Genomic DNA, 116,563 nt, shown 5'->3' on the forward strand with positions numbered 1-116,563 from the left:
ACTCATTTCTCTTTATTTCATAATCAAGGTTTCTCCCCCTAGACCTATTTTACTTTTAGATTGGAAATTAGGTCTCAGTAAGTTGCGGAGGGCCTCGTTAAGTAGCCGAGGCTGTCCTCAAACCTGTGATCCTCCTGTCTTAGCCTCCCAAGTACTGGGATTACAAACACGGGCCATCACACCCGGCGAGTTTTTCTTTTGTATGAATATATTACATTTCATTTCTTTCTGCGCTGATGGACATTTGAATGGTTTCCATTATTTCACTAGTATGCCCCCCCCCTCCAGTTCAAGTCTCAGTACCAAAAAAAAAAAAAAACAGGGAATCTTGAGACAGGAGAATCACAGGTTCAAAGCCAGCCAGGGCAACTTAGTGAGGCCCTCTGCAACTTAGTGAGATCCTGCTGCAAAATAAAGAATAAAAAATAGGGCTGGGGATGTAGCTCAGAGGCATTCTACCCCTGAGTTCCATCCTCAGTATCACAAAAAGAAAAGAAAGCCGGCATGGTGGTGCACACCTGAAATTCCAGGGCCTGGGAGGCTGAGATGGGAGGATCTCAGGTTGGAGGCCAGCCTCAGCTAGTAGTGAGATTCTCATCAATCTAGTGAGATCCTGTTTCCAAATAAAATAAGGCTGAGGTGTAGCTGGAAGGTAGAATGCCTCGGTTCAATCTCCAGTACCACCAAAAAAAGAAAGAAAGAGTGATATACATATCGAGAACTAAACCATAGAAAACATAAAGGAAGCACTCGGGTGCGGGTTGGAGGTAGAATATTCCTGGGTTCAGTCTCCAGTACCGCAAAAAAAAGAAAAAGAAAAAAGAAAAAAAAAAAAGAAAAGATTACCTGCCTGACTCCCTATACACTCGGGTTTTCCATCCAACATATTTAGCCTCTGTGTAATCAAGGAATTTGAAGGCAGAAAGTCTCATTCCAAGACGACCATTTAACAAACCCCAAGTTGCTGTTTTTGCAGTGCTGGGGGTGGAACTCAGCACATGCTATACATCCTGCCCTATTTTTTATTCTTTTTTTTTTTTTTTTTGGTGGTACTGGGGTTCCTGGAAGCCCTTCTACCTCCGGGCTACACTCCCAGACCCATTTTATATATTTTTATTTGGAAACAGGGTCTCCTAAGCCAGCGCGCGCGGCTGGCTTCGAACCCGCGCGGTCCTCCCGTCTCCGCCTCCCGAGCGCGGGGATGCCGAGCGTGCCCGCCGCGCCCGGCTGTTTCTTTATTTCGCACCAGGGTCCCACCGAGTTGCAGAGGGCCTCACTGAGCAGCCGCGGCTTCGGTGAGCCGCGAGCCTCCCGCCTCGGCCCCCCCAGGCCGGGACGCCGGCGCGCCCCCCGCGCCCAGGTTTAAGGCCGGCGGCTCCGTTTCTCCATCCGTGAAGAGGGGACGATCCCCGGCCGGCGGGCGTTGAAGCATCCGAAGCAGCTAACTCGGGCGAAACTGCTGCGAACTGTTAGCCGTGCAGGACCAACGCTACCTAACGGCTCGTTCTCGGGCCCGCCCCGGGTTCACACGGATCTAGGGAGCCATTCTGCAACGTCAAACCCGCCCCGGCACCCAGGAGTCGGTTCAAAGCGAGGAGCCCGCGTCCCAACGGAACCCGGAGCGCCCGGGGAGGGGCGGGGCCTCGGCCCGTTGCGCATGCGCGACGCGCAGCAGCGGGTCCGCCCCGGGCGCCTGATTAAAATGCCCGCCTCCAGCTGTGGGCTTCTATTGGCGAGCAGGCCCCATCACACACTTCTCACTTCTGAGATGCACAAGCTCCTGGTAGACGCATTTTGTTTCTACATAGCATTTCCACTGAGGTGCTTTTATTCCGCCGTAATATCTCAATAAAGTTTGCACCTTAGGGCGATTTTTGAAAAAAATAAAAGACACGATAAATCAATTCACAGAGTCACGGGAGGGAGTGAAGGGGCGGGGAAGAAGGCAACTTTTTTTGCTTCTGCTCAGGCACCTCCGCAGCCACCTATGTCCTCGGGGGCGGGGCCGCGCGTGGACCCGATGGACCCCGGCGCCGCCGCCATTTTGGAGTCTTCCCTCCGGCCCTTCCGCCGGCTTTTCGCGCCGCTGCCGCCGCCGCCGTCGCTCGCCGCGGCCCTGTCGGGCAGGATGAATGTGATAGACCATGTGCGGGACATGGCGGCCGCGGGGCTGCACTCCAACGTGCGGCTTCTCAGCAGCCTGCTGCTTACGATGAGCAATAACAACCCGTGAGTGGAGCGGGCGGGAAGCTCGCCGGGGCCGGGCCGGGCCGGGCGGCGAGGCGGGGGCTCGGGGCCACGCGGCGGCAGCGTCCCCGAGTCGGCGCCGGGCGGAACCCTGCGCGGCCGGCTCCTTCCCGCGAAGCTCGCTCGCTCCGTGCGCTCAGACCCAGCGCCTCTGGGCGTGCGCCCTCCTCCCGCTGTGCGAGGCTGACATCTTCCCCCGAGGGGCCGCGCCGTCACCTTGGCAACCCCGGGACGCGGAGACTCGCGGCGCCGGCCGGCGGAGGCCAGAGCAGCGTCTCTTTCGCGTCCGCCGCCCTCCGAGCCTTCCGTGAAGTAGTGGCTAATTCCAGATTCTCCATTGTACTTGGATTCTTTGTCCCGTGGCCCCCGAAGTCAGACATCTGCCGTCGTCTTCCTACGATTTCATCTCCTGGCCCTTCACCGTACTCCAGCGCCCCTGGCTCTTTTTCCTGTTACTTAAAGGCACAAGCTCATCCCCGAGCCTGTGTGTGGGGATTGAGTTGCAGAGGACCTCACCAAGCTACACCCCCTGCCCTATTTTTTATTCTTTATTTTGAAACAGGGTCTCACTGAGTTGCAGAGGGCCTCACCAAGTAGCGGAGGCTGTCTGCGAACCGCCGTCCTCCTGTCTCAGCCTCCCAAATGCTGGGATTACAAGCGTGCGCCACCACGCCCCTCTTAGCCCATGCTTTTCATAGATTAGATTGGCAGGTTCTTCGGTTCACAAGCTTGATTTCACCCAGGGGCGTTCTACCTCCAGGCTGTCTCCCAGCTCTTTTTTTTTGGCGGGTCTGGGGATGGAACCTGCGGTCATTCGACCTCCCAGCCACACTCCCTGTCCTATTTTTTGTTCTTTATTTTGAAACAGGGTCGCCGGGCAAGGTGGCGCAGGCTTGTAATCCCCGCGCTTGGGAGGCGGAGACAGGAGGATCTCAGGTTCAAAGCCAGCTGTGTTGGTTTAAGAGACCCTGCTTCCGAATAAAAACCTATAAAATAGGTCTGGGAGTGTAGCCCGGAGATAAAAGGTGTCGCTCTTCCCACCTATTGAGGAAGCATGGTCCGTGTTAATGAGCTCTCACATAGCCTTAGGGAGATGAAATACCTTGATGGAGCCCACACACCCGGTCAGTGGAGCCGCCGCAGCATCTGGACCCTGGTCCTCTAATTCCAGCTCATCTCCATGCTGACCCTCCACTGTCAGCCACCTCCGAGCGGCATCGCGATGGCATCTTCTGCCCCGGAAGCTGGTCTAGGGCTGAGAGGAGGAGCCTGAGGTGCTCATTACCACTGGCGCTGTGGACCTGCTGTGGACCTGCCCCCTGCGGCGCGCTGACAGTGGGGAGCGCCTTTGGCTGGACTAACCTCAGTCCCTGCTCTCCATAGGTTAGGTTGGCAGGTTCTTAGCTTCACGCGGTGTTTAAGTTCTGAGTTTTATCACGAATATTTTGACTTTTTTTTTTTTTTGGTGTTACTGATTAAACCCAGAGGCTTTCTACCTCTGAGTAGTCACACCCCAGCCGTGTTTTATTTATTTTGAAACAGGGTCTCACTGAGTTGCAAAGAGCATTCCTACACTGCTGAGGCTGGCCTCAGACCTGTGTTTCTCCTGTCTCGCCTCCCAAATACTGAGATTACAAGCATGTGCCACCACACCCGGTTGTAAATTTACTGAAAAGGTGATATACACACTGAAAAAATTCCAGCCATAGAGAAAGGGGTGTGCAGAGCGGTGTCTGTCTCTGCATCTTGAACCCTGGCCAGCCATTTTTCTCCTCAAGACTCAACAACTAAGTCCTTCATGTACCACAGCAAGATACCTATGACTGCATACACAGACACTGTGTTACGATTTATAAGCATCTACTCTGTGGGTGTGACAATGCTTTCTTTAAGTATCAAGTGCTTATTTCTCATTACATTGACTCTTAGGAGTTGGAAGACAGTTTGTATCAAAGCCTTATTTCTGCCAGGCTGGTGGCGCACCTCAGGAAGAGACAGGAGGATCCCTCAGGTTTGAAGCCAGCAAGCTTGCTGGCTTAGGAGACCCTGTTTCCAAATAAAAATGTAAAAATAGGTCTGGGACTGTAGCCGGGAGGTGGAAGGGCTCCCAGGAACCCAGTACCACTACCAAAAAAAAAGAACCCTCATTTCTTTTCTTTTTTCAGCACTCTGGGATGGAATCCCAGAAGTGTTCTATCTGAGCGACACCCCAGCACTGGTGGTGTTTTTTTGGGGGGGCGGGTCTGGGGATGGAACCCAAGGACATTTTACCTCCAAGCTACATCCCCAGCCCTATTTTTTATTCTTTATTTTGGAACAGGGTCTCATTGAGTTGCAGAGGGCCTCACTAAGTAGCTGAGGCTGTCCATTAACCACAATCCGTCTCAGCCTCCCAAATGCTGGGATTACAAAGTATATTCCACCATAGCCAAATCCTTATTTATTTGGAAACAGTCTCATTAGGTTTCTGAAGTCCTCGCTGTGTTGCTGAGGCTGGATTTGAACTTGGGATACTCCTGTTTCAGCCTCCCAAATCAAGTACTGGGGTTACATTCCTGGCTTCATGCCTCCCATTTTAGAGACTAGCCCCCGAGGTCCATTGTTGTACAAGGCTCTGTGCTAGGCTTATGTGCGCACCGAGGTGCCCTGCCATTTCACGGTAGCCATGTAAGGGCGTGCCTTCTCTGTTTCCTAGTGAACTGTTCTCCCCGTCTCAGAAGTACCAGCTCTTGGTGTATCACGCAGATTCCCTCTTCCATGACAAGGAGTATCGGAATGCCGTCAGTAAGTACACCCTGGCTTTGCAGCAGAAGAAAGCCCTGAGCAAGACTTCCAAGGTGAGGCCTTCCACCGGGAGCGCTGCCGCCACGCCGCAGAGCCAGGTAACTCAGGCTGGGCCTGCGCTCTGCTTACATAGCATTATGTTCTGGTGCTGGGGACTGAACCCCAGCCTATGCATGCCAGGCAGGTGCTCTGCCACCGAGCTGTAACCTCAGCCCAGTACTAAAATAACAAGAAACAAGGGCAGCAGGCTCACAGCCAGACTCAGCAACTTAGTGAGTGTAGTGCTGGGAGTGTAGCTCGGAGGCAGAACGCCCATAGGTCTAATCCCCAATAATGGACACAAAACTGATGACTGCTTATATGTAGAAGATAGTACAGTAAAAATAAAAAGTAGCCGGGCGTGGTGGCGCACGCTTGTAATCCCCGCGCTTGGGAGGCTGAGACAGGAGGATTGCACGGGTTCAAAGCCAGCCTCAGCTACTTAGTGAGGCTTTCAGCAACTTAGTGAGACCCTGTTTCCAAATAAAATATGAAAAAGGTCTGGGAGTATAACCTGGAGGTAGAAAGCCTCTGGGTTCCACCCCCAGTACCACCAAAAATAAAAAATAATTAAAAAATAAAAAGTAGTTTAAGCCGGGCGTGGTGGCGCACGCTTGTCATCCCAGCATTCGGGAGGCTGAGACCGGAGGATCGCGGTTCACAGACAGCCTCAGCTACTTAGTGAGGCCCTCTGCAACTCAGTGAGACCCGGTTTCAAAATAAAGAATAAAAAATAGGGCAGGGGGTGTATCTTGGAAGTCAAATGCCCCTGGGCTCCATCCCCAGACCCGCATACACACAAAAAAAGTAGTTTAGAAGGCAACTGAATAGACAGACCAAGGTGTGAAACCACTGAGAGTCAAGAACGTCTCCAACCAACACACAAGGCTGAGAGCAAAGTTCGCTCTGGATGGCTCTAAATACATCAGCTCTGCTGGGTGTGTGGTGCACGCTTGTCATCCCAGCACTCAGGAGGCTGAGACGAGGATCATGGATTTGCGTTTGGCCTCAGCTAATTAGGCCCTCTGCAACTCAGTGAGACCCTGTTTCAAAATAAAAAATAAGCCGGGCGTGGTGGGCACGCTTGTAATCCCCGCGCTTGCGAAGCGGAGACAGGAGGATCGTGCAGGTTCAAAGCCAGCCGCACTGGCTTAAGAGACCCTGTTTCCAAATATAAAAATATAAAAGAGGTATCTGGGAGTGTGGCCTGGAGGTAGAAGAGTTTCCAAGAACACCAGGGTACCACCAAGAAAAAAAAAAGAATAAAAAAATAAGCTGGGAGTGTAGCTTGGAGGTAGAATGCCCTTGGGTTCCATCCCCAGTACTGCAAAATAAATAAATAAATAAATAAACCATAAATTATCTAGGTTCTAGCAGAGTGATGCATTGTTCTCTTTTATAGAAACAGCTTAAGCTGTAAGGTATATTTATAATTTTAATGAAAATAAAACATTTAAGGCCGCCTGTGGTGGCACACACTTGTAATCCCCGCGCTTGGGAGGCAGAGACAGGAGGATCGTGCAGGTTCGAAGTCAGCCGCGCTGGCTTAAGAGACCCTGTTTCCAAATAAAAAGTATAAAATAGGTCTGGGAGTGTAGCCCGGAGGTAGAAGGGCTTCCAGGAACCCCAGTACCACCAAAAAAAAAAAAGAAAAGAAAACATTTAAAATGTCATTGAGAAAGCCAGGCATGGAGGCGCACGCTCGTCATCCCAGCATTCGGGGGGCTGAGACCAGAAGGTCGCGGTTTGCGGACAGCCTCAGCTACTTAGTGAGGCCCTCTGCAACTCAGTGAGACCCTGTTCCAAAATAAAGAATAAAAAATGGGGCAGGGGGTGTAGATCGGAGGTCAAATGCCCCCAGGTTTCATCCCCAGACCTTGCACAAAAAAAAAATGTCATGCAGAGCCGAGCGTGGTGACACTCACTTGTGATCCCAGCATTTGGCAGGCTGAGACAGGAGGACCGCAGGGTCAAGGACAGCCTCAGCTACTTAGTGAGGCCCCCTGCAACTTAGTGAGACCTTGTTTCAAAATAAGGAATAAAAAATAGGGCTGAGGGTGTAGCTTGGAGGTAGAATGCCCCTGGGTTTGATCCTTAGCACCACATACACACACCAAATAATGTCATTCAGTTGCCTGTGAGTTCCTGGCGAAACTTACAGGACATAATTTAAGAATTTTTGGCAGTTTGGGTTGCTTATTAATTAAATGAGTGAAGGAACGAAATTGCAGTGGCCTCGCCATTTAGCAGGACATCCCTTTACTCAAGATGAACCCTGCCAGCCCACTCACCGAAGGTTTCTGGAGTACACGCAGAGGCTGCCGGCTGCAGTGCTCTCTCTGGTTATCGTGCTAGGTACTGACCCTACGGGCATTCTACCTCTCAGCTGTACCTCCAGCCTTATTTTTAGTTTATTTTCTTTCTTTTTATTTTTGGTACTGAGGATTGAGCCCAGAGGTATTCTACCTCCAACCTGCACACCAGGCCCAAATTGATTTTTTATTTGGGAACAGTCTCACTGGGTTGTTAAGAGTCTTGCTAAATTGCCTAGGCTGGCTTTGAAGCTGAGATCCTCCTGTCTCCGCCTCCCAAGTATTGGGATTGCAAGCGCGCGCCACCACGCCTGGCTCTGTCTTTTACTGACTTGTTCTAAATGTTTTTGTGGGTGGAATCAGAATACGTGGGGTCTTGTGTCCTGTCTTCCTTAGCTTGATGTTTTTAAGGTTGATGTTGTAGATGAATCAGTGCTTCCTTCCTTGTTACTGCCAAGTAATATTCCGTTGTATGGACGTACCACATTTTGTTTACTATTCACTGGATGATGGGCGGTTGATCATTCCCACTTTTTACCCACCAATAATGCTGTCCTGAGCATTTGCCTTACGGGTTTGCATGTGAATTTACGAGCTTAGTTCTCTTCACTGATACCTAGGAGCAGAGTTGCTGGGTCCTGTGTCAGCTATGTCTAACACTGTAAGGACCTGCATACCTTTGAGTTTCTCTTTAATGTTTTTTTCTTGTGAGCTCCTTTTTGAGGCGATTTTTTCATTGTTTTAGTGTCTTCCATCTGAAATTGAAGTGAAATACAAAATGGCTGAATGCTACACAATGCTAAAACAAGACAAAGACGCCATTGCCGTGCTCGACGGGATCCCTTCGCGGCAGAGGACCCCCAAGGTGAGTGGCGCCGACGGCACCGCCTGCCTCCACGCTCGCTGTCCACGACACGTTCATCTCCACTCGCTTCCTCGCCCCCAGGCGGTGGGGCCCAGAGACACACAGATGAAACTCTTCAGAGGCCCGTAGATTCCGCTGGTGGGCCTGACACCTGGACACCTCAGTAAACGAGCATCAGCCGGGCGTGGTGGCACACACACTATCATCCTGGCACTTGAGAGGCCGAGACAGGAGGATCGCAGGTTTGAGGCCAGCCTCAGCAACTTGCAAGACCTTCAGCAACATAGTGGGGCCCTGTTTCAAAGGGAACAATGAGCGGGGCTGGGTTTGGGTCGGCGGCGGGACTCTGCTGTGTTACATCTCCCGCACAGCAGCTGCAGCAGCCAGCGTGTTCCTTGATACTTTCCTTACTCCAGGAAATACTGATCGGCAAATGCGGGTGGCAAAACTTGCTTTTTCTCCTCTGTACTGAGATGGAGCCTGGGACCTCTTGGAAGCTGCTCAAGTGCCAGGCCCACGCCTCTTTATTTATTTATTTAGCCAGTTGTGGTGGCACGTGCCTTTAATCCTAATAAGTTTGGAAGGATCACAAGTTTGAGGATAGCTTCGTCCACTTTGTGAGACCCTGCGCAGCTTAATGAGACCTTGTTTCAAAGTAAAAAAAAGAGCCAGGCGTGGCGGCGCACGCTTGTCATCCCAGCATTCGGGAGGCTGAGACTGGAGGATCGCGGTTCGCGGCCAGCCTCAGCTGCTTAGTGAGGCCCTCTGCAACTCTGTGAGACCCTGCTTCAAAATAAAGAATAAAAAATAGGGCATGGGGGGGGCGCTTGGAGGTCGGATGCCCCTGGGTTCCATCCCCAGACCCGCAAAAAATAAAGAATAAGAAATATGTTTGGTGGGTGTATCTCAGAGGTAGAAAATCCCTGGCTTCAATCCCCAGTACTACCAAAAAAAAAAAAATTAAAACAGGAGCCAGGCGTGGTGGTGCGCATCTCTAGCCCCAGTGCTTGGGAGGCTGAGGCAGGAGGATCTCAGCTTCACAGCCAGCCTCAGCTGCTTAGTGAGGCCCTCTGCAACTTAGAGAGACCCTGTTTCCAAATAAAGAATAAAGAATCAGGCTGGAGGTATAGCTCAGAGGTAGAGTGCCCCTGGGTCCATCCCCAGTAGGTGTGTGTATGAGTGAGAGTTACTGCGGGTGTGTGTGTGTGCGTGTGCGCGCGTTTTACTGGGATTAAACTCAGGCGGTCTACCTCCAAACCACACCCTCGGCCCTATTTATTTATTCCTTCCTTCCTTCCTTTCTTTCGAAACAGGGTCTCACTAAATTATGCAGAGCTTGAAGCTGAGGTTGGCCACGCACCTCCTCCCAAGTACTGGGGTTACAGGCGTATGTGACCATGCCTGGCTTTTTTTTTTTTTTTTTTTTTTTTTTTTTTTTTTTTTTTGTGGTACTGGGGTTCCTAGAAACCCTTCTACCTCTGGGCTACACTCCCAGACACCTATTTTTTATGTTTTTATTTGGAAACAGGGTCTCTTAAGCCAGCAAGGCTGGCTTTAAACCTGCACGATCCTCCTGTCTCTGCCTCCCAAGTGCGGGGATTACAGGCGTGCGCCACCATACCCAGTGCTTACTTTATTTTGAAACAGGGTCGCACTGAGTTGCGGAGGGCCTCACTACGTAGCTGAGGCTGTCCGCGAACCACAGTCCTCTTGTCTCAGCCTCCCAAATGCTGGGATAACAAGCGTGTGCTACCACACTCGGCCAAATTTTTAAATATATATATTTCTATACCAACAACATCAGTTTCTCGCCATTTGTTTGTGGTACTGGGGATTGAACCAGGGTCGTTCTACCACCGAGCTACACCTCCAGCCCTACTTAATTTTGAAACAGGGTCTCACTAAGTAGCTGAAGCTGGCAGTGAACCGCGATCCTCCTGTCTCCGCCTCCCAGGTCCTGGGATGACAGGTGTGCCCACCGCGCCCAGGTCTCGCTCCGGTAGGAGTGTCTGGAAATGTGTTTCAGAAATTGTGGCTGCGTGTGTCCCACGGGTGGAATATGGCTTTACGGTTTTCCCAAGAGGATTTGTTTTAAACCTGACCTGTCCACTAGGTCACGCTCAGAACCTGTCCTGTTGCAGTGATGTGAAGGCACCCGATGGCATTGGGTGTTTGCCGAGACAGATGTGTTCTCGGTCTGTTGCTGCGAGCAGCCAGGATCTAAGCGGACGCTTGCTCCTTCAGCGGGGCTGGCGTGTGAGGTTGCCCTTTAACTCCTCCCTTTGCCTTTCCAATGGCCTGACGCGGGACAGCTGAGGGCAGACGAGGAAGGGCCTGGTTCCTCCTGTCCTGTTATTTCTGCCTGGTCGGCCGTGGGCGCCGGTGGCGGGCGGTTGGGCATTCGACCTCGGAATTACACCCTCTGCCCTGTCTTTTATTCTTTATTTTGAAACAGGGTCTCACTGAGTTGCAGAGGGCCTCACTAAGTAGCCGAGGCTGGTCGCGAACCACGATCCTCTGGTCTCAGCCTCCCGAATGCTGGGATGACGAACGTGCGCCGCCACGCCCGGCTCTCTTTTTATTTTTGGAAACAGGGTCTCACTAAGTTGCTGAGGAGCTTGCTAAAAGGTGCTGGAGACTGGCCTTAAACCTGTGGTCCTCCTTCCCAGCCTCCGGGTACTGGGGTCGCAGGCGCCCTGTGTGGGTGGGCCCGCGCCAGCAGGTCGCTCTGTATTCACGTGGTACTTCGAGCAGATTCTCCAGTTACAAGCAGTGCAGAGAGGCTGTGAACCTCAGGACGCGTTCGTAAACACACGTGCTCACTGCCCCTGGTTTGTTTCTGCAGATCAACATGATGCTGGCCAACCTGTACAAGAAGGCGGGCCAGGAGCGCCCCTCGGTCACCAGCTACAAGGAGGTCCTGCGGCAGTGCCCGTTAGCCCTTGATGCCATTCTGGGTAGAGATGATTGTCTGTTGTTTTGGAGTATTTACTGTCAAACATGGTAGTACTCAGCCGGGCCTGACGGCACGCACCTGTAACCCCGGTACTGGGGAAGCTGAGACAGGAGGTTTGCAGGTTCGTGACCAACCTCAACAACTCAGCAAGCCTCTGTTTCCAAAGAAAATATAAAATAGGTCTTGGGGTCTAGCTCTGCGGCAGAATGCCCCTGGGTTCAGATAGTAGTTCTCAATCACAGAATTGTTGTTATTTTTTTTAAAGTTCCCTGCAACCAAATATGGTGGTGCACACTTGTAATCTCAGTACTTGGGAGGCTGAGACAGGAGGATCACATGTTCGTGGCCAGCCTCAGCGACTTAGTAAGGCCCTCCACAATTTAATAAGACCCTGTATCGAAATAAAAAATAAAAGCCGGGCGTGGTGGCGAACGCTTGTAATCCCAGCATTCGGGAGGCTGAGACCTGGAGAATCGCGGTTCGCAGACAGCCTCAGCTACTTAGTGAGGCCCTCTGCAACTCAGTGAGACCCGGTTTCAAAATAAAGAATCAAATATAGGGCTGGGGGTGTAGCTCGGAGGTCAAATGCCCCTGGGTTCCATCCCCAGACCCGCAAAAAAAAAAAAAAAAAAAAAAAGAAATAAAAAATAAAGAAAAAAGGAAGCCGGGCATGACGGCACATGCTCGTCATCCCAGCATTCGGGAGGCTGAGACAGGAGGAATCGGGTTCGCAGCCAGTCTCAGCTACTTAGGCCCTTTACAACTCAGTGAGACCCTGTTTCCAAATAAAGAATAAAAAATAAGGCTGGGGGTATAGCTCAGAGGTAGAATGTCCCTGGGTTGAATCTCCAGTACAACAACAAAAAAAGTTCCCTGTATTGTCAAAAAATATATATTTGTGTGTGTGTGTGTGTGTGTGTGTGTGTATGTATGTGTGTGTGTGGTGCTAGGGGTTGAACACAAGAGCATTCAGCCTCTGAGCTATATCCTCAGCCCTATTTTATTTGGAAACAGTCTTGCTAAGGTGTTAGGCTGGCCTCGTGCCGTGATCCTCTGTCAGCCTCCTGAGTGCTGGATTGCAGATGTGCACCCCACGCCCGGCTGAGAACTGTTAGAGAATCTCGGCTGGGGTGTGGCTCAGTGGCCGAGCGTGCTTACCGTGCTCTAGACCCTGGCTTTCATCCGAGGACCAAGGAACATGTCTGGTCTCTGCCGTGCTGTGTGCGTTCGGGGAGGGAGCGCAGCCCAGGTCCTCGCGCCGTGGGAGAGGGCACCACGCTCACCGTGTCTCCTGTTTTCTGCCGCCTTAGGTCTTCTGTCCCTGTCCGTAAAAGGCGCAGAGGTGGCATCGATGACGATGAACGTGATCCAGACTGTGCCTCACCTGGACTGGCTCTCGGCGTGGATCAAAGCCTACGCCTTCGCGCACACCGGCGACAACCCCCGAGCCATCAACACCATCTGGTAAGGGCCGCGCTGTCCACAGCCCGCACCTCTGAAGGTCTGGGGTAACCGTAGAAAAACAAGGCGCTAGCAGGGCGTGGTGGCGCCCACTTGAATCCCAGTACTGAGACTGGAGGATCGCGGTTCTCAGCCAGCCTCAGCTACTTAGCGAGGCCCTCTGCAACCTAGTGAGACCCTGTTTCAAATAAAGAACAAAAAATAGGGCAGGAGGCGTAGCTCGGAGGTCAAATGCCCCTGGGTTCCATCCCCAGACCCGCAAAAAAAGAAGAAAGAAACAAAATCAAGCCAGGCATGGTGGCACACACTTGTAATCCCAGCATTTGAGAGGCTGAGACAGGAGGATCCGGCTTTGTGGACAGTGTCAGCTACTACTTAGTGAGGCCCTTTGCAACTCAGTGAGACCCTTTTTCAAAATAAAGATTGAAATAGGGCTGAGGGTACAGCTTGGAGGTAGCATGCCCCTGGGTTCCATCCCTGGTACTGCAAGGAAGGAAGGAAGGAAGATAGCTGGGGAGCGAGTGGTGGCTTACTCCCTGTGTTCACCGTCCTGTCCTTTACGACATTTTTAAATCATTAGCTCAGGAGAATCTAAGCTGGACGTGGTGGCGCACGCTTGTCATCCCAGCATTCGGGAGGCTGAGACCAGAGGATCGCGGTTCGCGGACAGCCTCAGCTACTTAGTGAGGCCCTCTGCAACTCAGTGAGACCCGGTTTCAAAATAAAGAATAAAAAAATAGGGCAGGGGTATAGCTTGGAGGTCAAATGCCCCTGGGTTCCATCCCCAGACCTGCAAAAAAAAAAGAAAAGAAAAGAAGAGAATCTAGTGTATACAGTTCATTTAGTCTTTTTTTTTTTTTTTTGAAGCAGGGTCTCACTGTTGCTGGGATGTAGCTCAGTGGCAAAGCGCTGGCAAGTGCACCGTCCTGGCTTCAATCCCCAGTCCAAAATGACCCCCTTTCAAACGGTCTCACTGAGTTGCGGAGGGCCTCACTGAGTAGCTGAGGCTGTTCACAAACCGTGATCCTCCGGTCTCCACCTCCCGAATGCTGGGATGACAAGTGTGCGTCACCACGCCTGGGACAGCCTCAGCTACTTAGTGAGGCCCTCTGCAAATTAGTGAGACCCTGTTTCAAAATAAAGAATAAGCCAGGCATGGTGGCGCACACTTGTAATCCCCGCGCTTGGGAGGCGGAGACAGGAGGATCACACAGGTTCTAAGCCAGCCTCACTGGTTTAAGAGACCCTGTTTCCAAATATAAAAAATAGGTCTGGGAGTGTAGCCCAGAGGTTTCCAGGAAGCCCAGTACCACCAAAAGTAAATAAATAAAGTAAAATAGGGCTGGCGGGTAGTTTAGAACACCCCTGGGTTCAATCCCTAGTACCACACACACACGCACACACACGCAAACTAAGGATTTATCATAGGTTTTAAAGTTCAGTGCTTAATATCTTTAAGTTCACTAGAGAAAAAGTCCTTATTGCGAGATAACGTGGACCTGCTGGGAAGCTTAGCGGACCTGTACTTCAGAGCCGGAGACAATAAGAACTCCGTCCTCAAGTTTGAACAAGCACAGATGTTGGACCCGTACCTGATCAAAGGTGCGTGGTGGGCAGGGTGGGAGTGGTGGGCTGGGGCAGGTCACGGGATGGGCAGGGTTGCGGGACTGTTGAGACCATTTTTCAGAGAAAAGAAAATTAAGGGTTTTTTTTTTGTGTGTGTGTGTGGTACTGGGGGTGTAACCCAGGGGCATTCTACCTCCGAGCTACACCCCCAACCCTATTTTTTATCTTTATTTTGAAACAGGGTCTCTCTGAGTTGCAAAGCTCCTAAGTAGTAGCTGAAATTGGCCTCGAACCGTGATCCTCCTGTCTCAGCCTTGTAGATGCTAGGATTTTTGTCACCATGCCTGGCTTTTTTTTTTTTTTTTTTTTTTTTTTTTTTGCGGGTCTAGGGATGGAACCCAGAGGCATTCGACCTCTGAGCTACACCCCCTGCCAACTTTTTTATTTTTTTTATTTTGAAACAGGGTCTCACTGAGTTGCCTTGCTTAGTAGCTGAGGCTGTCCACGAACTGCGATCCTCCGGTCTCAGCCTCCCAAATGCTGGGATTACAACTTAGATTTCTTATAATGTCTTTACCTCTCTTTAGGTCCTGACATGTCTCTAACACTTTGCTTCCATTCGGAGCAGTTGTTTTTGCTTGAATTCAAGTGTTATCTCCTTAAAGACCATTATTTGAATTTTTTTTCTTTTAGAGATCGTCATAGTCCCTTTTAAGTTATAAATTTATGATGTGCCTGACAGGATTTGGATGGTATCCCCGAACTATAATATCCTTTTAGGGAAATCAGTTTTACTGTGTCCCTAATATAATTAAAAGAAAGGGGAAGAGACATTAAGAAAGGAATAAGGTCGCTGGGCATGATCGTGCGTGGCCATAATCCCAGTACTTGGAGGCTGAGACAGGAGGGTAGGAGGATCACGGGTTCAAGGCCAGCCTCAGCAGCTTTTTGAGATTCTCAGCAACTTAGAGAGACCCTGTTTCAGAATAAAAAATAAAATAGGGCCGGGGGCTTAGCTTGGAGGTGGAACTCCTGGGTTCAACCCCCAATTCCACACAAAAGAAGAGACAGACAAGGGTGAGGTGCCTGCTGGGAGGCGGCAGTGTGCGGCCACAGTGGGAGCCTTTGCGGGCGGTGCAGTGAGGCCCCCGCCCGGGCGGACAGAGCGGGAGCAGGTGGTGTGGGCAGGTGTCCCGGGGTGGCAAGAGGAGTGTCCCCAGGTCTGCGCCCTTCATAGACCTCCGGAGAGAAGAGGGCCTGGGCCGGGTGGGCGGGGCCTTGCCTTGTGGGGTGATGCACACGCTTTTCCTGGGGGCCGCATGGCCACAGCCGGAGCTGCGTCTTGAGCGGGTGGATCGGTGGATACGCACTGACCGCTGGCCCCAGGAGAGCGCACTCGGCTGGTGCCTTTTTTGGGCCTATTGTGAGTTAGGATAGCTGCGTGTCACGCCACAGATACTGAGGCAAGCAGTTGCTGAAAATAGCAGGCTTTGCCTGCCGTTTTGTTTTTTTGGTACTGGGATGTGAACACCCAGGGGCATTCCGTCTCTGAGCTACGTCCTCAGCCCTTTATTTTTAAATTTTGAAATAGGAAATTTGCTGAGGGTTAGGCAGGCCTCAAACGTGTGATCCTCCTGTCTCGGCCTCCTAAGTGCTGAGGTTCAAGCGTGCACCACTGTGCACTGGCTGGGGAGGGGCTCTGCAATCCAAGCGGCAGAGCCCCTAGGAAGGAGGGCCAGCGAGCAGGGCCCCCCACGCTGAGCTCCCGTCGCCGCCCCTAGCCGTCATGATGAGCGGCGCCTCCTCTCACCCGCCCGCCCTCCCTTCTTCGTAGGGATGGATGTGTACGGCTACCTCCTGGCGCGGGAAGGGCGGCTGGAGGACGTGGAGAACCTGGGCTGCCGCCTTTTCAACATCTCTGATCAGCATGCAGAGCCCTGGGTGGTCTCGGGGTACGTGTGCCTCCCTTCTCCCCATTTCCAGTAGAGTCTTCGGAGAGCGTGGTTTTCCTAAACAGTATATAGGCTGAGAGCACAGGGTTTCGTTTTTGTTTTTGTTTTTCTGTACTGGGGATAGAACCCAGAGCCAGTCTACGTCCCACCGCACCCCAGGCTCTCGGTTGCGAAGGGCCTCACTAAGGACCTGAGGTTGGCTGTGAACCTGCGATCCTCCCGGCTCAGCCTCCCAAGGGGGGGATTACAAGTGTGCGCCATCGCACCCTGTGAAAGCGCAGGTTGAAGAGGGGATCAGAAGTGGGGTGTAGAGCCGAGCGTGGTGTCACACGCGTGTAATCCCAGTGCTTGGGAGGCTGAGACGGGAGGAGCACAGTTCATGGACAGACTTAGTGAGGCCGGTTGCAACTCAGTAAAACCCTATTTCAAAATAAAAATTTAAAAGAAAAAAATGACTGGGGATGTGGCTTGGAGGTGGAGTGCCCTGGGTTCCATCCCCACTACCACAAGGTAAATGTCAGGTGTGCTGCACACCTGTGATCCCAGTACTTGGGAGACTGAGACAGGATCACAGATTCGAGGACAGCCTCAACAACCTAGGGAGACCCTTTTCATAATAAAAAATAAGGCTGGGGGTGTGTCTCAGAGGTAGAATGCCCTAGGTTCCAGCTCTAGTGCCACCAGAATAAATAAATGTAAATAAACACAGCGGGCATTGCTGCTGGCCTGGCTTCACAAATTCCCCGAATGTCTCTCAGCTCATCCTCATGTCTGGGTCAGCAGGTTCTTTTCAGTTATTTCCTTCCGTGTCAGACTTCCCCTCGGAGTGAAAACGTCGTCGCTATCTTGGTGGCCCTGGCGTCCCACCGCCGTCTCGAGCCGTGGCTGTGCGCCCGCTCGGTGCTCAGGCCTTGCCTCCGTTCTCTGGTCCTGGGTGGTGTCTCCGTGTCCTCGCAGGTAATTTTGGCGGGTTTCTCCCCAGGTGTCACAGCTTCTATAGCAAGCGCTACTCCCGCGCCCTCTACCTGGGAGCCAAGGCCATTCAGCTGAACAGCAACAGTGTTCAAGCTCTGCTGCTTAAAGGAGCAGCTCTCAGGAACATGGGCCGCGTCCAGGAAGCAATAATCCATTTCCGGGAGGCCATCCGGCTCGCCCCCTGCCGCCTGGATTGCTATGAAGGTGAGGCAGTGGGTCAGACCAGCCATGGGCCCGCGAGGGGGCGCTGCGCCTGGCGGAGGGTCCCCAGGCCAGGGGCCAGCTCTGGTGTGTTAAGAGTTAGAGCAGATGGTACATGCCTGAATCCCACTCCTCGGGAGGCAGACAGGAGGATCACAGGCGCAAGGGCAGGCCTTCGCGGCTGCCAAGGACCCTGGCCCTGCTCCTCAGCCTTCCTGCCGCACACCTCCAGCTCATCTCCGTCGTCCATCCGCCTGGCCTCTTGCAGCCCTGGCTGCAGTAGGACTGCACTGGGCGAGGGGCACCTCGCCATCCCAGGGCTCAGATCCTGTTCCAACAAGAAAGAAAACAGGCCAGGGTGGCCGGGGGCGGAGGGAAGCGCGGCACGACTGAAGCTGTGGCCGCTCTGTCTTCAGGTCTCATCGAGTGTTACTTGGCCTCCAACAGCGTCCGGGAAGCCATGGTGATGGCCAACAGTGTTTACAAGACGCTCGGCGCCAGCGCGCAGACCCTCACCCTGCTGGCCACCGTCTGCCTGGAAGACCCCGTGACCCAGGAGAAAGCCAAGACCCTGCTGGACAAGGCCCTGACCCAAAGGCCTGACTACATCAAGGCCGTGGTGAAGAAAGCGGAGCTGCTGAGTGAGTGCTGCCCTGCGCCGCCCCCCGCCGGCCCCATGAGCGGGGCTGAGGCAGGAGGTTGCTGCCAGCCAGCCTCAGCTACCCCGGTGAGGTCTCTGCAACCTCAGAGACCCTGGTTCAAAATAAAGAAAATAGGGTTGGGGTGGAGCTCAGAGGTAGAATGTCCCAAGATTCCATCCCCAGCACTGCAAAAGATAAAAACACAAAATATGGCCGGGCGTGGTGGCGCACGCTTGTCATCCCAGCATTCGGGAGGCTGAGACAGGAGGATCGTGGTTCGCAGACAGCCTCAGCTCCTTAGTGAGGCCTCCGCAACTCAGTAAGACGCTGTTTCTAAACAGAATGAAAAATAGAGCTGGGATTGGAGCTCAGACATACAGAATGCCCCTAGGTTCCATCACCAGTAACCCAAAAACTAACTAAATAAAACCAAATGTCAGTGCCTTTCCAGCCCCAGCTGGTTACATATAACCAGGTAGGTATTTTTTTGTTTGTTTGTGTGTGTGTGGTTTTTTTTTTTTTTTTTTGGTACTGAGGGTAGAACCCAGGAGCATTCTGCCTCGAAGCTACACTACCAGTCTCTCTCTCTCTCTCTCTCTCTTTCTTTTTTTTTTTTTTTTTTTTTTTTGCGGGTCTGGGGGTAGAACCCAGGGGCATTCGACCTCTGGGCTATACCCCCTGCCCTAGTTTTTATTCTTTTTTTATGTGTGTGGTACTGGGGATCCTGGAAACCCTTCTACCTCTGGGCTACACTCCCAGACATATTTTTTTATATTTTTATTTGAAAACAGGGTCTCTTAAGCCAGCAAGGCTGGCTTCGAACATGTGAAGTCCTCCTGTCTCCACCTCCCAAGTGCAGGGATTACAAGCATGAGCCACCATGAACGGCATAGTTTTTATTCTTTAATTTGAAAGTGTCTCACTAAGTAGCTGAGGCGGTTCGCTAACTGCAGTCAGTCCTCTGGTCTCAGCCTCCTATATGCTGGGATTACAACCCTGTGCCACCACACCTGGCATTTATTTGTTTGTTTGTTTTTGTGGTACTGGGGGTAGAGCCCATAAGTATTCTACATCTGGGCTATGCCCCCAGCCCTATTTTCTATTTTATTTGGAAACAGGGTCTCACTAACTTGCTGAGAGCCTCACTGAGTAGCTGAGGCTGGCTTCGAACCTGTGATCCTCCTGTCTCAGCCTCCCAAGCACTGGGATTACAAGCGTGCGCCACCACACCTGGCTGGCTTTTATTTATTTTGAAACTGGATCTCACAGAGTTGCAAAGGGCCTCCTAAGTAGCTGAGGCTGTCCGCGAACCGTGATCCTCCTGTCTCAGCCCCCCGAATGCAGGGATTACAAGCGTGCGCCACCACACCTGGCTTTTTATTCTTTATTTTGAAACAGGGTCGCACTAAGTTATGGAGGGCCTCACCAAGTAGCTGAGGTTGTCCATGAACTGTGATCTTCTGGTCTCCGCCTGCCAAATGCTGGGATTACAAGTATATGCCACCATACCCGGCTCCAAGCCTGTTTTTTTGTCTTTATTTGAAAACAGGGTCTCCCTGAGTTTCAAAGGGCCTCACTCAGTAGATGAGACTGTGCGGGAACCTGGATCCTCCTCTCTCGCCTACCAAGTGCTGGGGTTACAAGCGCGCGCCAACACGCCCAGCGTAGGTGTGTTTTTTTGCAGCAAGTCCAACACCACTTTTTTGTGGGGGGGGGTACTGGGGTTCCTGGAAGCCCTTCTACCTCCGGGCTACACTCCCAGACCTATTTTATATATTTTTTTTATTTATAAACAGGGACTCTTAAGCCAGAGAAGCTGGCTTCAAACCAACGCGATCTTCCTGTCTCTGCCTCCCAACAAGCATGTGCCATCACGCCCGGCCCAACACCACTTTATTTTGGCACAAGCCAGGTGTGGTAGCGCACGCTTGTAATCTCAGTAATTGGGAAGCTGAGACAGGAGGATCACAGGGTCCCTCAGCTACTTAGGCCCTCTGCAACTTAGCGAGACCCTGTTTCAAAATAAAGAATAAAAAATAGAATTCGGGGTATAGCTTGGAGGTAAAATGCCCCTGGGTTCAATCCCCAGTACCACACACACAAAAAAAAGGTCTGGGCCGGGCGTGATGATGCACGCTTGTCATCCCGGCATTTGGAAGTCTGAGCCTGGAGGATCTCAGTTCGCGGACAGCCTCAGCTACTCAGGCCCTCCGCAACTTAATGAGACCCTGTTTGAAATTAAAGAATAAAAAATAGGGCAGGGGGTGTAGCTCAGAACTGGGTTCAGTTCACAGTAGTAGCCCCCAAAATTAGCATAACCAAATGTAGCTGGTGTACACTTGCTTAAATTGGCTTGAACCAGCTAAAATTGCTTCCTTAGTACCTGTTAGGTTGCTTTTATCTGAGTTAAGTTGTCCGGAACTAGTTGGGCTGAACGTAGCTTACTAGCTGCGTCCGTGTGAGCCGCTTGGACTCTGGGCTCTCGGGATTTCTCTCTTGGCCTTGGTTCTTTAGTCCTAGTTTATTTATTGAGTTTATTTTGGTTCCTGGCTCCAGCCCAAGGTCACGGGGTGGCTGGGAGGGAGCGCAGGGACACACGAGATGGGCGCCGCTCGTCCTGATGTAGGACAGACCCCAGGACTTGAGCTAGTTTAGCAAATAATGTAATTTGATTTTTATTTTTTTTCAGTACCAAGGATTGAACCCAGAGGCATTCTACCTCCGAGCTACACCCCCAGCCCTATTTAATTATTTAATTATTTATTTATTTGTAGTACTGGAAATGGAACCCAGGGGCAGTCAGTCTCCAAGCTACACCCCCAGCTCTATTTTTATTTATTTTGAAACAGGATCCTGTTTCAAGGGCCTCACTAAGTAGCTGAGGCTGTCTGTGAACCACAATCCTCCTTTCTCAGCCCCCCGAATGCTGGGATGACAAGCGTGCACCACTGCGCCCAGCATGTTGAGAGTACATTTTAAAACTCAGAACTGAGACCCGGCCAGGTGTGGTGGCGCACGCCCCTAATCCCAGTACTTGGAAGGCTGAGACCAAAGGGTCACAGGTTTGAGGCCGGCCTCGGCAGGAGAGCTAGATTCTCGCCACCTATCAAGACCCTGTTTCAGAACCAAAAATAAAATTGGGCTGGGATGACGCTCAGAAGTAGAATACCTCTGGGTTCAATCCTCAGAACCACAGAAAATACATGAATAAAACTCGCATCCAGAGCCAGGCTCAGGGCTCTTACCGAGGTAGCCTTGGACGCTCCGGCCCTCAGCTTTGCCCTGAGGCGGCTGCTTGGAGCGCGCATTGGTGGAGCGGGGTTGTGCCTCCGATGGCCGCAGAGGAGCGCCAAGCCCTTGTTCTCTTCAGGCAGAGAGCAGAAGTACGAAGACGGCATCGCCCTGCTGAGGAATGCGCTGGCCAACCAGAGCGACTGTGTCCTGCACCGCATCCTCGGGGACTTCCTGGTGGCCGTCAGTGAGTACCAGGAAGCCATGGACCAGTACAGCATCGCGCTGAGGTAGGCAGCCGGCGCTGTGTGAGATGTGAGAAGGGGAGCAGGGGCGGGGTGTGTAGTGAAAAGCCAGCGGTATGCCTGGGATCCTGACGCTTGGGAGGCTGAGGTGGGAGAATTGCTTATATGAGGACAGCCTTAGGAGCTAGCAAGGCTTGTCAGCCTAGCAAGATCCTGTTTCAAAAATCAAAATAAAGGCCAGATGTGATTATAATCCCAGCATTCAAGAGGCAGAGACCGAAGAATCGAGGTTCAGGGACAACCTCCACTACTTAGGCCCTCTGCAACTCAGTGAGACCGTTTCAAAATAAAAATACAAAATACCACAGGAGGTGTAGCTTGGAGGTTAAATGCCCCTGGATTCCATCCCCAGACACGCGTGTGCACACACACAATAAATAACAGCCGGTCGTGGGGGCGCACACTTGTAATCCCAGCACTTGGGAGGCAGAGACAGGAGGATCGCCCAGGTTCGAAGCCAGCCTTAGCAGCCTAGTGAGGCTCTCAGCAACTTAGTGAGACCGTTTCCAAATAAAATACAAAGTAGGTCTGGAAGTGTAGCCCGGAGGTAGAAAGCCTGGGTTCCACCCCCAGTACCACCAAAAGAAAAAACCAGAGCGAGCTGGGCCGGGGCTGCGGCTGGAGGGCCGCCTCGCCCGCTCAGGCTCCAACTGTGTCCTCTCTCCTTTGTCCCTGGCCAGCCTGGACCCCAATGACCAGAAGTCCCTGGAGGGCATGCAGAAGATGGAGAAGGAGGAGAGCCCCACGGACGCCACGCAGGAGGAGGACGTGGATGACATGGAGGGCAGCGGGGAAGAGGGCGACCTGGAGGGCAGCGACAGCGAGGCGGCCCAGTGGGCTGACCAGGAGCAGTGGTTCAGCGTGCAGTGAGGCCGGCCCGCACCCTGGGGACGCGCCTGCGGCGGGACGCCCTGGCCGCCTCGCCCGAGTTCCCATTAAACAAGTGAACCCTAGGACCTCTTCCGTGTGGCCGCCGCGGTGTGCTTGCTCCACGCAGCCTCGGGGCTTGGCTCACCCGGGAAACCTGCCCCGCAGAGCCGGCTGGGCGGGCACGCTGGGACCAGCCCAGGAGCCAGAGGCAGGATCGTAAGGCCAAAGCCAGTGCTGGCAGCTAAGTGAGACCCCAGTGAAATAGGGCTGATGGTGTGGCTTGGAGGTAGAATGCCTGGGGATCCATCCCAGCACCGTGAAAAGTAAAGTAAAATGGCCGGCCGTGGTGGCGCACACTTGTAATCTCAGTACTTGGAGGCTGAGATGGGGGAGGGGGGATCTGGGTTCGTGGTCAGCCTCAGCTACTTAGTGAGGCCCTGTTTCAAAATAAAGAAAAAATAGTGCTGGGGGTGTAGCTTGGAGGTAGAATGCCCCTGGGTTCCATCCCTAGTGCCACAAAAATGAATAATAATAAATAAATAAACTGGGAAAGTTGCTGTGAAAGCATTGGTTGGAGCTTCGTGAAGTCCAGCAGGTGGTGGGAGGTGCCGTGGCTCCAGCCTGAGGGTCCCTCAAAAAGCAGCAGGGTGGGCCGGGCGTAGGGGCACACGCCTCTAATCCCTGAGCTTGGGAGGCGGAGACAGGAGGATGGTGCAGGTTCGAAGCCAGCCGTGCGCTGGCTTAGGAAACCCTATTTCCAAATAAAAATGTAAAAATAGAAAATAGGTCTGGGAGTGTAACCCGGAGGTAGAAGGGCTTCCAGGAACCCCAGTACTGCAAAAAAAAAAAAAAAAACGGGGCAAGGGCTAGCATGGCATACACCTGTAATCCTAGTACTTGGGAGGCTGAGGCAGGAGGATCGCATGTTCGAGAGCATGTAGTGAAAGAGCCTAGCTGAGACCCTGTTTCAAAAAGAAGGCTGGGGGCGGAGCTTGGAGGTGGAATGCCCCTGGCTTTGATTCCCAGCACCACAAAAGGGTCTCACCTGTAATCCCAGCATTTGGAAGACGTAAGCTCAAGGACAGCTTCAGCAACATGGGAAGACTTGGCAACTTAGACTTCTTTGAAAGGGAAAGAAAGTGAAAAGGGGCCGGGGCGTAGCTTGGAGGTTGAGGCTCTGAGTTCAGTCCTTGCGTGGGGGCCCACACTTGTCACCCCAGTACTTAGGCTGAGATGGGAGGATCCCAGGTTTGAGGCCAGCCTCAGCTACTTAGGCCCTTTGTAACTCAGACCCTATTTCAAAATAATAAGGAATAGGGCTGGGGGGTCACTCAGAAAGCCCCGGGTTCAACCCCCAGTGCCAGTGGGAGGGGGGAGCAGTGGAGGGCTGGGGCCGTGTCTGTCCCCGGCCACGTGCTGGAGGCCAGGCAGCCTGGACAGTGGCTGCTCAGATAACAGGCACCGCGGGCTCGCAGTGTCCGCCTGCCCGGTCAGGACGCTGTTGGCAATGAGCGCTCATCCTCACACAGCAGCAGCCTCCTCTTCGGCCTCCTTGCCTGCCTCCCTGGGCGAGGCTTCAGTGACTGCGGGGCGTGGGCCCTAGATGCCGGGCTGCAGCCACTCTGCCGCCTTGGGGGCTACAGGAGCTGCTCTAGCCGCCTCTGAGGCCGGCCTCCCCAACCTGCAAGCCTCAGATTGCTGGAGTCTGAACCCAGAGGCCTCCCGCCTCCCTGCCACACCTGCCTCCGGTCTCCGTGTGTGTCTGTGTCACTGGGGATGGAACCCAGGGCCATTCTACCTCCCACTGGCCGGGAGCCTCCCTGCCCCAGCAGTGGGCGCAGGAGTCGGCCTCCGGCCTGGTGAACTCTGCAGGCCCGGGCCTCGGGCGCCTCGGGGTTCCCAGGCATCAGTGCTTGGCAGAGCAAAGCCTGTCACTTATTTGGCAAACCACCCGGTGCCACAGGCCAGGAATAACCAGATCCCACGAGCCCTTCCCGAGCAGCCTTTGTTTTTGTTTTTATTGAAAATGGGACTGAACCCAGGGGCATTCTACCTCCAAGCTAGTTTTCCTCCCTGCCCTAGTTTTTTTTTTGAAACAGGGTCTCACTGAGTTTCAGAAGGCCTAAGTAGCTCAGGCTTCCGCAGACCACAATCCTGTCTGAGCCTCCCAAACGCTGGGATTACAAGCGTGCGCCACCACGCCCAGCTATTTTTATTATTAATTTTTACGGTACTGGGGATGGAATCTAGGGACCTTCTATCTCCAAACTACACCCATAGCCTTATTTTTTATTTTTTTGTGGTATGAGGATGGAACTCAGGGACATTCTACCTCTGGTCTTTAACCCCAGACCTATTTTTCATTTGGAAACAAGGCCTCGCTAAGTAGCTGAGGCTGGCTGCAAACCTGTGGTCCTCCTGTCTCAGCCTTCCAAATACTGGGATTACAAGTGTGTGCCACGCCTGGCTCCCCCCACCCCACTACCTGGGATGGAACCCAGGAGCATTCTACCTTTCAGCTACACCTCCTGCCCTGTTTTTAATTTTTTATTTTGAAACAGGGTCTCACTAAGTTGCGAAGGGCCTCAGTAAGTAGCTGAGTCTGTCCACAAACCGTGATCCTCTGGTCTCAGCCTCTCAAATGCTGCAAGCGTGCGCCACCACGCCTGGCTCTATTTTTTATTCTGGCTTTATTTTTTATTCTTTATTTTGAAACAGCGTCTCACTAAGTTGCGGAGGACCTAAGTAGCTGAGGCTGCAAACCGTGATCCTCCCAAGTGCTGGGATTACAAGCCTGAGTCACCAACCCGGCTCCCTTTCTATTAATAAAGATTTGCTAAAGCTGCAACTGAGTTGTTACTTTTAACTTCCCAACACAACATACTTTTTTTTTTTTTTGTGGTGGTGGTGGTGGTACTGGGGTTCCTGGAAGCCCTTCTACCTCCGGGCTACACTCCCAGACCTATTTTTACATTTTTATTTGGAAACAGGGTCTCCGAAGCCAGCGCACACGGCTGGCTTCGAACCTGCGCGATCCTCCTGTCTCTGCCTCCCGAGCGCGGGGATGACAAGCGTGCGCCACCACGCCCGGCACAACATACCTATTGAACGGAGAAAGCACGCAGTGCGTTAGGACCATAGCAGGAGGGCTGTGCCGCGGGCGGCGATGAGCAGGACGTCCCTGGGCACCAGGCCCTGTGGCGAGCTTTGCAGAGGTGCAGGCCCTGTGGCCGCCAGGCTCCTGCAGGGCTCAGGCCGCACACCCTCGCATTGAGTTTCTGGGTGACCCTCCCAGCCCCTGGTGGGCGGCGGGATGGAGGGGGCGGAGCAAGGTGGTGCCTGGACCTTTCTCCCGAGGGGAGGAGGAGCCTGGCGCCTGAGGCCTCCCTGGGGGCCTGACAGTGCCCCTCAGTCCAGCAGAACCTTTTAGTTAGTTATTGTGGGTCTGTGGATGGAACCCAGGGGCACTCTACCTCCAAGCTACACCTCCAGCCTTATTTTTTATTATTTTGAAAACGGGTCTCACTGAGTTGCAGAGGCCCTCACTAAGTAGCTGAGGCTGTCCGTGAACCGCGATCCTCTGGTCTCAGCCTCCCAAATGCTGGGATTACAAGCGTGCGCCACCACACCTGGCAATTCCAGCTGAACCTTTTATCCCCGCATTGCCTGGACTCGCGCCTGTCATCCTGAGGAGGCTGGGTGGGCCTCGGCCTTGGCGGGGCCTTTGCAGACCCCTCTGTACATCAGAAGAGCAGCCCTGGTTCAGAATGACCTGCCCAGGCCAAGAGCTGTCCAGGCCCGGATGAGTGGTTTATTATTATTATTACTATTATTGGCTGAACTGGGGATTGAATTCAGGAGGATTCTACTTCCAAGCTATACACCCACCCCTTTTATTTATTTATTTATTTATTTATTTATTTATTTATTTATTTTTTGCAGGTTTGGGGATGGAACCCAGGGCATTTGACCTCCAAGCTACACCCCTTGCCCTATTTTTTATTATATATATTTTTTAATTGGTGCATTGTATTCCGTTGGTGCAATGGAATACAAGACTTGTGAGGATATACAAGCACACATCATCCAATTAGCCCTCATCTAATCCCCATTCCATTCCCTCCCCTCCCTCGATCCCATGCTTGATTGGTGATTAACTTTGATACATTTGTTTACGTACATCATGAGTTTTACAGAGATTCCATCCTCCCCCATCCCATCCCCTCTGATTGGTCACCTTAATTGCTCCTCTATAGGACCCTTTCTTCAACTAGGTTTCCTCCTATTACCTATTTCTTCCTAGTTTTTGCATATTAGGGAAAGCATCTGGTTTTTTATATTCTGTGATATTTCTCTGTGTATGCCCCATTGCAAGTTCCGATCCCACTCTTTAAGGCCCCGGCACTGGCCTGGCCACCCGGCAGACTCTGATCCCGGTTTTGCTGGCTCCAGCACCAGCCTCACCCCTCGGCAGGCTCCGATCCTGGCCTTGGAGGCCCCAGCACCAGCTTCACCCCTTGGCAGGCTCCTATCCTGGCCTCAGAGGCCCCAGAACCGGCCTTGCCTCATGGTGGGCTCCAATCCCGGCCTTGCTGGCCCCGGGACCAGCCTTACCCCTTGGCAGGCTCTGATGATCCTGTCCTCACTGGTTCCGGCACCGGCCTAACCCCTCAGAAGGCTCTGATCCCAGCCTCAGAGGCCCCAGCACCGGCCTCACCCCTCAGCAGGCTCCAATCCCGGCCTCAGAGGCCCCAGTACTGGCCTTACCTCATGGCAGGCTCCAATTCTGGCCTCGGAGGCCCCTGCACCAGCCTTGCCTCACGGCAGGCTCTGATCTCGGCCTCAGAGGCCCCAGCACCAGCCTCACCCCTCAGCAGGCTCCAATCCCAGCCTTGGAGGCCCCTGTACCAGCCTTGTCTCACAGCAAGCTCTGATCCTGGCCTCCTTGGCCCCAGGACTGGCCTCACCCCTCAGCAGGCTCTGATCCCGGCCTCACAGGTTCCAGCACTGGCCTAATCCCTCAGCAGGCTCCAGTCCCAGCCTCGGAGGCCCCAGCACCGGCCTTACCTCACGATGGGCTCTAATCCCAGCCTCGCTGGCCCTGGCACTGGCCTCACCCGTCGGCAGGCTCCAATCCTGGCCTTGGAGCCCCCAGCACTGGCCTTGCCTCATGGCGGGCTTCCATCCCGGCCTTGCTGACCCCAGGACTGGCCTCACCCCTCGGCAGGCTCTGATCCCGGCCTCGAAGGCCCCAGAAACAGCCTTGCCTCACGGCAGGCTCCAATCCCGGCCTCAGAAGCCCCAGCACCAGCCTTGCCTCACGGCAGGCCCCAATCCTGGCCAGGCTGACTCTGGCACTGGCCTCACCCCTCATCAGGCTCCGATCCTGGCCTCTGAGGCACCTGCACTGGCCTTGCCTCATGGCAGGCTCTAATCCTGGCCTCGCTGGCCCTGGCATTGGCCTCACCCCTTGGCAGGCTCCAATCTAGTTCTCACAGGCCCCAGTACAGGCCTGGCCTCATGGCAGACTCTGATCCCAGCCTCGGTGGCCCCAGCACCGGCCTAACCCCTCAGCAGGGTCTGATCCTGACCTTGGAGGCCCAAGCACTGGCCTTGCCTCATGGTAGGCTCTGATCCCGGCCTCACTGGCTCTGGCAATGGCCTCACCCCTTGGCGGGCTCTGATTCCAGTCTCAGACAGAGGCCCCAGCACCGGCCTTGCCTCACGGAAGGCTCCAATCTTGGCCTCCCTGGCCCTGGCACCGGCCTATCCACCTGGGAGGCTCCTGTCCTGGCCTCAGAGTCCCTGGCACTGGCCTTACTGTGCATCGGGCTCTGGTCTCTGTCACTATGAGCAGGTCGTCTACAGATGTTCCTCTTTCTTTCTTCTTTATTTTTTTGGTGGTACTGGGGTTCCTAGAAACCCCTTTACCTCTGGGCTACACTCCCGGAGACCTCTTTTTTTTTAGTATCTATTTTTATTTGGAAACAGAGTCTCTTAAGTCAGCGAGTCTGGCCTCGAACCAGCGCGATCCTCCTATCTCTGCCTCCCAAGTGCTGGGATTACAAGCGTGCACCACCACGCCCAGTGTTCTTCCATTTTTTTTCTAATATGAGAAAGCAGAGCATGTCTTTTGCAAAAGCCGGGACCCCAAATACCTAGTGGCAATACGCTTTGTCTTCACTCCAAAGGCAGAGGCCCACAGCTTCACTTCAGGAAGCAGGCTCTGCTGTTCTACGTGCACCCTGGCCTCCCACTCTGCGCAGAGGAGCACAGTGGCCATGAGAGCTGATGACTCTCAGAAGACGCAGCGTGTAGGCCCATCCTGGCTATGCGGGGCTCCCTCTAATACCCCCCAAACCCTTTTGCCACTTATCATGTTGTCCAGTCTTCTCGAGGATGTGTGGCAGAAGCAGCCAGTCTACTTTTGGGGAGATTTCCTTGAAAGCTGAAGGTGAACTGGGCTGGATCTGTCTGCCCCTTCAAATTCTACCTTTGGGACAATTTCTTCAGGAGATCAAGCTGGGTTGAATCAGATGTCTGCCTCTCCAAAATAATAGCCTCCACCTCTGCCGCCGGCACCAGGGCTGGGGCCTTTGCGCTGCTGCTCCGCCGCTCTGCTGGCGCTGCCATGCCATCAGTGCCTCCGCGCAGCCGCCTTCTGCCTGGTTCTCCGCTGAGCTCCCTCCCCACATGACATGATGTCCAGAATGCCTAAGCCTGTGCGGCAGGGCAGTCCCCCTTCGTGGGGATTTCCCCTCCCCAAAGTTCCAGGTGAATTGGATAGAGTCCTTCTGCATCTCCTGAGTCCTGGCTGCCACCGCCGCCATCTTGGCCCCTCTCCAATATTTTATTTATTTATTTTTTGAAGGGGTTGTGAGATTGAGCACTCAGCAGCAATGAATTTTATCTCCCTTCCAAGAGCGGAGGCCACAGCCCCACTGCGGAGAGCAGGATCTGCTGTTCCGGGTGCAGCGTGGCCCCCGGCGCAGCATAGGAGCGTGGCGGCCAGGCGTGCTGAGTTCCCGGGACGCGCGGCTAGGCTCCCCGCCCGGCACTGCTCAGCTCCCTCCACCACGCCCGGGTCATTTTTCTTACAAGATATGATGTTAAGAGTCCCCAGCATGCGTGGCTAAAGTGGTCTTTTCTCCAATCCCTTCTGGGATAATCCTCCAAAAATCGCTTTTCTTGCGTGGCTGGCGCCTCCTCGTCATCTTGCTTCCAGTTCCGCCATTATCCACTCTCTCCTGTATTCTAGATAGGAAGTCGCAGCTGGAAGTGTCTCCTTAAGTTGTCCCAATCCAATATTAAACCAAGATCTGGTGTCCAGGGTTTCTCCGAGGAAAGCTTATTCTTATTGGCGGCTGCGATCGCCAGTGCAACTGCGGTCACCGCCACCTTAACCGTCTCCCTATTTTTTATTCTTTAGTTTGAAACAGGGCCTCACTAAGTAGCTGAGGCTGTCCCTGAACCGCGATCCTCCGGTCTCAGCCTCCTGAATGCTGGGATGACAAGTGTGCGCCAGCATGCTGAGCCTATTTTTTTTATTTTTTATTTTTTGTGGTACTGGGGGTCTAACCCAGGGGCCTTCTACCTCCGGGCTATACTCCCAGACATATTTTTATACTTTATTAGGAAACAGGGTCTCACTAAATTGCTGAGAGCCTCACTAAGTAGCCGAGGCTGGCTTCGAACCTGCGCGATCCTCCTGTCTCAGCCTTCCAAGCGCGGGGATTACAAGCGTGTGCCACCACGCCCAGCTTCAGGCCTTACTCTTCTTTATTTTGAAACAGAGTCTTACTAATTTTTGGAGCACCTCCCTCAGTAGCTGAGGCTGGCTGTGAACCTGTGACCCTCCTGTTTCAGCCTCCCAGGTACTGAGATTACAAGAGTGAGCCACTATGCCTGGCTCCTTTTTATTTATTTATTTTTTATATGGTGCTGGGAATTGAACCCAGGGGCATTCTATCTCTAAGCCACATCCCTAGCCCTATTTTATTATTTTGAAGCAGGGTCTCAGTAAATTGCAGAGGGGCTCACTAAATTGCTGAGGCCGGTTTCAAACTTACAATCCTCCTGTCTCAGTCTCCCAAATACTGAGATTACAATCTGGGAGTGGTGGCGCACACCTGTAATCCCAGCGCTTGGGAGGCTGAGACAGGAGGATCACGCAGGTTCGAAGCCAGCCTCGGCTACTTAGTGAGGCTCTCAGCAACTCAGTGAGACCCTGTTTCCAAATAAAATATAAAATAAGTCTGGGAGTATAGCCCAGAGGTAGAGAGCTTCTGGGTTCCACCCAGTATCACCAAAATAAAATAAATAAATAAATAAGTAATAGGGCGGAGGACATATCTGGGAGGTAGAAGGCCCCTGATTTCAAACTCCAGTACCCCCCCCAAAAAAAAACCCACAAAAAAGTACAGAGATCACAGGGCGTGACCACGCCCGAGCAAGTTTTTAATTGTGGCGACTGCACTTCCCCCGCAGTGCCCGTTTTTGATGATCCTGGCGGTTTCAAGACGTCCTCGTCAGGGATTTCTCTTGGGATTGCCAGCTGTCTTCCTGGTAATTAGGCTGTGGTCTAATCTCACGTGGAGGCCGGGTCTGTCCGCACCACTGCTGACCTGGCGCCGGCGCAGGGATGGCGTCACCCAGCCCTGGGTCTGTCTGTCTTTTTGCTGGGCAGAGCTTCCCCGCCCGCACCGCACCAAACATCCCCTTTTTGGAGGGAGGCCGCTGTGCGCGTTCAGGAGGGGAGGGTCGCGCTGCACCTGGCCCAGGCCAATGGTTGGAAACTTTTTATTTTTTTGGCGGGTCTGGGAATGGAACCCAGGGGCATTCAATCTCCAAGCCCTATTTTTTATTCTTCATTTTGAAACAAGGTCTCACTGAGTTGCAAAGGCCTCACTAAGTAGCTGAGGCGGTCCGCGAACCACGATCCTCCTGTCTCAGCCTCCCAAGCGCTGGATGACAAGTGTGCGCCACCCCGCCCGGCTCAGCCTCCGTTTCTTTACTGCTCCGTTCGTCTCTAGAGCATCAACTTCTGGGGGTTTACGTTTAGGAGTCAGACGACAACATCACTCTCCTGTCCTCAAAGGTTATCTCCAGCCAGGCATGGTGGCGCACGCTTGTCATCCCAGCATTTGGGAGGCTGAGACCTGGAGGATTGCGGCTCGCGGGCAGCCTCAGCTACTTAGTAAGGCCCTCCTGGTTTCAAAATAAAGAATTAAAAAAAAAAAAATAGGGCAGGGGGTGTAGCTCGGAGGTAGAATGCCCCTGGGTTGCATTCCCAGACCTGCAAAGAAAAAAAAAAAAGGTTCTCTCCAGCCGGGCTGGTGGTGCACTCTGGTAACCTCCCTGTACTTGGGAGGCTGAGAAAGGAGGTTGGAGACCAGCCTCTGCAACGTAGACCCACAGCAATTTAGGGAGACTGACCCTGATTCAAAACAAAAAATAAAAAAAAAGCCGGGTGTGGCGGCGCACGCTTGGAATCCCAGCACTTGGGAGGCTGAGACAGGAGGATCGCGGCTCGCGGGCAGCCTCAGCTACTTAGTGAGGCCCTCTGCAACTCAGTGAGACCCTGTTTCAAAATAAAGAGTAAAAATAAGGCTGGGGGTGGAGCTCGGAGGTCGAATGCCCCTGGGTTCAGTCCCCAGCACCACACTCAAGCATGCACTCGCGTGCGCACGTGCACACACACACACACACACACACACACACACACACACCAGCCTCGGCTCCGGGGCTCTCCCCACGCCCACCTGTTGCGTTCTCTGCGTTGGCAGTTCCTTGGGGTGGCCCCGCGGCACCCAGTGGCCCCGTCAGCCCTTGGAGCAGCCATTTATCGCGGGGAGGGCGCCGGGCCTACGCCCGGGAGCCGCGCGTGCGCCCTGCCTAGGGGCTGCCCTGTCCACGCGCGAGGTGAGGAAGCCCGAGTGTGAGGACCACCCCGCGCACACGCCTGTCCAGCAGAGAGAGATGGCAGCATCCAGATGAGACCCAGCGTGGGCCCACGCCGCCCTCCCGGGACCTGTGAGGGGCTTCGAGGACGGCCTCTGCATCTCACTGAAACCCATTTTCAGGTCCTGTTTTTCTGGTAATTAAGTTGTGGATAAATAAAAAAATATATTTTTAATAAAAAAATAATATCGAGCTAGGCATGGCGGCGCACGCTTGTCATCCCAGCATTTGGGAGGCTGAGACTGGAGGATCTCGGTTCACGGGCAGCCGCAGCTACTAAATGAGGCCCTCTGAAACTCAGTGAGACCCTGTTTTAAAAATAAAGAATAAAAAATAGGGCAGGGGGTGCAGCTTGGAGGTCGAATGCCCCTGGGTTCCATCCCCAGCCCCGCAAAAAAAAAGAAAAATCGCCCGAAATTAAAAAAAAATATGTGGCTGGGAGTGCAGCTCGGAGGTAGCACGCCTCCGGGTTCAACTCCCAGGGTCACAATAACAAAACCCCATTTCAGATGAACATGAGTTCATCTCGACATCCCTGAGCCTGATTCATGGCTGTGGACGCCGGGGCCTCTCCCCCGTGCTCCCCCGTGACACCCGCTCCAATGGCCGCTCCGTCCCAGGATTCTGTTCTTTGCAGCGGCCGCCATTACTAGAAACCCAGGCTGCCGCCTGTTTTTTTTTTTTTTTTTTTTTTGGTTGGGTGTTACTGGGATAGAACCCAGGGGCACTCTACCTCTGAGCTACACTTCCAGCCCTATAGTTTTTATTTATTTATTTTTATTTACTTTTGTGGTTCTGGGGGATGGAACCCAGTGGCATTCTACCTCCGAGCTATTCCTTCAGCCCTAATTTTTAGTCTCTATTTTTAAACGAGTGTCGTTGAGCTGCAGGGCCTAAGTAGCTGAGGCTGTTCATGAACTGCGGTCCTCTGGACCCCGCCTCCTATGAATGCTGGGATGACAAGCGTGTGCCACCATGCCCAGCAATATAGTTTTTATTTTGCGGGTCTGGAACTCAGGGGCATTCTACCTCCGAGCTGCACCTCCTGCCCTATTTTTTATTTATTTTGAAACCGGGTCTCACTGAGTTGCAGAGGGCCTCACTAAGTAGCTGAGGCTGTCAGCGAACCGCAATCCTCCAGTCTCAGCCTCCAGAATGCTGGGATGACAAGCGTGCGCCACCACGCCCGGCTTAGATTTTATTTTTGAAACGGTCTCACTAGGTTGGAGAATCTAAATTGCAGAGGCTTGCCGGTTCCTGCCTGCTTAGCACTCAGCTCCTCCAGCCTCCGCTCCGCAGGCGGCGAGGCCGGCGTGGGAGGCGGGTCCCGGGCGGCCAGGGCTCCTCGGCCCACAGCCTCGGCACGGGAAGACCTAAGCTCCTCAGCCAGTGGTTGGGCGTGAATGGTACTCGCGATCTTGCAGGGAGCTAGGGCATCTTCGGACATTTGAAAACGACTCGGGGGCTCCCTGTATGCCACTTAACCATTTTTCTTTTGGAGTAGTTTTAAGTTTCCATCTTTGGATGCTTCTGCAACCTACTGGGTGAAGGGGACCGCAGAAAGATGTCTTCCCAGAGGACCGCTCATGCAGGAACTGCTCCCACCAAACCCAAGCCCAACCACTTCCCTGAAATGCACTCGACACCTACGGCTTTACGTCTAAGGGGCTCGAGGCGCCGCGGGCCCCTCAAGACGGAAGGGGCCGAGGGCCGCCCTCAGCATCGAGCTCCCGGGAACAGCATGGCGGCCCAAGACTGAGCAGGACCCTCTCGAGGAAGACCGCGCTGGCGGGACAGCTCAGCCGGGTGCGTGACTGCGCACGCGTCTCTTCTCTCACACACGCAGAGTGCACGCGCGTGTCCTCTGTTGATCAGATGTCTCTAAGGTCCCTGATCCAACCTCTTTGCTATTGTTTTTTTGTTTGAGGTACTGAGGACGGAACCCAGGGGCATTCTAACTCCCAGTGACACTCCCTGCCCTATTTTTTTTTTTTTATTCTTTATTTTGAAACAGAGTCTCCCTGAGTTGCAGAGGCTTAAGTAGCTGAGGCTGTCTGTGAACCGTGAACCTCCGGTCTCAGCCTCCCGAATGCTGGGATTACAAGCGAATGCTGGGATACCAAGCGTGCGCCACCACGTTCAGCTCTTAAGGCTTTTATTAAAAAAAAATTTATTTTTTTTTTGGTGGTACTGGGGGTGGAATTTGGGCTTTTCTACCTCCAGGGTACACTCCCAGATCTTTTTATTATTATTTATTTTGGTGGTACTGGGGTTCCTGGAAACCCTTCTACCTTCGGGCTACACTCCCAGACCTATTTTTTTATACTTTTTTTATTTGGAAACAGGGTCTCTTAAGCCAGTGAGGCTGGCTTCGAACTTGCACGATCCTCCTGTCTCATCCTCCCAAGTGCAGGGATTACAAGCGCGCGCCACACGCCTGTAAAGCATTTTTTTTAAAGGTATTGGGAGATTTACTCCAAGGACATTCTACCTGGGAGCTACACTCCAGTATATATTTTATTTCCTTGTGGTACCGGGATGGAACCCGGGGGCATCCTACCTCCAAGCTACACTCCAGCCCTATTTCTTAATTCTTTATTTTGAATCAGGGTCCCACAAATTGCAGAGGGCCTTGCTGGGCTGGCTGCCAAACAGGGGCCTCCCAAACCCTGGGATTACAGGGCCTCACTGAGTAGCTGAGGCTGGCCGCGAACCTGCCATCGTCTCAGCCTCCGACATACTGAAACCGCAAGCATGCACCACCACGCCCGGCTCCCTATTTTCCTTCCTTTCTTTTTATATCTTTCTTTTTCTCTCTCCCTCTTTCTTCCTCTCTCTTTCTTGTAGTACTGGGGGTGGAACCCAGAGGCTTCCAACCTCCAGGCTATACTCCCAAACCTATTTTATATATATATTTTTGGAAATAGGGTTTAAGTTGCTGAGAGCCTCACTCAGTCGCGGAGGCTGGCTTTGAACCTGCGCGATCCTCCTGTCTCGGCCTCCCAAGTGTGGGGATGACGAGCGTGGCCACGCCTGGCCCTTATTCTTTACTTTGAAATTGTCTGAGTGGCTAAGGTAGGTTGCTGAGGCTGCCCTGGAACCTGCACTCCTCTCTGCCCCCAGGCCCTGGGGTGGCACGGTGCACGTGGCGCTGGCGCCCGCTCACCCAGCTCCGCTGACCAGCAGCCCTGCCACAGTGGGAGGTGGTGGGCAGCAGCGAGCTGCGAGGGCCTGCCGTCCAGGACATTCTGCCTGCGCTTTGCTTTTCATCTTGAAACGGGGCCGTGCTGAGCTGCGGAGGCCGGCCATGACGTCCTGCCTCGGCCTCCCGAGCCCGGGAGCCTTGCAGCCGCGGCCAGGCGGAGGCCACGCGGCCCCATGACCCACAGACGGCCAACACCACGCTGATGGTTTATCATAGAATAGATTTATTTGCCCGAAACCATGTCTGTGCCGCGCGTGTTACTGGCACAGGAAGAAACAAATGTGTCTATGTACAGTCTACGGTCAGCATGCGTCGTGGTAAATCGACTCCGAGCGCTGAGGGTTACAAACGCATCACAATATTGAGCTGCGCCACATCTGTCTACGGCTTCTGATCCCATAAATAAGTTACGTTTAACACAGGTCAAACAGCTCCGCACTCGGAACAAGCCACGAACGAACGGGAGGCCTGCGCGCTCACCTCGCGACACGGCAGCGTCCTCAGGATTTATAAATACGCAAACTGTACAGGGCGGTTAAAAAGGCGCGCTCCGACGTCGAGCGGGCTACCTAACGAGGCATGCATCGCAGCGCGCTGTGCGTTCACAGAAGCCGGGCGTTTGCTCGGGGACACGGAGACTCGGCTGATGGCGTCTAGTCAGTGCACAAGGTTTCAGAACCTCCTTGTAGCAAGGAAAGCGGACTTCTCTGGAGCGGCTTTCGGACCATTAAGCTAAACTGTACATTTGCAATGATTATTTGATCTAAAAGCTGAACCCATTGGTGACACACATTTCCTCTACGTTACACACACTGTGTCGGGAACTTTCCTACCCCCCACACCAATCATGCAGGTTTGGTAGACGTGTTGCTAAGGACACACATGCACGCAACCCAACACGCTTACACTTCTGCAAAATGGCTTAGGAAGCGGTTACTCCAGCATGGCTGAAAAGGAAAGAGAGGATATAGCGTCATGAGGTGTGCGGGGGCCAGCGCAGCGGACCAGACCGGCCCGGGCTGTCCCGAGGCGCGCCAGGACAGCGCTGAGCGCCCACTTGGTGCAGGGCACAGTCAAGGCCGTGAGGTGAAGCTTGAACCCGTCCAGCACCGAGCCGTGGGCGGCCGGCAGCCACGCAGGGGTGCGCGGCATGGTGCGGGGCGCTTGGCTGCCTCCCAGCCTCCCCTGCGCCGCAGGCCGCCCACCCCACCCCTGCTGGCAGGAGGGCCAGAGACTACAGCCACCCTCTCACTGCAGGGTTTCTATTCTTCCTCCGTGGTACTGAGAATGGAAGCCAACGGCGTTCCAACCTCTGAGCTACGTCCGCAGCCCTCTTTCACCTTTTACTTGGACACAAGATCTCACTAAATTACCGAGAGCCTTGCTACGTCACTGAGGCTACGGCCCACCTGCCTGGACGTACAGTGGCGCCCCGGGCCTCACGCAGAGAACCCGGCCCTCCCCTGCCTGTGTGTGTGTGTGAGGCTGACTGCGGCTGGTCCGCCTCCCTCCGCTAGCCCAGGCTCCAGCGAAGCCTGCCCGCCTGCAGGTTACAGCGCCCTGGGAGATCATGGCGGCCCCGCCCGGCCGCCCCGGTCTTAGTTGGGGATCAAACCCAGGGACGTCCTCCTGAGCCACACCCCTTTTTTGTTTGCAAACAGGGTCTTGGCTAGGTTGCTAAGGCTGGCCTCCAACCTAGGGCCTCCTGTCTCACTCAGCCCCCAGCACTAGGGTGACAGGCGCACCACCACGCCGACGGCCTGCGCTCTCCACGCGGCCATGTCCTCCTGCCCTCCGCCCCGCTGGCACCTTCTTTTCCTGTTTGATACCTGCCACCACCTGTATCACACCTGCCATCCCTGCAACCAGAGTCCGAGGACCTTCTAGAAAGGGTGCTGCTCAGGAGCTGCCTAACCCTCCCTGGGAGGTGGACAAGCTCAGACACAAGACAGGCCCCAGGAAGGCGAGCAAAGGGGCCCGGAGACCTGTGCCGACCCATGGCTGCCCGTGCTCTGGTCTGGTCACTTGCGCTGCCTTTTAAGAAACTTTTTGAAAAAGAAAGGTGGCGTGTCATCACGGGCCCGTGGCAGGGCGGCCAGCCCCTTCATCCTGAGCCTCGTCCGGCTCCCCGAGAGGGAGCGCGGCCGGCCCGTGCACGGCACGGAGCGCTGCGGGGCGTCCCGGGGAGGAGTACTCACGTTAGTGGACGGCGTGGGAAGGCATTGGAGGAAAACACCACAGTTAGGACTGTTAATGACCCACGCGGGTGCTCAGACTCGTCGCGAACATGCACAAACATTTATCAGGAATGGTATCAGAGTAACGGTGGTGGTTAGTGCCACAGTCAAATAAAAATAGTTCTATACAGTATGTTCATTTGGTCATGTGCTATTTACAGATTTTACAAAACACACCACACCTGCCCTGATGCTCCTCGCGCCAGGCTGCATACAACAGGCCAGCAGAAGCGTGCACCAGCTGCGCACCTGGACGACAGCTCGCGCCTGCGCACTCGAGCGGCCCGGCTCCCGGCGGAGGCCTCTCCCCTGCGCAGCTGGGCCGGAGCCAGCGGAGGGAGGGAGGCGGCCCTGCCCGAGCTAAGCGGAGCCACTGAGTTAAGAACAAGACAGCTGTTTTCTCTGTCCATTTAAAATGTTTTATTTTTCTTTTTAAACTAGATTGTGAAGTGCCGCTGAGATAGGCAATGTTGGCAAAACAATGTCTGTTACAATAAAATACATTAGACACTTAAATAAATAACCTTAAAAGCTACGAGGACACGAGCCCAGTCGAGTGAGTCTGGAACCATGTTTTCTGCACGGGGGAGAGCAGGCATACCTCTCGTGAAGACGGATGTAAACAGAACCATCAAAACCCCAGGAAGCCAAGCGGGCGGGCGGGCGGGCGCGGGGTGGGGTGAGGGCAGCAAACCAAAAATACTGATTGAGGTAGCAGGACTCTGCTCAGTGCAGAAAAATTGGCTTATGAATAAAAATTAGTCTGTGATATCAAATTAAATCCAGATAATCATGCAAAAAACACAATCCATGCCATTTAGTTTTGTAAAAACCACACACATTCATTTCGTAAAGTCCGCTGCCAATTAATTTGCTGCCAATGTCTGCTGGCTCGACTGTTTTGTTTTTTTTTTTACAAGGATGAGTATTAAACAGAACACTGTACATGCTTTTCATCTACAAAAAAATATTTGCATAAAATAGTGTTAGTTCTCTGTACATGTCAATGGACACTTTAATCATGTATAAAAAGGAAAATCTTGCCCCACTGGAGTCAGAAAAAGCAAAACAAAACCTAGAGTATGAAATCTCCGTCACCAGCCAATATGTTCATGTGAAAATTCAGCAGAAATAGACAGTTGCTTTAAACAATAATATCGATTAAGTTAAACACCCTCTGTACGCTGAGCTGTCAAGACCAGAACATGTCGCTAAAGTTGGTGTCTGTGCTGTAGACCCAGACCACCAGGGGCAGGGCGAGCAGCACGAAGGGCCAGGACACCCCGTCGGTGCACGAGGGGAGCGCGCGGGCTTTGCCCTCGGGCCGCGCGCACTCTTTACCCGGCTCCAGGTAGTTGCGGGCCACGAACTTGAGCGTCTCGTCCATGAGAATGACCGGCAGCGACATTTTCAGCACCATGAGCCACTGCGTCAGGTTCAGCGGCGTGATCTGAAAGATGAGCTGCAACAACGGAGCCTCCGTCACCCGCCCGCCCCGAGCCCGAGCCCCTGAGCCGCCGCCGCCACTCATCGCCGGCGAGCCCCCACCGCCACTCAGCGCCTGCCTGCCCCGAGCCCACTCACCGGCAAGGGCTCCACGTAGAGGATGAGGAAGTGCAGGGACATGGACAGGCAGATGGAGCCCACCAGCCAGATGTTCTCCCAAGGCGGCATCCGCAGCAGGGACTGGTTTTCAGACAGGCTGCGAGCATGGAGGAAGGTGAGCCAGCCCGGAGGCCGCGTCCGGCACAGTGCTCAGGCGCCGCCCGACTCTGGAGCGTCCACGGTGACGGTGCGGCCGAGAAAGCCCAGACCCAGGACGACCAAGTTTATGCCGAGCTCTGGGCGGCCGGCGGGCCCTGCTCAGGCCGAGCGGCCTCTGCGCCTTCCCGGGGAGGGCGTGCGGCCACTCATGGAGGGCGACTCACCTGTTGAGGGCGTTGCACATCTCGATGGTGACTAGGACAGAGAGCGCCATCGTCATCGGGTATGGGGACTCAAAGATCGCACAGTCCACACCCTCAAAGTCCGGGTTGTCCTCTTTGCACTGCAGGAAATGACTCTGCAAAAGTCCAACCCAGTCCCTCAGTCCTGTGCGGGCACACACGCCACGCCTAGACCGCCACGCTCCAGAGGAGCCGCGCCCTCCCCCAAGCCTGGAAAGCAGGAGGCGCCTACCAGCTGGTAGAAGGACACTCTGGGGCCCCCGTCAGCGGCGATGAACCACCAGGCAGCGGCACCCACAGTGGCAGCGCCGACGTAACCTGCAAACCAGGACCAGGGCCCTGCGTCAGGGCTGGAGGACAGCGCGGTGGCGGCGTGGGGACGCCGGGCAGATGGACGGGCAGGCCCAGCACAGGCCCTGCTCATTCCATAGCACCTCGGTTCGTACAAAGCAGCACGGCCTTCCACCGACCCCGCACCGGGCCGGGAGGGCAGCAGCTGCGACGGCACACAGGCTGCGGCAGCGGCAGACCACCGACTGTGCCCAGCAGACCGCCAAACGCCTTTCCACTCAAGACCACAGCGAGCGCCGTCTAAGTCGCGACTCACTGCAGCTCGTGCAGTGAGGAGCGGGCGCTGGGCCAGCAGGCGGCGAACCAGGCCCGCTCCTTGTTCTTGGTGGTTGCTGGGGATGGGACCCAAGGTGCGCCACCTGAGCCACACCCCCAGCCCTATTTTGCTTATTTTGAAACAGGGTGATCAGGCTGGCCTCAAACCTGTGACCCCATCTCAGCCTCCCAAGGACTGGGAGACAGGTGTGCGCCACCATGCCTGCTCCTCTTTTGTTTCCGGGGATGGAGCCCAGGGGCATTCTACCTCTGAGTGACACCCCCAGCCCTAGGTTTTTATTCTTTCTTTTGAAACAGGGTCTCACTGAGTTGCAAAAGGCCTCACTAAGTACTGGCTGGCTGCAAACCGCGACCCTCCTACCTCAGCCTCCCGAAAGGAGCGATGATAAGCGTGAGCCACCACGCCCGGCTCCATCTTCTTGGAAAAACGAGATTTATGCCTCCGTGATACAGTATTTACTTGTTTTTAAACCTCACCCAGGAGGCCTCACAAGATGAGACCTGGCCTGAGCCGCCCTTGCTGCCCCTGTGGCAGAGCGCAGGGCAGGGCGGGAGCTAGATGGGGCCTGTCTGCAAGCGGCTGCTAGAAGCTGGGCAAAGGGCATGGAACAGCAAAGGGTACCTTCCATTTCTTGCTATCTTAATATATGAACTAAAAACACAAATTTACAGCTGGGCGTGGTGGCGCACGCTTGTCATCCCCGCGCTTAGGAGGTGGAGACAGAGGATTGCGCAGGTTTGAAGCCAGCTGTGCTGGCTTAAGAGACCGTTTCCAATAAAAATATAAAAAAATTAGTGTCTGGAAGTGTAGCCCGGAGGTAGAAGGGTTTCTAGGAACCCCAGTAACCCCCCCCCCCCACACACACACAGAATTTACAGAGCACACTTTAAAAATTAGCAATATAAAAACTACTCACAGCCAATAGCCAGGTAACGGAAAAACAGCCACCCGCTGATGAGCGGCTCCTTGGGGTTGCGGGGAGGCTTGTTCATGATGTCCAGGTCAGGGGGGTTGAAGCCCAGCGCGGTGGCAGGCAGGCCGTCAGTCACCAGGTTGACCCAGAGCAGCTGGACAGGAATCAGAGCCTCGGGGAAGCCCAGGGCCGCCGTCAGGAAGATGCTGTTTCCCAGGAGAGAGGAGCAGGCGCCCGGTGAGCTGGGCCATCGGCTCAGCGCCAGCCGCCCACCCCAGATACCCACTGAAGCTAGGGGTAGCGAGGAGGACCAGGAATTTTGTGGCTTCACACTCCCTGGTTGGTTTAAAACTGCGGTGCTGACGGGGCTTTCTGCACTGGTGGGGCCGCAGAAAGCCCTGCTTCCCAGGGGAACCCCGACCACAGCTGCGGCGGCGCCGACCCACCAGACCACCTCGCCCACGTTGGAGGAGATGAGGTAGCGGATGAACTGCTTCATGTTGTTGTAGATGGCGCGGCCCTCCTCCACGGCGGCCACGATGGTGGAGAAGTTGTCGTCCGCCAGCACCATCTCTGAGGCCGTCTTCGCCACCGCGGTGCCGGAGCCCATGGCGATGCCGATCTCGGCTTTCTTCAGAGCGGGAGCGTCGTTCACACCGTCGCCAGTCTGCAGGGGAAGCCACTCGGTCGGCACTGCCCGGGGCCTGGCCACGGCCAGCAGAGCTCACAGGCCGGAGCACAGGGTGGAGGGCTACGGAGGTTTGTGTTTTACCGGTTGCTATCAAGCCTGGGGTGGGGCGGAGGCCTGTCATCCCAGGACTTGGGAGGCGGAGACAGGAGGAATGCAGGTTGAAGACCAGCCTCTGCAACTTAGCGAGACCCTACTTAAAAATAAAAGAGGGCCGGGCTGTCGCTCAGAGGCACTGTTCCTGGGTTCAATCCCATAATGTTTACGAGGCACATGCAAAAATACAAAATACTGCCGGGCATGGGGCGCACGCTTGTAATCCGCGCACTTGGGAGACTGAGAAAGGAGCCTTGCACGGGTTTGAAGCCAGCCTCAGCTACTGAGTGAGGCTCTCGGCAACTTAGTGAGACCCTGTTTCCAAATAAAGTATAAAATAGGGCTGGGAGTAGAGCCTGGAGGTAGAAAAGCCCCTGGGTTCCACCCCAGTACCAGAGAACAAAAACAACCTGAAACACTCATCTGTAGATAGGGTTGGAGATGTGACTGGTGGCCAGTGCCCGGGCTTACCCAGCACCCCCAGGACCACCGCCGCAGCCGCTGTGCTGGCGGGCGCTTTCGTCGGCCCTGCCCTCAGCGCCTCCAGACCTCGCCTGCCACCTCGCCACTGCCTTTCCTTACATCCTTTCTCTAGCAGTTGGGTAACGAGCACAGTGATGGCACAGTATTTCCCTGGTTGCTGTGAACCTTTTTTTTGTGGGTCTGGGGATGGAGCCCAGGGGCATTCGACCTCCAAAGTTATACCCCCTGCCCTGTATATTATTCTTTATTTTGAAACAGGATCTCACTAAGTAACGGAGGCTGTCCATGAACCTCGATCCTCCTGTCTCAGCCTCCCGAATGCTGGGATTACAAGCGTGCGCCACCACGCCTGGCCTGTTGTGAACCTTTGAAGCACATTATCAAACTTGAGGAGTCATGTGTGTGAGCTCCTGATTAGCAGACCAATCAGGGTGGCATGGGGGTTAAAATCCAGATTAGGGAGCTATCGCTATTTGCATGATCGTAAGCAGAGGCACTCGCGCACGCACCATGGCTGTGATCTCGTCAAAGGACTGGAGGAACTCCACGATTTTGGACTTGTGGGAAGGCTCCACCCTGGCGAAGCAGCGGGCGTTCAGGCAGGCGTCCCTCTGGGCCGAAGGGCTGAGCTCGTCAAACTCACGACCTGTGAAAGCCTTTGAGGTCACGTCCTCATCCTGCCCGAAGATGCCGATGCGGCGGCAGATGGCCACGGCCGTGCCCTTGTTGTCCCCCGTGATCATGATGACGCGGATGCCAGCTTGGCGGCACAGCTCCACGGAGGAGGCCACCTCCATCCTCGGGGGGTCCAGCATACCCACGCAGCCCACGAAAGTCAGGTTGGTCTGCGGACAGAAGCGGGTCAGACTTGGTTTATTCCTGGTTGGAAGAACAGCCAGGCATAGAAGCACCAGAAGCTCGCCGTCCTTTCCACGCCCGGGCCCCGCATACGCTAGTGGGGCGTCCACCGTGAGCCACACCCAGCCGTGTTTGTGCCAATGAAACAATGCCACCACCCCGCCGCCACGCCTCCCCGTGCCAAGCTTGATCCCTATGCTCAAAGCCGTGGGACGTCAGGTTTCTGGTATCAATTTATTTTTGTTTGCAATACTGGGGATGGAACCCAGGGGCATTCTACCTCTGAATGACATCCCAAGCCCTATTTTTTTTTATTCTTTATTTTGAAAGAGGGTCTTGCTGAGTTGCAAAGGGCCTAAGTAGCTGAGGCTGTCCCTGAACCATGATCCTCCTGTGTCAGCCTCTCAGATGCTGGGATTACAAGCGTGTGCCACCACGCTCGGCCTGGTATCAGAATTCTAATCTAAGGAGAAAAGGGGGAAAAAAACTTTCTCAACAGGGGAGGGGGTATAGCTCAGAGGTCGAATGCCCCCGGGTTCCATCCCCAGACCTGTGTGTGTGTGTGTGTGGGGAATCCTGGTTTGAGCTGGACATGGTGGCGCACGCTTGTAATCCCGCACTTGGGAGGCTGAGACAGGAGGATCGTACAGGTTCAAAGCCAGCCTCAGCTACTGAGTGAGGCTCTCAGCAACTTAGTGAGACTCTGTTTCCAAATAAAGTATAAAATAGGTCTTGGAGTATAGCCCGGAGGTAGAAAGCCCCTGGGTTTGACCCCCAGTACCACAAATAAAAAAATAAAACTCTGGTTTATACAAGTTACAAACAGATTTTACAAGATTCAGTTCATCTTGATCGCCCCACTCTGAAAGCGGGCCTTTTACTCACTAGGTCACAAGCGCGGGCGGCCGCCTACCTCGTACTTGATGAAGTTGGTGCAGTCCTCCAGGTGCATCTCCTCTCTCCGTAGGGGGCTGTCGTGAGTGGCCAGGGCCAGGCACCGCAGAGTGTCGCTGCCGCTGCCCCACTCCCGAATGACGGACATGATCTTCTGCTTGACCCCAGGGGTCAGGGGGACCTTTGTGCTCCCGACCCGAACATGGGTGCACCTGTCAATGACGCCCTCGGGCGCACCCTGGGGACGACAGAAGCAGGACGTCAGCCTGGGCCGGTGCCGCGGAGCCCGGGGAGCCCCCGCGGCCGGCACTCGCCTTCACGAACATCTTGCTCATGGCCGTCCGGCTGGGCTTGTTCGGTGTACAGTAGACCGACATGGACTTCCTGTCACGTGAAAACTCCAGCGTGAATTCCTTCTTCATCAGCTGCTTGATGACCTACAGAGAGGGCGAGGACGGACCGCTGCCGACTGCCCACCCCCAGCGTGTCCACGTGCTCCGCGTGCACCAGGCGGCGGCCTGTTAACACGCAACTACCAGGGCCACGGCAGCAAGCGGCGGCAGCCTGGCTCGCCCTCTGGAGTGGAGGCAGACCCGCGCATGCTGTCGGTGGTCAGAAGGAAAGTGCGTGAGCGTGCACCTGGCGGCGGGCCCTGCAGAAACACGCAGACGGTGTGGGCACGCAGCTCAGTGTGCCTGGCAGGGCCAGCGGGAACCTCAAGTCACCGCTGGGCCAGACATGGTGCGCACACCTGTCCTCTCAGTACGTGCGAGGCCGAGACAGCATCACAGTTTGAGGATAGCCTCAGCAAGTAGTGAGACTCTCTTCAATCTAGTCAAACTGTTTCAAGATAAAAATAAAAAATAGGGCCAAGAGGTAGCTTGGACATAGAACGTCCCTGGGTTCAATCTCCAGCACTGCAAAAAAGTACACAAGCAGCAGCCGGCGCAGTGGAGGCGCCTGGCGAAGGCGCCTGGCTCGAGCTGCCCAGAGGGCAGGGAGGGGTGTTTCCGTGAACACGGCCGCGGGGCCAAAGACACAGATGGCGGCTCTGGTACTGACCGAGTTGCAGGCGTTGGCTCGCTCTATTTTTGAAAGGCCCTTCAACTCCGTGTCAAACACATTCATCTTCTCCACCAGGCAGGTGAGCGCGGTCTCTGTGGCTTCTCCAACTTTTTCATACACACCCTTTGCCTGTCGGATTCAAGGCAGACAGTGGAAGGGGAGAGGAAGCAGGCCATCCCTCGAGCACCCTCCCACAGGCGCCTGTTCTCCAGGCAGCACCATTCTACAGGCCATCTGTATCCTGCCCTACAGACGACACAGGCAGTTACCGATGCACAGGCATACCTGTTACCCTAATAATCAGCTTCCTCAGCCCATCAGCTATGAGGCTACTGATCACGGTGTTATTAATTATTCCACTCATACAGAAGAAGCTACTGACCAAAGCACTCGGCCTTTTTATTTTTTAAGCAGTAATGGATTGAACCTGGATGTATTCTTCCTCCATGCTCTATCACCCGGTTTTTTATCCTGAAACAGTCTAAGCAGCTGAGGCTGGCCGTGAACCATCGATCCTCCAGTCTCAGCCTCCCAGGTACTGGGATTACAAGTGTGCCCACCACACCTGGCTTATTTAGAAACCCAGTCTTAGCCAGGCGTGGTGGCACATACTTGTAATCCCAGCGCTTGGGAGGCTGAGACAGGAGGATCGTGCAGGTTGGAAGCCAGCCTCAGCAACTTAGTGAGGCTCTCAGCAACTTAGTGAGGCCCTGCTTCCAAATAAAGTATAAAATAGGTCTGGGAGTATAGCCCGGAGGTAGAAAAAGCCCCTGGGTTCCACTCCCAGTAACCCCCCCCCCCCAAACACCCAGTCTTGATAAGATGCCAAGGCTGGCCCGGAACTTGTGATCCTTCCTTCTCAGCCTCCCAAGTGCTGGGATTACCAGTGCGTGCCACCATGTCCAGCACAGTAATCTTTTTTTTTTTTTAAGTAGTATTATAATTCCAGATCATTGTTTATTACTCCAAAGAGTTAATATTCTGTCCCTGATGTAGCTAGTGGCTTGCTCTGAGAAAGCAAAGGATTTACACCTCACTATTTTATTATAGAAAAGTACGTTTTCTATTGGTTAAATCTTGTATCATCACGACCTTAAAGAGCAAAACCAAGAGCCCGGGTGCTTAGGAAACCATTTTCTGAATGAGTCTCACTCATTGTAGAGCCTGTGCTATCAACAGTGGAGAACAGGCCGCTGATTAGCGTGTGACCTTGGGGATCTTTTAGAAAAGGCTTCAGCCTTCTCTGGCCAGGCCATGCTGGCGCTGAGAAGAGGCAGACTCTTGAATGGAAAGGGAAAATAAAATCAGGAACCTTGCTTTCCAGAGGGAGGAAGGCAGGCTGGTTTCCATCCCACCCACCCCACCCTTCAGTCTCCTCAGCCACGTACAGAGCCTCAGCAAGGGCCTCACCTCGTTATAATCCAGGGCAGAGTCATTGCAGAGTGCGCAGATGGTTGCCAGCTCTACAAGGCCGTCATACTGATGACACTTCACGGGCTTATCATCTTTATGCCTATAAAAAGAAAAACATTCCTGGAGCTACATCTTTATAAGCCTGCACCACCACACCTGGCTTGATTTTTTTTTTTTTTTTTTGTGGTACTGGGGATGGAACCCAAGGATATTCCACCTCTGAGCTACACTCCCAGTCCAATTTTTTATTCTTTATTTTGAAACAAGGTCTCGCTGAGTTGCAAAGGGCCTCTCTAGTAGCCGAGGCTGCCTGCGAACTGCGATCCTCCTATCTCAGCCTCCCAAATGCCAGGATCACAGGCGTGCACCACCGCGCCCAGCTTGATTCTTTCTATTGGCGCATTGTAGTTATACGTCATAGTGAAATTCAGAGTGATAAAATTGAGACTACAGACTTGAATGCATTAAAAAGATGAAAAGAATCAGGGTGTGGTGATACACACTTACAATTCTAGTACTTGGGAGGCTGAGACAGAAGGAGAGCAGCAAAGCCGGGCGCCACAGCTTAGTGAGTCCCTGTTTCCAAATAAATACTCAGGAGCCAGGTGTGGTGGATGAGCCCAGCTCCTTAGTGAGGCCCTCCGCAACTCAATGAGACCCCGTTTCAAAAATAAGAAGACTAAAACTAGGGCTGGGGTGCCGCTGGTTTCTAGAGGTAGAATGCCCACGGGTTCCACCCCCAGTATTGGAGGAAAAAAAAAAAGCGGGGCTGAAGGTGTAGCTCAGAGACAGAAAGTCCCGAGTTCAATTTCCAGCTCCAGAAAAATGAAACCAAAATAGGACTGGAGGTGAGATACAGCTCAGAAGTAGAACACTCCCGAGATTAACACCTAGTGCCACACACACTAAAGGAAAAAGCAAGGACAGGACGATGGACCACAAGCCGCTTTCTTTTCAGGGTGCTCGGCTTACTGTTGAGGAGGAAGGCACCCTCTCTAGTGAGGAGCACCCACTCGGCCTCACCGGTGCCAGGAAAGCGCCCATCCTGGGCCGCCCGCCAGCGCCCCCGCCTTTCAGCTCCCCTGCAGATCCACGAGGGGCCGGCGTGCTCAGCACAGGGCTACTCACACTTCCCCGACAGGTGCGTATGTCGACCCGCTGATGGTGAACTCATTAAGGGAACAAGTATCTCCTTCAACTTTGTCCAGGATGAACATCTGTGGGGGAGTAATAGTATTTGAAAGGTATAAAAATACTACTACTAGGAAAAAGCACGTCATCTCTGAAGCATAAGGCAAAACGTCCCCTAAGGAAACCATCTTAATGAAACTCATGAGGCTCAGGGTCAGAAGCGCTCACTGAGTAATCCCAGCACTCAGGAGGCTGAGACAGAAGACCATGGTCCAACGACTGTCTCAGCTACTTAGGGAGGCCCTGTGCAACTCAGTGAGACCCTGTTTCAATTACCTGTTTCCAAACAAAAAATAGGGCTGGGGGTGTAACCTGGAGGTAGAAGCCCCTGGGTTCCACCCCCAGTACCACAAAAAAAAAGTGCTGACTGTTACCCGGCTGCTGGCTACCAGACGGCCTGGCCATCCCATCCCGCCTCTTTCCCGTCCCACCTGCCTCCTCTACAGTACGCGTGGCAGCACGAGACGCAGGGCCAAGCCACAAACACCCAGATACAGGACTAGGGACCAGCAAAAAGCCAACTCTATCACCTCAGGTTACGCCCAAGAACCCTCAGAATCCGAGCCGGGCATGGTGACACGAGCTTTGAATTCCAGTAACTTGGGAAGCTGAGAAAGGAAGATCACAGGTTCACAGCCAGCTTCAGCAGCTTAGCAACACCCGGTTTCAAAAAAAATTCAAAATAGTGCTGGGGGTGTAGCTCAGAGGTAGAATGCCCCTGGCTTTAACCCCCAGCGTGTCCCCACACCCCCAAAATTCTCAGAATCCCAAGTCCCAGTTGGTTGGCTGAGAAAGTGGTACTGGGCGGCCCGATGTCAGAGCCAGAAGGACTTGGGAAGAATGAACCACATTCCAGCCTGACAAGCTCCGGTTCCTACCGCAGGGCGAGGGCTGCGGCTCCACACCGTCCCCCTGACCGTGTGGACGCAGCAGCTCACTTTCTGAGGTGTCAGACCACACACACAGCTAAGGAGCAGGAGGCGCACGGACCGGTGTCCCCCGGTGCTTAAAGATGGACGCAGGTATGGGGGAATGCCCCATCTGGATCTAAGGTGTTGAAACCTTAGCAAGAAGCTGCTGTTTCAAGGACTGGGCAGAGCTTGAAGGTAGACACCTGGCTCAGTCCCCCGCATCACCAAAGTGGAGGAGTGCAAGTCCTCGGGTCTACACCAGCCTGAAGTATTCTCTAAGACTAGATTCCAGCGCACATGGGTGAACTCCAAGCGTGCCGGGCATTTTGGACTGTGGGCAGGTGGGCCGTCCGGGATCTACAGGACGGGCTCTCCTGAGCCGAGGGTGCAGTTGTCGCCCTGCCAGGGGCCTCCCGTGGGACGGGGGCCATCAGAAAGGCAGCTCCCGCCACGACGAGAACACTGCAGCAAACCGCGCGGGAGAAGAGAGGAGGCGAAGGGCGAGCGCGTGGCAGCGCCGACAGCTGCGGGAGGCCAGCCATTCCAAAGTGAAAGAGGGCTAGGGGTGGAGCTCAGTGGTAGTGTCCCTGCGTTTACCCCAAATACCAAAAGGGAAGAAAAGCAAGCAAGCAGGAGAGCACCAGAAAAACAAATTCAGTATCGCAAAAAGATTGTAATTTAGCTGGTGTGGTGGCTCACACTGTAATCTCAGTAGCTGCAGGTTTAAGGACTCAGCAACTTGTAAGCCCTCTCCAACTTAGCAAGACCTTGTTATTTTCTGGAGGGGGTGGGTACTGGGGGTGAAACCCAGGGGCATTCCACCTCCAAGCTCCAACTCCAGCCCTATTTTTTATTATTTTGAAACAGGGTCTGAGTTGTGAAGGGCCGAAGTAGCTGAGGCTGGCCACGAGCCGCGTCCCTCCTGTCTCGGCCTCACACGTCACGTGTCACCATGCCAAGCTTATGTCATTTGTTTTGGAATTTTTTTTGAGGTACTAGGGATGGAACCCAGGGTAATTCTACCTTGGAGCTGCACCCCCAGCCCCATTTTTTATTATGTTGAAACGGTCTCAGTTGCAAAAGGCCTAAGTAGCTGAAGCTGTCTACAAACCCAGATCCTCCTGACTCAGCCCCGCCAATGCTGGGATTACAAACATACACCACCCTTGCCTGGCTTATTCTTTATTTCTGAAACAGGGTCTCACTAAGTTATGGAGGACCTAAGTAGATGAAGCTAACCCCAAACCTGGGATTCTTCTGTCTCATCTTCCCAAGTACTGGTGGCGCCTCCACGCCCGGTTTGGGGATATAGCTTGGAAATACAATGCCCCTGGGTTCCATCCCGAGTTTTCACAAATATCTTGCTTTCACTGGGATTACAAGTGTGCGTCACAACTCCCAGTTTATTTCATTTTTTATTTTGAAACAGGGTCTCACTAAGTTGCTGTTACTGGCCACAAACCTACCTCGGCCTCCCAAGTACTGGGATTGCAGCTGTGTGTCACTGTGCCCAGCTCCAGCCAATTCTGTGTAACAGTGGACTGAACCTGACGGCATTCTACTTCCAAGCTACACCCTCAGCCCCATGAATTTTTATTCTGAAACAGGGTCATTGGGCATGGTGTACACTTGTAACCCCAGTACTTGGGAGGCGGAGACAGGAGGATTACAGTTCGCAGCCAGCCCTCAGCTACTCTCGCAACTTAGTGAGACCCTGTTTCAAAATAAGGAATAAAAAAAGAACCAGGGCCTTACTAGATGGACGACAGTCTGTTGCTTATGCTTATAATTCCAGTAACTTGGAGGCTGAGCCAGGAGGACTGCGTGTTTAAAGGCAGCTTCAGCGATGAGTACATAAAATGGGGCTGGGGTGTGGCCTAGAGGTAAACTGTGCCTGGGTTCAAACCCCAGACCACATGCACGTGTGTGGGGTATCTCATGTTACCTGAGGTTTTCCCCCTTCGTGGGACATTAACCAGGTCTGTAACATAATACAGCTCAAAAGGTTCTTCTGACGACTTTATTAAATGCTCATGGTCCAATTCTGCTGATTTCCTGCTAATTAATGAGCTACATAAAAACTGACATGCCCAGTCTGGACTGGTCTGAGTTGTGTGTGCCCTGTGAAAAGCTGTATTTCGACTTGTACCAGGGTGTTTAAGTGCTGTGGTATTATTTTTCGGGTTTTATTTTCGAGAGCATGTCTAGGTCTCTTATTTTACCATACATGACTGTCTGACAGGCACTCTAAGAAGGGTGCAACCACAGAATGAATCAAGTTCTGGAGCCATGACGCACTTCTCAGAAGCCTGCCTGCCTCACTTCCCACCTTATGGACTGCTCATCGGGATCCAGCAGGGGGAGGGCGCGGCTTCCCCTGCAGTGGCTGGAGACGCCCCGGGTAGACAGCCATGTTTCAGGAATGAACTCAAGTGTCAGGAGCCTGGGCTCGACCCTCACACAACCCACAGGGCGGCAGAAACGATGGTGCGAAGGCGCCAGTGGCACGGCTCGTGCCAGAGTCGAGGGGAGTCGCCTCTTACCCTGCACACGGACATCTGGTTCGTGGTGAGCGTGCCAGTCTTGTCTGAGCAGATGACGGACGTGCAGCCCAGGGTCTCCACGGAGGGCAGGCTTCGCACGATGGCGTTCTTCTTTGCCATCCTGCGAGTCCCAAGAGCCAAGCAGGTGGTGATGACAGCGGGCAGGCCCTCGGGGATGGCTGCGACGGCCAGGGCCACGGCGATCTTGAAGTAGTAGATAGCGCCTCTGATCCAGGAGCCCCCGTGCACGGGGTCATTGAAGTGCCCGATGTTTATGATCCAGACGGCAATGCAAATGAGGGAGATGACTTTGGAGAGCTGCTCCCCGAACTCGTCCAGCTTCTGCTGCAGGGGCGTCCTCTCCTGCTCCGTCGCAGCCATTTCGTCCCGGATCTTGCCAATCTCAGTGTTGACGCCAGTCGCCACCACCACTCCCACCGCTTTCCCAGCGGCGATGTTTGTGCCCTGGGGAGAAGCAGAGAACTGGTCAAAAGGTGACCAGCACCTCCAACTCAACGCTGACCGGTGAGCCCAACCCTCTCGCTGCACTCGCCTGGGCCAGACACACGCCCCCATGTGCCCGCTCCCGCTGGAACACAGGCAGACAGGCAGCCCGAATGCGGAGCAGCTGCACTCAGCCTCCCTCCCGGGTCTGCCTGTGCGCGGGGTGCTGGGCTTGCGGCTGCCGGCTCTAAGAAGGGCAGCCGGCGGGGAGCGCTGGAGGGTCACTACTCAGGCACCAGCACCCAAGTCAGCGCAATCAAGTGAGGGTTCTCCCTGTGTTAGCACTTTCTCCAGTGGTGGAACAAATTGTTTTCGTTACTTTTACTGTAACCTACTCTCCTACTCGGCCACTGAAAGCCCACCTCTTGAATATCATTCTAGATTCGGAATGACCCAAATACACACATTTCCGTACCGACCAACCGACCTACTTACTTTCTACTTCCTAGCTACACTCCCAGCCCTATTTTCCTTCCTTCCTTCCTTTTCTCTCCTTCCTTCCTTCCCTCCTTTTTTTGTGGTACTGGGAATGGAGCCCAGGGGGGGCATTCTACCCCTGAGTAACACCTCCAGCCCTAATTTTTTATCCTTAATGCTGGGATTACAAGCATGGGCCACCAAGGCCCAGCTCTTCCCAGCCCTATCTTTTAATTTTTATTTTGAAACAGGGTCTCACTAGGTTGATGAATTTTCCTCCTTGCTGAGGCTATCCTCAAACCTGCGATCCCTGCTGTCTCAACCTCCAAAGTACTGGGATCACAAGCATATGCCACTGTGCCCAGCTCATAAGACACTATTTAAAAAATAAATAAATAAAAATACAAAGGGTTGAGTTCAATCCCCAGTACAAGCTGGGTGGGCGGCTCAGGCCTGTAATCCCAGACTTGGGATGGTGAGGAAGAAAACTCCGACCAACCTCCCGAGACCCTGCTTCCAAACAAGGACTGCAGTGCAGTGAGCACACGTCAGCACGGGGCTCTGCCACGTCTGCATTTCTTCTGCGCGCACACCTTTCCACTGCAAACCACACAGCAGCACCAGCCCATCATTCTCGACACAGCCTTGCAGGCCAGCGCTGCCCCGTAGGCTTTCACTGTGTTTACACTAAGAGTTCAAACAAGCCCTCAGCTAATTAGTGGGGCGGGATGGGGTCCTTGAGAATCTGCTAAAGACCTTTAGTCACACAGTCCACCACAGAACGCTGCTGGTGGGGTTTGGGGCTTGGCTGGAGTGGCGGGGACTGGACTTGGCCTCGCAAATGCTCAGAACCCACTCTGTCACTGAACTACAACCCTAATCCTGTTATTGATGTTTTCTGACAGCTGAGACTGACCACGAAGACTGTAACTATCCTTTAAAATAATAACTAACACTTTAAGTCTAGCCACTGAAGACAGCCAGTAAAAACCACCTGTGCACTTTTAAAAGTCTATGAATATCTCTAAATAAAAATACACTTGAGTTTTGGGTGTGGTGGTTACATGCCTGCAATCCCAGTACTTGGGTGAGACAGGAACATCACAGGTTCGAAGCCAGCCTCAGCAACTTAGCAAGACCTTGTTTCAGAAATAAAATGGGGCTAGGAGTGTAGCTCAGAGGTGGACGTGAGGCTCTGGGGTTTCCCCCAGTACTACCACCACCAGGATAAAGATACTTACGGAGAACAGCATGTTCTTCTTATCCTGGTTGACTGCGCGCGGGTCGGGAACGGGGTCCGTGTGCTTGATCACTGATACAGACTCACCTGTGCAGCAAGAGGCAGAGGGTCAGAACTGCGCGTCATGTAGAGCCGAGAGCCCCCGCCACACCACCCTCAGGGAAAGGAGCAAAGGGCCTAATTCACCCAGAGCAGAAAAACTAGGGAAAGGAAATTAATTCCAGGGCAAAGAACGTCAAGAGGGTGTGTGTGTGCGTGTTTTGCAGGGCAAAGAATGTCAAGGGTGTGTGTGTGTGTGTGTGTGTGTGTGTGTGTGTGTGTGTGTGTGTGTTTTGCAGGTCTGGGGATGGAACCCAGAGGCATTTGACCTCCGAGCTACATCCCTGGCCTATTTTTGTTCTTTATTTTGAAACAGGGTCTCACTGAGTTGCAGAGGGCCTCACTACATAGCCGAGACTGACTGCGATCCTCCTGTCTCAGCTTCCCAAATGCTAGGATTACACGTGTGCGCCACCACGCCCGGTGTACGTCAAGATTTTTTTTTTGGGGGGGGGGGGTTCCTGGAAGCCCTTCTACCTCCGGGCTACACTTCCAGACCTATTTTTACATTTTTATTTGGAAACAGGGTCTCCTAAGCCAGCGCGCACGGCTGGCTTCGAACCTGCGCGATCCTCCTGTCTCTGCTTCCCAAGCGTGGGGATTACAAGCGTGCGCCACCACGCACGGCATGTCAAGATTTTAATCAGCCTTTCTTTCTTTCTTTCTTTTCTTTCTTTCCTTCCTTCCTTCCTTCCTTCCTTTCTTTCTTTCTTTCTGGTGGTACTGGGTGGGGTTCCTGGAAGCCCTTCTACCTCCGGGCTACACTCCCAGACCTATTTTATACTTTTTTACTTATTTGGAAACAAGGTCTCTTAAGCCAGTGCGGCTGGCTTCGAATCTGCGCGACCCTCCTGTCTCCACCTTGTAATCCAAGCGCGGGGATTACAAGCATGCACCACCACGCCCGGCTAATCAGTGTAATTTCCAAAGAAAGAAATGTAAGTTTGAAATACAATCTCAGTTACCTTTATTTTCTGAAATAACTACTAAAACTAATTTGTTATAGGGTTCCTCGTTTAGACTAAAAACTACAGTATTATCTAACAAAAGAGGAGATTCAAACCCTCTGAAGAATCTTTATCTTTACTGTTGCATTTTTCACTTTTCTTCTTAGTGGCACTGGGAAGTGAACCAGAGGTACTCTACCTCTGAGCTCCCACTTCACCTTTACTTTTTATTTTTAATTTGAAACAGGGTCTTGCTAGGTTGATGAGCCTCGCTCCTTGCCAAGGCTGTCCCCAATCCTGCGCTCATCCTGTCTCCGCTTCCCAAGTACTGGGATTTGAAGTGTGCGCTGCACGCCTGGCTGCTGAAGAGTTTTTAAATGGCAACTCTTTGGTAGACACACCCTGAGGATTTCACGTGTTCAATTCAGCCACTTCCCCAGCACTCTGTGGTTGGAATGGCCCGGCTTGCTGCGGCTAAAGGAGTTTTACCAGATAAGCTATTCACAGAGAAACAATAAAGAGCCCAAGTTACTGACTCACTGTATCTAGGGCTTTAGTTGTTTTTGAAAACTGATAATCAGATAAATCTGGAGAGCGTTTAGGTCTTACACTTACCCCTTAGTTGAGGCTAACTGTATTGTTTCTAAGCTAATCTCCTGAATACTTCACTTCCAGTTAGTAAGGACCTCCACCCTAGATTGTGCCTAGATCACATCACCCGGGAAAATGATCCTAACAATTCCACATGGAGGGGCGCGAACTCCAGGCAGGAAGTCACTTTTTGTGTGTGTGGTGGAACCCAAGGGCTTTCTACCTCCGGCTACACTCCCAGACCTCTTTTATACTTTATTAGGAAACAGGGTCTCACTAAGTTGCTGAGGCCTCACTAAGTAGCGGAGGCTGGCTTTGAACCTGTGCAACTCTCCTGTCTCAGCCTCCCAAGCGCGGGGATTACAAGTGTGCGCCACCACGCCCAGCTATAAGTCAATTTTTTAAACCAGAGTGGCAGAGATCATCGCAGATGCTGGGGAGGGTCCATGGAGGGCAGGGTGGCAGAGATCTTCAGAAACACCAGCGACTTCCCCGTATGCGGCACTCACCAGTGAGGATTGACTGGTCCACTCGCAGCGTTGTGGATTTGATGGATGTCAATCTTATGTCAGCAGGCACCTTGTCACCAACTGGGGGGAGGCAGCTAAAGTGAGCAACTTTTGCAATCACATTACTAAAAGTCAGTTTGTCTCCAAATGAAACAAACGTTTACAAGACAGCGCAAAACATAAAAATCACTGGAACAAGCCAAATGATAGCCTTACAAGCACTCCTGGCTCAATCCCCAGGACCAGCACCACACCAGGGTCCTCTACGGATGGACACAGGCTAACCGACAAAACCCGGGGCACTGCGCTACAGTCTGCCGCACCCCTTGACAGGTGCCCGATGTTCACTTTTGGGTAGGCTATACAGTGACACCAGGCCCATCCTCCTAGCTTCCTACTCAGTACAGCAGGGGCAGGAGGCCCTGGAGTTCACCCCACCAGAAGGGAATGGCTTCATTGGGGCCAGAAAACAAGTGGCTCTTTTTTCTTTTCTTGGTAGTACTAGAGACAAAACCCAGGGGCTTTCCACCTCCAGGCTACACTCCCAGACCTATTTTACATTTTATACGGAAAGAGGGTCTCACTAAGTTGCTGAGGTTGGCTGCGAGCCTGCATGATCCATCTGTCTCAGCCTCCCAAGTACTGGGATGACAAGCGTGCGCCACCATGCCTGGCATCTTTTTATCTTTTGAAATAGGATTTCACTGAGTTGCAAAGGGCCTAAGTTGCTGAGGCTGTCCGCGAACCAGGATCCTCTTTTCTCCCTCCCGAATGACAGGATTACAAGAGTGTGTAACCACGCCTGGCCAACTTACAGCATTTTTTTGGCTTGGTTTTTTGGGTACTGGGAATTGAACTTAGAGACCTCTGAGCTACACTCCCAGCCCTATTTCTGTATTTATTTTGGATCAGGGTCTCAGTCCTGGAGGACCTCACTACGTAGCTCAGGCTGGCTGCGAACCTGCAGCTCTTCCATTTCCGCCTCCCAAGCCCTGGGTTTACGATGTGCCTGGCTATTTTTAAGAGCAAAAGGACAGGCTGAGAACACTGAAGTGAAAACCTCCTGAGACCCTTGTGTACAGCCGTGTGGCTGCCAGTGGTATGAGGAAACACCGCCGGCAGCTGCCAACAAACCGGCACCTCTGGGGGGCTGGGACGCGGAGGGAGGGAGCTTCCCACCTTACACCGCTGGTGCCTTGAGACGTGAATCACTAGGCCAATCCACAGACCTCTTGCATAACCTGAAGATCTGTAGTCACCTGAACCTTCTTTCCTGGCCCTACGAGGGCCACATCTGAGCCCTTTCCCTTCCTCAACAAACGTACTCAGTAGCACTCAGCGTTCCATGTGCACCCTGCGAACAGTGCCCAACGTGCCGGGAGCATTCGAGCCCTGCTGAGCACACCGCAGACACGCTGGGCGTTCAAACGAGTGCAGGGAGGCCTCACCCCGCCGGGCTCCCACCTAGCACAGCTCCCGGGAGACTAGGCTCGGGAAGCACCACCCTCATTTCCAGGCTCGCTCTACACACTGGTGCAGCCGTCACTGTGACGTGTAGATCAAGGCGGGCCAGGCACGGCGGCCCAAGCTCAGAGGTAGAATGCCCGGGTTCAATCCCCTGCACCACAGAAAGTAATAGAGACAAGTAAAAAACAAAAAATGGCCATCCTGTCCAAGAAGTAAATATTGGACTTGTTATATCTGCAATTTAATTTCAAAACTTGTATACTTCAGCCGGGCGTGGTGGCGCACGCTTGTAATCCTCGAGCTTGGGAGGATCACGCAGGTTCGAAGCCAGCCTCAGCTGGCTTAAAAGACCCTGTTTCCAAGTAAAATGTAAAATAGGTCTGAGAGTGTGATCCGGAGGTAGAAGGCCCCTGGGTTCCATCCCCAGTACCACCACGACCACACACACACAGAAAGTGTACTTCAGACCTTTTTAATCTGAGAATAGGTTGGCGCCGGGCATGGTGGCGCACGCCTGTAATCCCCACGCTTGGGAAGCGGAGAATCGTGCAGGTTCAAAACCACCTATGCAGGCTTAAGAGACCCTGTTTCCAAATAAAAATATAAAAAATAGGTCTGGGAGTGTAACCCAGAGGTAGAAGGGCTTCCAGGAACCCCAGTAACACCCCCCCAAAAAAAGAGTAAGTCTGCTTGCGTGTGTGAAATAATCCTACGGCCCAAAGCAGGGAACACGGCCACCAAAGAGCTTGCCGACGTGTGATCTCAAGAGAAAAAGATCACCCGTGCACCTGGCTGCAGGGACACAGCGTGCAGGTGGAACTGACGGAGGCTTATGCAACGGGCAGCAACAGCACAACCAAATGAATCACAATCTCCTACTCTAGTGGGGACGAGCCCGAGGGAGCTCCACCTCTGAGCTGGCTCTCCCCAGCTCTATTTCATTGTGAAACAGGGCCTAAGTTGCTGAGGCTGTACATGAACCTAGGGTCCTCCTGTCTCAGCCTCCCACGTACTGGGACTATAGGAGTGTACCCCAAGCCCGGCTCCCCATTTTTTTTTTTTTTTTTTGCGGTAATGGGATGGGCATGCTATCTCAGAGCTATACCTCCAGTCCTATTTTTTATTCTTTATTTGGAAACAGGGTCTCATTGAATTGCAAAGAGCCTCACTAAGTAGTAGCTGAGGCTGTCCTCAAACCTCACGATCTTCCTGTCTCAGTCTCCCGAATGCTGGGATTACAAGCATGCACCCACCATGCCCAGCTTCCCCTACCCCCTTTATTTATTTATTTATTTATTTATTTATTTATTTTTGTGGTCCTGGGGATGGAACCTAGGGGCTTTTCTACCTCCTGGCTGCACCTCAAACCCATTTTATACTTTATTTGGAAACAGGGTCTCCCTAAGTTGAGGAGAGCCTCACTAAGTATCTGAGGCTGGCTTCGAACCTGCGCGATCCTCCTGTGTCAGCCTCCCAAGCGCGGGGATTACAAGCATGCGCCACCACGCCTGGCTTCCCCTAACCCTTTTTATTTTGAAGCAGGATGACACTAAGCTGCTGAAGCTGGCCTCACTCCTCCCTTCTGAATATTGCTGTGTTCACGCTACACTGAAGGGGCACATCTAAATGATGAGACGATAAAGCGGCCATATTCTACACTAATTTTAGTGACCTTCAACAGCTTAAATGCCCTACTGCGATGGAAACTTAAAAACCAATTAAAAAAATACTGTATCACGCCCACTTATTGTAATTAACCTGATTCTACTAAGTATTAACGCTATAATTGGAATTTGTAGGTGTTCCTCTGGTGTCCTTGGTAATCTATGTCACACTCCTACGGGGACAGAGGACAAGGCCTGTCTAGCGTGGCTGAGGGCCTCAGGCCACGACGCCACCCGCTTCTGCACTGCGACCGCTCGCACGTGCAGGAGCTCCGTTTTTAAACCTCCAGACACCAGGCTGGCGACCGGCTAGGGTGGCCCTGGGCTCCATCCTCAGCACAACAGAGCAAGCTGCAACAGGGCCCGAAGCACCATGTTGACATTTATTTCCTGAGTTTCAGGGGAAGATCAAGTATTTAATTTAAATGAAAAGCGCATTTTTAAATGTCCTGGTAACGCAGTCAATACTGCAGTAAGTTAAGGCTGAGGCGGGCCAACACTCCATATCTGCTGCATGAAAATACTGGTACTAAAAGAAGCCAGCTCTTCCTCCCCAACGCCTAAATATACGCAGGGCGCCTTCTTGCTGCAGAGGATGCATCACACGGGTAACTGCTGACCCAGTGTGAAGGAATAAATGCCTCCAATGTCAACGAAACGGACTTCAAGCTGGGCATGGTGGCACACGCTGGTAATCCTAGTACTTGAGAGGCTGAGGCTGAAGGATCGCGGTTTGAGGACAGCCTCAGCTACTTAGTGAGGCCCTCTGCAACTCAGTGAGACCCGGTTTCAAAATAAAGAATAAAAAATAGGGCAGGGGCTGTAGCTTGGAGGTCGAATGCTTCAGGGTTCCATCCCCAAACCCGCAAAAAAAAAAAAAAAAAAAAAGAAACAGGGTCTCTTAAGCCAGCGCGGCTGGCTTCGAACCTGCGCGATCCTCCTGTCTCAGCCTCCCAAGTGCAGGGATTACAAGCGTGCGCCCCCACGCCCGGATCAGAATCCTCTTTTCAAGATGCATGGCCATGCATTGGAACAAGGCCTAGGAATCCACATATTCTTTTTTTTTTGGCGGTACTGGGGATGGAACCCAGGGGCATTCTACCTCCAAGTATACCCCCAGCCCTATTTTTTATTCTTTATTTTGAAACAGGGTCTCACTGAGTTGCAGAGGGCCTCACTAAGTAGCTGAGGCTGTTCGCGAACCGCGATCCTCCAGGTCTCAGCCTCTCAAATGCTGGGATGACAAGCGGGCGCCACCACGCCCGGCTAGAATCCACATATTTTAAGGTTATCCAAAAATCACTAAAAAATATAAGGAAAACCCCACAGCTGCAGGGTCACAGATTCTATGAAGAGTTTGTCTCAAACAGCCTGTCGTGGCCAGGCATGGTGATGCACACCTGTAGTCCCAGTACTTGGAGGGCTGAGTCAGGAAAAGCACGGGTCCAAGGCTAGCCTAAGCAACTCAGTGAGACTCAGGGTTGGAGTGCTGTTCAGAGGTAGAACCGCCCTTTGCTCAAGCCCCAGTACCACACCAGCCACCTGAATGCCTACTATGCGCAATGCTCGTGTGCCAGGACAGCAGTTCTGGGCTAGAAGAGGCTGGCCTCCGGCCCCTGGGAGGCGGCCACCTTCAGCTACCTGTTACTCACTCCCATTAGGGAAAGACTACAAGACGGAACCCACACTACCTTTTATGTTGACTCAATTTACTACTATTTATTGTGGAGCTGGGGATGGAACCCATTCTACATTTGAGCTACATCACCAGCCCTATTTAATTTTTTTTTAATTGAAAACAGAGTCTTGCTAAATTGCTGAGGCTGGCTTTAACCTACAATCCTCCTGTCTCAGATGAAGTACTGGAGTTACACAGGCATGTGCCCCCACACAGCTTCTGTGTGTTTGTGTGGCACAGGGTTGAACCCAGAGGCACTGAACTAAACCCTCAGCCGGTTTTATTATTTACTTGGAAGCAGTCTCAGGATGCAGAGCACCTCGCTAATTGTCAAGGCTGGCCTGGAACTGTGATCCTCCTGTCTCAGCCTCTCCAGTCCTGGAATTAAAAGCACACACCAGGTCTGGCCCCACACAGCTCTTTGAAACCTGTCCTGTCCAGCATCCTCACAGCCCGATGGACACCTCGCTTCACACGCCTTCCCCAACGCAACGCAGCCCGCCCTGTGAAAGCAGTCTCACGAAGGACGCTCAGCCGGCTAGGCGGAGCCACTCGCCAATCGCCGTGCGCTATTCCCTCTTTCTGCTGGCCCAGTAAAGAAGGGCACAGCAGGAAGGAGCTTCTCTCTTTTTGCAGTACCGGGGATTAAATCCAGGGGCACTCTATCTTTAAGCTACATCCTTAGCCTGATTTTTTATTCTTCATTTTGAAACAGGGCCTCACTTAAGTAGCTGAGGCTGTCTGCAAACCCAGATCCTCCTGGGATTACAAGCGTGCGCCACCATGCCCGGCTTTTATTTTTATTTGGAAACAGGGTCTCGTTGATTGACGAGAGTCTCACTACTTGCTGAGGCTGTCTTCAACCTGTAATCTTCCTGCCTCAGCCTCCCAAGTACTACTAGAATTACAAGCATGTGCCGTTATGCCCGGCTCTCTTTTCCCTCGCACACGTAAGGCCTACGAGGTTCTGCCACTGCACAAGGAACGTCTACTCTGGCAGGACATTCAGACAAAACACAAAAGTCCTGACCTTGAGTCCAAACACAACTGCCAAACCCCTTGGCGTGCACCATTGCAGGCCTTCCCAGCGCAATCTTCAGTTCTCTTATTTTAATGGCGTATTTAAAATATACTGAGGTATGTATTATAATCCCCACCTTCTAAATACTGATTCCAAAATAATCAACTATGTGGCCAGGTGTGTTGTTGTCCGCTTCTAATTCCAGTACTTGGGAGGCTGAAACAGGAGGATCACAGGTTCGAAGCCATCCTCAGCTACTTAGTGAGTCCCTGTTTCAAAATAAAGAGTGAGCCGGGCGTGGTGGCGCACGCTTGTAATCCCAGTGCTTGGGAGGCTGAGACAGGAGGATCACACAGGTTCAAAGCCAGCCTCAGCTACTTAGTGAGGCTCTCAGTAACTTATACCAAATAAGGTATAAAATAGGTCTGGGAGTATAGCCTGGAGGTAGAAAAGCCCCTGGATTCCATCTCCAGGAACACACACACACACACACACACACACACACACACCAGTGAAAATAGGGCTGGGGATGTAACTGAGAGGTAGAATGCCCCTGGGTTCAATCCCCAGTACTGAAAAAAACAAAACAAAACAAAAAAAAACCCAGTTAGGTTGCTGAGGCTAGCCTTGAACCTGAAATCCTCCTCTCAGCTCCCAAAGTCTCTGATTATAATATTACTTACACAGGGCTTGCCTGGCCTTTTAAAACAGCCCTCAGCCCAGCTTGCTGGCACATGCGTACAATCCCAGCATTTGGAAGGCCGAGACAAAAGGATTGCAGTTCTTGACCAGCCTCGGCTACTCAGTGAGACCCTGTTTCAAAATAAAGAATAAAAAATAGGGCTGGGGGTATAGGTTGGAGGTAAAATGCTCCTGGGTTCTATCCCCAGTACTGAAAGAAAAAAAAAAAAAAAAAAGCCTCACCAAGTAACAAGACTCTCAGCAAATAGTCAGAAAAAATAAAACAAGATCGGGAATATAGCTTGAAGATAGAATGGCTCAGTTCAATCCCTAGTAACACGCATGCAGTTGAGGTTTTTTTTTTTTGTGGTACTGGGTTCCTGGACGCCCTTCTACCTCCAGGCTACACTCCCAGACCTATCTTATACTTTTGTTGTTGTTCTCAACAGCGTCTCTTACGCCAGCGTGGCTGGCTTCGAACCTGTGCGATCCTCCTGTCTCCGCCTCCCAAGCGCGCGCCACCGCGCCCGGCCAGTGGAGTTTTTGCCGCAGACACTGGGTGTAGAACACAGACCCGGTGCCGGCTGAGGATACTTATGTCCTTGTGCTGCTCGTCAACCCCGGTTACCAAGATACATCAGGTTTGTTTAAAACAATCCTGGAAACAGTGTCCTTGAAAAGTGAGTGACACCAGTGTACACACTAAAATCCTCAAAATTCTAAAATCTAGACTTCTTTTCTGGCTATCATAGCTTGATTCATTTTATAATGCAGAAGCCTTAAAACACTGCTACTCACTTCTTCTAAGATTATACAGTTTTACTACTTTTGGGTTTCATCTGTCTAAATAACTATTTTCCTGGCATTAAGGTAATGCAAAATAACTGTGGGTTCAGAAGATGCATACATGGACTACTATTCCCATATTTCTACCTGTCAAGTTGATTTTTTAAAAATTTTTAGCAGGTCTGGAGATTGAACCCAGAGGCATTTGACCTCTGAGCTATGTATCCCCTGCCCTATTTTTTATTCTTTATTTTAAAACAGGGTCTCACTTAAGTTGCAGAGGGCCTCACTAAGTAGCTGAGGCTGCCCGTGAACCACTATCCTCTGGTCTCAGCCTCCCGAATGCTGGGATTATAAGCGCACACCACTGCGCCCGGCTCAAGTTGATTTTTTTTTTCTCCTGTGTTCTAGATACTTCTAAGATTCACATAAGCATCTGTAACACGCGCTTATAATCCCAGTATGTGGGAGGCTGAGACATACGGTCACACAGGTTCAAAGCCAGCCTCAGCTACTTAGTGAGGCCCTCTGCAACTTAGTGAGACCCTGTTTCCAAATAAAAATAGAAAATAGGTCTGGGAGTGTAGCCCAGAGGTAGAAAGTCTCTGGGTTCCATTCCCAGCACCACCAAAAAACACTTGGCCCAGCCTAGGCTTTATTTTTTATTTTCTTTTGTGGATCTGGGGATGGAACCCAGGGGCATTTGACCTCCAAGCTCCACCCCCTGCCCTACTTCTTATTCTTTATTTTGAAACCCGGTCTCACTGAGTTGCAGAGGGCCTCACTAAGTAGCTGAGGCTGTCCTCGAACCATGATCCTCCAGGTCTCAGCCTCCCAAATGCTGGGATTACAAGTGTGCACCACCACGCCTGGCTCAGCCTAGCCTTTAAAAAGTTCAACAGAATTCAAGTACCTCGGAGGGTGAGACAAGAGGATCACAGGTTAGAAGACAGCCTCATCAGTAGTGAGACTAAACTTAGTTAGACCATGTTTAGTGTGTGTGTGTGTGTGTGTGTGTGTGTGTGTGTGTGTGTGTTACTAGGATTCCTGGAAGCCCTTCTACCTCCGGGCTACACTCCCAGACCTGTTTTTTATATTTTTATTTGGAAACAGGGTCTCTTAAACCAGCACAGCTGGCCTCGAACCTAAGTGATCCTCCTGTCTCCGCCTCCCAAACGTGTGCCACCACACCCGGCAGAGACCATGTTTAAAAAAAAAAAAGCCAGGCGTGGTGGCACACACTTGTAATCCCAAGACTTGGGAGGCTGGGACAGGAAGGATCACAGGTTCTCGGCTAGCCTCAGTAATTTAATGAGGCCCTCTACAACTTAGTGACTGATTCAAATTAAATAATAATAAATAGGGCTAGGAGTGTAGCTCAGAAGTAGAATGCTCCTGGGCTCCATCCCTGGTACCACCAAAAAAAATCTGCAATCCTCCACAGAGCGCACCACCACACCCAGCTCTATCCAATAGCAGTGTCGTGGTTGTTTTGTAGTACTGGGGAACTGCACCCAGGAACCCAGGGGCATTCAACTTCTGAGACACAGCTACAGCCAGCTTTTTTTTTTTTGCGGGTATGGGGGTGAAACCCAGGGGCATTCAACCTCTAAGCTACACCCCCTGCCCTATTTTTTATTCTTTATTTTGAAACCAGGTCTCACTGAGTTGCAGAGGGCCTCACTAAGTAGCTGAGGCTGTCCGCGAACCACGATCCTCCGGTCTCAGCCTCCCAAATGCTGGGGTTACAAGAGTGCGCCACCATGCCCGGCTGTTTTTTTTTTTTTTAAAACAGGGTCATGCTAGGTTACTGACAGTCTTGCTAAGCTGCTGAGGCTAGCCTTGAACCTGCATTCTCCTGTCCTAGCTTCCCACATACTGGGATTACAGGTGTGACCACCATGGCTGGCTTTACGCACAACTTGTGATTTCGTGTCCCAGTCATTAGGAGAGAACTTTCAACATAACTAGCATGAAGGTCGACATGATCCCATTAACCAGGTGAAAGGGGGTGGCGTGATGTGTGTGTGCACTGCCTTCACCTAGATGAGAGCTAAAGGCTTCACACTCACTATTAAACTTAATTCTCAAATATTAATTTTTATGTGTGTATGTGGAGGTACTGGGGAGTGAATGCAGGAACATACCACCTCTGAGCTACACTCCCAGCCCTTTTCATTTTTTGTTTTAAAACTGGATCTCACAGCCGGGCGTGGTGGCGCACACTTGTAATCCCCGCACTCGGGAGGCTGAGACAGGAGGATCGCGCAGGTTCGAAGCCAGCCTCAGCTACTTAGTGAGGCTCTCAGCAACTTAGTGAGACCCTGTTTCCAAAGAAAATATAAAAAAGGTCTGGGAGTATAACCAAGAGGTAGATAGCTTCTGGGTTCTACCCCCAGTACCACCAAAAAATAAATAAATAAATAAAAATAAATAAATAAATAAAAATAAAACTGGGTCTCACTAGGTTGCTGCGGCTGTCCTGGAACCTGTGATCCTTCAGTCTCACCTCCTAAGTACTGGGATTACAGGTGTGCACCAAACCTGGCTCTAATTTTTTTTTAAATATTAAGACAGGAAAGCTGGGCATGGTGGCACATGCTTGTAATCCCAGTACATGGGAGGCTGAGACAGGAGGATTGCAAGTTGGAAGAAAACCTCAGCAAGTAGTGAAACTCTCATTAACTTAGCTCGCATGCATGAGGCCCTGGGTTTGTTCCCCAGCACCACATAACAGATAAAATGGTAAAAGACATTTTACAATACAAAAAAAAATAAAAAACATCAGAAAACTCGAAGTCTCTGATCACATACACCATGGATCAGCTATTAGTGTCCTTCCTAAACTTTGATATGCAACATATAAACTACAATGTAAAGAACAGAATTACATACTGCACAGAAAAGCCAACTAGATCAGGGCACAGTCAGAGCTCTGCGAGATCCAGGCGCTGAGCGAATTAATAACCCGTATAACCTTTGCCTGACCTTCCAGAAGAGGTGAGGAAAGCTTGGTGGAACTGAAGACGCCTGTGGGTGGAGCCCAGATGAACTGGCCAGGAGGGACCCTCAGGAGCAGGCCGCACAGGAGGCCTGCCAGGCCCAAGGACGAGCCGTCCCTTCCAAGGGCAATGGGGAGGGGCGGAGGGCCCGGGCACACCATCAGTGACAGGCTCGCTAGGAGGCCACTCGGAGGCGCTGTGGGGGTCACACTGATACCCCAGCACTCCCGAGGCTCAGGCGGGAGGGTTCGAAGTTTACACTCAGCCCGGGCAACTTAGTGAGACCCTGTTTCAAAATAAATACAGGCCAGGGGTAGGTAGCTCAAAGGTAGAATGCCCTTCAATACAATCTCTAGTACCCACCCCCAAATTTAAGCTTTCTTTTTTTTAAAAAAAGATACTAGAGATTGAACCCAGAGGCATTCTACCTCCAAGCCACACCTCCAGTCCTGTGTTACTTTTTATTTGGAAACAGTCTAAGTTGTGGAGAGGCTCACTATGTAGCTAAGGCTGACTTCACACCTGCGATCCTCCTGTCTCAGCCTCCCAAGTACTGGGATTACAAGCGTGTACCACTTCACCCGGCTAAATTAAGCATTTTATGCTGGTTGGGCTATTTCAGCACCCTGGGTCTACAGAACACTTAGAGAAGCAGTGAGCTCAGTTCATCTCCAGAGCGGCAATGGTGAGCGATCCAGAGGAAGCAGGCTTCCCCCGGCGCAGCCCTTTGGAGACGTTCAACACCAGCCTCCTTTCCCTCAACCTCAGGCCCGCGTTTCTCCTTCCTCTGGACCATTATCTTCTCACCAGACTTTCCCGTCTTGGCAGGTCACTTTAACCACCCCGTAACTAAACTTGGGGGTCCTGACTCTCCTCTCGCCCTCTGATTTGTCTGAGACCTGTGATCCTCCCGCCCCAGCCGCCCAAGCACTGGGATGAAAGGGCCCTTGACTATTAGAATGGCGCCCTGTCTAACCCTTGCTGTACCCCTTTCCCTGCCTTTCCCGTTACTAGGGACTGACTCAGGGCCTGGCTCACGCAAGATAAACACGAGCACTGAGCTACACTCCAGCCCTCTGAGGTTGTCTGGGCAGGCCTCAAACTTACCATCCTCCTGCCTCTGCCTCCTCAGAGGCTGGTTTACAGCATGTGTCACCATGCCTGGCTTAAAAGTAGTAATTTTAAATACACATAGGAACCTCGAGAGAAGTACTACATTCAGAAATACAATCTAAAAAAGAAAAGAGACGAATGCGCTCACCAGCGATTTCCACGATGTCGCCGGGCACTATGTCCTTGGCTCTGACCCGCTGCACGCTCTTTCTGTCCTGGCGGTACACTTTGCCCATCTCGGGCTCGTACTCCTTGAGGGCTTCGATGGCGTTCTCGGCGTTCCTCTCCTACGCAAAGGATTACAGAAGTTAGGCACAGGGGCACCTGCCTGCCCCCGCCAACTACCTAGGGCAGAAATGAGAAATGCCAGGCTTCTCATCTAGAGGGAGAAAGAGCGGAGACGATACACTGGGCGTGTGGGCACAGGCCTCTAATCCTAGTATTGGGTAGGCTGAGAAGGACACGGCAAGTTCAAGGCTAGCCTCAGCAACTTAGTGAGACCATTTCAAAATAAAAAATAAAAAAGAGCCGGGCTGGTAGCTCAGAGGTAGAATGCCCCTCGGTTCCATCCCCAGCACCCCCCCCCACTCACACAAAAAGGCCAGGCATGGTGGTGCACGCTTGTCACCCCAGCATTTGGGAGGCTGAGACAGGAGGATCCCAGTTTGTGACGAGCCTCAGCTACTTAGTGAGGCCCCTTGGAACTCCGTGAGACCCTGTTTCAAAATAAAGAAAAAAAAAGGGGGGGCTGGGGGTGCAGCCAGGAGGTAAGAATGCCCTTGGGTTCCATCCCCAGTACTACACACACAAAGTGACCTAAATTAAGCACTCCCACCGCACTCAATTCCAACTATCAAATGGAGCGTTCGGATGCAGAGGCCCAAACCCCTGGGCTCAACTCCCAGGGCCCGCAAAATAGAACAAAACAGAACTCGGCAGCTTTTTGTTAACCCCACCCCTCTGTGAAACGAGCTCCCCAGCCTATTCCCGTAACACTCACCTTTTTACTGCGGGTGTGTGTGTGTGTGTGTGTGTGTGTGTGTGTGCGCGCGCGTGCAGGGATACTGGCGATTGACCCCCCCAGCCCTTTGTATTTCGAAACAGCTTTCCTAAATCACTGGGGCTGGCCTTGAACCTGTGCTGCTCCTTTCTCAGCCTCAGTACTGGGATCACAGGCGTGTGCCTGTAATCTATGATCATCACTTTTTTTTTTTGCGGGTCTGAGGACGGAACCCAGGGGCATTCTACCTCCAAGCTACACCCTAGCCCTAGTTTTTATTCTTTATTTTTGAAATGGGGTCTCACTGAGTTGCAGAGGGTCTCACTAAGTAGCTGAGGCTGTCCGCGAACCGCGATCCTCCAGGTCTCAGCCTCCCGAATGCTGGGATGACGAGCGTGCCCACCACGCCCGGCTCTAAGATGAGGAATATTAACAGCAAAATATATATGCACGAGTGGTCTAGAATTTAGTTAAAAAAGAAAAAAGTACTTGTAGTCTTGAACAGACTGTGCGTATGTGCGTACGCGTGCGCGTCTCTGAGAATAAAACCCAGGGGCTTCCCACCTCCAGGCTACACCGGGGAAACAAGGTCTTGCTAAGTTGCTGAGGCTGGCTGCAAACCTGTCATCCTCCTGGAACAGACGTTTTTATTCAGTATACCAGGAAAAGGAAAAAGACGAGTGCAAGTTAGAACCACTTCCATACAGTACGGCTCGCACTGCAGGAGCTCGCGTACCTGCCACACACCCACGATGGCGTTGGCCACTAATATGAGCAGAATCACGAAGGGCTCCACGAAGGCGGTGATCGTCTCCTCACCCTCTTCGAACCAAGCCAGAACCTAAAGGGAATGGGCAGGCATGAGGGCAGCGCCCTGAGGCTCACCGCCACCAGAGATCATGGCAGCAGTCCCGCACTCTCGAAACCAACGATGGCGCCGCGTTCCTGATGAGTCTCAGGAGACTACCTACACAGCTTAACAACACCCGTAGGAGACCGTTTACTTGTTGGTGTAGCGCTTTGACAACTCAAGTAAAATATCTTTTTGGGAGAAATTAAATTCCATCCATTTTTTTTTTACGGTCTGGGGATGGAACCCAGGGGGCATTCTACCTCCGAGCTACCCCCCTAGCCCTATTTTTTAGTCCTTTTAAAGTTTGAAACAGTCTTACCAAGTTGCGAAGGGCCTCACTAAAGAGTAACTGAGGCTGCCCGCGAACTGTGATCCTCCAAGTCTCTGCCTCCCAAATGCTGGGACGACAAACGTGTCGCCATGCCCGGCTGACATTAACTTTACCTCAGTGAAATCAGGGACTAAAATTGTATTTCTTCAGAATATACACGGCAGCTAGCGAACACGGACGCGGACGTGCAGTGGCGAGCTTGCAGGGGGCCACCCTGGTGCCAGGGCCAGGCCTGAGGCCAGTAAGTTATAAGCGTTGACAGATGCAGCCGCACAGCTGCCGCTGCTCCTCTTCCAAGCAATGGCCAAGAAGAACTTGTCAGAAATCAGAAACTGGATGAGCTCTCAGGAGAGAAAAATTGCTCAACATGAAGAGTGACCAGGGCCTTTCAGAAGGTCAGCATGGCTTAGCGGCTATAAGGTAAGCTTCACACCTTGTTAAAGCGGGTATGGATTTCCTTCTTGGCAGTGAAGCCGGGGACAGGCTTACAGCAACATCCCTGAGAGGCTGGAGCAAGGGAACACGCAAGGCGCAACCTTGACAGGAAACGGACACTCTCCCAAGTGGAACTTATCAAAAGAATCCTATTTCGCACAATCCAGTGGCCTTTTCTTCTACACGAAACACAGGCATTTGTATGTTACTTGTAGGCTAAAGGTACATTAGTTACTGCTTGAGGAGAAACTTGTGATTAAACCTTTGGATGAAAGGATGGTACCCAAATCTATTTAAAATTGATAACCACCAGCCAGGTGTGGCGGCGCTCGGTACCTAAAAGGCTGAGACAGGAGGGTGCGGGTTCAAGGACAGCCTCAGCAAAAAGTAAGGAAGTGAGCCTCTCATCAACCTATGAGACTGTTTCAAAAATAAAAACAGGGCTGGGGTATAGCTCAAAGGCTCAATCCCCAGTACTGAAAACCAAAACCCAAAAATTGACAGTCATCGATTTCTCAAATACTTTAAAAATGTCTATCCTGATACTGCCTCAAATGGAGTCCAGCCATATTTAATTAGCAGGTATCAGCACGCACAAATCACACACGCGCACACTGCGGTACGAGCCCTAAGAGACAGCGGGCGGGCGACGAGGCAGCCGCTGTTCCTAAGCAGCCGCTGCAGAGGCAGGCGGGGGCAGCCACCCGGGCGACTTTAGGCAGTGTTCCTTCCTTCTTTCCTCGGAACTTTGCACTAACAGTCACAGCACCTGCCTTCAGGCACATTATCAAGCAAGTTCAAAGTTTCAAATTTGCCAATCCTACTTTAAATAACCACTTGCTAACGCACCCTCTCACCTACACTTTAAACTGCTTAAATAAGACGGTGCTTTTCAGTAGTCACCCACAAGATTAACCTCTCGGACTGCGGTTTAGCTCGGTGGCACAGCATCTGCCTGGCGGGCTCCAGGCCCTGGGTTAATCTCCAACACTGAAAAATGGCAACACGGTCTCACTTCTACCAAGTATAATGAGTGAAGCAAATTATTATTTTGTGGTACTGGAGATTGAATCCAGGGACAACTACCTCTGACCTACACCCTTAGCCCAATTTTATTTTTATTTGAAGACAGGGTCTCCCTAGGTTGATGAATCTAATGCTGAGGCCATCCTAGAACCTGCGATCCTCCTGTTTCAGCCTCCCAAATACTGGGATTATAAGCATGCACCACCAAACCTGGCTCTTTCATTTTGACTTTGAAACAGGGTCTCACTAAGTTGTGGAGGGCCTTGCTAAGTAGCTAAGGCTGGCCTCAAACCTACAATCCTCCAGTCTCAGCCTCCCAAGCACTGAAATTTGCAGGCGTGTACTAACACACCCCCACTTTAAAGCAAATTTTAATGCAAAAAGGCTTCTTTACTTGTAAACTAGAGGACAGTCATGATATTGTAACTTGATTATATGTTGGGATAAAGAAACTGCCCCTCTTTTTTTTGCAGTACTAGGGCTGGAACCCAGGGGCATTCCATCTCCAAGCGACACCCCCAGCCCTATTTTATTCTTTACTTTGAAACAGGGTCTCACTGAATTGCAAAGAGCATCACTAAGTAGCTGAGGCTGTCTGTGAACCAGGATCTTCCTGTCTCAGCCTCCTAAATGCTGGGATTACAAGGAATGACTTTTTTTTTTGGCGGGCCTGGGAATGGAACCCAGGGGCATTGAACCTCCGAGCTATACCCCCCTGCCCTATTTTTTATTCTTTATTTTGAAACCGGCTCTCACTGAGTTGCAGAGGGCGGGCCTCACTAAGTAGCTGAGGCTGTCTGTGAACCGTGATCCTCCGGTCTGGTCTCAGCCTCCTAAACGCTGGGATTACAAACTTACGCCACCACGCCCAGCAAGGGTTGACTTCTTAAACAAGACCACTAAAGGCCAAGTGTGGTGGCACACACCTGTAATTCTCCCAGTACTTGGGAGGCTGAGATAGGAAGATATCAGATCTGAGGACAACCTCAGCAAGTAGTGAGACTCTCATTAACCTAGTAAGACCCTGTTTCAAAATTAAAATAGGGGGGATGGGGAGGGAATGGAGTGGGAATTGGGCAGGGGTTAAATTGGTGATGTGTACATGTATGTACACACAAGTTTTTTACCCCAATATGATGTATGAATATAATGCACCAATAAAAAAAAAGGAAAAGAAAAGAAAACAGGGCTGGAGGTGTGTAGCTAGGAAGTAGAATGCCCCTAGTTCAATCCCCAGTACTACACACACACACAACAAAAAATAAGAGCATTAAAAAGACAGAGCTGGGCTTGGTGGCACATGCTTGTAATTCCAGAACTTGGGAGGAGGATCACAGGTTCGTGGCCAGCCTCAGCTACTTAGCGAGGCCCTCTGCAACTTAGTGAGACTCTGTTTCCAAATACAGAGTAAAAGTAGGGCTGAGAGTGTAGCCTAGAGGTAGAATGCCCTGAGTTCAATTCCCCGTACTATAAAAAAAATGTTAAAAAAACTATTAAAAAAAAAAAAGCCGGAGCCGGGCGTGGTGGCGCACGCTTGTCATCCCCGCGCTTGGGAGGCTGAAACAGGAGGATCGCACAGGTTCGAAGCCAGCCTCAGCTACTTAGTGAGGCTCTCAGCAACTCAGTGAGACCCTGTTTCCAAATAAAGTAGAAAATAGGTCTGGGAGTATAGCCCGGAGGTAGAAAGCCTCTGGGTTCCACCCCAGGACCACCAAAAAACAAAAACAAAAACAAAAAGTTAAGACAGGAGACCGGGAGTGTGACTCAGTGGAGGGTTGAAAAGCCCGGGTTCAGTGCCCAGTACTCCTCCCCAAACAAGAGCAATCGCGAGCACAGCTGACCCTCTTCCTGCTCTCAGATGCTTGCACTGTGCCCTTGGCATTCAAACAGCGTTCAGTAAGTGCAGAGACTCACGTCAAGAACTTTAATAAAGAAGAAACAGATGGACCCACGTGTAGTGCAGTGCAGCTGCTTGGGAGGCTGAGGGAGGCTGACCTGAAGCCCAGGCCAGCACAGGCCACTTAGCAAGACAGTCTCAAACAGAAACCAAAAAGAGGGCTGCGATGTAGCTCCGTGTGCAGCAATGGCCCGCCGGCCCAATGCCCTACGCTCAACCCCTACCTCCCCACACGCACACCAGCACACCAGAAAATTATGCCAAAAAAAGGTTTGTTATTTTTTAAATTATTTACCCTTTCAGCCCTATTTTAAGAAAAGCTCTAAGAGCTAGCAGAAACAGCTCAGGGTAGAGCACTAGCCTAGCACATATGAGGCTTTGGGCTTGACCCTCATGCTGGAAAAAGAAAAAGACTAAATACATTAAGCCAAATTAGTAAATTGCTCCCTTTATCTCATTTTTAACAAAATCAATACAATACACCTGAAAACATTAAAAACCATTATGTAAGCCAGGCATGGCGGCACATACCTGTAATTCCAGTATTTAGGAGGCTGAGACAGGAGGATCACAGGTTTAAGGACAGCCTCAGCGACTTATGAGACCTTTTTATCAATAAAACGAAAACAGGCTGGGGATATCTCAGAGGTAGAACACCCCTGGGTTCAGCTCCCAGTATCATCAGGAAACAAGAAACTATGTAATGCGACGTCAAGCACTTCCTGAGGTCACCCAAGTAAAGAGACCCCACATGTTTAAAATGTCATGGCAACAAAGTCACTGGGCATTTATGGCGCTGAGGAAAACACACTCACACGTTATTAAAATGTAAGTGAACAGCACTTGGGAGGCTCAGACAGGAGGATCACAGGTTCAGAGCCAGCCTCGACAACTTAAGGACGCCCTGGGCAGCTTAGCGAGACCTTGTTTCCAAATAAGAAATAAAATAGGGCTGGGGGTTTAGCTCAGAGGTAGAATGTCTGTGGGTTCAATCCTCAGTGCCACAAAAAAAAAAAAAAAAAAAAAAAAAAGCCGGGCGTGGTGGCCCACACTTGTAATCCCAGCGTTCGGGAGGCTGAGACTGGAGGATCGCGGTTCGAAGACAGCCTCAGCTGCTTAGTGAGGCTCTTTGCAACTCAGTGAGACCCGGTTTCAAAATAAAGAATAAAAAATAGGGCAGGAGGTATAGCTCGGAGGTTGAATGCCCCTGGGTTCCATCCCCAGACCCGCAAAAAAAAAAAAAAAAAAGAAGTGCTATAGTCTAGAAAGTTTTGCTACCATTTTAGGGTCAATCTAAATAGCTGAGGTAGGAAATAGAAAATGAGTAAAGAAAGCCGGGCGTGGTGGTGGTGGCACACGCTTGTCATCCCAGCATTCGGGAGACTGAGACCGGAGGATTGCAGTTCGCAGCTGCCTCAGCCACTTAGTGAGGCCCTCTGCAACTTAGTGAGACCCGGTTTCAAAATAAAGAATAAAAAATAGGGCAGGGGATGTAGCTTGGAGGTCAAATGCCTCTGGGTTCCATCCCCAGACCGCCCCCCCAAAAGAAGAGTAGAAAGACCTATGCAAGCTGACGTCGAGAAGCTTTAGCGTTGGCCGTGCGGTGCTTAGAGGCTAAGCAGAGGGACCCTAGGTCTGTGGCTAGCCTCCGCGACTTAGTGAGACCCTGCTTCAAAACAAAGAACAGAAGGCCCGACTTGGGAGGCGGAGATAGGTTTGAAGCCAGCCTCGGCTACTTAGTAAGGCTTTCCACAGTTTAGTGAGACCCTGTTTCAAAATAAAGAATGAAAAATAGGGCTGAGGGAGTAGCTTGGATGTAGAATAACCCTGGGTTCCATCTCCAGTACTGCAAAAGAATAAATAAATAAACAAACAAACAAATAAATAAATAAATAGGGCTGGGGTATAGCTCAGAAGGTAGCTCCGGGCTCTATCCCCAGTACTGCAGGAAAAAAAAGGTTTTCTGATCTGAACAGACGGGGAAGAGGCCAATAAAGCCCAGCGTGTGCGCCTTCGGTCCTCTGTCAACATCCTGGAGGCCGGCCCCAGCAGCCCTCCAAAAGGCCGCCCTCTTCTCCCTGGCGCGCTCTGCCCACGGGCCGTCCCCCAGGTGGTGCAGAGCTCAGTGACAAGGGAAGGGGAGGCAGGCCTTCCAGTTAGGCAACCTCACCATGTGCTGTGTCCAGGCCAGCCTCAGCAACTCAGTGAGACCCCACTTCAAAGGAAAAAACTCAGCGGGGCGTGGCGGCGCACGCCTGGAACCCCAGTCCTGGGAGGCTGAGACAGGAGGGTTGCAGGTTCCTGGCTAACCTCAGCTACTTAAGTGAGGCCCTCTGCAACTTAAGACCCTGATAAAATACAGGCTGGGGGGTAGCTCTGAGGGTAGAATGCCCCTGGGTACTGCAAAAAAAAAAAAAAAAAAGAGGATGGTATTGTGGCTCAAAAGTAGATTGCCCTGAATTCAACTTCCTGTACAAAAAAAATAAGAACTGTTTTGGTTAATATTACAAATTAATTTAACTATTGCTACAGGCCACATTTATGCAGTTTCCTACTTTCTGCTCCAGGAAAATATTAACTATAGTTAACAGTTTACTACTTAATTTGACATTAGAAGTAAATCACTAATTTTTTTTTAAAAACCTGAATAAGACCTAATGACTTACGTAAGAACTGTTTATTTTTTAAAAAGAAACTTTTTTTGTGGTACTGGGGATGGAATCCAGGGGTATTTTACCTCCAAGCTACACCCCCAGCCCTATTTTCTGTTCTTTATTTTGAAACAGGGTCTCACTGAGTTGCGGAGGGCCTCACTAAGTAGCTGAGGCTGTCTGCGAACCGTGATCCTCCTGTCCCGGCCTCCCAAATGCTGGGATGACGAGCGTGCCCACCACGCCCGGCTATGTTTTCCTTTTTAAGTTAATAAAAATACATGCACTACTATGAAAGATAGACTCAAGTGTTGTTCCTTTATTGAAAATTTTTTAAAATCAAGAATTAAAAAGTCGGGAAGAGGAAAATCTCTAAAGCTCACAATGTACTTAAACATATCGAAGTCAATCACTAAGCCAAGCAAGGGAGGGAGGGAATGGGGTGGGATTTGGGTAGGGGTTAAATCAGCGATGAATACATGTTTGTACACACAAGTTTTTTACCCCAATAAGTTGTGTGAATATAATGCACCAATAAAAAGAAAATTAAAAAAAATAAATTAAAAAGGGGAAAAAAAAAAAGAATTAAAAAGTCAAGGACAGGCAGGCGTGGTGGCGCACGCTTGTAATCCCAGCCTTTGGGAGGCTGAGACTGGAGGATCACAGGTTTCCAGACAGCCTCAGCTACTTAGCCAAAGAAAAGTCAAGGACAGCATGAACAGTGCTGGCCCCCACCTATTTTCTATCCCCAATTTCTTGATCAAAAAGCAAATAGCTAAGTTCTACAGTAAGAGGCATCCTCCACACTTACTCCTTTACTATGCAGCAATCCATAAAGCACCGCTTACTTCCTAAATACTTCCAAGTAGTTACTAAAAAGGAATTCAAACTTCACTCCAAAACCGTCTACAAAGTCAGCGTCCTTCCTTATAACAAAACTTTACCTCTTTAAACCCGGATTGCCGTCTGCGGCCAGCCTTGGCAACTCAGGGAGACTCTGGGGAAAGGGGGCGCTGGGGTAGAGCTCGGAGCAGAACGCCCCGGGTTCCATTCCCAGCACCACAAACAAACCCACTTGAAAATGCACATTACTTCAAAGTGCCAAAAATCCCGCACATCGTGTGTGCCACACGCCAACATGACGCCACTCAAGAGCCCCTGCGAGACCCAAACGGCCAGACACTCGCTCACTGCCACAGCAGCGGCGTTCAATGTACCACTGCTCCCAAAGGCAACGGAGCGCTTCAGCTGAGTGCGGCTCCCCGGGTCTGTGCACCCCAGGGACCAACTCCTGAGGCCCCGTAACCTTACAGAAGGTCCGCATCCGACTGCCAGAGCGGAGACTGTTTCAGAATGAATTATGCAGCCTACACCACAGATACCCATCGTCACCTCCCCTCTAACACATCACCGATTTGCCCACTGCAGGGTAAGGAAGCTCAAGTTAACCAAACAGCTCTGCTTATTTATCTTAATTGGCAAAACGGCCATTTACTGGAGATTGTTCCAATCAATCACGGGAAGACAGGGCACGTAAAAGGTCTAAAGGATCACAGCTCAGCGGTTGCTGTGACAGTCTCAATTGTATTCAATGAAAACCACAGAAGAGATTCCTCAGGGCTGAACTATTCATGGCTACAGTCCACTTGGCTAACATTAAAGTCTCATGGCAGAATTTACGTGCACAATTATTCCAAAGGTCACCTCTCACTGCCAGTACCTACTTAAAGTGAGTATAAAATTAATCTTTTCTTCACTGGAGCTAGATAAATGCCGGCTGCTTTACTTAATTCTCCAAACAGTCGTCTGCGGTATGGTCATCACAAAGACTAAAGTAGAACCCTGCGCTGATGGACAGACAGACATCCAAATACATGAAAACGAAACCTTGAAGGAGTCAATTTTGCGAAATCTGAAAGCAGCACCGCACTGGACGACTTTCATTCCCATCGTGGTTTTTGTAAGAATAAAGGACTTTCAGAACAAAAGCATCCCGTGCTCTTAGGATCAGAAACATCTGTGTACTAATTCATGACCATTTTTAGGAAAACTCCCTTTTTTTTTTTTTAAACTAAGGGGGAGGAATGCAACATAAAATACTGAACAGAAAAACAAAAAGGTTAATAACCTAGAAATCTCCTTGCCACCTGCACCTCTTTCCTGCTGGAGTTCTTTACATGTCACTAGCTTCTTGGCAACCAGACAGGACCCAGGCAAGCACATGCAGAAAAACACCACGCTGGGTTTCTCTTTTCACATCTAGAACCCACTGTACTGACCCAGGTCCTCTCAACCTAGGAATTACTCAAGACAGGGGTCCAACGGAGATAAATATACCACCAGAAGGTCAGTGACCAAATTTGGTCAACACTGGTACCATCACTGCCGTCATCAGTCTTGTCACTGTCAAGAACAACTGTCACCTTGCCATTACCAGGAAGGGAAAGCAACTGGAATATTCCTTTTGTAAGTTCTATTTACAGACCACAAGCAGCATCACCAGGGTATGATCTTTCAACATGATAACAAATGGAAGGACCCGAAACAGGAAAAAAAAAAAAAAAAAAAAAAAAAAAGGCCTGTGGATGAAACATTTTTTGCTACTAAAATCAATTAAAAGACCCTGTGCGTTTAGGAACACTCACTGCACCATAAATGTCAGGCATCTATTTTTTCCCCCAACATGATTATCTTCAAGTGTTACTGTTTTTAAACATGTAGACACCAGCTTAGTTCCCTCAATGATTTTACCCAACGGGCACTGTTTTGTTTTCTGGCTTTATCTGGGGAATATTTTCAGCTTTTAGAGGGGGTGGGGGCAGAGAAAAAAAAATTTTTTTTCATACTTACAAAAGATATACACGCTGCCAGCAGTAAAATTCTAACTAGTAAGTCTTCGAACTGTTCAATCACAAGCTCCAACAAGGTTTTCCCTGTTAGAAACAGACGCGTTTGTCAGAACTGTCGCCTTAACCTCGGCGGGCACGCGCACACCGCCGGTGAAGATGACTTACCTTCTTCAGCCGGCAACTCTGTAGAATGTAGCAATCCACCGAGCCAGGTGTCAACGGGGAGGGGGAGGGAAGCAAAAATAGTAATAATGATAACAAGAATAAATTTCAGCACTTTCACTAAAAACAACTGAAATCCCAAGCACCCGCGTCTCTGAACGACCTCGCTGCCTACACGTCCCACCTTTGTTTCCCTAATAGAAAGCACCCTAAAAGATACAGAAAGATGGTACCCCCGGAAAATCTGCTCGACTTGCGATCGGTGACCTTTAAGTGAGGTCTGGCCCAGGAAAAAAAAAAAAAAAAAAAAAACCACCCATCCTTCCGGGGCTCGGGGAGGAGGAGCCGCCCGCGCCCGGGCGCCCTCCCGCCACACCGCGGCGCGGGCGGCTCCTCCCGCCGCCGTCGGGGCTCGGCCGGGCCCACGCGGCGCCGGGCGGCCATCTTCCCGCCGCGCGCCCACCTACCGTTGGCCCCCCATCGCTCCTTGAGCTTCTTGACCTGCTCCGGGCTCAGCCCGGTGCTCTCGTTGACGCCGAAGTGGCCCAGCACCTCCTCCACCGTCTTGGTGTGCGCGTTCTCCATGGCGGCGGCCTGGCCGGCGCTCGCCCCCGGGCCGCGGGCGCCCGGCTCCCCGCCCGCCGCGGCCCGACAACCGCCGCCCGCGCGGCCTCCCCGGGCGCCCGGCCGGGCCTGGCGGCGGCGAAGCTGCGGCGCGCTCGCCCGCGTCCCTGGGCCCGCGGCGGAGCGAGCTGCGGCGGACGAGCGGCGGGCGGCGGCGGCGGCGGCGGGCACGGCTGCGCGGCGGCTGCGCTAATAGCATTTATCGGCCGCCGCCTCCCCTCTCGCCGCCGCCGCGGCATGTGGACGCCGCTCATTGGCCGAGAGCGCCCAGCGCGGCGCGCCGGCGCCCCGCCCCCCGCCGGCGCCCCGCCCCCGCCGCCGCGCCGGCCCCGCCCCCGCGCGCGCCGCCCGCAGGAACCCGGATCGAGGCCGCGCGCGTGCGCGTTCTGCGTCGCGTCGCGCTCGCGCCGGCCGCGCGGCTCCGGGGCGCGCCCGCGGGCGTGTGAGTGCGCGTGAGTGCGCGTGAGTGCGCGTGAGTGTGAGCCCGGCAGCGAGGGCACGCCCTGCACGCGGCCCGCGGGCGCCTCCGAGGAACCCCGCGGCTCCTTCCCCGCGGCCCGCGCCCTCGCCTGTCGCCGCGCAGGAGGGGAGGCGGCCTTCCCGGGGCGGAGCCCGCGCGGCCGCGATGGAGTCCGCGCGGGGAGCCTGGACACGAAGGCCTGTGGCTCGTGCCCGCCTCCCCCGCGGGGACAGTGAAAAGCCTTTCGTCCTGAGCCTCGTCTCCGGCCCCTGAGCCCTCGCCCCGCCGTGAGGCGTGGACACGGCCCGGAGAGGGCATCTGGGCACTAGGCCGAAGTCGTCCCGGTCAGCAGGGAGGGCCAGTGCCCTGGACCCCCGCGCGGTCCGGCCCGCAGAGAGCAGCAGTCTGCGGGGAATCACCAAAGCAGCGCCGAAAATCAGCCTCACGCGGCGCAGCCTCGGCCCTGGGAGAGATCCCTTCAGGCAGAGGCCTGGACCAGCTGAAAACATCAGGCGCCACTGTCTGTTCACTTAATTATTTCCAAGGAGTGGAGGCTGGCAGGCGGCTTTGATTGATACTTGGAAGAGGACCAACAGAACCCTACACGAAACAGACAGAAATTCCAGGGTATGGCTCTGCACTCCCTGGGAGAAGCGAGGTGGAAACTGGTTAGGTCACAGCCTCCGAGGAGGGGCAGGAACGGCAGGGCCGGAGTAGGACTGCAGGGCCGGCCATCCTGCAGCCAACCCATTCTTCGGTGCCCCATCTCGCTCAGCACCAATAGAGACGCCGCAGGCGGCACTATCTCCTCCTCCAGCCTGGAAACACCTTCTGCAGTTGACCCATCTCGGCTTATTCTAAATGCCCTGTGCCCTGACTTCAGGAGGGGTGCCTAACTTCAGCCGCCTTTCATGTGTGTGAGGGGGGTGTTGGGGGTTGAATCCAGGGGCATTCCATTTCCAAGCTATCCCCCCAGCTCTAGTTTTTATTCTTTACTTTGAAATAGGGTCTAAGTTGTGGAGGGCCTCACTAGCTGAGGTTGGTCTCGAACCTGCAACCTGCCTGTCTTAGCCTCCCAAGTAGTGGGATTACCAGCGTTCACCATTATATCTAGCTAACTTCAGCCGCCGCCTCCTCCTCCTTCTTTTGCAGTACCAGGGATGGAACCCAAGGGCATTCTACCTCTGAGCTACACCTCCAGCCCCCAGCCCTAGTTTTTATTTTTTATTTTGAAACAGGGTCTCACTGAGTTGCGGAGGGCCTCACTAAGTAGCTGAGGCTGTCTGTGAATTGCGATCCTCCTGCCTCAGCCTCCCGAATGCTGGGATTACAAACGTGCGGCACCACGCCCGGCTAACTTCAGCCTTCTTAAGGAATTTTTGTTTTTTCCTTTTTGGTACTGAGGAATGAACCTCAGAGTGGTCTACCTCTGAGCAACACCCCCAGTCTTTTTCAATTTTTATTTTTTGTGGCACTGGAAATGAACCCAGGGTCATTCTATATCTGAGCTACACCCCCAGCCCTATTTTTGTTTTGTCTCTAGATTGCTGAGAGGCTAAGGCTGAGTTGCTAAGGCTGGTCTTGAACCTGCGATCCTCCTGTCTCAACCTCCCAACTATTGAGATTACAGGTGTGCACCACCACACCTGATGATATAGCCATTTTTTAACCTTTCTTAATTGGCTTTTTTTTGGGGGGAGGGGCACTGGGGATTGAGCCCAGGGGGCATTGTACCTAGAGCTATACTCCAGCCATGCTTTATTTTTATTTTGAAGCAGAGTATCATAAGTTGCTGAGGCTGGCCTCCTGATTCGGCCTCCCAAGTACTGGGATTATTGGGCCACCGCATCCTCTTCCATCAGGTCTTTGCTTTCCTCCTCCTACCTCATCACTCAGATCTCAGTTGTACTAAGTCTCCTTCTCAGGACGCCTTTGCTGACCACCATAAGTGGCCTCCCTCATCAGGTGCGGAGGTGCGCATGGAATCTCGGGACTTGGGAGGCTGAGACTGGAGGATCGTGGCAGTTGAGAGAGAGAGAGAGAGGCCCTCTTTCAACATAAAAAAATAAATAAAAAGGGCTTGGGGGAGTGTAGTCAGGGTAGAATCAATTCCCAATGCTTTAAAAAAAAAAAAAAAAGCCAGGAATGGTGGCGCACCCTTGTGATCCCAGCATTTGGGAGGCTGAGACGGGAGGATCGCAGGCTTGTAGCCAGCCTCAGCTACTTAGTGTGGCCCTCTGCAACTCTGTGAGTCCCTGTTTCAAATTAAAGAATAAAAAGTAGGGCACGGGGTGCAGCTCAGAGGTTGAATAGCCCTGGGTTCAATCCCAGGTTCTGAAAAAAAAAAAAAAAAAACGCATTATCCAGTTTTCATTTTTTCCCTCTGTGCTTAACTCTGATACTGTGTCTGACGGTTGTTGACTGTCGGCCTCCTCGTGTCTGGCGGATTTCCCCGGTACAGCTCCATGAGAACAGGGCTGTCTCTGATTCGTCCTCAGCACACAGCATGGCACCTCCTGTATGCTCGTCACCACACACACGGGGTCGTCTATTCCACCCAGAAGGCATTCTACTTCTGACCTACACCCAGGCCTGTTTTTGTTTTTAATCTTTTTTTTTTTTTTTTTTTTTGGTGGTACTGGGGGTGGAACCCAGAGGCTTTCTACCTCCGGACTATACTCCCAGACCTGTTTTTGGAAACAGGGTCTCACTAAGTTGCTGAGAGCCTCACTCAGTAGCTGAGGCTGGCTTCGAACCTGCGCGATCCTCCTGTCTCCGCCTCCCAAGCGCGGGGATTGCAAGCGTGCACTACCACGCCCGGCTTATTTTTAATCTTAAAACGGTCTCACTAAATTGCTGCGGTCTCTTGAAGTTGCTAAAGCCGGTCTCAAGCCTGTAATCCTCCTGTCTCAGCCTCCCAAGCGTGGGGATGGCAGGCGCGCATGAGCACTGAAGCAGTATGGGTTTATCCTAGAGTTGGCCCCCATTACATGATGGGAATTGTACCCTTGGCTTCTCAATCTAGAAGCATCTCTGGGAACTGCCAGAATTCATAGGTTGCCAAACTTGGTCATAAACCTGGGCTCCCAAAGGCAGAAATACCTAGTTTCTGTAACAGAAATAAACTTGGAGCGAGGCGTAGTAGCGCACGTCTGTCATCCCAGTGCTTGGGAAGCGAAGACAGAAGGATTGCAGGTTCACGGCCAGCCTCAGCAACTTGATGGAGCAGCCTTCAGCAACTCAGTGAGACCCTGATTCAAAATAAAGAATAAGCCGGGCGTGGTGGGCACGCTTGTCATCCCCGCGCCTGGGAGGCGGAGACAGGAGGATCGCGCAGGTTCGAAGCCAGCCGCGCGCGCTGGCTTAGGAGACCCTGTTTCCAAATAAAATATAAAATAGGTCTGGGAGTGTAGCCCGGAGGTAAAAGGGCTTCTAGGAACCCCAGCACCACCAAAATAGTAGTAATAATAATAAAATTAAAAATTAAAAGGGTTGGGGGTGTAGCTTAATGGTAGAATGCCCCAGAGTTCAGTTTCCAGTACCAAAAAGAGAAAAACAGAAAGAAAGAAAGAAAGAAAGAAAGAAAGAAAGAAAGAAAGAAAGAAACCTCAAGTTGTTGTACGCATTGTGCTGTACTCGCTTCTTGTTAACAAGGATTTGAAAAGAGTAAGACGACTCTAGAAACAGTCTGTTTTCCAGCAGGGATCACAGTCATATCCAATCCATTGAGGGGGAGGGGGAGAAGAGAGACGGTGATTCAGAACGACGGATGATTTGATTAAAGACCTTCAAAGGCTTTCAGAAAGCAGGGCATTCACTGGTAAAAGGCAGGCTGGTTTTAAAAGCCAGACAGCCAGAAACGCGGGTAGAAAGCGTGACCTGCGGAAGCCCCGGCCAACTTCCCAGCCCCCTTTGGCCTCCGGTAAAGCAACAGAGGTTGCAAAAGGCCGCGTCCCCTATTTGGCCGGCTCTGCGCGTACGCGGCTCCTTCTGGCCAGAACCCGCTGCCCTTGGCCGCCGCCTCCTCGACACTGTCGTTCCTCCGCCGCCTTTCTCAAGTTTAATCCCTCTTCTGTGTGAGAAACCCTTGGAGTATCAAGGTTACCATTTGCACCAAAAATCTCTTTTCCTAACTAAAAAGAACAGCTGGGCCCTTGAGCTGTCTTCCCAGAACATGACTCTGCAGTTATTCCTGTCACGTGTGCGTGCGTGTGTGTGTGTGTGTGTGTATTGAGCTCAGGGGCCTTCTACCTCCGAGCTACGCCCCCAGCCCTATTTTTAATTTTTATTTTGAAACAGGTTCTTGATAGGTGGATGACAGTCTTCACCGCTTGATGAGGCTGGCCTTGAACATGCGATCCTCCTGTCGCAGCCTCCCAAGTGTTGGGAGTACTGGTGTGTGCCTCCACACCCGGTGTCATCGCTTGGGTCTTTGTGTTTGGTGCCGGACATACTCAGACTGCCAGGGAAGTCTGGGCATGGCCTGCTGGGTGGAGTTTTCAGCGACCCTGCCTTTGTTTTCTGGATCCTTCCCCTACATCAGTATTATTATTATTATTATTATTATTATTATTATTATTATTGTGATGGAGATTGAACCCAAAGGCATTCCACCTCCAAGCTACACCCTGAATCCCATTGTATATATTTTTAAATTCAGAAGCAGGGTCTCGCTAAGTTGCTGAGGCTGTCCTCAAAACTACTCTCTTCCTGTCTCAGCCTCCCAAGTACTGGGATTACAGGCATGCACCACAATGCCCAGTTCCCTGCACATTATTTTTTGTTGTTGTTCCCCTGGGGATGGAACCCAGGGGCATTCGACCTCCGAGCTACACCCCCAGCCCTAGTTTTTATTCTTTATTTTGAAACAGGGTCTCACTGAGTTGCAAAGGGCCTCACTAAGTAGCTGAGGCTGGCCGCGAACTGCGATCCTCCTGTCTCAGCCTCCCGAATGCTGGGATGACGAGCGTGCGCCACCATGCCCGACTCCAGCCCTTTAAAAAAAAATTATGCCAGGCCTGGTGGCGCACGCTTGTCATCCCAGCATTCGGGAGGCTGAGACAGGAGGATCGCAGTTCGCGGCCAGCCTCAGCTACTTAGTGAGGCCCTTTGCAACTCAGTGAGACCCTGTTGCAAAATAAAGAATAAAAAATGGGGCAGGAGGTATAGCTGGGAAGTAGAATGCCCCTAGTTTCCATCCCCAGTACTGTAAAATAATTAAATTAAAATAGGGCTGGGGGTGTAGCTCAGAGGTAGAAGACCCCTGGGTTCAAGCCCCAGTACTGGAAAAAAAGTCTCCACCTCTACCTTGCCCTGGAAGCCCCCGAAGGTCTGCTTTCTGCTATTTTCATCCTCAACACCCCAAAAACTAGTGGTTGCTGCTTACAGGTCTCTCCCCTCACCCAGCACCCAAACATTTTCGACTCTCATCTAGCAACTGGGTCTTCTACTTCTCTGCCAACTTTTTGTGTGTGTGTGTGGTACTGAGGATGGAACCCAGGAGCATTCTACCTCCAAGCTACAAGGTCTCGCTGAATTGCAAAGGGCCTCACTAAGTAGCTGAGGCTGTCCTTGAACCCTCATCTCCCTGTCTCCGCCTCCCAAATGCTGAGATGACAGGTATGTGCCAGGATGCTGGGCTTCAGTTTATTCTTTATTTAGAAGCAGTCTCACAAAGTTGCAGAGGGCCTCTATGTAGCCGAGGCTGTCCGTGAACCTGTGATCCTCCTGTCTCAGCCTCCCAAACACTAGGATTACAAGCTTGCGCCACCATTCTCAGTTTATTTAACTTTAAGTGTGGGTAGCAGGCACAGTGGTGTGCACCTGTAATCTTAGTATTTGGGAGGCTGATGCTGGAGGATCACAGGTTCGAGAACAGCCTCAACAATTTAACAAGGCGCTCTGTAATTTAGCATGACCTTGTATTTAAATAAAGAATAGAGCTGGGTGTGGTGGCCCTTTGCAACTCAGTGAGACTCTTGTTTCAAAATAAAGAATAAAAAATAGGGCCGGGCGTGGTGGTGCACGCTTGTAATCACCACGCTTGGGAGGCGGAGACGGGAGGATCGCGCAGGTTCAAAGCCAGCCGCGCTGGCGTAAGAGACCCTGTTTCCAAAAATTAAAAAAAAAAAAAAGTATAAAGTAGGTCTGGGAGTGTAGCCCGGAGGTAGAAGGGCTTCCAGGAACCCCAGTACCACCAAAAAATACATAAATAAATAATAAGTAAATAATAAATAAGGCTAATGGTGTAGCTCGGAGGTAGAATGCCCCTGGGTTCTATACCCAGTACCACAAAAAACAAAAACAAACACTTTCAAAGTGGGGTGTCCCAGGGTTTAGGACTTGGCCTTTTTTCCAACTCCAATCTTTTCAGACAACCTCTGCTGTAAGCCCCACCTAGGTATCAGTGGCACCCCGTGCTCACGCTCAGCCCATTAACCCAGCTCCTCGTGATGTCCCACTAAAGCCGCGGAGTCCCACGTGTGAGTGTCAGGAGGGAGGCCGTTGACTTCCTCCAGAAGAGCGAGTCACCGCGACACAGCCCCTGGAGTGGCCAGCACCAAGGAGAGCGGCGCTCGGGGAGCAGGGAGTAGGCCAGGCTGGTCATTCACATGCTTGTCAGCCCAGTACTTGGGAGGCTGAGACAGGAGGATCACGGGTTCAAGGACAGCCTCAGCCACATGGCGACACTCTCAGCAACCTAGTGAGACACTGTTTTAAAAGAAAAATAAAGCCGGGCGTGGTGGCGCACGCTTGTCATCCCCGCGCTTGAGAGGCTGAGACAGGAGGATCGCACAGGTTCGAAGCCAGCCTCGGCTGTTTTAAGAGACCTTGTTTCCAAATAAAATATAAAATAGGTCTGGGAATGTAGCCTGGAGGTAGAAGGCCCCTGGGTTCCATCCCCAGTACCACCCCCCAAAAAAAATAATAATAAAGAAAGCAATAAAGTAAAATAATAGGGCTGGGAGGTAGAAGGCCCCTGGTTTCAATCCCCAGTAACACACAAACAGACTTGGACACACGCGCGCGTGCACACACACACACACACACACGTTATTGAATGAGCGCAGGATAATTATTTGCACCAAAACCCCTGAGTCGTCTCTTATTTATTCTGTGTCCCCAGCGCCTAGAACAGTAAGTTCACAGTCAACGTCTCCCAAAGTCATCCACAAAGACCTTGACTTCCTTTGCAATTACTGCTCTGCAAAGGAAAAGAATAATAAAAAGAGAAAAATCCCTATCTTAAAAAGAACGAAGGAAAGAAAGAAAGGAACCCCCTAGAGCCGGACCAAAGAAAGCACTGCGGGATGGTTTTCAAAGCCCTCGCTCCCCGACGGGATAATGTGGTTTAAACATAGCATCTGTGTTTGCCCCTTTAGGCGGCTGATTCTTTGAGAGATTTCTTTCTGAAAACAGTTCCAAAGTTTTTCTCCACTGCTCGGCTTCCTCACCCACCTCCCCGAGGTGCTTAGACCTTAAAGAGTGAAGCTTAAAAAGCGGTGACACCACCCAGGCCTCTGAGAGCTTGGCCGGAAAAATAAGGAGTGAGTCCATGTGATTCCTATTTCCTTTCTCTCTCTCTCTCTTCCTTCCTTCCTTTCTTTCTTTCTTTCTTTCTTCTTTCTTTCTTTCTTTTTTTGTGGTACTGGGGATGGAACTCAGGGGCATTCTACCTCTGAGTTATACTCCCAGCCCCATTTTTTATTTATTTTATTTTTCATTTTTTAAAAAAATTTTGCAAGCCGGGCGTGGTGGCGCACGCTTGTAGCTTGTCATCCCCGCGCTTGGGAGGCAGAGACAGGAGGATCGCGCGGGTTCGAAGCCAGCCGTGCGCGCTGGCTTAGGAGACCCTGTTTCCAAATAAAAATGTAAAAATAGGTCTGGGAGTGTAGCCCGGAGGTAGAAGGGCTTCCAGGAACCCCAGTACCACCAAAAAAAAAAAAAAAAAAAAAAAAAAAAAAAAATTTGCAGCACTGGGGATGGAACCCAGGGGCATCCTACCTCTGAGCTCCACCCCTGCCCTATTTTTTATTCTTTACTTTGAAACAGGGGCTCACTGAGTTGCAGAGGGCCTCGCTAAGTAGCTGAGGCTGGCCGCGAACCGCGATCCTCCGGTCTCAGCCTCTGGGATGCTGGGATGACCCGCGCCCGGCTTTGATTTCAGTTCCCAATGAGCCTGTCTGGTTGTCCCGGAGCTGCCCAGGCCCAGGCGCTCTCCGAGGCCTCGGTGGCCGCGGGAGCAGGTAGAATGTCAGGCTGGCAGAAGCCCAAGAACTAGCAGGCAGCAATAGGGTTGCTGTGGACAAGTTCCCAGAATAGGATGTTTGTTCCCAAGGCTGACCAGCGCGCTCCCTTGATGTCCCACAATAGGAAAAAAAAAGGGGGGGAGGGGGAGGCGGGCGGTGGAGCCACGCTTAGGCTGCCCGGTGTGATTGTCCAGTAGCTACCTGATCGGTCCCAAGTGATCTCGAGTCACCTTGGGACTCCTCATTTCAGAGGGGGAGGGAGGCCGGGACACTGTGTCTGTCCTGAGAGGAGCGTGTGACAGGCCGATCTGCTCCGTCTGGGCGAGCATCCTGAGCCCCAGCAGCCCGCCCCCGCGCCCCCCTCTCCGCCCGCTCCTTTATCTTGCACCCCCAAAGCAGCTGCTCCCCGGGGCCCCTCGATGGCCACCCTTTCCCTGGCCTCTGCCATCTCCTCCTAAGTTCCTTTTCCCACAAAGCGACATCTGTCCCCCTCTCCCGGCCCTCTGCAGACCTGAGGCTGACTGGAAAATTCTCTGCAGATAAGAGGCCCCCGGGGCAAGTTTGTCCCCCCCCAGCCCCCCTCTTTCCCGCGTCACCCGGAGCAGGTCCTGAGTTGGAGACAGATCTGTGTGTCCTCGGATCCCGTCCAGGTTCTCACGTGTGCGAGTCCAGGCCCCAGCGCCGGCCCCTCTCCTCTGAGCGGCTCCCGGGACTCCTCACAGGTGCCCCCCCTTCTCCCCTTCCCCCTTCCCCCACAATCAGGTGGGTCAGGTAGGGGAGGGGCGGCGCCGGAGCCCAGGCCTGCGAGCTGTTTGCCAACAGGAGCCTTGCCCGCCATGACTCATCCCAGGAGAACAGAGGCCTCCCGCTTCCTGGGACGCAGCAGGCCCCTGGCCAACGCACCCCAAGTTAAGCCACCCCAACCTAGAGCCAGAGCCTCAGAAATCAAGAGTTCCTCCCCAAGAGCGGATGTGGCAGCTCAGGGAGGAGGTCCTAGGAGGCCTCAGCAGCACACCTGGCAGGCACAGGCGCCGGAGCCCCAAGCCTGCGTTGGATTGAGGGGTCTTTTCCAGAGAAGTGCCGGCCTTTCCTTTCTTTTCCCCTAAACATTTATCTTTATTTATTTTTTTCACTTAATAGTTTCCTAAAATAGCCAGGCATGGTGGCGCACTCTTGTAATTCCAATACTTAGGAGGCTGAGACAGGAAGATCCCAGCTTGGAGGCCCGGCCTCAGCAACTTAAAGAGACCCTTAGCACCATGGGGAAGATCACGTTTCAAAATTAAAAAAAAAAAAAAATGGCCGGGCATGGTGGCGCGCGCTTATAACCCCCGCGCTTGGGAGGCGGAGACAGGAGGATCGCGCAGGTTCGAAGCCAGCCACACTGGCTTAGGAGACCCTGTTTCCAAAAATAAAAAATAGGTCTGGGAGTGTAGCCCGGAGGTAGAAGGGCTTCCAGGAACCCCAGTACCACTAATAAATAAATTAATTAACTTAATTTAATTTTTAAAAAAGGTGGGGGATATAGCTCAGAGGTAGAGTCCCCCTGGGTTCTATTCTCAGCACCAAATTAACCATCATATAAAAAACCAGGGAGCCGGGCGTGGTGGCGCACACTTGTAATCCCAGCACTTGGGAGGCTGAGACAGGAGGATCGCACAGATTAGAAGCCAGCCTCGGCTACTTAGTGAGGCTCTCAGCAATTTAGTGAGACCCTGTTTCCAAATAAAATATAAAATGGGTCTGGGAGTATAGCCCGGAAGTAGAAAGCCTCTGGGTTCTACCCCCAGTACCACCAAAAATAAAATAAAAATAAATAAATAAATAAATAAATAAATAAAAGACCAGGGAGCCAGGCATGGTGGCACATGCTTGTCATCCCAGCATTTGGGAGGCTGAGACAGGAGGATCGCAGTTCACTGACAGCCTCCGCTACTTAGTGAGGCCCTCCGCAACTCAGTGAGACCCTGTGTCAAAATAAAGAATAAAAAATAGGGCTGGGGTGTAGCTCGGAGGTCAAATGCCTCTGGGTTCCATCCCCAGACACACACACACACACACACACACACACACACACACGAACAAAAAATAGGGTTGGGGGTGTAGCTCAGAGGTAAAATGCCCCTGGGTTCCATCCTCAGCATCAAATTATCCATCGCCAAAAGGGCTGGGGATGTAGCTGGGTGGTAGGGCATCTCTGTAACACACACACACACACACACACACACACACACACACACACACACACTCTTAGCGTCCCGATTTCAGATGTCCCTCCTCCCCAGGGAGGACCCTGCCCAGACGTGCTGAGATGCAGTCCTCCCGGTGGACCGGGGACAGCTGTTGGGTTTGGGGCGCCGAGAGCCGGGCAAGAAGCGAGCTTGCTGCTTCTCCTGGGCTGAGCGCAGGGACCTGGCTGGAGGCCCGCCAAAGCAAGGGGATTAACTTCCCAAGCGCCGGCCAAAAAGGGCCCAGGGATTTTTATTTTTATTCGTTTTCCATTACAACTGCACAGCAACGCAAACAAGGCCCCAAACAAGGTGGGCTGCTGCCAGGAGTCCTTTCCCTCCGCGGGGCGCCCCGCGGCTGACCCGGGCTCACCCGGGCTGTAGAGTGGCCGCCTGGATCACCTGCCACGGCCTGCTGGGGAGGGGGGGACAGCAGGCCGCTCCCCGCCAGAGATCTCCCCAAGGCGCGGGGGATCAGAGATCCGCCTGCAGGCAGCCAAGTGTCAATTAAAAGTAAGTGGGAGCCGGGCGTGGGGGCGCACGCTTGTAATCCCCGTTTGGGAGGCTGAGACAGGAGGATCGCGCAGGTTCGAAGCCAGCCTCAGCTACTTAGTGAGGCTCTCAGCAACTTAGTGAGACCCTGTTTCCAAATAAAATATAAAATAGGTCTGGGAGTATAGCCCGGAGGTAGAAAGCCGTTCCACCCCCTGTACTTAAAAAAAATAAATAAATAAAATAAAATAAAATATAAAATAGGTCTGGGATATAGCCCAGAGGTAGAAAAGTCCCTGGGTTCCACCCTCAGTATCAAAAAATAAAATAAAATAAAGTGGGAAGGAAGAAAGGGCTTAGTGCTAGAGCCAGGCTGCAGGCTAAAAGGCTCCTCCAGAGGGTTCCCTCCATGTGGATGGAAGGAGCTGTCATTTACTTTTTTTTTTTTTTTTTCTGGTACTGGGGACGGAACCCGGGACCAATCTCTTTCCAAGTGATACCCCCAGCCCTACTTCTTATTCTTTATTTTGAAATAAGGTCTCACTAATTGCAGAGGGCCTCACTAAGTAGCTGAGGCTGGCTTTGAACCTGTGATCCTCCTGTCTCAGCCTCCCAAGTACTGGGATTATAAATCTGCACGACCATGCCTAGTTTACCAGAGGGGTTTCTTTTTGTTTGTGGTCCTGGAGATTGAAACTAAGGCCATTCTTCAAGCTCTACTTCCAGCCCTATTTTATTTTATTTTATTTTATTTATTTTTGGGGGGGTCTGGGGATGGAACCCAGGGGCATTCTACCTCCGAGCTACACCCCCTACCCTATTTTTTGTTCTTTATTTTTAAACAGGGTCTCACTGAGTTGCAGAGGGCCTCACTAAGTAGCTGAGGCTGTCCACAAGCCAAGATCCTCCTGTCTCAGCCTCCCAAATGCTGAGATTACAAGCGTGCGCCACCACACCCAGCCCCAGACCTATTTTGTATTCATTTGGAAACAGGGTCTCACTAAGTTGCAGAGGACCTCACTAAGTAGCTGAGGCTGGCCTTGAATCTGTGATCCTCCTGTCTCAGCCTCCCCAATGCTGGGATGACAAGTGTGTGCTATGGTGACTGTTTTATCACAGGGTTTCACAACATCACCCCTTGGACATTGTGGGGAAGCAAATTCAGAGATCTGCAGCCACAAGGTGATGAGGGTATGATCTCCGGCCAGCTACTTAACCCGCGTCCCCATCTCCTCCTTCCTCAAAAGCAGGCAGTAGAGCCAGTATGGCGGTGCAGGTCTGTAACCCCAGTATTTGGGAGGCTGAGACTGGAGGATCGCAGGTTCGCAGCCAGCCTCGGCAATTTAGCAAGGCCCTGTTTCCAAATAAAAAATAGCTGGGCGTGGTGGCGCACGCTTGTAATCCCCACGCAGGTTCGAAGCCTGCCACGCTGGCTTAGGAGACCCTGTTTCCAAAATAAAAATGTAAAAATAGGTCTGGGAGTGTAGCCCGGAGGTAGAAGGGCTTCCAGGAACCCCAGTACCACCAAAAATAAATAAATAAATAAATAAATAAATAAATAAATAAAATAAAATAGGGCTGGGCATGTAGCTCAGAGGTAGAAGGCTCCTGGGTTCCATCCCCAGTACACACACACACACACACACACACACACACACACACACTCCATATACATTGACAATAAACAAGTAAGCAATACAGAAAAGGCTAAAATTCTCCTTGTCTTCTTCCTTCTCTAATCTATATCTGCAGGTCATGTTAAGTTTTCCCAGATAAAATCAGATTTCGCTTTAGGTTTCTTCCCCCAAAGACATATTTAGTTAGCTCTGTTTGTTTTTTTCCTTGTTTCCAAAATTGACGAGGTTCCTCTAAAAGGATGCTGGACTTCACGCAGCAGGTGTCTGTAGTTGTCGGGTCCCACGCTGGCTACCTGAGACGGAACGTTGCCACCAAGGGGAAGTCGGCTGATGACGACCTCTCAGTTGTCACACTTGTGATGGAGCCTTGATATTAAAAAAAAAAAAAAAGGCACAAGCCGGGCGTGGCGGCGCACGCCTGTCATCCCAGAGTTGGGAGGCGGAGACAGGAGGATCGTGCAAGTTCAAAGCCAGCCTCAGCAAGTAGTGAGACTCAACTTAGTAAGAACCTGTTTTAAAAGCAATAAGCCGGAGCCGGGCGTGGTAGCGCAGGCTTGTGATCCCCGCGCTTGGGAGGCGGAGACAGGAGGATCGCGCGGGTTCGAAGCCAGCCTCAGCTACTGAGTGAGGCTCTCAGCAACTTAGACCCTGTTTCTAAATAAATTATAAAATAGGGCTGGGGGTGTAGCCTGGAGGTAGAATGCCTCTGGATTCCATCCCTGGTACCTTAAGTAAGTAAGTAAATAAATATAAGAAGTGGACAGCCTCAGGTACATAGGGAGGCCCTTTGCAACTCCGTGAGACCCTGTTTCAAAAATAAAAAGAGACTGAACAATTGGGCTGGGAGTGTAGCTCGGAGGTATAATGCCCCTGGGTTCCATCCCCAGTACTGAAAAAAAAACCAACCAACCAAATAAACCTGAAACTCAACCGGGGTGGCACGCTTGTAATCCCAGCATTGGGGAGGCTGAGACAGGAGGATCACACTTTGAGGACAGCCTCATTTAGTGAGGCACCTTGCAACTCAGACCTTGCTTCAAAATAAAGAATAAAAAAAAAAAAATAGGGCTGGGGATGTAGATGAGAGATAGAATGCCCTTGGGTTCCATTCCCAGTACCGAAGGGGGAAAAAAAAAAGCCACCTGAAACCGTATCCAGGAACACCTTCCCTGCCCCCCCTTTCCCGTCCCCAGCAGCCATCATTCTACTCTGCTCCTAAGAGTTTGTGATTGGCTTTCACTCTGCAAAACCCCTAACGTTACATCCCAGGATCTCCTATTTATTTATTTATTTATTTATTTATTTAATTTTTGGTGGTACTGGGTTCCTGGAAGCCCTTCTTCCTCCGGGCTACACTCCCAGACCTATTTTATATTTTTGAAACAGGGTCTCTTACGCCAGCGCGGCTGGCTTCGAACCCGCGCGCTCCTCGTGTCTCCGCCTCCCAGGCGCGGGGATAACAAGCGTGCCCACCGCGCCCGGCTCCGGATCTCCTTTTTTAAGGCTCAGTACTATTCCGCCCTGTACAGGCCCGCACTCATCCGCGGAGGGGCTTTGGGTGGCTGCCACCTCTCAGCTATTGCGAGAAGGCTTCACCCAGCACAGGGACGCAGGTATCTCTCTGCGATCCTGTTTTCAAAATTCTTTTGGGCGGATGCCCAGACCTGGGATTGTTGGATCATATGGTAATTCTATTTTAATTTTTTGAGGCACCTCTGAACTATTTTCCATGGCGGCACGTGGCTCTCCACCCACACTGGGGCCGCACCTCCTGGGCCCTTATCTTCTCTGCCACAAACGTTACCTGCCTTCCTTGAGCGCCTGGGCCCTGGAGACTCCACCCCGCTGGGCCCCCTTATCAGGGCTCTGAAGGTGATTCCTGATAAAAATAAACTGGGGTTCAGAAGCCAGGTGTGGTGGCCCACGCCTGTAATCCTAGTACTTGGGAGGCTGAGAGAGGAGGGTCGCAGGTTGGAGGACAGCCTCAGCAAGTAGCTAGACTCCACAACCTAGGGAGACCCTGTTTCCAGATCATAAAGTAGGGCTGGGGGTGTGACTGGCTGGGGTGTGGCTGGGTGTGGCTCCGGGTCGGGTCGCCGCGTGCCCCTGGGTTCAATCCCAGGACCACATATCAATAAGTTAAATAAAGATGAGGTCCAGGCGCCAGCGCATCTCAGCTCTGCGCGGCTATTTTTCCTCGCTAAGGCTGAGAAGCGTCGCTGCAGGTCTCTTACTTCCCTCTTCTGTCTTCTGGGGAGGGAGCTCTAGCTGTCAGCAGCCCGTCGACCTCATTCTGTCACTCTGCTCTGGGAGCCCCTGAAGGAGACGAAACCGGCTCTCCTGGGCCCAGGGGCCCAGGATCAGCCACTCTGTGGAAACTTCCTTTGGCTTCTCTGAGCCTGACGGTCACCTGTGGCCTCCAGGGTTGGTCAGCATCATCCTCTTGACGAGAAAGGCCCAGCCCCACAGGGTAGCACGCACCTGCCATCCCGCGCTTGGGATTCTAAGACAGGAGGATTGCAGGTTGGAGATCTGCCTCACCAAGTTAGCAAGGCCCTCCGCAACTTGGTAAGACCCCGTTTCAAAATGAAAACCAAGCCGGGCGCGGTGGGCACGCTTGTCATCCCCGCGCTTGGGAGGCGGAGACAGGAGGATGGCGGTTCGCAGACAGCCTCGGCTGCTTAGCGAGGCCCGCAACTCAGTGAGGCCCTGTTTCCAAAGATTTGCCTTCACCCGGACCAAGGCTCCAACCTCCACTCTCAGGCTGTCCTGGGGACAGGGGGCTTTTCCTCAGGAAGCGCTGAGCTGCGGCCACAGGCCCGCGCCCTCTGCGCCCTCTTCCCAGAGACTTAAATTCCTCTTGTCCTCTGGGGAGGCGAGAGAGGGACGGGCCAGAAGAGGCCCTCGCTTTCCCATGAGCCTGGCGCAGGCTGCCGCGCCCCGCTGAGGTTCTGACACCCGTCTGTGGGAGCCCTGCGACCCTGACCACGACAGAGGGGCGCGCCGTCCCTCCAGGGGCAGCTCCCTTCTGCACGGAGAGTCGGGAGGGCAGTCCTTGCTGTCTTTCTTTTTTTAAGTTATTTTGAAACGAATCTTTTTCTTTCTTTCCTTATTTATTTATTTGTGCGGCACTGGTGGTTGAACCCAGGGGGCGTTCTACCTCTGAGCTCTACTCTCAGCCCTATTTATTTTATTTTATTTTATTTTTGGTGGTACTGGGGGTGGAACCCAGAGGCTTTCTACCTCCGGCTATACTCCCAGCCCTATTTTATACTTTATTTGGAAACAGGGTCTCACTAAGTTGCTGAGAGCCTCACTAAGTAGCTGAGGCTGGCTTCGAACCTGTGCGATCCTCCTGTCTCCGCCTCCCAAGCACAGGGATGACAAGCGTGCCCACCACGCCCGGCTCAAGACCCTGTAATCCCAGCATTCAGGAGGCTGAGACCTGGAGGATCGCAGTTCGCGAACAGCCTCAGCTACTTAGTGAGGCCCTCTGCAACTCAGTGAGACCCGGTTTCAAAATAAAGAATAAAAAATAGGGCAGGGGGTGTAGCTCGGAGGTCAAATGCCCCTGGGTTCCATCCCCAGAACCACAGTAAATAAATAAATAAATAAATAAATAAATAAGACGGTCTTGCCGGACGTGGTGGCGCACGCTTGTAATCCCCGTGCTTGGGAGGCGGAGACAGGAGGATCGCGCAGGTTCAAAGCTAGCCTTGCTGGCTTAAGAGACCCTGTTTCCAAATAAAAATATATAAAAAATATAGGTGTCTGGTAGTGTAGCCCGGAGGTAGAAGGGTTTTCAGGAACCCCAGTATCACCAAAAAAAACAACAACAAAAAGAACAAAAACAAAAAACAGGGTCTCACTAAGTTGGGGAGGGCCTCACTAAGTAGCTGAGGCTGGCTTTGAACTTGCAATCCTCCTGCCTCAGCCTCCCAAATGCTGGGATGACAAGTGTGCACCACCACGCCTGGCTCTGTTTTGTTATTGGAAATAGGACCTCACTAAGTTGCTGAGGCTGTCCTCAAACCTGTGATCCTCCTGCCTTAGCCTCCCAAATACTGGAATTACAAGCAGATGCCGCCATGCCAGGCTTTCCCAGCCGTATTTTATTTTTTCATTTGAAAGAGGGTCTCCCAAGGTCGCTGAGAATCTCACTAAGTTGCGGATGCTGTCTTCAAACCTGTGATCCTCTAGTCTCAGCCTCCCAAACACTATTTACAGGCATGCATTACCCTGCTAGGCTGAGAACATTCTTAAACCAAAATTCCACATCTATATCGAAGTCAACCACCAAGCCAAGCATGGGAAGGAGGGACGGGGAGGGAAGGGGGTGGGATTGGGTAGGGGCTAAATGGGTGATGTGTGCTTGTTATGTCCACACAAGTTTTTTTTTTTTTTCTCCCCCCATTATGGTGTATGAATACAGTGCACCAATAAAAATAAATTTAAAAAATATAAAAAAATACTAGCCCTAACCCTAACACTAACTCTGGAAATAAACCTAGTCCTTCACCCATGCACCCCTAAACCAGCTGTGTGCAGGTTGAAAAGAGAGAGCCAGGCATGGCGGCAAACACCTGTAATCCCAGCGCTGGGGAGGCTGAGACAGGAGGATCACAAGTTCAAAGCCAGCCTCAGCTACTTAGTGAGGCCCTCTGCAACTCAGTGAGACCCTGTTTCAAAATAAAGAATAAAAAATAGGTTTGAAGGTGTAGCTTGGGGGTAGAATTCCCCTGGGTTCCATCCCTGGTATTGCAGAAAGGAAGAAAGGAAGGAAGGACCTATGGCTGGCAGAGGAAATAACCTCACCATGAATCACCTCAAATCAAAGGCAGAATTCCCACCTGCCACAGGGAACTGTTTTTAAAGAGTCTCTCCCTGCTGGTGGGAGTGCACGGTCGGCTTTCTAGAAAGTCACTTGGTAACGAGTAAACACTAAGAAGATGACTCAGTAGTTTCACTTCCAGGAAATGATTCCAAAGAAATAATGAGGTGTCCTCAACCAGGCCCCGTGCCGCACCCCAGTAATCCCGGTGCTTGGGAGGCTGAGGCAGGAGGATTGCAGGTATGAGGACAGCCTCAGCTACTTAGGGAGACCCTGTTTCAAAGTAAAAAAAAAAAAAAAAAAAAAGGGCTGGGGTGTAGCTCGGAATTCCCCTGGGTTCCGTCTCCAGGGCTGCCCTCTTCCAAAAGGGGGCAATCCCAATTTATGCTATTTCAACTATTTTATTTATTTATTTATTTATTTATTTATTTTTTGGTGGTACTGGAGGTGGAACCCAGAGGCTTTCTACCTCCGGGCTATACTCCCAGACCTTTTTTATATTCTATTTGGAAACAGGGTCTCACTAAGTTGCTGAGAGCCTCACTAACTAAGTAGCTGAGGCTGGCTTCCAACCTGTGCGATCCTCCTGTCTCAGCCCCCTAAGCGTGGGGATTACAAGCGTGCGCCACCACGCCCGGCTCTATTTCAACTATTTTAGAAGAACTTGTGGTGAATTGGAGCACAGAAATCTGAATGCGAAAGTAGAATAGAAACAACGCACGTGCCTGTAATTCTGCTTTCCCTACTGTCCACCCAGGCACGAGCACTCCTGTGTGCTGGCAGAGAGTTTGCGGGTCCGGGGATGGCACCCAGGGGCATTCGACCTCCGAGCTACACCCCCCGCCCTATTTTTTATTCTTTATTTTGAAACAGGGTCTCACTGAGTTGCGGAGGGCCTCGCTAAGCAGCTGAGGCTGTCCACGAACCGCGATCCTCCGGTCTCAGCCTCCCGAATGCTGGGATGACAAGCGTGCGCCAAGCCGGGCGTGGTGGTGCACGCAGAGGGTGTAGCTCGGAGGTCGAATGCCCCTGGGTTCCATCCCCAGACCCCCACACACAAAAAACCAAAAAATAACAACAACAAAAAAACACAAACATAACCAAACATCATGGTACATGCTTTTAATCTCAGGACTTGGGAGGCTGAGGCAGGAGGATCAGAGGTTTAAGGACAGCCTCAGCAAGTAGTGAGACTCTCCTCTACCTAGTGAGACCCTGTTTCAAAATAAAAATGAAATAGGGCTTGGAAGCTGGGCGCAGTGGCGCACGCTTGTCATCCCAACACTTGGGAGGCGGAGATCGGAGGATCGCGGTTCACGGATGGCCTCAGCTGCTTAGCGAGGCCCTCCGCAACTCAGTGAGACCGGTTCAAAATAAAGAATAAAAACTAGGGCAGGGGGTGTAGCTCAGAGGTAGAATGCCCCTGGGTTCAGTCTCTAGCACCACAAAAATAAATAAATAAAATAGGGCTCGGGTGCAGTTTGGTGGTAATATTAATATCCGGGCTCGGATGTGGAGAGTACATGGCAGGGACGCTGTGACCTCCAGCTGCCAGGCCCTGGGTTGCTGTCCCCCTGGGGCACAGAGCAGGCTCAGCTCAGCTCGGCTCAGAGGCGCGATGGCCCCGGCAGACCCTGCTGGAGGTGGCGCTGGGCCACGGGCTATCACCCTGCCCGGGGGCGGGGGGGTGCTTGTGCAGACCCGTTGCCCTGTTCCCCAGATAGCTGACTCGGAGCTGATTCTGCAGAGAAGAATCTCTCGGGCACATTCCGATCAGGAATTTCACACTCTCCCTCCTCCTCCAAACCCTTCTCTTTCGCTCTGTCCTCCGAACAGAAATATATTTAGTAACCCTATCTAGACCCTCTTCTTGCCCTTAATTTGACTGCAGAGCTGGGGGAACAGGGCCCCGCGCGGGTGGGGGCGGCTGAGCGAGATTAGGGGAGCTGGCTGCGCATCCCCGCGGGCGACACCTGAGTGTGGACAGCAGCAGGGCCGCCCGGCACTTAGGACGGAGGACGGAGGACGGGGCGGGGCGGTCGTCAAGGAACTGGCCTCTCTGGGGGAAGGAGAGCAAACCGGGGAGGGTCGCGTGTCCAGGAGGAACCCGGAGCATGGGGGGCAGTTGTGAGGGCTTTTTTCAGTTTCTTCAGCCTCCTGGGGTTCTAGGGTGTTCAGAAGTTCCCCAAGAGCCAGCTGTGGTGGCACCCCCTTGTTATCCCAGGACTTGGGAGGCTGAGGCGGGAGGATCACGGGTTCGAGGCCAGTCTCAGCTACTTAGTGAGGCCCTTTGCAACTCCGTGAGACCCTGTTTCAAAATAGAGAATAAAATAATAGGGTTAGGGGTGTGGCTTGGAGGTAGAATGAATGCTTCTGGGTTCTATCCCCAGTACAAAACAAAACAAGCCCCCCTCCCCCCCCAGCCAGGCTTGGTTCTGCCTGCTTGTCACCCAGTATTGGGAGGTGAGACAGGAGGATAGAGGGTTAGAGGCCAGCCTCGGCTACTTAGTGAGGCCCTCTGCATCTTAGTGAGACCCTGTTTCCAAATAAAGAATAGAAAAATATCCTGGGGCCTTAGGGGTGTAGCTCAGAGGTAGAAGGCCCCTGTGTTCAATCCAAGGACTGCAAAATAAATAAGTAAATAATAATATAATATAATATAATATAATATAATAGGGCTGGGGGTGTGGCTCGGAGGTACAATACCCCTGGATTCAATCCCCAGTACCACAAAGTAAGTAAATAAACAAATGTAAAATAAAATAAAATAGGGCTGTGGGTATAGCTTGGAGGTAGAATGCTCTTGGGTTCAATCCCCAGTACTGCAAAATAAATAAATAAATAAATAAATGATAAAATAAGACAGGACTAGGGTGTATAGCTCAGACATAGAAGGCCCTGGGTTACACACACACACACACACACACACACACACACACACACACAGTGGAAAGTGACATTGTAAGCGGCAGCAGAGGAGGGGCAGCGGGGCCTGTAAGAAGAGCCAGGTCGGGGCCTGGAAGGGGGGGCCCTCCGTGTACTGTTTGTGGCTCCTCGGGGCCCTTGTTTACCCTGGATCCCCAGCCCTGGACATGCCAGGGACAAATGGAACGTCCCGCACTGGAACCAGCGGTATCTGATAAGTTTGGCCTGCTGGGGCCGGCGTGGGGCGGACCAAATGTCTTTGGCTGCAGGTGGCACGGGAACCCCTGCAGGAGGCGGCAGGGACTTCGAGAATGGCAACCCCTGGGAGCCCGGGGGGCTGGAGGCAGACACTGCGCCCCGTCTTTCTACAAGGACATCCCAAGGACATCTGGGTGGGGGGGAGAGGGCCACCTGGGTGGGACAGGGAGATGAAGGAGACAGAAACAGGACTCCAGCAGAGCCGGGCGTGGCGACACAGGCCCGTCATCCCAGCACTTGGGAGGCTGAGACTGGAGGATCGCGGTTCGCAGACAGCCTCCGCTAAAAGTAAAAAGACTTAAAAACAGGGCTGAGGATGTAGCTCAGAGGTAAAATGCCCCTGGGTTCCATCCCCAGTATGGCAAAATAAAATAAAATAAAATAAGAATAAAAAAAGAAAATAAAATAAAGAATAAAAAAATAAAGCCGGGCGTGGTGGTGCAGGCATGTAATCCCCCAGCATTCGGGAGGCTGAGACAGGAGGATCGCAGTTCACGGGCAGCCTCGGCTATTTAGTGAGGCTCTCCGCAACTTAGAGACCCTGTTTCAAAAGAATAAAAAGTAGGGCAGAGGGTGTAGCCCGGAGGTCGAATGACCCTGGGTTCCATCCTCAGACCCCCCCCAACAAAAAAAAAAAGAATAAAAAAATAGGGTTGGGGTGTAACTGGGAGGTAGAGTGCCCCTGGGGGTTCCATCCCCAGTAACACACACACACACACACACACACACACACACACACACACACCTCCTGCAGAAAGAGGTTTGAAAAACAGAAGGCAAAGCTTTGGTCTCTTTTCAAAAAGAGGACTAATCCCCCCCCAGGGGCTCCAGCTCCAGTGATCTCCCTGGATTAGTAAAACCTCACTGTCCTGTGGCCCCCTCTGGGGCTTTGGCTGTAGGGTGGGGTCCAAGCTTCCCTCCCTCTGGATTCTGGGAGGAAAATTACCAAAGGTCAGAGAGAAGGAACAGCCACCGAGTTCCTGGGCCAAGTCCAGGCTCCCCGGCTCTGGAGCGGGAGAAGCAGCCTCTCTGCCTCTGCGACAGCCCTTGGTGTCTTTATGTGAGCTGCTCATTAACCAGAGGCTGTGGGACGCGGGCGGGAGCGGCCGCCCGTTCCCCTAGAGGTAGTTCAGAAACAGAGCGGCCAGGCTGATGTGTGACAGAGGTGGCCCTGCGGGATGGAACCAGGTCTGGGCGCCATTCCGGGGCATTCAGCACTGGGTCCTGTGGCCTGCGGGGGCGGCGGGAAAGCCAGGGGTCCCCCATCAGCACTGCACATCCATAGAAGCGTACCCCAGGAGCAGGGCAACAGAAACAGCCCCAAGCTGGTGTAGTGGGCCTCGCCTGTGAGCTCAGAACTTGGGAGGCTGAGACAGGAGGATCACAGGTTGAAGGCCAGCCTCAGCAGCTTAGCAAGGCCCTCTGCACCTCAGTCGACCCTATTCCAAAATTAATAATAATAATAGTAATAATAATAATAGTGATGATGATGATGGGCTGGGTGTAGCGCAGAGGTAGGAAGCCCTTGGATTCAATCCCTGGTCTCTCTGTCTGTCTGTCTCTCTCTCTCACACACACACACATACACACACACACACACACACACACACACACACGCACGCACGCGCGCGTGCTCCAAAGGCAGCCGCCATTGTCCTAGCTGGGTCTCGGATCAACACTTCCTTTCAAGTTGCAAATGGAAGGGGCTCTTTTTTTTTTTTTTTTTTTTTTCAGGTCTGGGGATGGAACCCAGGGGCATTTGACCTCCAAGCTACACCCCCCGCCCTATTTTTTATTCTTTATTTTGAGGCAGGGTCTCACCAAGTTGCGGAGGGCCTCACTAAGTAGCTGAGGCTGGCCACAAACCGCGGTCCTCTAGTCTCAGCCTCCAGAATGCTGGGATTACAAGCGTGCGTCATCACGCCCGGCAAGGGGCTCTTTCTATTCTCCAGATATTTCTCTAACATCCTCCTTCTCCAAAGAGCCCTTTTCCAGAATAAAGGAAAAAAGCAAAAAGCGAAAAAAAAAAAAAAAAAAAGCCCTGAATAAAATACTCAAGTCCTAGGCATCCTTTTTCCTCCTTCCGGTAGCCGCTGGTCACAGTTTCTGGCTATAAAAATCAATGTTTAGTTGGGCGCGGTGGTGCACACTTGTAATTCCAGTACTCAGGAGGCTGAGACAGGAGGATCGCAGGTGGGGGGCCAGCCTCAGCAAGTAGTGAGACTCTGAGCAACCTAGGGAGACCCTGTTTCCAATTCAAAGAACACAAAGCCAGGCGTGGTGGCACACACTTGTCATCCCAGGAGAATCATAGGTTCGAAGCCAGCCTCGGCAACTTAGCGAGGCTCTCGGTAACCTAGTGAGATCCTGTTTCCAAATAAAAAATAAAATCAGGCTGAGGTTGCAGCTTGGAGGTAGGATGCCTCTGGGTTCAATCTCCAGTACCAAAATAAATAAATACATAATAAATAAATAAATAAATAAATAAATAAATAAATAAATAATCAGCCGGGCGTGGTAGCACACGCTTGTCTCAGCATTCGGGAGGCTGAGACAGGAGGATTGGGGTTCGTGGACAGCCTCAGCTACTTAGTGAGGCCCTCTGCAACTCAGTGAGACCCTGTTTCAAAACAAAGAATAAAAAATAGGGCTAGAGGTATAACCTGGAGGTAGAATGTCCCTGGGTTCCATCCCAGTATCATCAAAAAAAAAAAAAAAATCCTCAAAATAAAACAATAAAAATAAAAAGGGCTGGAAGTGTAGCTCAGAGGTAGAATGCCCCTGGGTTCCATCCCAGGGAACTCCTTCTCCCCTTAAAAAAAACGTTCCTGAGTCCCCATCCGGCTGGTCCCTCAGGGTCAAATCGGGGATGCTGAGCACTGGGGGGGGGGGATCTTCTCACCGCGGAAGGGCTTCCTGCTGTGTCCACGCCATATGGTTCAACCCAGCGTCAGCTGGGCTTCAACGCCACATCTTAGGTTTCAGGTTGGGACTGCAGTGGCCCTGGGGAAATGGTTCCCTTGGCTTCTTTCCCCCGGAGGGTGGCTAGAGGAAGAGGGAGCTTAGGATGGATCTGCTGGTCCTGGTGCCGTGGAATGGATGGTATAAACACAGCTCGCGGCCAGCTGCGGAGTCCCTGACGCGGACCAGAGGGCGGCCGCTGTCCCTGCTTAGCCCAGGCTCTGCAAACAGAAGGGACCTGGGCCTCATCCATCAGCGCCCAAGCTAAACAACTTCCCCGGACGGCCTGGGGAGCATAAATCAAGAGGGCTCGGGCTTCTAAGAACCACGCTCCGGCCCTAGAATATTTTCCTCCTGTCCTTTCAGAATAAATAGCTGGAAAGTTAGGGCTGCGGGGCAAAGGGTGGATCAACTTCAGAAGCTGTTACTTGTTCCCAGAGGCTGAGTCAGGAGGAGCGCAGCTTGGAGGCCCGTCTCAGCTAGTAGGTAGGCTCTCAGCCACCTGCCGATTCTTACTGATAAGTAAGTAAGCTGGGCCCCGTGGCTCACGCTTGTAATCTCAGCATTTGGGAGGCTGAGACAGGAGGACAACCTCAACTATGTAGTGAGGCCCTCTGCAACTCAGTGAGACTCTGTTTCAAAATAAAGAATAAAAAATAGGGCTGTGGGTAGCTTGAAGGTAGAATGTTCCTGGGGTTCCATCTCCAGTACCACAGAAACAAAAAATAAAAATAAATAAATAAATAAAATCAGGCATGGTGGCACACGCTTGTAATTCCAGTACTTGGGAGGCTGAGACAGAAGGATTGTAGGTTCCAAGCCAGCCTCAACTACTTAGTGAGACCCTGTTTTCAAATAAAGAATAAAAATAGGGCTGGGGGTGTCGCTCGGAGGTAGAATATCCCTGGGTTCCATCCCCAGTACCACACACACACACACACACACACACACACACACACACACACTATACATATATGGCAGGGGGTGTAGCTTGGAGGTTGGATGCTCTGGGTTCAATCCTCAGTACTACCCCACATACAAAAGATTAAAGAAAAAAGAGAGAATCAACAACAGCCCTTCTGATACCAATTCCAGCGAGAAGGCGGTGGGCCAGGGCCTCCGGGATCCAGAACGCTCAGCCTTCTTCCTCCTGGTCTCTCTCGGGCCAAGTCGGTGGCAGCGGCTGCACTTGGCACCGCCTTCAGCTCGTCTGAATTCTCCCCGAGGAGCCCTGTGGATACTGGGACCTGAGGAGCAGAGATGGATTCAAACACGCTGGGGCGGCGGCAGCGAAACGAACTCCCGAAGGGAGCGTCTTCAAATTTGCTTTTTCTGTATGTGTGTGTTGTACTGGGGGATGGAGGCCAGGGGCACTCTACCTCCGAGCGACACCCCCAGCCCTATTTTTTTAAATTTTTTTTGTGTGTGTTTGGTACTGGGGATGGAACTCAGGGGCACTCTACCTCCGAGCGACATCCCCAGCCCTTTATTTGTTTGTTTGTTTGTTTGGTTACTTGTTTATTTATTTTGTGGCACTGGGGATGGAACCCAGGGGCATTCTACTTCTGAGCTATACCCTCAGCCCTACTTTTTTATTCTTTATTTTGAAACAGGGTCTCACTGAGTTGCACAGGGCCTCACTAAGTAGCTGAGGCTGGCTGAGAATCCAGACCCTCCTGTCTCAGCCTCCCAAATGCTGGGATGACAAGTGTGTGCCACCACACCTGACTACCAGCTCCCTCGCTCCCTCTATTTTTTTTTTTTTTTGGAGGTACTGGGGGTGGAACCCAGGTGCTTTTCTACCTCCGGGCTATACTTCCAGACCTATTTTATAGTTTATTTGGAAACAGGGTCTCACTAAATTTCTGAGAGCCTCACTAAGTAGCTGAGGCTGGCTTCCAACCTGTGCGATCCTCTTGTCTCTGCCTCCCAAGCGCGGGGATGACAAGCATGCCTGGCCACCACGCCCGGCTTTTTTTTTGTTTTGTTTTGTTTTTTTGAAACAGGTTCTCACTAGGTTGATAAGAGTTTCACGATTGCTGAAGCCATCCTCTAACCGCTGATCCTCCTGGCTCAGACTCCCAACTACTGGGATAACAGGTACTTTGGGAGGCTCTGTTTTAAAATAAAAGATTGAATTAGAGTTAGGGGTATACTCAGGGGTAGAATGCCCCTGAGTTCCATCCTTAGTACATAAAAAAAGAAGAAAAAAAGAAATGGGGCCTCAGGAACCTGCTGAGGCTGGCCTTGAACTTGCGATCCTGCTTTTTCAGCCTCCCAAATACTGGGATTACAAGTGTGTGCCACTGCCCCTCCTGGCTGCCTTTCTGTTTTTAAAGGTGTGAGTGAGTCACACACCTGTAATCCCGGTACTTGGGAGGCTGAGATAGGAGGATCACAGGTTAGAAGCCATTCTCAGCAACTTAATGAAACCCTGTTTCAATAAAAAATAAAAAGGAGCTGGGTGTGGTGGCGCAGGGTGGTAATCCCAGCATTCGGGAGGCTGAGACGGGAGGATCGTGGTTCGTGGACAGCCTCAGTTACTTAGTGAGGCCCTCTGCAACTCAGTGAGACCCTGCTTCAAAAAAAAGAATAAAAAATTGGGCAGGGGGTGTAACTCGGAGGTCAAATGCTCCGGGTACCCAGACCTGCAAAAATAAATACATAAATACATACAGACATACATATAATAAAAAATAAAAAGGGCTGGGAGTATAGCTTGGAGGTAGAGTGCCCCAGGGTTCCATCCCCAGGACCAAAATAAATAAATAAAATAAATAAATAAGCTCTTGGGCGTCAGCCTGGGTGTGGTAGTACATACCTGTAATCTGGGTATTGGGGGGCTGAGCCAGGTCCAAGGCCAGCCGCAGTAGCATGGTGAGACCTCGTGGAACCCTGTTTCCAAACAAAAAATGAAAAGAAAAAAAAAAAAGCAGCTGGGGCTTTCACTTGGAGGTGGAACACCTCTGGGTTTAACCTCCAACCCCAGAGTAAATAAATAAATAATAAAGAAAAGACTGGAGGCGGGCGTGCTCAGAGGTAGAATGCTCCTGGGTTACATCCCAAGTACTGCAACAAAAAAAAAAAAAAAAAGAAAAGAAAAGGCTGGTTGTGATGGGGCGTGCCTATAATCCTAGTACTTGGGAGGCTGAGAGAGGAGGATTGTGGTTCGTGGCCAGCCTCAGCTACTCAGCTACACCTCCACAGCTCAGTGAGACCCAGTTTCCAAATAAAGAATTAGAAAATAGGGCTAGGGGTGTAGCTCGGAGGTAGAATGCCCCTAGATTCCATCCTCAATACCGCAAAAAAAAGGTAAAAGTAGGGCTGGGGATGTAGCTTGGAGGTGGAATGCCCGCTTCCATTCCCAATACTACAAAAATAAATAAAATAAAATAAAATAAATAATGCCGGGCGTGGTGGCGCACGCTTGTAATCCCCGCGCTTGGGAGGCTGGGACAGGAGGATCGCACAGGTTCAAAGCCAGCCTCAGCTACGTAGTGTGGCTCTCAGCAACTTAGTGAGACCCTGTTTCTAAATAAAATATAAAAAAATAGGTCTGGGAGTATAGCACGGAGGTAGAAAGCCTCTGGGTTCCACCCCCAGTACCACACACACAAAAATAAATTAAAAATAAATAAATAAATAAATAAATAAATAAATATAAAAAGTAAGCTAGCTAGCTGGCTGGCCCTTGGGCGTGAAAGCCATGGTGTGCCGTGTCCTGCCTGGGGTGGGCTGTGGGGTGGGGGCGCGGCAGTGCGGCAGGCTGGCTGGCAGGCAGGCTGGGCGGGAGACGCCTGTGCACCGACCTTTGTCCCTGTTTGCTCTGGGAGAGGGCGGCCTTGCCAAGCCTGCCCTCCCGGTGCCTCTGCGGGGCTCCGGCCTGGTAGGACCTTCTCTGGGCCCCGAGGCGCCTGGCCCCGCCGGGTGGCAAGCGGACGCCTCTCTGGGCAGTCAAAGGGCCTGGTCACCTCTGTCGTGACGCCTGGTTTGCGGTGCACCTGCCCTCAAACAATCTCCAAGCGGCATCTCCGCGCTCTGGCTCCGTCCCAGCTCGAGGCTTATCATTAACCAGACACCTAGAAAATTGTTACGAACCCCGGAGGCCCAGGGGAGGCCAATGGGCAGGACCCTGGGTCTGAGCTGCGCGGGACAGCTTGTCCCTTCCCAGCCTCTGACCTCCAGGACACCAGAGTGCTCCTTTTTATTTATTTTTATTTTTTAGCTTAGCTCAATTCCAAATAAGTGGGTTTCTTTTTTTGGGACTGAACCCAGGGACATTCTACATCCGAGCTACAACTCCAGCCCTACTTTATTTATTTATTTATTTATTTATTTATTTATTTATTCATTTTGCGGGTCTGGGGATGGAACCCAGGGGCATTCAACCTCCGAGCTACACCCCTTGCCCTATTTTTTCTTTTTGTATTTTTTGAAACTGGGTCTCACTAAAGTTGCAGAGGGCCTCACTTAGTAGCTGAAGCTGTCTGCGAACCGCGATCCTCTGGTCTCAGCCTCCCAAATGCTGGGATGACAAGCGTGCGCCACCACGCCCGGCTAGCCCTACTTTATTTTTATTTTCAAACAGGGTCCCGCTAGGTTGATGAGAGTCTCACTACTTGCTGAGGCTGTCCTGGAACCTGTGATCCTCCTGTCTCAGCCTCCCAAGTACTAGGGTGCCACCCCAGCCCTATTTTTTATTCTTTATTTTGAAATAGGGTCTCACCAGTTGCCAAGGACCTCACTAAGTAGCCGAGGCTGTCCGGGAACCCTGATCCTCCTGTCTCAGCCTCCCGAATGCTGGGATTACTCTTTATTTCTTAATTCCCTTCTAAGGGGGGCCGGGGCTGGAGGCAGGCCAAGCCAGGCGGGAGGGTTCTCTCTTCTGTCCCCTACACCTTGGGGATGGCGACACCCATGCGGGTCCCCGGGACTGAGGGTGTTTTCACCGCCCTGGTGAGGGGGTGAGAAGCAGCTCGTCCTCCCCCGCCGGGAGCGACTCTCACGCCAGCGCCCAAGACTCAGAAAAATAGACGTAAAAGTTTATATTCCGTCTCTCTTGGCTACTGCTGGGGCTGAGCCAAGAAACTATAGTGTTTAAACCCTCCAGGCGAACAGGTTGCAAAGCAACCTTCAAACAATAGAAAATACCCCAAACTAAAAATAAAGGCACTGCGGGCGGTGCTCTGCGGTCAGCCTTGGCCGGGCCTCAGCCTGCCCAGGGGACACCCGCCGCCCTCTGCCTTCTCCCACTTCCACTACCTCTCTTTTGGTGGTACCGGGATTGAACCCAGGGGCATTCTCCCTCTGAGCTACACCCCTACAAACAAACAGGGTCTCGCTGGGTTGCTGTGAGGCTCGCTAAGTTGCTGGGGCTGGCCTCGAACCTGCGATCCTTCTGTCCCAGCCTCCCAAGCACTGGGGTGACAGGTGTGCGCCACCACCCGTGGCTTCGAGGCTGTCTTCTCTCAGCGGCTTTGCTGGGCCTCAGTAACTTAGACCTGTTCCCAAATAAAAAATATAATAGGGCTGGAGGCATAGCTCAGAGGTAGAATGCTCCTGGGTTCAATCCTCGGTACAAAACAAAACAAAAACTAAAATAAAAAAAAATGGAGGGCTGGGGGTGTAGATCGGAGGTAGAATGCCCTTGGGTTCAATCCCTAGTTACACACACACACACACACACACACACACACACACACACACAATTGGGGACTCTGAAGCCCTGAAGGATAGACAAGTCACACGGGCACAGTCTTGCAGCACACCCAGCGCACGGCAGGCTGGGGGCGGGGCGTAGAGGACGTGGGCGTGGCCTCTAGGGGCGTGGCCTCGGCGGGTGGTCTCCAAGGAATGCGGAGGTAAAAAACCACTGAATTCTTCATCCCGAGGCGGCCAGCTCCTGACCCTGATGGCCACCATTCTCCAGTCCAGGGCTTTGCACTACTGTGCCTGGTGTGTGTGTGTGTGTGTGTGTGTGTGTGTGTGTGTGTGTGTGTGTGAGAATTTGGAAGGTAGTCAGGGCAGGGGAAGATGCCAGGGAGGTTATTTTTGCTCAGGTCGAGGTCCCCGGGTCCAGGGCGCTGGCGGTCACCTCCGCCGCCCCAGCTGATGCTTGGAAGCCCAGCCGTGAAGGCGTCCGGCTCTCCTTGGCAGAGCCAAGCCCTCTGAGCTCCCATTTTTCCGGCCATCGACACAAACCTCTTCCTAGCTGTTCTTCGCACCTCCCTGCTCCCCTGTCCCTGACCATTCCGTTGTTGTTTTTTTGTTTTGGGGGAGTCTTTTTGGTACTGGGGATTAAACTCAGAGGTTTCTACCTCCAAGCTACACCTCTAGCTCGATTCTATTTACCTACCTACCTACCTACCTATCATCTATCCATTTTCCTGGGGATGGAACCCAGGGTCATTCTACCTCCAAGATACACCTCTAGCCCTATTTTTTATTTTTTTAATTTTGAAACAGGGTCTCACGGAGTTGCAAAGGGCCTCACTAAGTAGCTGAGGCTGGCTGCAAGCCTGGGATCCTCCTGTCTCAGCCTCCCGAGTGTTGGGATTCCAGGGTGCGCCAGCACGCCCGGGTGGACTCTAAGTCTGTACCTTCCTGACCTGTCCCTGGAATGTTGGAGCCTCATATATGGCTCTTATCTGATAATTGCTCTGCGATGCCCAATAAAACCTTCAGAGTTTACACAGAGGTCAGGCGTGGTGGTGCATGCCTGAAATCCGAGTGACTGGGAGGCTGAGACAGGAAGATCGCGGTTCAAGGCCAGCCTCAGCAACTTGTGAGGCCTTCCGCAACTTAGCGAGACCCTGTTTCAAAATAAAGATTAAAAAACAGAAGGCGGGTCTGGTGGTGCGTGGTTGTAATCCCAGCATGTGGGAGGCTGAGAACCACAGCTCATGGCCAGCCTCAGCTGCTACTTAGTGAGGCCCTCTGCAACTTAGTGTTTCAAAATAAAAATAAAATATAGGGCTGAGGGTGTAGCTCAGATATAGAATGCCCCTGGGTTCCATCCCCAGCAACACACACACACACACACACACACACACACACACACACAACACACACACAGCTGGTTGGTATAGCTTGGAGGTAAATGCCCCTGGGTTGAGTCTCCAGTACAGTACCACAGAAGAAAGAACGAGAGAAAGAAGAGGAAGAGGGGGAGGGGAAAGAGAAAGAAGAAAGAAAAAAGGAAAGAAAGAAACAAAGAAAAATGGGGCTAGGGATGTAGCTCAGGGTAGAATGCTCCTGGGTTCAATCATTAGTCACACACACACACACACAGAGCTTGGTAAGGGGTTTGCATACAGAATATATAAAGAGCCCTTATAACTCAACAAGACCAATAGCTCAGAGCCAGGGGCAAAGGGTCTGAACAGACAGTTCTCCAAAGCTGGTATGTGCTTGCCCAGGGAGCACTACTTCCCGCCCACGGGGCCCGGTTACGAACAAAACCACAAAGACTGACAAGTGTGGGCGACCGCACAGAAACTGGAAACTCGTACCGTGCAGGTGAGAATCTAAATGGCTTGGAAAAAACTTCAGAGCTCCTTAAAAGCTCAGGTACGAGCCGGGCGTGGTGGCGCACGCTTGTAATCCCTGCGCTTGGGAGGCAGAGACAGGAGGATCGCACCGGTTCGAGGCCAGCTGAGTGTCCTGGCTTAGGAGACCCTGTTTCCAAAATAAAATTTTAAAAAAAATGTAAAAATAGGTCTGGGAGTGTAGCCTGAAGGTAGAAGGGCTTCCAAGTACCCCAGTACCACCAAAAAAAAAAAAAAAAAAAAAAAAAAAACTCAGGTACGAGCCGGGCGTGGTGGCGCACACTTGTAATCCCAGACCTTGGGAGGCTGAGACAGGAGGACCGCAGTTCGTGGACGGCCTCGGCTACTTAAAGAGGTCCTCTGCAACTCAGTGAGACCCTGCTTCAAAAATAAAGAATAAAATATAGAGCTGCGGGTGTAGCTCGGAGGTAGAATGCCCCTGGGTTCAAGTCCCAGTACCGAAAAAAAAAAAAAAATGTAAGCATGGTTACCCTATGACTCAGTAATTCCCCTCCTAGGTCTACACCCGAGAAAACCAAAAACATGTCCACACATCAACCCGCACATTATTCATAGCAGTCAGGCAGTGGAGACGATCCAAACGTCTGTCAACTGGCAAACAGATAAGTACATACAGGCTAGCCTTCAGTGGAATACTCAGTCCTGGGAAGGAATGAAGGGGAGTTCGGACACGTCCCGCAGCCGAGGTGACAAGGTTTTGAGGTCATTATGCTAAGCAACTGAGCCAGCTCCGAAGACGAGACCGCAGGCCGGCGCCTCTGTGAGGGGCCGGAGGACTCACTCTCACCCAGGGCTGCAGGGGGCCGGCGGCAGGGGCCCAAGGGAGTTGTTCGGTGCCTAGGGAGTTTCAGCTTTGCAAGGTGAAAAGCTGTGAACCTTGGTTGCACAACAGTCTGCATGTACTTGACGCTACTTAGATGGACCGAGGAGCCGGGCGTGGTGGGCACGCTTGTCATCCCAGCATTCGGAGGCTGAGGCAGGAGGATCGTGGTTCAAGGCCAGCCTCAGCTACTTAGTGAGGCCCTCTGCAACTCAGTGAGACCCTGTTTCAAAATAAAGAATAAAAATGTTGCTGGGCAACTGCCAGGCGTGGTGCCGCACGCTTGTAATCCCCGCGTTTGGGAGGCTGAGACAGGAGGATCGCACGGGTTCGAAGCCAGCCTCAGCTACTTAGTGAGACCCTGTTTCCAAATAGAATATAAAAAAAGGTCTGGGAGTATAGCCCGGAGGTAGAAAGCGTCTGGGTTCCACCCCTAGTACTACCAAAAAATAAATAAATAAATAAAAATGGGGCTGGGGGTGTAGGTTGGAGGTAGAATGCCCCCCGGGTTCCATCCCCAGTGCTATGGGAACAAAAATGTTTTAGGGGAAAAAAGGTCTTAGTGAAAAAAAAAGAAAAGTTTAAGCTGGGCTCTTGGGAGGCTGAGACAGGATTTCAGTTTCCTCTGGTACTTAGTAAGACTCTGCTTGGAAATTAAAAAAAAAATAGGGCTGGGGGTATAGCTCAGAGGTAGAATGCCCCTGGGTTCAATCCCCAGTACCACAAAAGAAGTCATTTTTATTGTTATTAATGTATGACTGACGTGGAAAAAATTGTCAAGTTTGGTAAACTTGCTGGCTTTGTTTATTTTTGATTGAGTAATGAAAACGGATCACTTGGTTTAATTTTGCAAATTATTTTTACTTCCTGATTCCTGCCTGATTATGTAATTCTTTTGGTTACAAATGGAAAAAGAGAAAGTTTACGTGGTAATCTATTCTTTTTTATGTTTGTACATTAAAGAAGAAAGAGAAGTTTTTTATTTATACAAGGTTTTTATAAAAACTTTTACTTATTTATTTATTTTTTGGTGGTACTGGGGTTCCTGGAAGCCCTTCTACCTCCGGGCTACACTCCCAGACCTATTTTTACATTTTTATTTGGAAACAGGGTCTCCTAAGCCAGCGCGCGCGGCTGGCTTCGAACCTGCGCAATCCTCCTGTCTCTGCCTCCCAAGCGCGGGGATTACTAGCGTGCGCCACCACGCCCGGCAAAAACTTATTTTTAAATAAATTTGAATTTTGGGGCCTTGGGCAAGTAGGGAAGGTATTCTGTGAACTATTTTATATTTCAAATATATTTAACTTTTTTGTGTGTGGTGCTGGAGATTGAATCCAGGGGCATTCTACCCCGAGACCAATTTTTTATCCTTTCTTTATTGTTTTTTTTTTTGTGTGTGTGGGCCTGGGGATGGAACCCAGGGGCATTCAACTTCCAAGCTACACCCTTTGTGCTATTTTTTTCATTCTTTATTTTGAAACAGGGTCTCACTAAGTTGCGGAGGTCCTCACTAAGTAGCTGAGGCTGTCCATGAACTGCGATCCTCTTGTCTCAGCCTCCCAAATGCTGGGATGACAAGCGTGCACCGCCACACCTGACTTATTCTTTATTTTGAAGCAGGGTCCCAATGAGTTGCAGAGGGCCTCACTAAGAAACTGAGGCTGGCCACGAGCCCAGAGCCTCCTGTCTCAGCCTCTCGAATGCTGGGATTTCAAGCGTGCGTCACCACGCCTGGCTTAATTGGTTTTTATAGTACATTAGCTTCCTCTTTGAACAAATTAAAATGTCATAGGCTCTATCTAGAGTAATACACAAAATCTTGCACAGATTTTTAAATATTTATCACATTAACTTCAAAATGTAACCATTTCTTCGAACTGACTTGGACAATTTAAGATATACTAAAAAGGACAGATGTTCATTGTAATCACGGATGCACACTTGTCATCCCAGTACTTGCGAGGCTGACACAGGAAGATCACAGGTTCATGGCCAGCCTCAAAATTTAGTGAGGCCCTCGGTAACTTAGTGAGACCCTGTTTCAAAATTAAAAACATGAAATAGGGCTGGGGTGTAGGTCAGAGACAGAATGTAGAACGCCCCTGGGTCCAATCACCAGTCACACACACATGCACACACACACACACACATACACATACACACACACACATGCACACACGTTAGCATTTTTTTTTTTTTTCTGCAGTACTGGGGATGGAACCCAGGGGCATTCTACCTCTGAGCAACATCCCCAGCCCTTTTTTTAATTATTATTCTTGATTTTGTTTATTTATTTATTTATTTATTTATTTTGCAGGTCTGGGGATGGAACCCAGAGGCATTCGACCTCCAAGCTACACCCCCTGCCCTATTTTTCATTCTTTATTTTGAAACCGGGTCTCACTGAGTTGCAGAGGGCCTCACTAAGTAGCGGAGGCTGTCCGCGAACCGCGATCCTCCTGCCTCGGCTTCCTAGGTACTGGGATAACAAGCGCGCCACCACGTCGGCTTCCGTTTTGTGTTTTCTGTAACCTTTTTCCTGGTGAGTGTCTACTTTTAGGTAGAAATACTCTGGGATCCTAAGAAGCAGTGACTGAGATGTGGGAGTCTGGAGTAGTACTGTCAGTATCAACTTTTATCTCCACAATCAGGATCTCAGTGATCCTCTAGGAAATGTCACAAGCTCACTGAAGGCCTGTCTCTCTGCTAAGAAAACAAAAGTGTGTTTCTGCAGCCAGGCGTGGTGGCCTGTCATCCCAGTACCTGGGGGTCAGGACAAGAGGATCGCAGGTTCGCAGCCAGCCTCAGCAACTTGGCGAGCCCTCGTTTCCAAATAAGAAGTAAAATCAGGCTGGGGTGTAGCAGGTTGGAGGCTAGCCTCTGAGACTTAGCGAAACCCTGTTTCAAAATAAAATAGAAGAGCTGGGCGTGGTGGCGCACGCTTGTAACCCCAGCGCTTGGGAGGCTGAGACAGGAGGATTGTGGTTCGAAGCCAGCCTCGGCTACTTAGTGAGGCTCTCAGCAACTTAGTGAGACCCTGTTTCTAAATAAAATAGAGATGGGGGTGTAGCTCAGAGGTAGAAAGCCCTGGATTCATCCCCAGTGCCACACAGACACACACACACAAAAGAAAAAGAAAAAGAAAAGGAAAAAGAAAAAGAAAAAGAAGAAGAAAAAGAAAAAGAAAAAGGAAGGAAGGAAGGAAGACAGTCCCTGGGGTCAAGAGCAGTTTTGTGATCCTCTGGAGGCCATTTTCTTTTACTTTCACTCATTATCCATTTAATTAGTATTTTATTGACCAGAGTTGCCTCGCTGCTGAAGCAAGAGCAGGAAATACAACTATGAACGCAAACCAATCCTGCAGAGTGTGTGTGTGTGTGTGTGTGTGTGTGTGTGTGTGTGTGTGTGTGTTGCTGAGGTTTGAACCCAGGGGCGTCTCCCTCTGGGCCACACCCTGAGCCCTATTTGATGTTGAAACAGGGTCTCCCTACACCGCTATGGCTCAGCCTGGAGGACTGGGGTCCCCGCCGCCCTCCCCAGCTCATTCTGGGCTCCGCAGTGCACAAGAGCCAGATGAGGAGGACACGGCCCCTGCGGATGGCTCGGCCCGGCTGAGCGGCGCCGGACCCTCGCGGCTGCCTCCGTGTTCACCGCACTGCGCCGTCTGTTCCGTCCTGGTTCACTGATTTTACCTCCTGCTTTGATGTGTATGTGTGTAAATAATGATTACACACACACACAGGCACGCTTTTTCTGTGTGTGATACTGAGGATTGAACCCAGAGGCATTCTACCCCTAAGCTACACTCCCAGCCCTATTTTTATTCTTTATCTTGAAACAGGGTCTCACTAAGTAGCTGAGGCTGGCTGTGAACCTGCGATCCTCCTGTCTCAGCCTCCCGAGTACTGGGATTACAAGCATGTACCACCATGCCCAGCTCAGGCACACACATTTAATAGGAAATGTTTATGTTCTTTTTGTGTGTGTGTGGTACTGAGGATTGAAGCCAGGGGTGTTCTATTTCTGAGCTATGCCCCAGTCCTATTTTTTTTTTTTTAATTTTTAAACAGGACCTCACTAAGTAGCTGAGGCTGTCCTCGAAACTGTGATCCTCCTGTCTCAGCCTCCCAAGTCCTGGGATGACAGGAGTGCCATTTAAGTTTTCTACTAAAGTAAAATGATCATTTCTCTGAGATTTTTTTCCTGATGAAAACTTTCCTTGAGATACTGGTCTTGGGAACGTTCTGTAGAACATTACCTTCTTTTCTTTTTCCTACCTTTGAAATCACAGTTCAAAAGTTGTGCAGCTGGAGGAATCTCCTGCACCAGGCGCGGCGAACTTTACAGCTCGTCCTATAAGTCCTCGGTGCGGGCTGGAAGCTCCTATTGACTTAATCAGGGCAGTGTGGTGACTTAGCGACTGCTCTAGTTCAACGCCAATAAAACAGTGGAAATGTACACAGGACAGCCCCACCCATGCAGAACCTGTTTAATAAAGGAGTAAATGTCAGGTTAAAAATAAAAGTGCCCAGGTTTTTAAGTCAGAGAACTATAGAGGAAGCCGGGTGTGGCGGCGCACGGGAGGCTGAGACAGGAGGATCGCAGGTTCAAGGCCAGCCTCAGCTACTTAGTGAGGCCCTCTGCAACTCAGTGAGACTCTGTTTCAAAAAGGGCTGAAGCCGGGCCTGGTGGTGCACGCTTGTCATCCCAGCATTTGGGAGGCTGAGACAGGAGGATCACGGTTCACAAACAGCCTCAGCTAGTACTTAGTGAGGCCCTTTGGAAGTCAGTGAGCCCCTGTTTCAAAATACAAAATAAAAAATAGGGCTGGGGGTATGGCTTGGAGGTAGAATGCCCCAGGGTTCCATCCCCAGTGCCACACACACACACACACACACACACACACACACACACACAAAGAGAACTGCCAAGTAATCCCAGTGCGATCATATATAGTAATTACAAATTTAAGATCATCTGCTATCTTATCTTAGAAGTATCTGATACTTGGCTGGGTGGGGTACAAGCCTGTAATCCCAGGATTTAGGAGGCTGAGATCAGCTGATCACAGGTTCGAGGCCAGCCTCAGCAAGCAGTGAAATTCTTATCAACCTAGCCAGACCCTGTTTCAAAATAAACAGTTGGGTGTGT

General features: G+C 51.9%; 2 protein-coding genes across 4 annotated transcripts; one reads left to right on the forward strand and one right to left on the reverse strand.

Annotated features, from left to right (window-relative positions):
- Window positions 1-2,113: 2,113 nt before the first annotated feature.
- ANAPC7 (anaphase promoting complex subunit 7) lies at window positions 2,114-22,405 on the forward strand (the record flags this gene model as incomplete). 2 transcript variants are annotated; one of them, XM_080717452.1, is made up of 11 exons in its annotated part: window positions 2,114-2,229; window positions 4,943-5,129; window positions 8,128-8,247; window positions 11,093-11,204; window positions 12,514-12,667; window positions 14,124-14,266; window positions 16,065-16,182; window positions 17,165-17,361; window positions 17,775-17,999; window positions 21,370-21,520; window positions 22,216-22,405. In XM_080717452.1, the coding sequence occupies 11 exons, from the start codon at window positions 2,129-2,131 to the stop codon at window positions 22,403-22,405; spliced, it is 1,698 nt and encodes a 565-aa protein (XP_080573578.1). The 2 variants fall into 2 exon arrangements, with proteins under 2 accessions (XP_080573578.1, XP_080573579.1); XM_080717453.1 differs by lacking the exon at window positions 17,775-17,999 and having other exon boundaries at window positions 2,129-2,229.
- Window positions 22,406-38,999: 16,594 nt separating this feature from the next.
- On the reverse strand, window positions 39,000-78,944 carry ATP2A2 (ATPase sarcoplasmic/endoplasmic reticulum Ca2+ transporting 2; the record flags this gene model as incomplete). Of its 2 annotated transcripts, XM_080717302.1 has the most annotated exons (20): window positions 39,000-39,269; window positions 39,392-39,509; window positions 39,736-39,869; window positions 39,986-40,071; window positions 41,298-41,500; window positions 41,741-41,961; window positions 43,071-43,406; window positions 44,333-44,551; window positions 44,628-44,750; window positions 45,376-45,507; window positions 46,789-46,891; window positions 47,920-48,008; window positions 51,437-51,901; window positions 53,599-53,684; window positions 55,744-55,824; window positions 67,304-67,442; window positions 68,892-68,996; window positions 78,199-78,281; window positions 78,363-78,380; window positions 78,827-78,944. In XM_080717302.1, 20 exons carry the CDS (start codon window positions 78,942-78,944, stop codon window positions 39,000-39,002), a joined length of 3,129 nt encoding a protein of 1,042 aa, XP_080573428.1. The 2 variants fall into 2 exon arrangements, with proteins under 2 accessions (XP_080573428.1, XP_080573429.1); XM_080717303.1 differs by lacking the exon at window positions 68,892-68,996.
- Window positions 78,945-116,563: the final 37,619 nt, after the last annotated feature.

The sequence above is a fragment of the Muscardinus avellanarius genome (assembly GCF_963383645.1).
Source record: "Muscardinus avellanarius genome assembly, chromosome: 21".
In the NCBI taxonomy this organism is placed as follows: domain Eukaryota; kingdom Metazoa; phylum Chordata; class Mammalia; order Rodentia; family Gliridae; genus Muscardinus; species Muscardinus avellanarius.